We start from the raw sequence: 134,164 nt of genomic DNA, 5'->3' as shown, positions 1-134,164 counted from the left end.
GTACTTGAAAGAGAAACAAGAGCATAGACTGGGGCCGGCCCTGTGGCCAAGTGGTTGAGTTAGCGTGCTCCGCTTCAGGGACCCAAGGTTTCGCTGGTTCAGATCCTGGGCGTGGACCTGGAACTGCTCATCAATCCTTGCTGAGGCAGTGCCCCACATAGCAGAACCAGAAGGACCTACAACTAGAATGCACAACTATGTACTGGGGGACTTCGGGGAGAAGAAGAAGGAAAAAAAAAAAGAAGATTCGCAACAGAGGTTGGCTCAGGTGCCAATCTTAAAAAAAAAAAGCAGCATAGACTCTTCTTTCAAGAAACTTGATTGTACAAGGAAAGAGATAAATAGCTGATAACTAGATGGGATAAGAAACCAAGAGAACACTTTTCAAGGATGAGAGATGCTTTCTTGAGTGGAAAATTTAGCTGAATTTCATCTGTATTTGAAAAAAATCTTTTTGTCAATGAGAGAAATACAACAAGAATTTCAGTTGATTGTATATGTAGCTGCTAATATTGTTAAAATGTTCAGAGACTTCAATCATATTTATTAATGTAATCATTCACTTCTATCATTCGATACTTCTCTGTAAATAATGGACTTTAGAAGACTTATGTTTCAGAAGAAATTGGTTGGACACACTTTAATTGGCCACTCCTGAACTGATGTTAGGCAGATGCAGAAAAGTCAAGATCCAATCATGCCTTCTGGGTCTTACAATCTGATTATAAAGATTAATGCCATGAACTGTAGAGATGATCAGTGAGATGAGATTACACTTCCAATTGTAGAAAATCCTGTAAAAAGTAAGTTAAAATATTGAAAAAAAGTGGAAAAATCTAAGAAAACTGGCTTGAAGCTCTGAACAACTTTGAGCTCTCTCCTTTTTCCTTGTAGGCAGTGGGGGGAGCCATAAATGGGGCTTGGATGGCAGTAGCTTGGAGAAAGGTGACTCAAGAGATGGGAAAATCAACTCGTGGACTATTATAGTTTATCCGTGTGGGAGGTAATAGAGAGTTGGTAGTAGAAATAAGAATGAACAGGACTATTTCAAGGGAAGAACCCACAGACGGTACTGGTTGAATAAGATGGTGAGAATTAAGAGGTACTCAGAGAGAATTCTAGTATCTTGATCCTCTGAGAAAAGCAGTTTCTTAACACAAGCAGGAAAGTCATAGAGTGATGGTGGGTTTGGGACATGAGTTGGGACTTACATGAAGGGGAGGAGAGAGAGTGGAGATGGAGGGATCTGCTTAGACTCATGAGCAAAGAAGTAAAAGCTGAAGTCCTAGGAGATGTGTTCATGGAAGGAGAACATGCAGAATAAAGAAAAAGACACAGCTTTATGTCAGACAACTGAGAAGACCCATGGATTGAGATCAGGGGCAGAAAGAGGAGCCAGCTAAAGGGTTGGTCAAGATGTGGTCTACAGAACAAGACTGTCAGAAGCCTAGAGAGAGGAGTCACTCTGCAGGAAAAGGGAAGCGGTCAACAGTGTCAAATATGTAGGGGTTAAAGGGGCTGAGGCCTCAAACAGGCAGTTAGGTTTGGTCATTATGGCACCATGGTGACCTTCAAGGGAGCAGTTTCAGAAGGGTGGTGAGGAGGAAAGTCATAATACAGAGAAAATGGTGGTGGAAGTGAAAAGGAGAAGCAGTGGTTGCAGACTATTCATTCTAGAAGTTTGCTAAGGGGATTATAGAGAACTGGTTTGCAGCTTCCAGGAGTAATAAGGTGACTCACTCGTTTATTAGTTCAATAGGTCCATATTTACCAGAGCCCTCTGGGCGATTGTTTACTTCGAGGTGAATGGGGCAGGCAGGCACCCCACTGTGTTGGAGCTCGCGTTCTAGAGTGGAGGGACAGTCTGCAGACAACGAAGATCACTCCAAATGTTGAAAATTCTGTTGATGAAAATACGACAAGGCACGAAATAAGTACTTTCCAATCCGTAGAAGCAGAAAGTGCATAGATCCTGAGGCAGGACTGAGTGTTGCATGTTCAAGGAACAAAAAGAAGGACAGTGTGGGGGGCTGGCCTGGTGGCCTAGTGGTTAAGTTCGTGCTCTCCGCTTCCGCGGCCTGGAGTTCACCGGTTCGGATCCCAGCGTGGACCTAGTACTACTTATCAAGCCACATTGTGGCAGGCGTCCCACATATAAAATAGAAGTGAGAGGCACGGATGTTAGCTCAGGGCTAATCTTCCTTGAAAAAAAAAAAAGAAGCAGCAGAAGGACAGCGTATCCGGTGCTTGATAAACTAGGGGGAAAGGGATGGATGTCAGAGTGACAGGGGAGGAGTTTGAGTTTCATTCTAAGTGTAAGAGCCCACCATTGGTGGATTTTAGAGAAGCGACATGACGAGATTTGCAATTTCAAATTCTCTTTGGCTGCTTCATGACGGAAGAAGGGACTGTGGAGGGTAAGAAGTTTGGACATATAATAGGAAGCTGCTGAATGATACAGGCAAGGGATGAGGTGGCTTAGACCAGACTGGTAGCACTAAAAATGGAGAGAAGGGGTCAGATTTGGGATATGTTTTGATGGTAGAATCACCAGCAGGACATGCTAATGATATTGGGGGTAAGGGGAAAAGACAAGTGAAGGATGACACCTAAGTTTTTGACCTGAGGGACTGGACAAGCAGTGGAACAATTTTCTGAGATGGGAAGATGTGGGGAGGTGCGGATGTGGGGTGTGGCAGGGTGGGAGCAATCAGAGTTTCGTTTTGTTCATATGTGACGTGTTTTGAGTCATCCAAGTAGAGGTGGGGTTCAGAGGAGGAGTCAGAGCCAAGGGAAAGATTTTTCTCTTAACGGAGGACTGAATACTTGTAAACTGTAGACTGAGGGCAGGAATATGCTGGAGAGGGGAAGGGAGGAGGAAAATGAGGAAGGAGGGTTTTGGAGGAGGTAAAGGATTGGATCACTGGCCTAGACGGAGAGCTGACATGCAAGGCGAGAGGGGCATCACTGATGCAAAAAGAGGAAACAAAGACAGATGTAGAAACAGAATTATTTAGAAGGTGAGAGGAAGAAAGAGGGTAGAGCGTATGCTCAGTGCCCTCTGATATCTCTCTAAAGTAAGAAGTGACGTCACCCGCTCAGGGAAATTTAAGGGAGAGGGATTGTTGGGAGTTTGAGGAGCAAGATCTGGAATAGATGTTGTGGAGACTCAGCTAAGAGTAGAGAGCATCAGTCTCCATGTAGTGCAAGGAGCGAGAAAAGCCATTTGACCTTGTTCAGATGTCTTTAGTGATCCTAAGGCAAGAACGAGGAAGCCAGTAACCTGGACATCAAAGGTGGAGTGAAGACTCTAGCAGTGGGTGAAGGGTGTGTTGAAGGACCAGGCATGTGTGGGATACAGAGGGGCCCTACCGTGCTGAGGAGGGCCGCGTGGTAGGTGCCTGGTGTAGGCAAAATGTTGGGTGTGTTTGCTGCAGCATAGAGATGTGAAAGTGCCCCTAAAAGTGTGGTCCACAGACCAGCAGCATCAGCATCCCCTGGGAGTCTCTTCCAGAAAGCTACAGCTTTGACCCAAATCTCTGAAACAGAGTGTGTATTTTAACTAGGTCCCCGGGTGATGTCCTAGGCATATTAAAATTTGTGACGAGCTACTCTGGGAAATGCGGCTTTCAAATGGTGAACACTTTTAAAAATAAGAGCTACATATTTCTGCTGAGGATCAGAGGCTCTTTCTTATAAATTAATTTGATATATTTTACTTTTTAATATAACTTTTTTTTTGATTTTGAAAAAGAGCATACACTTGTTTTAGAAATGGAAGATACAGACTCATATGAATAAGAGATTAGTGTCTGGCCCCATGCTTAGGGTGTGTTACGGCATCACGGAATAATGACTGCGAGGGGCTCCCAGAAGTCTCTCTCAGGGACTGATCACTGGGAGCAAGTCCAGAAGCAGAGCAGCTACTTCCGGTTAGATGACCTTCAGCTGGTTACTTAGCCTCTGTTTCTTTATCAGCAAAATGGATATGTAAATAGTAAATAATAGTATGTAGGGTTAATGCAAGGATTACATTAAAAATTGGTGTAAGTACCTTAGGACAGTTCTTGGCACATAATAAAAACTCAAAAATGTTATTATTATATATTAGGATTGTACCAGGGTGAGAAAACACTAAGCAAAGCAAACTTTTTTCTTTTCTTTTTTGGTGAGGAAGATTGGCTCTGAGCAATCTACCTCTATTTTGTATGTGGGATGCTGCCACAGCTTGGCCTGAGAATGGTGTGTAGGTCTGCACCCAGATCCAGCAGCAAAACCCTGGCCACAGAAGTGGAGTGCACGAACTTAACTACTATGGCACCTGTCTGGTCCCCAAAGCAAGCTTTTAACACAATGTGACAGCTGCTCTTGCTTGGATGTCTGGGCCCCTTCGGGTGTAGACTATTGTCTTGAAGATATTCACCAGCCAGGACAGTTCAGTGAGAGAATCCTGGAGGACTGAGGAGACAAGATACACCCCCAATCTGAAGGAGCTGGTCAGGGAATGGAAGCCAAGGTCCAGGGGAACAAGATATGACAACTTTGATGGGAACTAGAAGTGACAGGACAGAACCCAGGTCCTGGGATGGAATACAAGGTTCTCCTGGGCCTCTTCCACTTTCTAATTGGCATTAGACTTTTCTCCTTGTTGCATAAACCCACAGCAGCCCACAGTTGGTTTTGCAGTAACACCGCCACAAATCGAAACCATAAAAACCAGGAAATAAATGTATGAGCTGACCCCAAAGATCCCTGAATAAGGATTAAGAAATTTGGAAATTTCCCACTTCCTGATTATGGCTCGTCCGCAAATTTAAATGAGCTCTGATGAAACATGATGTTAAGTGTTCAGCATAATGATGTGTAGGGTCACAGGAAATGCTTAATTTGCCATGCGGCACATGTAGGGTAGAAAGAGTACATACTTTCTAATGTATTTAGTAAGTATGTCCTACTTTTTGAAAGTTCCTCTAACTACAGGTTCTGCTTGAGCCATAGCAGTACCGTATCTGTGCATGAGAGAATACTGAAGGTGGTCTTGCTTCTTTAACATCTTTTGTCTTTCCTGGGGGACGAAGGGAGATTGGAGTTATTTTGTGGACTGGCAGATTTGTTTGCAAGGGGAAAGGTGGTATAATTTGTGTGGGCAGAATTTTAACCACATGCCTGCAATTCTTCGGGGGAAAAACATACACCATCGTTTATTCCTTGAGGAGTGACATATGTGATATTGGAGTTTCCTACGATTTAATAAAGTTAACAACTATTTACAGAATATGTAGGCTAAGCAGGAGCTGTGTTAAGTACTTTGAAGGCATTGTTTTATTTCAACCTCACCCTAACTCTCTGAAGTAGCTTCTTTTACCTTACCCATTTTACAGATGAGCACACTGAGGCTCAGAAGAGTGAGGTAAATTGGCCAAGGTTACATGACTGGAATAGCAGAGATGGGATTCAAATCCATATTTTACACTTTTTTTTTTTAAGATTTTATTTTTTCCTTTTTCTCCCCAAAGCCCCCCCGGTACATAGTTGTATATTCTTCGTTGTGGGTCCCTCTAGTTGTGGCATGTGGGACGCCGCCTCAGCGTGGCTTGATGAGCAGTGTCATGTCCACGCCCAGGATTTGAACCAACGAAACACTGGGCCGCCTGCAGCGGAGCGCGCAAACTTAACCACTCGGCCACGGGGCCAGCCCCCCATATTTTACACTTTTAATCAATGTTACATTTTCTCTTCTTACTCCTGACACTCTTGCTGGGTGTGTCAGTCAAGTCCATTGTTACATTTAGCATCCACTGTAGCAGGAATTCTCCAGCCTTCTAGGGTTACCCTATCTTTTAGCATCTAAATAAAATGGCTCCAGTCCTGTATCACTTTCTGTGGGAAATCGAGCAACCTCACCAGTTTCCACCCAAAATTCTGAAGGATAGAGAAGAAGACTTGCATTCTCTTATCCCTTCTCATTCTGAGTTCTTCCTCCCATCTTCTCTCTCATCACCTGCCCCCTAACATAACATAGTTACTGTTCACTCTTTACACACAGCCTCACCCTACGCATGCACACAGCTCCTCCCCTTCCATTACCCCACACACCACTCCTCCAAAGGTATAACATATCATCTGGGTTCTCTGGAAAGTAGATACTGAGGAAGAGGTTGATTGGGAAAGGGAGAGGGTAATCTCATGAAAAATAAAAGGAGCAGGAAGCAGAGTTGGGTCGGGAAAGCCTTCAGACTACAATGCAAATCTGACAGGAGTGGCTTTGAAGGACAGTGGCAAAGGGTAGTCTCCCAAATGGACAGAGCTTTGAGCTGTGTGGAAGAGGAAGTGGTCCAAGGTGATAATATATATGCGCTCATGAACATTGGCAAATGGCCTGTACGGGTGGTCATGGTCCTATAAAGAAAGAGAACGGAAGATCAAAGACAAGAACGTCTAGGGTAGTGGCATATGGACATATGTGAGTGGGCCTGAAGTATGAAGAGGTTTGGATCATATGTTCACACCCCCAAAAGCATCCACCCCAAAACTAGTTGGCTAGTTGATGTTAGCTAGTCCTTGTCTACAGTCATCATAGGATTGGCACAACAGTCACATAAACAGAATGGTCACGGTGGCAGAGATGGAGGCTATGCATAGTGCCAACAGTCTTGACTTCTACTTCCCAAGGCTGATCTAGCTATTGCTACCTCTGAATGCCCAACCTGTCAGCAACAGAGACCAATGCTGAGTGCCTGATATGACACTATTTTTCAGGGACACTAACGAGCCACTTGACTACATTGGACACCTTCCATCTTGGAAGGACCAATGATTTATTCTCATAGGAATAGACATCAAATGTGGGTGTGGATTTCCCTTTTCTGTCTTTAGAGTCCTCAGGCAGCACCACTATCCAAGGGTTTACAGAGTGTCTGATCTGAGGCATGGGGCCCTATACAACATAGCACCCAACGAGTGGACCCACTTCACAAGGAGGGAGGTGAAGAAATGGGCCCATGACCACAGGATCCATTAGTCACATGACATATTGTACCATCCAGAAGCCGCTGGAGTGGTACAACATCGGAATGGCCTGGTGAAAGCGCAGCTGAAGTGACAGTTCAAAGGCAAAACACTGCAAAGAAGCGGACCACCATCAAGGAGGCAGTGTATCAATGAATCACAGACTTCTGTAGGACACGTGTCTGAGAACCAAGAGATGAAAGCAGGAGTAGCCTCACTTACCATCACATTCAATAATCCACTAGACAACTTTGGGATACTAGTCCTTGCAACTTTGGTCTCTGTAAGTTAGAGGTCCTCATCCCCAGGGAGTGCATGCTTGCTAGAGGACACAGCAAAGTTCCCACTAAACTACAAGTGATAGCTGCCACCTGGGTACTTGAATTCCTTGTGTCTTGAGACCAGCAGGCAAGAAGTGGAGTCACTAACTTGAAACAGTATTAGGCATGCAAGAGATTTATTGGAGACAACGCTTATGAAAGGTGAACATGGGAGGAAGAAGAACTGGGCAGGGAGCACCTCACATTATGATGCAGATATGACAATAGCTCAGCCAACTCAGTGGGAAGCTCCAGAGCAAAGACTGCCCGTTAGGGGAGTCCCACACTGAGGAGAAATGGCCAACCTCTTGTACTCCACCATGATTTGCCACTGTAGGAAGAGAGAGGGCTCATTTCAAAAGCTGAGGCGGATGTGAAGGTGCTAACCATTCCGGGCTGTCACCTAACTTTCTTTACTCCTTGCCAATGAATGGTAAGTTCCTTCTTGAAGGGAGACCTGAGTCCCCACCTCCTTGGCTAACACCTTGTCATATGTGATAGACTTTTACCAAAGCTTTATGGATGGTGGAGGGGAATTATAGTAAAGTATAAGTAAGAAAACAACTTAGTCTCAGACTTAAAAGTTTTTGAAGTCTCTTGGCTCTTTCTGCTGAGAGGATATTCTCCCAGGACAGTGCTCTCCTTGTGCTCCCAGGCTGCTGGCAATCTGCATGGGCCAGCTAGCTCCACTCGGCTGTTTTCTCAGCTTCTCTTGATTCCCATTTCCAATCTATCTTCTCTAGTTACAAAGGACAACTTCCAAATTATTGTTACCTTGCCAGTTTTCAAACCGTCCCATCTAGGTTGGCCTGAGGCATTCCCTTTTAAAACAAGGGGACCAATAATGAGGTTTCTTAAATAAAAGTACTGTTACTTCTGAAACTAAATCTAGTCTCTCTCCCTAGGAGGCAGAAAAAGTTGCAGCCATTTATTCCCTCCCAAAGCTGCTCCTAGCCCAGATGTTTCTTTTGAATTGCCTGTATCAGTCAGGGTCCAATCAGGAGAGAGCAATCACACAATAACTTAACAGTGAAAGTTTAATAGAAAGAATTATTAACTATAACAGGGGATTGGAGTAATAAAGGATTGGCTAGTAGGGAGTACAGAGATCTCTAAAGAATACGGAAGTAGCATAAACAAGAAACAGCCACTGTCACTAAGGCTGAGCTAGAACACCCAAGGAAGAGGCTCCCCCAGGGGTGAGATCCAGATCTCAGTGGGGAGGCCATGGCCATGGCTCACTGGATGGCAGAGATGTCAGTTGGGTGCCCCACTAGTGGGACCTGCTGGAAATCCATCCTCCAGGGTGGCAGGGAAATCTGTTCATGGGGAGATCTCAGAGGAAGGTGCTGCTAGGAAATGGCCTGAGGGCAGTACTAGGGGAAGATGTTGGCTGAATGGTACTGCTGGTCAGCACGCCCTTCAGGAGCCTGGTGCTGGAGACAGGGTGCATGGTGCAAGAGCCTGCAGAGAGCGCACTGGAACCACGAAGTCTCTAGCGCCTTTGATCGACAAAGCTTAACATCATCCCAGTTGGCAAAAGAAAATTACTTAAAGGGACCTTTGACTTTCACAGAGCAGGTAATGAAGGGTGAATTTGGAGCTGAGAGGGAACAAACGGATAACAGGCACATCCTCCAATGCCCCTTCTCCTTCCTGAGCCAATCCCTAGTCCAATTAGTTACCAAGTCCTTAATGTAGGTTGAAGTCATCCTCCTTTCTCCACTTTCACAATTCTGTCCTTAGCTTGCCTGCGTTATTTCAAGAGGCTCCTAACCGGTTTTTCTGCCTCGTGATTGGCCCCCTTTAACCTATTTTCTGTATCCACAGAGTCAATGATTTTAACTCTAAACTCCTCCACATGAGATGAAAAACTCTTGAAGATTTTATGCCTCCTCCCTCCCAAATCTCAGCCTCATGTCCAACGATCCCGTGTTTAAACCCTGCGATGAAGACCAGTGAACTATAGGGTGTCTTTATTAGTCAAACAAGTTCTTCAAATCCCCAAATCCAGACGGTTGCATAGGAAACAAAAACAATACGACACAAAAATTTTACTAAAGAGCAGACCATTTCTACAATTATGCCCGTCTCAAACATCCCTCCCACTTAACAGCAATGCGTACAGCCTCCCATCACATGAGCGTATTGTTGACCAGCCAGGAGGTTGGCTGGTATAAATATCTGGTAATAGAGTGAAAAAAATTGCAAGAATTCCAAAGGATGCAGGATTCCAGGAGACCGATAAAAGGGTTTTAACAGCAGCTCAAAGAATATGAATGCTACGGTTAACGGTTATATTGTAAGGAGTGCAAATCAGCGAGGATGATGTGGGATAGACACTTCAAAAGAAAATGATTTGAAGATCAAAATGTTGAAGCCACAAAGATTTCTGCAAACACTTTCTTTAAGTTCATGTAGAAAAACCAAGCTGTGAAAAGAAGGATTTTGTATCATGCAATTATACTCTTTGGTCTCAAAACTTAGCCCATTAAAAAAGAATCAACTCTGGATTCTCTGTTCATTTGTTCTAAGTAGTTGAGATACAAACTCAGGGCTATTCTCCTGCCTCCTCCCTAAGGTGATCTCTGACCGTGTGAGGGGAGGGTGGTGTTTATGGAACATCATAGCAGTTGGGGAGAAGTATTTGGTTTGTATGGATTTTTAAAAATGCCTTTCCTGCAGGACGGCCCTGTGGGCGAGTGGTTAAGTTCATGTGCTCCGCTTTGGAGGCCCAGCGTTTGCCAGTTAGGCTCCTGGGCACAGACCTAGCACCAATCATCAAGCCATGCTGTGGCAGCATCCCACATAGAGAACTAGAATGACTTACAGCTAGGATGTACAACTACGTACTGGGGTTTTGAGGAGAACAAAAAAAAAAATAAAGAGGAAGATTGGAAACAGATGTTCGTCAGGGCCAATCTTTCTCACCAAAAAGAAAAATAAAAAATAGCATAAATTGTAGCATGAAACCCATTAAAAAAAAAAAAGAAAGCCTTTCCTTTATTTTGGAAAATGTCCCTAAACCTCTCACCCTTATATCTCCCTAGCGTCTAGTTAACTTTTAAATGAACTCTATCTAGTCCTTCAGCTTTGGCTCCACTGAACATAAAATTCCTTTCTTCTCCTGATAAAATCTATCACTTGCTAGTGAAAAGATTGGCTTTCATGACTGTTCTCCCTAAAATGGATATAAAAAGTCTAGTTTGGAACTAAAAGCTGAACATTGTTTCCTTTTTCTGTAGCTGGGTTCTACTCATCCCTCTGAAGAAGCAAAGGGAGTAAAAAAAGGTGCCAGGAATAAAAAGTGCTTCTGATAATATTTCAAATTATTATCCTTCATGGATTAATCTCAAAGATATTACGTTGCATGAAAGAAGCCAGCCCAGAGAATATCTACTGTATGATTCCATTTATGTGAAGTTTAAGATCAGGCAAAATTAATGTTCGTAAAAGAATGTTGATTACTTTTTGGGGGAGTGGTACACAATCTGGGAAATTGCAGGAGGGGGGAATCTTATAGAATGCTGGACTGTTCTATAACTTGATCTGGGAGTTGTATGTTAATATGTGGAAAACAAATTTTTTTTTTTTTGAGGAAGATTAGCCTTGAGCTAACATCCACTGTCGATCCTCCTCTTTTTCCTGAGGAAGACTGGCCCTGGGCTAACATCCGTGCCCATCTTCCTCCACTTTATATGTGGGACACCTGCCACAGCATGGCTCAATAATTGGTGTGTATATCCACTCCTGGGACTCGAACCAGTGAACCCCGGGCTGCTGAAGTGGAGCACAGAAACTTAACTGCTGTGCCACTGGGCCAGCCTGTGGAAGACAAATTTTTGATCTGTACATTTAAGATCAGTGTGTTTTTAAAATTTAATTGCATATTGTCTTTCAATAAAAATTTATTATATTAATTTCCTATTGCTGCTTTAATCAATTATCACAAATTTAGTGGATTAAAACAACACAATGCTGAAGGTTATCAGTTCGAAATGGGTCTCACTAGGCTAAAGTCAAGGAGTGGGCAGGGCAGCGTTCCTTTCTGGAGGCTCTAGGGGGAGAACTACTGTTTTGTTTTGTTTTGTTTGCCTTTTTGAGCTTCTAGAGTCTTCCCACATTTTTTTTGGCTCAGTATCATCTTCCATTTTCAAAGCCAATAATGTCTGGTTGATGCCGTCTCTCTGGTTCTGACTCTTCTGCCTCCCTCCCCTCCATTTACGTATCCTTGTGATTGCATTGGGCCCACTTGAATAATCCAGCATAGTCTCTCTATTTTATTTTATATCAAGTTTTTATATGTAGTTTCTTCATCATGATTCTTTTCTTTTCTTTTTTTTTGGTGAAGAAGATTGGCCCTGACTAATATCTGTTGCCATTCTTCCTCTTTTTTTTTCTTCCCAAAGCACTGGTAAATAGTTGTATACCCTAGATGTAGGTCACTCCAGTTCTTCCATGTGGCTTGCCACCACAGCATGGCTTGAAGAGTGGTGTGTAGGTCCGTGCCCAGGATCCGAACAAGCGAACCCCAGGATGCCAAAGTGGAGTGCACAGACTTAACCACTCGGCCACAGGGCTGGCCCCCAGACACCCTGTATTAAGTCAGTTGATTAGCATCCTTCATTCCCTCTTACCAAGGTTCTGTCTTACCTCTAACCTAACATATTCACTGGTTCCAAGAATTAGGATATGAACATCTCTGGGGCATCCGTTATCCTACCTTCCCCAATTTTTATTGCTATAGTTTCTTAATTTATAATTAAACTTTTCAAAGTGAAGTCCCAACCAAAAACTTTGTTTAACTGTTAATTAAAATTTTGATCCCATTTTCAAGCTGCATCTTCTTAAATGGGCTTTTCCTAGTAACCACTTATTCTTGGATAAAATGTCCTCTTACTCTAGTGCTGACATGTTTATAACATGCCTTGTGATGATCTAACCTCCTGTCCTGGCCATTCTCTGAAGTATAATAGAAAATTCGGCTATAAAGAATATGAAACAGGTTTTTATGGGGAAAAATGGCAAAATGCATATCAAGAAAGAAAGAAAGAAAAAGATCAGTTGTGACTTCCACTTCAAGAAACACCAAGGTCAACTCAAGCTTCAAGCAGTTTCATTTTCCCTTTTGCAGAGAAGGACCGTTCCAGAAGCAACAAAAATTTGCCACCTTGTAGTGCTCTCCTTGGCCAGCCTAGAAGGCTGGTTCTGTCCTTAGTGTTGAGTGGACCTTTGTTTGCCGGGAGTTCTGCGCTTTCTCTGTTATGCCATCCTCCTGGGGAGATAACCCAGAAAATATTATTCAGTATTAATGACCTAGTGTACACGGGGGATTTTCCAGACTTTTAGACAATACTTGTAGAAAACATACTTTCCAGGTTAGCCAAGGCACACAATTAAGGTGGTTTATGCTGCTTTTAATTTCAAACAAGGTCGTTGGTAAGTCCTCATTCTCTTAAGTGCTACCTAGGTTCTCTGACGTTCCATCGGTTCAGCACCGCAATGATGCTGCTGAAGTTGATGCAGCGCTAAACTGTCTGGTCCTTTTGTAATCCTGGGTAATTTATAGGTGGAAAACCAAGAAGAAGTTTGATCACAAATAAGGAAGTGGGATGAAGGATGAAAAAATACTAAGCTTAGATTTGACTTAAACTTTCCTTTAAAAAGGAAAACAGTTTATAATATAAAAATAGAAGCTTTTAACCAGAAAGTGGAATATTGATTTCTCCAGGCACATTGTTATGAACCTTAAGAACATCAGAGGAAAAAGAGAAACAAAAATAGGGCAGACATAAGGACCTGGGAATAAGAATGTTATTGGATTCCTCAATAGCAACATTGAAACTAGAAGACAATGGATCAACGACTTCAAAATTCTGAGTCAAAGTTATTTGTGACCTGAACTTCTCTCTTTGTCTTAAAGCATTGTACCTTCAATTCCTGAGCCAGTCTGGCTTTCCACAATGCGCTTCCCTTCGATTCTTTTCGGTATTTTCCCTCGCAGGCACTTAGATTGACCTTGCTCTTCCTCCACTAAACCAGTGCCCAGTCCTCCATCTGCTTTCTGTTTTCACACCATGATCCGGTTACGCACTCCTAGTCTTACTGACCAGGCATTTTGTATTGCTGTTTCTTTTCCTTCTTGTTGTTTTGGGATAATCTGCAAGTAAGTGCATAAAGGTCTCTTTCCTGCTCCCTTGAAGTGGAAACTTCTTTTTCCTTTGTTTCACTCATTGGTTTAGTCTTTCAGCTGATGCTTATTGATTGCCTACTCTCAGAAAGGCTGAGAAAATAAACAGAAGTAAGCTCCTAAGGGCCTCTCTTACCACCTATTGGCAACTAATTCCACCCTATTCTTCCCACGCATGTAGGTGACTAGATCAGGTTTTTATCTTCAGGAAGGCAAAAGAATAAGGCACATTCAAATTGTGAACACTATCCTGTCACTGCATGTTTTACACACATTCATGTGGCTACTGTTATGCCTTCATGCATCTGTTCTAAGTGTTGTCTCTATATATGGATGCTTCTTCAGGGCCCACTGCCTTATCAGAAATGCCTCCACAGCCAACACCCCGCCCCCGGGCCCATTCTCTCCATGCTCACTCTTCGTTTGTATTTGCCGATGAATCTCTTATCTTTTGTCAAATAAATCAACAAAGATGCAAATGTCCCCTTATTTGACTTGTTTCATGTGTTTCAGTGTCACACTGAAACAAAGGTGCCAGGGATGCTGTTCCTAAGTCCTCGATGTCTGTGCAGATGGTGCACGTGTGACGGCGTCTGTTCATCTTTTTGACTCCATCTGGATACCCGGATGTTGACTACAAATGCTAATTGGTTGAGTGCTTTGCGTACTTTCCCTTACAAAGCCTGAGGGTTTCTTAAAGCTGAAATTGCTAAAATCAATAGAAGGATTAGTTACAAAGTGAAGGCTCAAAATAAAATTTGGTATATACAGTTTATTAAAGAGTTAATTAGGCAAATTATTACTTAAAATGGAAGAAAATGTAAAGTAATGTATAGGCATTATTGTTGTGTGATTCTCCTATTTGCTAATGTGCAAAAAAAGCTTATACAGCATATATTTTTTAATTCATTCAAAATGAAGTCAGAAACTTCGGAAACAGTTGTTGCTGGAGGGTATTTAGAGAATAGGAAAGAATTTACACGAGAGTGTTGAAGAGAATGTTCTCAGGTAGCCATTTACATCTTGTTGGATAAAAGTGGACGGGTTTTTGCAAGACATTTGCCTAGTAGATTCTAAAAATATCTTCTTAATCAAAGTTGGGGTTTTCAGCCTCCTTGGCAGATGAATAATTATGCTGTGTCTAGTTACCATGAAAATATTCTGGCCAGTTGTTTTTCGTTCATTTATTTAATTAATATTCATTCAAAATACTTATTGATTAACCACCATGTGTTTGGCACTGTTTTAGCTACTGATCTAGTAGAGTTTATATTCCTGTTAAACAGATAAATTGTATTATGGTGATAATTGTTAAATAAAAAGTCAGATAACAGGAATAAAGAGTTTAAGGTCAGTGGCTAGCTCTTTTAGCAAGGGTAGTTAGGGATGTCTCTCCTATAAGATGATGTTGGAGAAGAGACCTAAAGGGAGAGAGTGAGGCATGTTGATGTCTGGAGGAAAAGCATTCCAGACAGCAGGAACAGCAAGTGCAAAGGCCCTGAGGTGGAACTATGCTTGAGGGACATCAAGTATGCCAGTATGGCAAGAGCAAAGTTATGAATGGGAGGTGGAGGAGAAAAAGGGCTTGAAGGTAAGGTCAAAGCAGCAGTGGACAAATGGGACCATTTAAGGAAATGCCACAAATAAGTGGCAATGTGTCCTATAAGTTCTCAGGCATTTCCTCTACTCCTGAGCAACAATATTTCCACTTAAATTTAATATGCAATAAATTGCACCTGTCAGTTTATTAGATACGTAACTGACCTCCACATTGTTAAAACCAATGGTCCCAGTCGTCCTGTTATTTGACCTATATGTAGCACTTGACATGGTTGATCTTTCCTGCCTCCTTAAAGCTTTCACTTTTCTTTCCAGTTTTTTCTCTACTTCACTTCTGAGTCTCCTTTGCTGGCGCCTTTTCGTCCTGTTCATTTCTCAGTGATAGAGAGTCTCAGGGCTCAGTCCTTGGACCTCTTCTTTATCTACTTAACCCTGTGTTGCAAACAGTCTTGAGCTTTTTAACATAAATTGATCAAAATGATTATGGCCCTGCGATAGTTGGTGTTAATGCTGGACTTGTTACAAAATTTAAATTCAGAGACAAAATATTCTGCAAGGGTATAAGACTTACAGGTGCTCATTACAGAGTCACCAAGAATACTGTCCTTAAAATAAAAAATGGAAAACACTAAGGATGTATTGCTGTGAGCTAAATATGGCCCCATTGCTTAATATCCAGACCATTCTACCCCGCTAATTGGCCGCACAATGTGGTAGCAGCATTTGAATGACTTAGTTCTGCAAATTGTTGAAGAGGTTGTTTGAAATGTTAGGAAAAAAATCAATTTTTTTACACCAATAAAAAAAAAATCCCTGCCTTAGATAACCAACGAGATTGGATCAAAGACTTGGTCATTTGGTTGACAATTCAACTCATCACACTGCATGTAACCCTGCATGGGCATTCATAGCTGGTTACATAAACATGTTACATAATCTACTCACTCCTAGTGAAACTGTGTCTTGAAGAAACTCAGCTGGCAAATCATAATCTGGCCCACTTTGTCACACTGAAGTCAGTTTCCAAAAATAAGAATCACGGTATGAAGCATAATTGTGAACGAAATCCCACTAAAGTTCTCTGATTTCAAACTTTATGAAAATGAGCCAAGACTGTTCTTTTCACCATCGAAGTGAATATTGAAAGTGTGGAAAATTGCTACAAAGGGAAGTTACTAAACGCAGTAAAACAAGATCAGAAAAAAGCAAGTGATTTCAAAAGAGCAGAATTTTACAAATATCTTAAGAGTGTTTAGTCTGGATATAAGAAGCATTGTGCAAAGCCTGTACCCATGCTTGGAAGTACCTATATTTGTGATCAGTTGTTTTCATTATGAACAAAAATAACTCTCTCTCCAATTTAAAGGAGTTAAAGCTGACTTTTCCATTGCAAACTATGACAAGAAATGCAAACCTAACAATGACATCTTAGTGAGGAAGAAAATGCATGAGACTTTAGTTCCAAATTAAAGGAGTAGCCAATTAAAAAAGGAAAATAGAATTTAATATTTAGATAAAAGTATTATTGTGTTTTTCCAAGTACATGACCGTCCCTCTGGGTAGCCTGGGGGGAGATCTGGATGTGTTACAGAAGCAATGTGGGAGTGAGAATAAGGTAACACTCCCTTTTTGATAGTCTTTGAGATTTACAGCAAGACACTAGGCTTAAAATCCCGTTAACGGTGAGAGAGAAAGGGTTTATGCTTTTTTTAGGCTGAAAACTGAGATTATAGAGTTAATGTAAAGAAGGTCTTCCCACTTGGATGGCTAGGCGATGAGGCTAGAGCTAGAAAGGGGTGGTGGTGGTGGAACTCATCCATCCAAGTTCTGGGGTCGAGACGAAAGGCAAAGAGAAAGAATCAAGAGGGATGGAGGAAGTGTGTCGTGATTGTCCATCTTTGGGCCTTGGTGGGGAGAGTGGGAAGAGTCAGATAAATTGAAGGAAGAGTGGTTTTCCCTGTTTACGGCTTGAGATTCTGGAGGAAACTCCTGTATAGAGGCTCCATACCAATATAGTGTGAACCAGCACAGCCAGGAGAGCTGTTAGGCAGGGACAAGAAGAGAGTAGCTCTAATTTAGACTCCAAGCCTCCCTTCATTCCTTACTGAGAGCCAGGGGGCTGGGCATCATGCCCGCCATTGGTAGGAGCAGGGTGCCCCACAGCAGATATTGGAGGGAGACCAACTGGTTATGATTGCAGGAGGACCTGAAAGAGATGCCGGTCTATAGCCAAGCAATAGCTAAGGGTAGGGCTGATTCGCATGAGAGGCCACACAGTATGACTGAGCTGTGGAGAGGCCATGATGCATCAGATGTAAGTCAGCAGTAGAGGCCAGTAGAAACTCCAAGACAGACCAGCCAACTATGCCTCAGCAGGCATAAGACCAGACGATGGTGGAAGAATAGATGTCACAGGACTTCTTCTGGGGCCAAATCATGTGACTCCCTCTGCCCCCAGGAGCTCTTCACCATTTTGAGTGGGAGTAGAGTAGAAGGCAGCAGAAATAGAAGATAATGAGTATTTTTCTGAAAAGCCTGATGTTTAATAATACTTTATGTTATTAGACTGCGCTAAGGTTTGAAATGGATTGAAGGGTAAATCCTTTTTCTCCTGTTGAAACCCAGAGGTTGGAAGCTTGCAAGGAACACCTGATCATTTATACGAGCCAAATAAAGGGAAAACACTTTTCTATGTATGTATAAGTTGTATAAGAAACCTAAGACAGTATTCAGGGTAATTAAATATTTATATATTTTAATTTGTGTTCCATTTCATTTTCAAAATAAAATGTCCAATACTATACTGATGTATATGAGAGTGAGTATGTCATAGTCCAATTAAAATAAGGGAAGTTTGATGATGTCTTTCTATTTTTTTGTTTTTTTGAGGAAGACTGGCCCTGAGCTAACATCCGTGCTCATCTTCCTCTATTTTATATGTGGGATGCCTACCACAGCATGGCTTGCCAGGCAGTGCCATGTCTGTACCTGGGATCCAAACCGGCCAACCCCAGGCCACCAAAGCGGAACGAGCGAACTTAACCGCTGCGCCACCAGGCCAGCCTCTGATGATATCTTTCATCAGTTGATTTTTCTTACATTTAGCCTGCTTCATTCCTGTATATTGCCAGCTTGGCCCCTGAAGGCATTTGGGGTTTATGCATTTCCATATTTAAAGAAATCAAATGGAACAGACATTTTTCCAAGGAAAACATACAAATGGCCAACAGGCACATGAAAAGATGCTCGGCATCACTAATCACCCGGGAAATGCAAATCAAAACCACAATGAGATATCACCTCACACCTCTCAGAATGGAAGACAAAATATAACTTGTGTTGGCGAGGATGTAGAGAAAAGTGAATTGTTCTGCACTGCCAGTGAGAATGTAAATTGGTGCAGCCACTATGGAAAACAGTATGGAACACCCTCAAAAAGAAGAAATTAAACGCCTCTTCAGGAACTTCTTGACTCTGAAGGGAATACAAAGGGAAGAGAGTGAAGAAAACTCACACATTAAAAGGATCTTTCAGTAATCTCATGAAAAATGGACACAAATCCAATTAAAAATACACAGATGTAGGCTTGTGAAGAATGGATTCGCCTCATTCCATGGGGCTTTGGGGAAGGTTAAACACTATGTAGATCTTACAAAAGTAAGCCTGAGTGCTGTGTTAAGGATATTCCCTTTTCTTTCCTTTCATTCTTCTTTTTTTTTTTTTTTTTAAAGATTTTATTTTTTCCTTTTTATCCCCAAAGCCCCCCGGTACATAGTTGTATATCCTTCATTGTGGGTCCTTCTAGTTGTGGCATGTGGGACGCTGCCTCAGCGTGGTCTGATGAGCAGTGCCATGTCCGCGCCCAGGATTCGAACTAACGAAACACTGGGCCGCCTGCAGCGGAGCGCGCAAACTTAACCACTCGGCCATGGGGCTAGCCCCTCATTCTTCTTTTTTTCCTTTCTTTGTTCAACAAATGTGATCAGGCCCGGTGCTAGGCACTGGGGGAGTCACAGGGAATAAGACAGGCATGATGGCACCCGTGATGCTCAGACACTAGGGAAGGAGACAAACAGACAAAGAGAAAACAAGGGAAGACCACACAGAGTAAAATAAGTGCCAGGTGTCGTAAGTCCTCCTCAGGAAGGAAAGAGGGTGTGGAAATGAGGAATAATGGGTGGTTGGGTGAGGAGCCTGCTATGGATATGGCAGGCAAGGAAAGCTCTCCTGAGGAATGACACTTGATGAGACTTGAATGGAGGTGATCAGTTTGACCCAGTTTGCTCAGAACTTCCCTGGTTTTAGAACTAAAAGTCTGGCGTCCCTGGAATCCCATCAGTCCTGGGAAAACCAGGATGGCTGGTCACCCCTCTCGAAGGATGAGAAAAAGCCAGCTTTGCAAAGAGTTGGGAACAAGCACCCCAAGAAGGAGGCTCTGAGGTGGAAAAGAGCTTGTCACGGTCAGGGAAGGGTCAGTGCAGGGAGGAACTCAAAGAGCAAGGAGAGGAGGAAGGGCTGGGTAGGGACCAGGTCACCAAGTAGAGGCTCTGGGAGAGTGCTGATTTATCTGAGATACAGTGGAAAGATGTTGGCAGGTTTTATGATTTGCTGTTTAAAAAAAAATCACTTTGGCTGCTATATGGATAAAGGATAGAAGGGATGGAGACGAGAAGCAAAGTTGGGATGACATGGCAGTAGTCCGGGTGAGCAGTGCATTGAAGAGAAGGGGACAAACATGGGGCCTATGGAAGCAGAATGGACAGAACTTGCTGATGGATGGCTCATGAGGGTCTGGTTTGAGCAGCTGGATTCGTGGTTTACTACAATGGGTAAAAGTGGGGAAAGAACAGGTACTTTCTGCCTAAATCTTCACCCCTTATATGGATTAGTTATATATCAGAGATCACAGAGTATAGAACGTATAACTCCTTAAGAAGGGCACTCGTTTTCCAGAGTTTCAAGTATGCAGCTGACATAAGTAGGAAGCTGAGAGCCACAGGAAGGAGTTGTCATTCCTGAGTCTTTGGTGTAACCCAGTTAATATTCATTTTTGGAGAAAAACATTAAGGGAGACAGATGATCTGCTCAGCAGAGCCAGACGTGAGCACAGAGACAGTTAGAAGGAAAAAAGTGCCCAGCATTCCTGTTTGTGGTGTGGAGCCCACCACAGCTGTGTTACTTCTAGACCCATAAATCCTGCCCACCATTATAGCTTGGGCATTAAAAAAAGAAAAAAAGATTTAAAAAATTATTATGGATATCAAAGAACACATTTACAAAGAAAAACATGTAAACAGAAATTTAAGTTAAAAGAATAAAAAAGAAACTGTAATTAAAAGAGCTGAGCCCAGAATTATTTAGAAAATTAAAGTAATAGATTTGGCTAAAAAATGAAGAGGAAAGATTAAAAGAGTCATAACTAAAAAGCTAAAGAAACACAGATTAAGGATAAAAATTAGGGCTAAATAAAAGAGGATATAAAAAGGATAAAATATACATTGTGAAATCAAGAATAGACAGGGTGAAAAGTAAAAACTCGAGGCCCCAAGATTTAGAAGGATAAAATCATGGCAAAGCTAAAATAAGCTAAAGGATAAATATAGAGAGCAAAAATAAAGAGGTGACAAAAGACTAAAGGAGGAAGTGCACAAAATCAAAATGTTAAAGCTTGTTAAAATTGAATGCCAAATCCTCAAGTATTTGTGGAATGATGGTCTGGAAAAACAAGCTCCCATTACTTAAAAAGAAACAAAGTTGACAGGTCACATGAGTTACTCAGAACGACCTTTGGGTTGAAGTAACTCCTGTGGGTTGGGGTCTTCAGCAGAGTTTCTGGAGGGCAGAGATGGGCTGAACTGCTAGGGTCTGCCATCTCTCAGGTATCTCTTTAATGCCAGTAACAGGCCTGGCGGTCAACAGCGAGTAATCAGCCTGGAATGACATTACTAAGTGGATGTTAATGATGCTTCTACTGCCCTATCTCTGTTCCTATTTGTTACTGCACAAAACTGTGTAACACAGAAAATACCAGGGACAACATTCCTGGAGTATGAAATGTATTGTCAAAGCCTTGTGCAATTTTCACTACGAAAGAGAGATACTCGAGGCTGAGATGGGCAGGAAAGACAGCCCAATCACTCAGAAATCGTTTCATCTGGGATAGTTTTCTCTCTCCTTCTTATGAAACTCCCCCAACCAAGGTAAAGTTAAAAAACTATCCTCCTGAGACCTAGAATAGCCAAAACAACCTTAAAAAAGAACAAACTTGGAGGATGCACGCTTTCTGGTTTCAACACTTCATACAAAGCTACAGTAATCAAGATAATGGGGTACTGGCATAAAGGTAGATAGATCAATGGAATAGAATTGAGAGTCCAGAAATGAATCCATTTATCGATGGTCAAGAGGTTTTCAACAAAGTTGCCAAGACCACTCAATGGGGAAAGAACAGTTTTTTCAACAAATGGTGCTGGGAAACTAGAGAGCCACATGCAAAGGAATGAAGTTCCCTACGTTACACTCTATACAAAAATGAACTCAGAATGAAATGTCCAGCACAGGCAAATCTATAAAGACAGAAAGTGGATCAGCGGTGGTTGAGGCAAAAACAGGAGGAATCCGGGGAGATGCGACATGACTTCTGGTCCTCATAACAGTTCCACGAGGTAGGGTGCTTTTGTAATCTTCATTTTACAGATGAAAATCTGGGGCATAGATAACTTGCCCACCCAGTTAATCAGGGAGAGTTGCAGGAATGGAGTAGCTCCAAGGGTTGTTGCGAGGACACCTTCTACATAGGAAGCACTCACCTCAGGGTAGCTATTAATATCTGTAGACATTAATCTTGAGTGGTGACTTTTGTATCACAAATGTACTGTGCTTTAGGCAGGTCAGGAAAGTAGAATAAAAAACTAAATCATATTGAGACAAAATTATACATCATATTTGGACACATTTTGCTTTCTATTTTGAGATGTGGCTATTGTATACATAATCTAGTGTGTAATCCAGGGGATGAATTCCAAAATTTACATATGACAGGTTTATTTTCAAATGAAATGGAATCTTGCTTACCTTGCTCAACTCCCCAAGGGTTCTGGCTCACTCTTTCTGCCTAAATGACTTTCTTTCTTTCTTTCTTTCTTTTTTTTTTTTTTGGTGAGGAAGATTGGCCCTGGGCTAACATCTGTTGCCAATCCTCCTCTTTTTGCTTGAGAAAAATTGTCACTGAGCTAACATCTGTGCCGATCTTTCCCTATTTTGTATATGGGATGCTGCCACAGCATGGCTTGATGAGTGGTGTGTAGGTCCTGCACCCAGGATCTGAACCCACAAACCCCGGGCTGCTGAAGTGGAGCCCACGAACTTAACCACTATGCCACTGGACCAGCCCCTGCTAAATGACTTTCAAAGAAAAAGAATAAAAATGTAACCCTAGAAGTGTTTTCACCTCCAGGTTAAAGTCTTTTCATATAAGGGAGTAGAATCTTTTCACAGTGTTAGTAAAGGGTGAGAAATTTGTTTACACCTAAAGACTGTTAAACCATAAATGTCTAATTCTAAACCCTTGGAACCAACCACCTCAGAGCTCACACCTGTTACTTCAGTACAATATACTCACACTTGCAGCCCGACTTCGCAGAACTACAGAATCAGGGGAGACGCCCAGCTGAAGATTTGGAGAACAAACTTGTGGAAAATGAAATAATACCCCTATGGAAAAACATCTGCACAAAATAATGACTTGGACATTCTTTTTTGGACAAAAAATGCAGAACTGAATTCAAATGTTCTTAATGGTGCCTTGGAGATGAGGGTAGGAACCCGCTGGGCGGTCAGGCCAGGGCTGCAGGGCACTGTGGGATGAGAACTCTCCTCGCTGGAGGGTGATCGTTCCTGCCATCTTAACTTTCTAGTTGCAGAGGCTGTTTGTCATTTTGGGGGTTATGCCCTATGTTCTCTTCCAGGAAGGACTCCACGCTCAGTCCAACCCTCTCACCTGGCTTGGCAGGACTAGTTTCAGTTCTGTCATTTGCAACTAAATTTGGACAAATTCTGAGTTCTGACATTTTCCCATCAGTAAACAGGGTTGAAATGAGGAACTCGCTCCTCTCGCGCCCAAGCTCTTCGTCTGGGTTTCAATAGAAATATTGCTCCCCCTGCTGGCAGCTGCTTGGCATTTACCAGACCTCAGGACAGCGCGGCAAAAAACAGCTTCCAAGACCGGGGTCAGGGTCTCGCTCCTCCATGGACAAGCTGTTAGACCTGACTCGAGTTACTTTGCTTCTATGAACCTCAATTTTTGCACTTTTAAAATATTAATGTTAAAAAACTACCTTTCAAGACTATTTGATGAGTAAATGGCCACATAAAATGTACTTAATCAGTGGAAGATATTATTATAAGACAATTTTGAGGAAGAAAGGCAGCCTCTTCATCAAGTTTTTCAAGGTTGTAAAATATGATCTTCAATATTGTTCATTTTCTGGATCCAAGAAAACGTATATGTCTTATGTCAACCTAAGATTCTGTTGTTGTAGTGTGTAGAATAATAACATAATATTTGTAAAGGTCTTAAAAATTTTCAGGTGAGAAATGTATAACTTGAATCTTAGATGCCAAAAGGCCCCTTTATAAAATTCAATATCCATTCCTAATAAAAGTTATTAGATAAAATAGAAATTAATGGATATTGCCTTAACATGGTTATGTATATGGTGTACGTAATAGTGGAGAAATACTGGAAGCATTCCCACTGAAGAAAGGGAAAAGGCACAGATGTCCATGATCCTCATTATGATTTAGCATCATCCCGGATGCATTAGTCAGTGTACTCATTCAAGGAAAAAAGTAGAGGCCTAAGAATTGAAAAAGAAGTAAAATTCCACTTGCAGGTCATATGATAATACATCCAGAAAACCAAATAGAACCAATGGTACACTAATATGAACAAAAGAATTCGGTAAGTTAGCAGGCTACAAAATTAACATACAAAGATCAAGTGTGTCTGTGTGTGTTTGTAACAATAACCAATTAGAAGATAAAGGAAGAGAAAATCCCATTTATAACAACAATGTGAAAGATAAAAATTCTTGGGGAAAAATAAGAAATGTGCAAAACCCATAAGAGGAAAAATTTTAAAACCTCCTGAAATACAAATGGAAATATCCTTTGGTCTTGAATTAGATAACTTGACATCATAAAGATGTAAATTATCCCGAATTTAACACTGCTCCGATAAAATTTCAACAAATATTTTTCCTAAAACTAGAAAAATTGATTCTAAAGTTCACATGGAAAAATAAACGTATGTGTGTATATAGGAAAACCTGGGGGGGGGGGGAAGGATCAATGAGGAGAGGAAACCCTATTAAGTACCAATAAATTATAAATCCTCTATGATTAAAACTGTGGCATGAATAGACAGACAGATTTGGAACAAAGTTGAAAATTCAGAAATGGAACCAAGTGAAAAGAAAATTTATTAATAAATAAAGTAGCATCTCAAATCACTGGCGAAAAGACAGACGTTAATAAATGATGTTAGGATAACTGCACAGCTATTTGAAAAAAATAATTTTGGATCCATAACATACATCATACTCCAGGAAAGACTCCAAATGGAAAAAATGAGCCACACAAGTACTAGAAGAAAACCTAAGTGAATTTGTTTATAATCTTGCTGTGTGGAAACCTTTTAAAACATGCTCGTCATCCAGATGCAATAGCAGAAAAGATTAATGAATTTGGCTACATTAATAAAAAAGAAGTTTTGTGAAAAAAAACACTATAAGCAAAATCAAAAGACAAGTGACAAACTGGGAGAAATATAATTGCAATGTATATCATAGATAAAAGCTAACTTCCTCCATTTACAAAGCACTCAAAAATTGAGAAAAGCAAAGATTCATACACACCAAAAAAAAAATAAGTGCCTTTAAACAAATGAACTTCATTTATTAAGAGAAATGCAAATCAAATCTACAATAAGAACATTCTTTCAATTTTATTGTGTCTTTGAGAAAGTTCAGTATAAAGCAATGGAAAAAAGTTACATTAAGATATCATTTCTCCCTACCAGATTGGCAAGCATTATAAAGCTTGAAAGCACACTTTTCTGGGATCAATTGAATGAAATTTAGATCTGAGCTGGGTATTAGAGGATATTATTGTTATATGAAAGTTAAATTTCTTGGGTGTACTTTCAAATACTTCAGCTCAACCGAAGTGATGTGTGTTTTTATCACAGACCAATTGTTCTTAATCAGGGACATTTGACTAAGTCTGGAGACATTTTTGATTGTTACACCTCAGGAGGAGGTGCTATTGGTGTCTAATGAGTAGAGGCCATAATGAGTAGAGGCTGTTAAGCATCCTACCAGGTACAGGACAGCCCCCTAATCAACCCCAAATGTCAATAGTGCCAGCATTTAGAAACCTGGTGTAGATACATGGAGATAAAGCAAATGAGGCTAAAGTTAATAACTGGGTAATCTAGGTGATTACCCAATTATACTATACTCTCAACTTTTCTCTGTTTGAAATTTTTCCAGACAAAATGTTTAGGGAAAAAGTAAATTAAAAAAATATATAATAAAAGGAGTCTAGGAGAGAAAACAGAAGCTGAACATAAAACAGTTAACAATAGGCCACACATGGAAAAACAATGGTATGGTCGATGTAAATAATCCATAATCAATTTATAAATCAAAATTGGGGTGAGTTTATCACAAGCCAGATCTGAGGACCATATAGCCCCGGAGAGACCTTCCACAAAGGAATGGAGCACCCCAAAGAAATGGGGATGTACGGAGTGGTTGTATACTGTCAAACAGCAGTATCATATATGATTGGAGTGTCCCTTTTACAACAGTCACGAGATTGCCCAGCTGGCACAGGGATTCACACAGCAATTGATGAACACAGCAGGTAGCGGGTCTGTGGTCCAGCTGGGTGGTCACAGCAGGTCAGTAATCAATCCCTAGTCTCGGGAGAGATGCTTATCCTTAAGGAAGTGCCAACACGGGGGAAGTTACATCTTCTTAAGGGGCATTGTTCTTGTCTTTGGGACATAGTAAATACTTAAAGCAGACACACAATGTGTGCTCAATGGCCACGTCAGGCCCTTTTGGAAAAACAAGGTCAGGCCAAATTAGCTTCACACCAAATGCCTTCCTCATATACTCCAATATATCCTATTGCTTGCTATTTATGTATCAGTATAAAGACTTTTTTTTTTTAACTATTATTAACCTATGAGAATTAAGAAAAGACCAACAATCCTGCCTAGTCTACTTATTGGCAACAAAAAACATAGCCACTGCATTAAGCTGAGAGATTTTCAAATATGATTTTTAGAAAGCTTCTTTTACGATTTTATGTATTTTCTACCAGGCTTTCACTGTATGATGATCAAGTAGATAATTTTGTCATATTAAAACTAAATCAAAACTAGAAAAAGGGGAAGCAAGCAATTAGTTTCTTCCCTACAGGGCCCAGAAGACCCATAACTGAAAAACAGGCCTCAGAAAATGGTTATTAAAAAAATCCTCCTTGACGAGTTAATGTCTATGGTAACACAGCATAATTGCTGTGGCTTGCAAAATTCCAGTTTTATCTTATTTTATCATCCATCCTGCCTTGACTGAACAGGGACCAGGAAGTGTGGGAAAATACGGAAAAGGTTTACTAAGAAGTGGGTTTTATTTATGGTAGCGCAGACTAGAAGGATGCTGAGCTTTTATCAGAGGCCCGACTTGTGTCCCTTGTTTTGCACTATTTGTTAAAAAACAAAATTCAATCGAGTAAATTTGAAGATCTAATCGGCTTTATTCAGTGACTCATGAATTGGGCAGCATCCCAGCTAACAAGTAGAGAGCTACTCCAAGGAGTCGTCCAAAATGGGAGGTTTTTATAAGGAGGGTGGGGTAAGGAAACTGTCAGCCAAAGAAAAGAAAGGATTATTTGGGGCCAGGATGTCTTCTCTTTGGGGGTTAGGGCACAGCAAGTATTTTCTCCGGCAGATTACCTCTTCTCCCTCTGGGGGGGAGGGGATGGAAAGGGCCCAGGGGACATTATCTCGTTGGTACTGACCAGAAGATTCCAGACTGGCTGATTGAGGTTCCATTTCTGGAGAAGGTCAAAGCTGCAATTAGGTTAGGTATTAAATCGAGGTTTGCCATCAGGGGCTGTAGCACAAGTGACATCGTTCTGGGCCTATGGTTTTTCTCTTTAACACCTTCTTTGGTCTCCTTCAGCCTCTGTTGTTCTTTATAGTCCTTACTCTTTCTTCTTTTTCCAGCATTGTTTTATTGTGCAGAGTATTAATAGAATGTGTCACCATTTTTGTAACACATTCCACTGCGCTTTCCATCCCCGGTAAGTCTGCAGCTCTCCACCTGTGAAGGTGACATCCAGAGCTTTGCTGGGGAGAGTGGATACAGCTAAGAGTAAAGGAGTCAGAGCTCAGCTTTGAAATTCAAAAGACTGAAAAAAAAAAAGCATAAAAGAAACAAAAATTTTCAGAGTCAGGCTTTCAATGCAAAGATCCTGGCACTTGAGAAAGGAAAGTGTCTTCTGAATTTCGAAAGATTCCCTTTAAATAGTCTAGAACAATGTTTATTAGATGAACTACCACACAACAGGGAGGATACAAGATATGAGTGAAGTATAGCATTCCCACCCAAAAAGGGATTGAGATGATGGCCGGTTGGTGGAAAGAAGAGAATCAGAAAAGACTAAAGGAGAGTTACGTGGGGCACCTCTGAGAGGGTCCAGCCCTCCCTTCCTCGAGAGCTGAAACTCCCCAGACGTGTTTGAGGATTTCATGGCAGAACATTCTACGTGCCTCCTGGAACCTGGGATGAGGAAGTCCTGTTAACAGCATGAGGCCACCGCCCAGAGCAGAAAGGGGCATGCTGTGGGGTGTTCCGGCAGAGCGGGCCTGACAAGAGACTGAGTTACCTTACAATGTGACCACTTAGTCAGCAACCGTTCTGTGTTCAGTGAGGACTATGGAGTTGAGAGAGAGGACGGAGCACACTGTGAGACTTAGTCTTGCCTATTAAAACTACATCTGTCATTTCCAAATTAACTCAGGCTCAGCACATTACTCAGTCTTTCAGGTTAAGGTTGCCAGGTAAAATATAGCTGCCCAGTTAAGTTTGAATTTCACATAAAAAAATGCACAATTTTTTTGAGTATAAGTATATCCAGTGCAATATTTGGGATATACTTATACTAAAAATGATTTGTTGTTTATCTAAAATTCAAGTTTAACTGGGCATCTTGTATTTTTGTTTGCTAAATCTGGCAAACCTATTTGGAGTTCCTGTCTCCTTTTCCCCTCCTCTTTCCCCTTTCCTAGCATCCAGGCAGAGTAGGAAGCTTGAGTAACAGCATCAGGGGCAAAGCCTACAGCTGGCATGCTGCTTCCACTACTAACAGCCTTTCTTGAGAGGCCTCGTTCCACTTTGGGCAGTAACCCCTCCTCTCACTGCATCCTTTGTCCCTGTAACGTGCAGTCTGTTCTCCTGGAACAATCAGGGCTCTCCTGGAACAATCAGGGCTCACGGCACGGGGTCCTTCCACTGCAAGGACTCTGCAGCATCCTCTCTTGGGCTCCTGGCTTTGGCTGTCAATCTTGCAGCCTCTGCTTTGGGGGTCCTTTGCCTTATTTCTCAGCTACTTCTATAGTCCTCTCACGGGGCACAGGAACTTTTTCAGAGCTCCTTGCTGTCCCACTGAGCTGAGGGAAACTTCAGGGTTAACTCTGTTTCTTCATTTTTTCTGGAAGCCCAATTCTACATATATCAAACCCCTGTATTCTGATTCATAATCTCTAAACTCTTTTTAAAAAATTCTTTTTCTCTCTGTGCTTTAGCTCAAGCACGTTTCTATTGTTCTATTTCCCAGTTCACAGACGCTCTCTTCTGCAGTGTTCTACTCTGCCATTAAACCAATGTATTGAATTTTCATTTCTGTTATTGTACTTTTCAGTTCTAGAATGTCCAGGTGGTTCTTTTTTATTTTCTAATTTTCTGGTAAAATTCTCCATTTTCATCTATTTTCTTCATCTTTTCTTCCATTTACCTGGACATATTAAACATAATTATAGTGAAGCCCTGTCAGCAAATTCCACCAACTAAATCCCTGTGCCTTTGATTTTCTCTTGACTTTCAATCATGTGGTTCTGTCTTCAGCAGGCCTGATACTTTTTTACTGGATGCAGACATTGTACGTGAAAACCTGTACGGGCTCCAGGTGATGTCATCTTCCTCCAAAGAGGGTTCACCCCGCCCTCTGCCAGGTGGAGGGGTTGCTCACCTTAATCAAATGGAGGATTTAGCTGAACTGAGGCTGGAGTCCTTTTTGTGGAGCCCTCTAAGGCTTTAAAGTGGGAGCCTGGGCTGTTCACCTGGGTTCCTCCCTCTGGTGGGTCCTCACTGTCTCCTCAGCAGAGTGAGACTGTGGAGAAACTCCACTCTGCTTCTCAGAGGCTCTCTGCTTAGCTTCTTAGCCTCTAATTCCGCAGAACTTCAGAATCTGGCAAATGTCTAAGAAAATTAGCCACGTGTCAGACTTGGTGCTGCACATCTCCCTTCTAGGTGAGCCCTCAAGTCTTCGCTTTTGTCTCTCCAGCCCCCCCTGAGACCGCCCACATCTCTCCTGGATTCCCTGCTTCCCGACTAAGGCCCTCTAGCTTGACAAAGCCCAGACCCTCGGGTTGTTTGCAGCCCACCTGGAATTGCCAAATGCTTCCAGAGAAAAGAAAACTGCAGAAGATCAGCTCACCTCTCCAGGTCCATCCTTCTCCAGAATCTTGGTCCCTCTAGTCCTGGTTGCCTCAGCAGCTCTCTGATGCTTTCAGCAGATGTCTTCTATTTTATGTCTGGCTTTTCTACTTATTTGAGGCAGTAGCGACACTGTTGTATATCCTTACTGTCTTTCTTGGTCTTTTTTTCCTATCAATTCTTGACAGAGGTGTGATGAAATCTCATACTGTGATTATGGATTCTTCTACTTGTCCCTGTGGGTAAATTGACTTATTTCTATATTTTCATGCTGTATTATTAAACTCACACAAATAGAAAAAACATTAATCTCAATGGTGAATTGTGTTTTTTATCATTGTATAGTTTTGTAAAAAAAATCTCTAGTAATGCATTTTCCCTCACAGTTTAATTTGCCTGATATTAAAGTACACCAACTTCTCTTTTGTTGGTGTTTGCATAGCATATAGTTTTCCAACCTTTTACTTCACACTTTTTTATATCCTTATGTTTTGATGTATTTCTTGTAAAATGCATATAGTTAAAAAAATTCTGGGGCCGGCCCAGTGGTGCAGCAGTTAAGTGGGCATGTTCCACTTCAGCAGCCTGGGGTTTGCCGGTTCGGATCCCGGGTGCGGACATGGCACTGCTTGTCAAGCCATGCTGTGGTTGGCATCCTGCATATAAAGTAGAGGAAGATGGGCACGGATGTTAGCTCAGGGCCAGTCTTCCTCAGCAAAAAAGAGGAGGATTGGCAGCAGATGTTAGCTCAGGACTAACCTTCCTCAAAAAAAAAAAAAATCCAGTCTGATATCTTTAATTTTTCATTGGAGCGTTTAGTGTGCTTATTTATTTTAAATGTGATTATGGATATTTTGCGGTTGAAATTTCTCATCTTACTATTTGTTTTCTATTTGTTCTGCTTGTCCTGTGTTCCTTTGTCTTTTCTTGTCTTCTTTGCATTGATTATTTTTTATTATTTTATTTTACCCTGGTAGTTATATATTAGCTTATAGTTATATTCCATTACTATTCTTTCAGGGTTTACCATAGAAATTACTTCACATACCCTTTATTTTTCAAAGTAGAACATTAATTGACTTTTTTACCCTCTTCTCAGACAATGCAAGAACCTTAAATTTTAATTTCATTCATCCCTTCCTTGCTTATATGCCATTGTTATCCTGTATTTTAATTCTCTCTCTATATTAAAGCTTGCAGATTTATTGTCTTATATTTGATATTCATTGAGATTTGTCCACATATTTACCACTTTTCTTGCTCTCTATTCTTTCCTATACTCCAGTCAGATGAAATCTGGGAATATATTCCTTTTCCCTTTTAACTATATACTTTAGTTCAAATGTGAAGAACTCTCCAAGTTTTTCTTTCCTGAGCATGTCTTTGCTTTACCTTCTTTCTCGAAAAGGATTTCCTCTGGGTACAGAATTCTAGGTTGGTCGTTTTCTTCTTTGGAAAGTTTCTTTGAAGATAACATTCCTTTTTCTTGTTAAGAAGAAACCATTCCATTGAATTATTGCTCATCCAGGGTAGTTGGTCCTTTCTTTTGGACTGCTTTCATTTTTCTCTCTGTGTTTACTTTTCAGCAGATTTACTGATAGAGCTTAGAGAGTATATCTTTTATTTATCATCTTTGCAGATTGTATGGCTTCTTGAATCTGTGATGAGGTCTTTCATCAACTTGAGGAAGTGCTTAGCTGATATCGATTCAAAATTGCTTCTGCCTCATTCTATCCCTCCTTATTTTCTTGGACTCTACTGACCCATATATTAGAACTTCTCACTTTATTATTAATGTTTTCCTGCTTTCTTGTCTTCTGTATTTTTCATCCTTTTTCTCTCCTTGCTTCATTCTGGATTATTTTCTTTGCACCTGTCTTCAGAGTCACTAACACTTTCCCCTTTCTTCAGGTGGGTTTACTCTCTTGTTAAACCCATCGGTTGCTTTCATTTTATTTTTTATTTTTATTTATTTATTTATTTTTGAGGAAGATTAGCCCTGAGCTAACATCTGCTGCCAATCCTCCTCTTTTTGCTGAGGAAGCCTGGCCCTGAGCTAACATCCGTGCCCATCTTCCTCCACTTTATACATGGGACGCCTACCACAGCATGGCTTGCCAAGCGGTGTCATGTCCACACCCAGGATCTGAACCGGTGAGCCCTGGGCCGCCAAAGAGGAATGTTTGAACCTAACCACTGTGCCCCTGGGCCAGCCCCTATCTATTGCTTTCTTAATATGTCATTTTATTTTTCAGTTGTAAAATTTCCATTTGGCTCTTTTTATTATTTTCAGTTTTCTGCTGAAATTTCCAGCATGACTTTTATCTCATTGATTAAAGTTTTTTATTTTGGAGACTTTGTCTGATAAATCCAACTGTGGACCTTTCCTATGTCTGTTTTTCTGTTTCTATTCATGTTATTGTGTCGTCTTGTGTGTGTGTGTGTGTGTATCAGACATTGATTTTTAAAAGTGTTCATAGAGAAAATGGAAAGCCTAAAATGTTGATATTTTTCTCCAAGGAGGCCTTTTTATTTTGCTTCTGCCAGGTGTCTAGGGCATTATTATTCTGGGATCCTCTGAGTCCAGTTTCAGAGACTGAGATGTTTTGAAGTGCACGGTTTTCCCATGAAGCCCTATGTACTTCAGGTCACTCCCATTCCTAGGGTGCGGTTCTGCATTCCAAACTCCAAAAAGGGAGATTACTATGGAGGGGGTTACTAGCTCCCCTTCTCTTAGGGAGTCCTAGATTCCACTCGCTGTCCTCATCGCCTTGAAAGCATTTCAAAATCTACTTAATCCCTCAGCTGCTTTTGCAGAAATTGTCAAATGCTCCCATGGCAAGATTAACCTCAATCATAGGCTTCCCTCTCTGGTTCTCTTTCTTTCCCCAGAAACTGCCCCAATATTTCTTTACTATCTTGTTATCTCTATCATGCCTGCAAGTAGATTAATTATTTCCCCCAGGTTTTCAAGTTGTCCTAAGCAGGAAGGCTTGCCAGAACTATCGGCTCTGCCATTAGTGGAAATGTAAGTTCCATGTATTTAATAGTAATTTCCCACAGATTTTCTCAATGTTTTTAATGGGAGATGTCCCCTGTTAGTCCTTCATGTTGCCCCAGTGTAAGAACTAAGTGTCAAAATTATAAGACACTATATTCTACTGGTAAAATGCTTGGTCTCTGAAGTCAAAGAGATTTGGGTTTAAATAGTGGCTTTACATCTTCTTTGATATTTATATTTTACATTGTCTGAAAAAGAACTTGGAGATGATTTCCTGTGTTATTTGAAAGTCTAATTAATTGTGAAGATGAAACAAGATAATGTTAATAAAGCACTAGCATAGGGTTAACCAAATGAGAATACTCTAGAAACAGGTTGTCGAAGAAAGAAATCTTGGGACTGGCGAAGTGGTATAGTGGTTAAGTTCACACACTCCACTTTGGTGGCCCGGGGTTCGCAGGTTCAGATTCCGGGTGCAGACCTAGCACCTCTCATCAAGCCATGCTATGGTGGCATCCCACATAAAATAAAGGAAGATTGGCACAAGATGTTAGCTCAGCAACAATCTTCCTCAAGCAAAAAGAGGAAGATTGGCACTGGATGTTAGCTCAGGGCCAATCTTCCTCACAAAAAAAAAGAAAAAAGAACAAAAAGCAAAAAGAAAAAAAGAAAAAAGAAATCTTGGCTGTATGGAAATATATCCCTTTAAATAGAGAGATTCGGTGATTACCACCTCAATCAAATGATCAGACTCCCTCACTCACATAGTGGAACAATCAGATATGTGCTTCTTTATGTGATGCAATAATAAGTATATTACATCACCTATGCAGTATAATTGCTAAATGTTTTACCTGAATCGAATCATGAAGAGACAATCAGACAAGTCAATTACAGTACATTCTATTGGATAACCAGGCTGAGTTCTTAAAAAAAAGGTCAATATCCTGAAAAACAAAACCAAAGGCAGGGGGATGCTTCTGGTTAAAAGAGATTAAAGGGGCATAAAAAAAAAAATCGTATATATATGTAAACCTTGTTTGGCCCCTGAATTGGAAAAAAAATCTATAAAAGATATTTTGGGGGCCATTGGGGAAATTTAAATAGGGATTATAAATCAGATGACATTATTGAGTTAACAAACAATCGTAGATGTGATAACGACATTGTGTATAGGAGAGTGTACTTGTTCTTAGGAGACGCAGGCTGAAGGATTTAAGGGTGAAGTATCATCACTGTGCAACTTATTTTCAAATGCTTCAGCAAAAATAAATGATAAAACAAATGTGGAAACCTTAACCAACTGGTATATCTAGGTGAAGGGTATACATGAGAGTTTTTTGTCATACAGTTACTTTTCTGTGGGTCTAAAAGTTTTCAAAATAAAAAGTTGGAGGAACATTCTTGTTTCTTTCATTTGAGTTACTCATTCTCAAGGAAGTTTTTAATTCAGTCAATAAAATTTAGTTGAGTACCTATTATGTATTACATTCTCTTGTAGGTGCCAGGGAATGGCAATGAACCAGATAGACAAGATTGTTCTCTGAGTTTCAGTTTCCTGATCCATAAAATGGATATAAAGTAATAGTCCCCGTCCCCCCCCCCCCCCCCATAAGCACAATGCTTGTAGCAGAGTAGGCACTCAATAAATGATGGCTATTAGCCTGCTCCTTGACCCTGGCTGGCTGGCTGGATGGCTGGCGTGGTGAGGTAGCCCCCTGGAGGGGAGGGCACAGGTCGGCCTGGGGGCCTCCATGGGGTGGGGCGTCTGAGGTGTCAGGGGTGCTCACCAGGCCTGGCCTTCACAGAAGTAGCAATAGGTGGGGGTCAGCCCAGGGGGGCTCTCCTTCGCTGTTCGCTGATGGGATGTCCAGCAAGTCCCTCCCTGCCCCTTGGCCCCAGTGGCCTCTCCTGCAGAATGAGGAGATGCTGTGGTCCTGCCTGGAGCCTCACTCACTGCACAAGGAGCTCTGCCGGGAGGCAGCACATGTGGGGTTGTCCCCGGTGATGAGGATGATTTTGGGCTGGTTACTTTTGAAAACTGCAGACAGGAAAGAGGGTCTGAAAAGTGGAATTTACTTGTCCTTTGTTAAGAGACATTTCCATTTGTAAGAGAGGTCTCCATCTGTGGGGGTGTCTCCCTCTCTGCACCAGCAAGAGGGGAGGATGACCTTATCTCTAGAAACTCTTAATGGGGAAGGCAAGGACATCCAGACTTAATCCGATCTGATTCTTATCTAAAGCTATAGGACCATCCAATAACCAGACCCCACCTGCACTGATAACATTTTAATGACTTTTTTACATAATCTTTCCTTTGCCTTGTAAAGAGATAACTCACATACCTATGCCTTAAATTTAGCCCTACCCTCAACCCATGCCTGCAGCTCTTACTGCCCATGGGTCCTGTCCCCATGCTATTCCATACTATTCTCTGAATAAAACAGCACTACTGCCAGAAAAAATAAATAAATAAATAAATAAATAAATAAATAAATAAATAAATAAATGATGGCTGTTATAATTGATCATCTTTGTCCTTTGTTGATCTAATTTCATCCATTTATCATTTTGGTCTTTCAACTCTACTTTAAATAAAAATGTGTGATTTTCAATCATATGTACCACTCTTTCCAAATCATTTCCTGATGTTACTACTCATTTATGTTACTATTATTGGGGCATTTGAAGTTTTGGAGAGAAGATGTTATACAAAGTCAAAGCAAAGATGAAATTAAAGTGGTTAGGGTACATTTTTCAAATTAGCCTTGTATATATGAGTATTCTAAGGTCTAAAGTTTATATTCACATAGATCTTGTTGATGATTATGTCCTAGTCTAAGGTTGAGTTATAAACTAGAAGTAACTAAAGAAAGGTTTCTAAAAAAGAAACCAAAAACGTTAGATCTTGAACTGATTAAATACTAAACACTGTTGGAAATTCCTTAATACTTTGTCCCAATAATCTTGCCTTTTTACAAACTGTGTATCCGTATGTGCTGTCTTATCTGAGTGACGGCACTCCTTCCTTCTACTCCACCCACTCGCGCTCAGACGCTAATGGCTTAGTTTGATAACTGTACAGTTCATTCTAAGTCCATAACATAAAATTTATCATTAAGTTCCCAAACTTGCCTTTCAGTATAGACTGTGATCATAGCTAATAACTTATTACATAAAAAGTTATTTTAATGCTACAGTACTAAAAAACCAAACTAAAGATTCTTCATACAACTTGCAAAAGAATACTTAAAACTGATTGGGATGACCCAATAATTAAAAATAATAAGTGATACTTTTGGGTTACATTTATTTTCAAGTGTTTATTCAAAAAAATAAAATAAAACATTTCTACTTTCCTATTTTTCTCTTATACCTTTTGAGAAGACTAGAACAATTATTCATATATTAGCATTAATATTAAGCATCCCATACATCTTATGGGTTGTACTTTGCATTTCAATACAATCTTGTCTGCTAACAATATAGCAAATTATTTTTATTATAAATTCTGGGTGGGGCTAAAATAAATAATATAGAAATAATTTAACAAATCTTTATGGAATATCTACTATGTTCCAGGTTTGGGGAGCACAAAAATAAATAAATGGTCCCTACCATTAAGAAGGTTGCAGTCTAAAGGGGGAAACAGACAGATAAAAGAGACAATTTAAAGTAGCATGATCGCTTTGAGAGTGGTAATGCACAAAGAACTACAAGAACCTTAAGAGGATCACTTAATCCAGAACAAGAGAAGTTAGGGACGGTTTCCAGGTCAAGATGATGAGTTTTAAAAAAGAGTTTACCAAGAAAAGAATTAATGGTGGGTGAGAGGAAGAACGCCCCCATAGAGGGAACTGCCAAATAGTCCTGGAGACTGCACTGGCCCCTTCCGACTCTAAGAAGATAGCGGGAGACAACCAGTCACCACCTTCGAGATCCAACAAAGGGAGTTTGTATAGAGTGGAGCATCTTTCGGATATTTGCCTATTTGTTAAATACTGGTTTCCTGGATTCTTATCTTTTGCGCTATAGAGCACACTTTCAGAAGAAAACCCCATACCAACTAAAATTCTTTGTAGGCACTTTTTCCAATGGTGCTGACCACAGATTCAGAAGGAACAATTTGGTATAGTGAGTACTAGATCATCTACTTTTAAGAAAAAGAGAACAAAACCTAAAGGTTCCCTGAAAACTATAAACTTTAACAAAGTCAGGTATATAGGGTTCTCTAAAATAATATTTTTCTTTCTTTTAAATGTGGAGAAAACAGAAAGGAGCTGCAAGTCCTTTGTCTCGGTTATCTACGAGTAGTACACTAGATGGTGCTGTAAGGCTGTCAGAAAGAAAGTTTTACCAAGAAAAAGAGTGTGGCAGTTCTGATGGCAGTTAAGTGTTCTGGAAACTTTCCACATATTTTCAGTCCCTGAGAGCAATTCCAGGTCTGTAGGCAAGTAACAGGACCTTAATCTCACAAGTTTTACCCCTCTAGTCAGATTAGTTTTAAACTAAACCACAAGTTTTTAAATACATTTTAAAATAGTTTCAATGTGTGACAATTCAACCTGATTCCACTGAAATGGAAATTTTTGTCATTGAAATAAAAATTTATTATACATTTAAAAATATTGCCATTAATTTCATTTAGGTAGTCTTCCTGTGAGCCTCGTTATGTCTACTACTTAATGAATCTCTAAGTCAGCGTCTTCAAATGGTTTCCTGAATTTTTAAATTATCATTAAGCAGAAAATGCCAAACTCTCTTATCTTTATTAAAGTACTGCAATATACTAATACAAACACATGAAATAATACATTTTGAAATCACTTTATCAGTATAGTATTTCTCATATAAATAACATTTCATGATTTTTCCACATTACAATAAAACCAGAAAAATATTTTTTACTAAAGTGCAAAATAAAAACAAAGCTTTACTTTTACATATTTTCCACTTAGTTTGCTTTTAAATTTTAAATATTAAAAAGGAGAACAAAAAAATGAATGGATAAAGATAGACTTTTTGCAACTTGAGTCTTTAGTTTTAAACTCTTGAAGTTATGAGATCTGTTTGTGATTTTTCTGCTTATCTTTCCAATTCTGCTTCTAGAATTTCCCCCCACGTATCTGCATCCATCGGGTACATGATTTTTTCTGGTAGGCTAACAGGAGAACATATGTTGCTGTATCTGCCGCTTAACCATTCATGTTTCACTTTACTCTTCTGATAATTCCTCAGTAGTATTACCTGAAAGAGGTAAACCATCATCGTTAAAGAAGGTAGTAGGTGGTTGATTAGTGAGTTTTCTTTGAAATTAGAGAAGCTGATTGACAGGTCCAAAAAGAAGACCAAGTATTTACATTAATACACACACATACTAATAAATGTGTCTGTGTGTGTATGCATGTGTGTGTGTATATATATATATATAGATAGATAGATATAGATATATATATATATACAGAGATAGAGTGAACCACAGTTTGCTGAGGGTTTTGGATAAGGAGGGATGAAAAGAAGTAGCCACTTTCCTTCTGGTTAACAGAGAAAAATGCGTGAATTCAGGATGTAAAAACTGCAAAAGGATGGATGGGGGACAGTGCGGTTTGCAGGAAAAGAATAATAATTCAACTTGAATGCCAAAAGTCAACACACACTGGATGTCACTCCGTATATGGAATCCTACATCCTCCAAGCAGAAGGTAGAGTTGGCTCAAACCCACTGCCATATTGTCAAGAACACCGTAGACGACAAAGATTAAACGTACCCTCCAGGAATAACCCCTTTTCTGATCATCATCTATTTCTCTTTGGCACACAGCCCGTACAGTCAAGCAATGAGGTTTCCATAAGGAGTCGCTGTTCCTTATTGCGTAATTCCAGCTCCTGCATGCCACTGACGCTCTGCACAAACTCCGAATGTCCAGCTGACTGAAAATTTTAAAAGTAACTTCTGGAGGCAGCAGTTCAACAAAGTTATTTTGACTTTCTTTTTTTTCCTTGTCAGCATCCACAGAGTTCAATTCTATGTCAGAAACTCCTGAATTACTGTTCCTCTTGGAGTTTTTCTGCATAGCTTGATGTTTGTGTAAATTATATTCTCATATGTAACCTAAAAGGCAAAGTTTAAACTTAGTCTCTTCAGATCAGACTATAGATCCTACTCTGAGCCAGATACTTTCTGGGTATGATTTAAAGAACTTTAACTTTCTTGAGTTTCTCAATCTGCAAAATGAGGCCAGTGACGCTCTTCTTCCGTGTGTTCTTGCAAGGATTAACAGGGATGACGTGAAAAACATCCAGCCTCACACTGGCATTGCACGTGGGAAGCACTCAACACATGTTATTTCCCTTCTTCTTTTAAAATATTTTTAGTAAATGGGTTTGTTTCTAAACATTTATTTTTCTGCTCCCAAAGAACATTATCTAGAAAAGAGAAATGAGGAAAAAAAAGAGAAGTGATTCTTCACAGGCTATATTTTATTGAATTTAGTAGTAGAAATGACTATTGTGAGAATACATTCGATTCCAAACATTTATTAAAATACTTTTGAAAATGTGTATGATTCAATTCTATTGAACTCTTGAATATTTGTCTATGGGAACCGATGCCTTGTCATTAAGTTCTTCATCCACAATTTGTGACTTAAGCAGAAACCTGATGGCCTTTTAGTAGCATATGTAAGAATTGTTTATCCACTCGTATCTAATAGGTAAGAGCTCTCATTTGACACAAATACTATCTGAAATTGACAAGAGGTTGAGGTCCGGGTTATAGTGATACAAAGTCTCAACTATTCAATTCATTTATAAGATTAGTGTTTTAAAAATGGCCTCTTGAGGGGCCAGCCCAGTGGCACAGAGGTTAAGTTTGCACATCCGGTGGGCGGGGGTTCGTGGTTCCGATCTCAGGTGCTGACCTATGTATAGCTTGTCAAGCCATGCTGTGGTAGGCGTCCCACACATAGAATAGAGGAAGATGGGCACGGATGTTAGCTCAGGGTCCATCTTCCTCAGCAAAAAGAGGAGGATTGGCCGCGGATGTTAGCTCGGGGATAATCTTCCTAAAAAAAAAAAAAGGGCCTCTTGAAGTTATCCTACATGCCAAGTTAATTATGAACTAAAGATAATAGTTACTGAGGCCATCAAGGAACAGTGACTTACAACTATAAACAATGTTTATAATTCAGGTAGGCATAGCATGTGACCAAAGATTTAAAGTCCAGTTTCAGCTAATTTACCTAAGGTGCATGGTATAGGTTTCTGCAATCAGCTGAAAGCGTGGAGCTATTTTTGCACATAAAGACAACTCATATTTACTTAAAATCAGTTTATTCCATTTTGCACTTGCTTTTCTAATAGGGGGTTCCGGTGCAGGAGCTGGGGTTTAAGACACAGCTAAATACTTCTGTTAACTCAGCTAATGACAATTTCCCTTTCTAGATGTGCTACTCACCTATATGTTTCTGGACTTGCCAAGACCACAGCTGCTCCCATTCATCTGTTTTTTACGATCCAAATTAGCTAAGGTGGTTAGAATTTTACTGTCCTAGTTCGACAGAGGACTTCCTCTTGAGGGTTTGGGGAAGTAAGAAAGTAAGCGGGTAAAAACGAGTTCGTGAATCAAGAGCAAGTTTTGCCACGCCCCCCCCCCCCCCATTACAAACCAAAGCCAAACTACCATATTCTTGAAAAGAATCTCATATTAGGAGAAAGTTACTGTGCATTTAAATGTTTGTTACCTCTCCCAGGATCTTACTGGGGAATAAAATGCGTTCTCCCGGTACAGTTACTCCACCGGAGGCAGATCAACGCTTTTGAGTATAATAGTCGGGGGTGCCTTGCGTGAAGTTCCTAAAATCCTATTAGGTACCTTTCTTCTAAGTCCAGTTTTGCCTGGAGCCTGAAAACCCTCTCTCTTCTGCCCTTTCTTCTTTATGAACATTTTGCTGAATTACCTCTCTAATTAGGTAGGAGCTCATCCCCCTTTCAGGTGTCACACAGAGGGAGGGGACTGGAGGCAGCGCAGACGGAGGGGCGCTGCCCGGTTCTCTGGGAGCCCCTACCCGGTCCGGACCCCGCAGGGGTCTGAGCCACCCTCCTTGCGTGCCTCGCGCAGGCTGCACCTGCCACAGTCCAAAAAACACCGGACACTGACACGTGAACAACGATAACGACCGGCAGCACCGACTGTCACCGCAGCGCGGGGCCGCTGAGCGAAGGCTGCGCTGGCGCCAGGACCGCGGCCCCGAGCGTGCCCATCTGACGTCTGCGGGAAGGGAAAATCCTCCTACCTCCTGGGCCGCAGCGACTTCTCCTCTCGCGATTTAAATCCTGCAGAATTCGAATTTTTCCCCATGGTCCCTTACGTCCCGCCCACTCTAGCCCGGTCTTGCTGAGTCGGATTTCGCACAGGCGCAGAGAGGAGCGCGCACTGCCTTTTGGGATTGGTAGTTTTACCAGGGCGTCTCAGCTCGGCAAGGGACGAGAAGGAAGGCGCCAGAGACTACAAGGTCCGGCGTCCTCCAGGACGGGAGGGCGGTGAGAAGGAGTGGGGGAGTTAAACCGGGGCTTTTAAACAATAATTTTGAGCCGGCGTGAGGGGGGAATCCCAGGGTGCGTCACTGGTCGGAGTGAAGAGGCGGGGCTTGGACTTGGTTTTGGGTCTCCTGCTGCGCGGGGACTGGACGCAGTTGAGCGGAGTCTTTGCTTCCCCTCCCCCTGTGTTTTTCCGGGCGCCGGCGTAGGTCCCGCGCCTGTCCATGGAAGGCGGAAACGGCCGCGGGGTCCATCTCCTTGCCAAGGGGTCTGATCCTCGCCGCCATGTCTGGGGGCTTCGAGCTGCAGCCGCAGGACGGCGGCCCCCGGGTGGCCCTGGCGCCCGGGGAGACGGTGATCGGCCGCGGGCCGCTGCTGGGAGTAAGTGTGGCATGGGGCTGGGCCGGACCCGAGAGCCGAACGAGGTCCTTGCAGGCTCCCGAGGCCCCACTCCGCGTCCTGGCCCGATTCCCCATCACGGCGGCCCTGCCTGTCTGGAGTTTAGAAGTTTGGGGGCAGCTCGTTTTACAGTCACGTTGAATCAACTCACCAACGTTTCCTTATGTTGCCTTTAAAAAGCACTGACTTATGTTATCATCATCGTACTCTTATCCAGGACTCGGCAAACTGTGGCCATGGGTCCAAATTCAGCCTGTTTTTGTATATGCCCACTTACTAAGAATGGATCTTAAATTTAAAAATATAAACAAACAAAAAACCTCTTAGCTCTTTAGAGAGAATAATTGCTGCAAGGGTTGAGGATATTGCCTCTTGGCCTGACAAGGCACAGTATCTGTACTAGTATCTGGCCCTTTGCAGAAATGGTTTGCCAACGTCTGGTCTTATCTTTTTTTGTTTGTGCAATTTACACCTTTCGCCCTCCTTCCACCCGCTTCCCCTCTGGTAGCCAGCAATCTGCCTTTCACATAAGGGTGAGATCATGGTATTTGGCTTTCTCCGTTTCACTTATTTTGCTTAGCATGATACCCTCAAGGTCCATCCATGTTGCAAATAGCAAGATTTTATCTTTTTTAATTTTTATGGCTAAGTAGTATTTTATTTTGTGTGTGTGTGTGTGTGTGTGTATATATATCACATCCATTCATCCGCTGTTGGACGCTTGGGTTGTTTCCAAGTCTTGGCTATTGTGAATAAATGTGAACGTAGGAGTACACGTATCTTTTCGAATTAGTGTTTTCGTGTTCTTTGGATAAATACCCAGAAGTGGAATAACTGGATCATGTGGTAGTTTTATTTTTACCTTTTTGAAGAACCTCCATACTATTTTCCATAGTGTCTGCACCAGTTTATATTCCCACCAGCAGTGTATGAGAGTTCCCTTTTCTCCACATCCTCTCCAACACCTGTTGCTTTTTGTCCCATGTGAGACGATCTCTCTTTGTGGTTTTGGTTTGCATTTCCCTAATAATTAGGGATGTTGAACATCTTATCATGTGCCTGTAGGCCACCTATATATCTTCTTTGGAAAAATGTCTGTTCAGATCTTCTGCCCATTTTTTAACCTGGTGTTCTTTTGTGGTTGTATGAGTTCTTTATATATTTTAGATATAACCCCTTATTGGATATATGATTTACAAATATCTTCTCCCAATTGGTAGGTTGTCGTTTTGTTTTGTTGACGGTTTCCTTTGCTGTGCAGAAGCTTTTTAGTCTGATGTAGTCCCATTTCTTTATTTTTTCTTTCATACCCTTGCCTGAGGAGATGTGGTATTCAAAAAAATGCTGCTAAGACCGATGTCAAAGAGGGTATTGCCTATCTTTTCTTCTAAGAGTTTTATGGTTTCAGGTCTTACATTCAAGTCCTTAATCTGTTTTGAGTTAATTTTTGTGTATGGTGTAAGATAGTGGTCTACTTTCATTCTTTTGCATCAGGCTGTCCAGTTTTCCCAACAGCATTTATTGAAGAGACTTTCTTTTCCCCATTGTATGCCCTTGGCTGTTTTGTCAGAAATTGGCTGTCCATAAATGTGTGGGTTTATTTCTGGACTTTCAATTCTGTTCCATTGATCTGTGTGTCTGTTTTCCTGCCAGTTCCATGCTGTTTTGATTACTACAGCTTTGTAGTAAATTTGAAATCAGGGAGTGTGATGCCTCTGGCTTTGTTCTTTTTTCTCAGAATTGCTTTGGCTATTCAGGGTCTTTTGTTGTTCCATATAAATTTTAGGATTCTTTGTTCTATTTCCATGAAAAGTGGTATTGGCACTTCGATGGGGATTGCATTGACTCTCTGGATTGCTTTAGGAAGTATGAACATTTTAACTGTTAATTCTTTCAATCCAAGAGCATGGAATATCTTTGCATTTCTTTGTGTCTTCTTTGATTTCTTTCAACAGTGTTTTATAGTTTTCATTGTACAGGTCTTTCACCTGCTTGGTTAAATTTATTCCTAGGTATTTTATTCTTTTTGTTGCAGTTGTAAATGGGATGATATTCTTGATTTCTTTCTGCTATTTCATTATTAGTGTATAGAAACGCAATGGATTTTTATATGTTGATTTTGTACCCTGAAACTTTACTGTATTCATTTATTATTTCTAATAGTTTTTTGGTGGGTTCTTTAGGGTTTTCTATATATAAAATCATGTATCTGCAAATAGTGACAGTTTCACTTCTTCCTTTCCAGTTTGGATCTCTTTTATTTCTTGCCTAATTGCTCTGGCTAAGACTTCCAATGCTATGTTGATTAAGAGTGGTGAAAATGAGCATCCTGTCTGGTTACTGTTCTTAGAGGGGTAGCTTTCAGTTTTTCATCATAGAATAAGATGTTAGTTGTGGGTTTGTCATATATGCCTTTACTATGTTGAGGTACATTCCTTCTATCCCCATCTTATTCAGCGTTTTTATGATAAATGGATACTGAGTCTTATCTATTGCGTTTTCTGCATCTATTGAAATGATCATGTGTTTTTTATTCTTCATTTTGTTAATATGATCTGTCACATTGATTGATTTACAGATGTTACACTATCCTTGAATCCCTGGAATAAATCCCACTTGATCGTGGTGTGTGATTGTTTTAATGTGTTGTTGTATTCGATTTGCTAATATTTTGTTGAGGATGATCTTTATCTTTTCTAGAATAATTTCTTTTAAACTTTTGGCCCTTTTTATGGGACTCTGTGGTCCTTACTTTTATTGTAATAGTCTTTTTCAATAATATCAGTAGCTAACCCTTATGTAGTGTGTAGTGTTTCAAGCATTGATTTAAAGTCTTTACATATACCGACTTCTTTAATCCTTTCAAAGCCCTATGAGTTAGGTGCTCTTATCATCCTCATTGTTTAGATGAGATGATTGACCCATAGATTGGTTATTTAAAGGGCACACGTAAGTTTTTGGACACACAGTGTCTTAAGTTCTATATTCTCCACCCTCTTTTGGATATTTAGGAGTTAGAAAATTTGCCTGTAACATTCAGGAATTTTGTAGATCTCTCCCTAAATACATATATATTCTTTCGTAACATGCATCATATCTTGTTTAGTGCCCACTTTGTGCAGCACAGTTTGCAGACCCTGGCACTGTGGAGCGTACAAAGATGAGTGAGACGTGAGTCCCTGCCCTCTAGGAGTTTTCTCTTGGACTGTGGAGACAAACCTGCGTAAGTGAACTAATAGCAGGGAGTAAGGAGTGTGGAATATTATCCTGATTAACCTCCAGTGTCTAAATGGAACCACTGGTGTTAGCCTTAGGACCCTCCTCGAAGCAAGAAAAGGAGTGATAGTTCAAGTTTGTGATGGGGAAGCATGTCCTAAAGGGGTCTATGTGTATGTGTGTGTATGTACATGTATGCGGTAAGGTTATTGAGAAAGTGGAAGTTCACCTGCTGTTTATTTTTTTGCTGGATAAGTAATTACTTAAATGTTTAAATAGCATTCTGTTACTTTTCTCCATAGTTTATTAACCTATACAAACATTTGAAGGAACTGCCTGGGAGGTTTTCCTTCTCTTTCTCTCTCTTTTCTCTCTGTATCTCTCTCTCTCTCTTTCTCTAAGTTAGAAATTTAACAGAGTATGCGCTTCATCCAGAAATGACTAATGAGTTTTGATTTGCTTGACAAGTTGTATCACCAACACAGAATCATGTGAATCTGGTTAAAAGATCGATGTATTTTGGGCCTGTGTTTTATAAACGTGGCAACATGTTGCAGACTCTTTCATTATTTTGATCTTTGTGTTACAGGCTTACTAATGTGAGATGACTTATTTGTTTTCTGTTGTTCCTGGTAAGGAGTAGAAAGTTAATCAATTATCTGGTCAGGATTTTGCTTTTCCTTTTCAAATAATCATTCAGTGATAAGATTCTCTTGCCAGGTTTGGCAGATATTAGAAGTGGTTATGAACGATATCCTAAATGCATTGAAGGAAAAATTGGAAGAACAAACAGATCACCTTATGGTTTTTAAGATTCTGGAGCTGAGAGACACGTGTGTTTCTTCTCTGCATTTGTTAAAACTCGACAGGAGAGCTGCTGTTTCAAACGATAGCAATACTAAGGATGGGTTTTAAGCTCCCTTACTTAACTAGCATGTGTTTTGGAGACAACTTTCACAAACCTTCATGGCCACACAAGTACGAAGGTTTGTAATTCCAGTGTGTAAAACAGTCATGGTAGTAAAACAGTTTGACAACGAGAATGTCTTTATGCCTCTACAGTGGCAGGAAAATACTTGTCGATAAGAGAGTGCGGTGAAGTTTACTTTTCTGGCGCCTTTTGCTTTAGTGCGCATCATCAGCAAATCCAAGGTCTTTAGTTACTTTACTAGGTTGTAATTCTGTTTTATGATCTTCACCAATAAGTAAAAGGTTCTACAGCAGGATGAGTCTCCAGGGAATTATCCAGGGTGAAAACAGTCAATCCCAAAGGTGACATATTGTATCATTTCATTTATGTAATGACATTGAGGTGACAAAATTATAAAAGTGGAGAACAAATTAGTGGTTTCCAGGTTTAAAAAAGCGAGGAGAGGAGCAGGAGGGAATTGGGTATGGCTGCAAAACAGCAACGTGAGGGATTTTTATGGTGATGGGAATGTTTTGTATCTCGACTGTATCAAAATCAGTATCTGGTTGTGATCCTGTACTGTAGTTTTGTAGGATGTTACTGCTAGGGGAAACTGGGTAAAAGGCACCAGAGGTCTTTCTGTATCATATCTTTCAACTACATGTGAATCTACAACTATCTTAAATAAAAAATTTAATTAAAAAATATTTTATAATATATACAGCATCTCAAGCAAGAGTACCTTTAAACCTAATTATTTACTTTATGGTTTTCCTTTAATTCAAGCTGATTACAGGGGTCAGCCCAGTGGCCGAGTGGTTAAGTTCAAGCACTCCACTTCAGCAGCCCAGGGTTTCGTGGGTTCGGATCCTGGGCGTGGACATGGTGCTGCTCATCAAGCCGTGTTGAGGCGGTGTCCTACATGCCACAACTAGAAGGACCCACAACTGGAATATACAACTATGTACTAGGGGGCTTTGGGGAGAAGAAGAAGGAACAGAAAAAAGAAGATTGGCAACAGATGTTAGCTCCAGTGCCAATCTTAAAAAAAAAAAGCTGATTACACTCGAATGAAAACTGCTGTTTCTGATTTCAGATTTTCCTTATTTTGTTTTGATAGCAGGAATTATATGACACATTTCTTTATGATCTGTTTTCCTCCAAGGAAGTAGAACAGCACCAGGTATCTAGTGAGACTTCCTAAAGGCAGATGTAATTGAATCGACTGCTTTAATGAAAAAGAGAAGCAGCCCGAAGTTGGGGATGGAGATAGTCATGGACTGTAGTACGGACTCTTCGGGGGGCATCAGTTCCCCACTTCTAAGAATGCTGTAAGCACTCCCCAAAGTTTACACAAAGTAACCACTCCCTAGCCTGGCAGCTTTGGACTGTCCTGCTTGTTGCAGAAGTCGACATGCTGTCCTGGAATGCTGGTGCTACCTAGTCCAACAAGATTTGTCCCTAGGGGTGTGCCGTATATTCCTAGCTGCTGGGTTTTGCCCCTTCCTCACTTAATTATTGAGTCTAGTGCAATGCCTGGCACATAGTAGGCCTTCAACACACAATCTATTCCTTTTCCAGCTCTCAGCCTCTTACTCTTCCAACTCTCAAAAAGAGGCTACTTGTAACTTAGGTGTAAAAAGGATATCTTAGAGTTTTGAAGTGAATTTAAACATAGTAAAGAAGCAATGCTTCCAACTGCTGAAGCTTAAGGATCAACGTTCATGAAGGATTGTGTTAAGATTTTTCCAATTTTCTTGACCAGTAATTTAGTAAATTCAGAAAATAGTTGATAAATGTATACTATAATCTGATGGGAAGGATGAAAGAGAAACAAGTCCTTGCTCTCAAGAAACTTGCAGTTTTGTAGGTGTGAGAGGCATAGAAGCAAGTAAACAAACAGTGGTTACAACCTCAAATGGAGACTGGAGCCAGGCAGGCACCTTGGTTGAGTGAAGTGGGAGGGAGTAAGAAAAACAACACAGGGACAATGATGAATGACAGCAGTGTTATAAGTGACAACTGCCTTAGTATTGGGGAGGCCGCTAGGAGAGGGATCTGTGATATAGTCCCTGCTACTCACCCCCATTCCCACCTGGTAACAGTGTCATATCATTTTTTTCAAGAGCACTAAGAAATCTGGGTTTTTAGATATAACCTCTGATTTTTAAAAGGTTGCATTTAAGGGCTGGCCCCGAGGCCGAGTGGTTTAAGTTCGTGTGCTATGCTTCGGCGGCCCGGGGTTTCACCACTTTGGATCCTGGGTGCGGACATGGCACCGCCCATCAGGCCAGGCTGAGGTGGCGTCCCACATAGCAGAACCAGAGGCACTCACAACTAGGGTATACAACTGTGTACTGGGAGGGGCTTTGGGGAGAAGAAGAAGAAGAAAAAAAGAAAAAGAAAAAGAAAAAGGTCACATTTAATTAAAAGTTTTGTTTCAATACCATGAGCCAAACAGAAGGATGTTACATGATGCAGAGAGGTATAGGAAGGAACCCACAATTAAGATGACGGGTCAGAGAGGGCTTCAGGAACTCAGTGACTTATGGAACTGATTTTGAAGTGTTAGGACAGAATATTGGTAGGTGGTGAGTGGGAGGTTGGGAGGGAAGGGCCCATCAGGCTAAATGAATGTATGATTTAAGTCTCCAAGATTCAAAAGTATATGGCATATTGGATAATTAGATAAGTGCCACCTATCTTGTGGGATAATCACATTACATCAATGATCCTGTTTAACTTTTACAGACATTGCTTTTATGGTATGTATTAGTTTTGTTTTTTTTTAAGAAGATTAGCCCTGAGGGGCTGGCCCCGTGGCCGAGTGGTTAAGTTCGCGCGCTCTGCTGCAGGCGGCCCAGTGTTTCGTTGGTTCGAATCCTGGGCGCGGACATGGCACTGCTCATCAGACCACGCTGAGGCAGCGTCTCACATGTCACAACTAGAAGGACCCACAACGAAGAATATACAACTATGTACCGGGGGGCTTTGGGGAGAAAAAGGGAAAAATAAAATCTTTAAAAAAAAAAAAAAAAAAAAAAAAGAAGATTAGCCCTGAGCTAACATCTGCTGCCAGTCCTCCTCTTTTGCTGAGGAAGACTGGCCGTGAGCTAACATCCGTGCCCATCTTCCTCCACTTTATCTGTGGGATGCCCACCACAGCATGGCTTGCTGAGCAGTACCATGTCTGCACCCAGCATCCAAACTGGCGAACTCCGAGCTGTTGAAGCAGAACATGCACACTTAACCGCTGCATCACTGGACTGGCCCCCATGTTGGTTTTTTTTTTTTTTATAGGCTTTATTTTATTGAGCAGTTTTAGGTTCACAGCAGAACTGAGCAGAAAGTACAGAGAGTTCCTGTATACCCTCTGCCCCCGTACACATACAACCTCCCCCACTATCACTATCCCGTACCACAGTGGTATATTTAATGAACCTATATTGACATGTCATTGTCGCCCAAGCTCCATGGTTTACACTGGGGTTTACTCTTGGTGTGTGTTCTACAGGTTTTGACAAACATAGTGACATGTGTCCACCATTGTAGTATCACACAGAATGTGTCCACTGCCCTAAAAATCCTCTGTGCTGTATGTTCATCCTTCCTTCCCCTCCCAACCCCTGGCAACCATTGAACTTTTTACTGTCTCCACAGTTTTACCTTTTCCAGAATATCATGTAGTTGAAATCATAGTGTTTGTATATGTAGACTTTTCAGATTGGCTTCTTTCACTTAGTGATATGTGTTTAAAGTTCCTCCATATCTTTTCATGGCTTTTTAGTGATGAGTAATATTCCATTGTCTGGATGTTCCACGCTTTATCCGTTTACCTACTGAAGGATATCCTGGTCACTTTCGAGTTTGGGCGATTATGAATAAAGCTGCTATAAACATACATGTGCCCATTTTTGTGTGGATGTAAGGTTTCAGCTCATTTGGGTAAATACCAAGGAGTGCCAGTGCTGGACTGTATGGTAGGAGTGTGGTCAGTTTAGTAAGAAACTACCGACTGTCTTCCAAGGTGACCATACTTTTTGTATTCCCACCATCAGTGAATGAGAGTTTCTGTTGTTCCACATCCTCACTGGCTTTTTGAGTTGTCAGTGTTTTGTATTTTGGTTATTCTAATAGGTGTGTAGTGAATTACTTTTCATATATATATTGATTTCTAAATCACCATATTATTGTCTCCCATATACTACTCAACCTGAATATGCCATCCTCTCACCTATCTCCATACCTCTATCTGAGCTCCTTTTTCTGGTAATTTGATTTTGTATGAAATGTCTCAGTATCCGTATTTTTAAAATCTCTGAAGATGATTCTTTTGCAGAACCAGAGTTGAAACCCACTTTTAGACACACTAAGTAGAACGCTTGACACACATCAGGTCTTTAAGAAATGTCTGCTGAACCGAACTAAGAAAGTAAGTATTTGGAAACTAATTTACCAAAGTCCCACCTGGGGATTTAAACTCGGTTTTGTCTTCCTAAGCTCTGCTGATGTTTTCACTCACTATGTTACCTCTCTTACACTAATGCTGAGGGTGACTTTCTCATATTTGTACAGCGTTCATAATGCAAGCAGTATTGCAAGCCAAACAGGTTGGGTGAGGTGAAATTTTATTGGCATCGTCAGCACAATTCTGTCATATTGGCTAACAATTCAGCAACCTTGAACTAGGAGCTCAGAAGCTATTGGATTTGACTTTTTAAAATCTAAATGATCCATGTTTCATCAGTATTGTGGATTAGATAGGTGTTTGTGAGGTAGCCTAATAACCTAATTACTATTTACAGCGTTATTCTTATGGGAAAGTATATTCACAAGTTTCAAAGACCACTTCACATCCAGTATATTAATAACCTTTTAAAGAGAGCTTATTCATAAATTGGAGTCTGACTAGAGAGCCTCTGGCCAAAATAAAATTCATTTCCTCAAACTTGTCCTTTCTTAATATCAGAAATTGGACTTTGGTACATTGCAGGTGCAATAATGTTAAATATTATGTATCAACTAACTTTCGCTCTGTTGAGGACTAGGATCGACATCATCTAGTATTCTTTGTGGTGTCTCAAGTGTTGATGACTGAGCTCTGGATTGTGTGCTGGGCCTCATACAACTGGGAAGCACTTTAGATAAGAACATTTTATGGTTTGTCGACTGGTTTACAGTAACTAGTCTATTCAATTTGGGTCTTAGTTTTAGATTTTATTTACTTGCCACATACACACACAGTTTAAAGAGAGAATTTTATGCAAATTATGCCTAAAATAGATGCCATGTTTCCTTAGGTTTATGTATTTTCTCATAATACAGGCTCAAATCCCATACCAGATGATTTTCTATTTTTCTCTACCATGAAAGTTTGAACTTAGCTACTTTTTAGTTTTCTGTTCTTCATAGAGAATACTAGATAATCTTGTGTGAAAGCACTGTAAATTATATTGTATAAGAAAATTTTTATTACCTTAGCCCTTGGAGTGTTATGTAGTTTATACTAAAAAAAATAAACAAACCTCTTCTTCTCTGTTTTTACACTCACAGGAAGCAGGCTAAATGGGAACATTTAATTCATGAGATATATTATACCTGTCTATGATATTCAGAAATTTCTCTAGGAAAACATTTCAAGAAAAATTAACGGGTGTTGGTTTTTCAGTAAATATTGTATATAGGCAAAAATGAATGAAAGGTACTATTCTGTTCTATCTATTTCAAGATCCGGTAGCTTTTCTGCTTTTACTTTATTCAGGTGTGTTTTTTATTTTTAGAATTTTGGAAATAGTAAGCAAATAAGTCAGAGACCTTGATTCAAAACATCTAAGCATTTCTACTGGAGGCATAAGAAAATCTTCATTTTGTTTGATTTCAGTAAATGCCCCAAATATTTGACAAACAAATCACAAATAGTTATGTTTTCATGTCTTCATCTTTTCTTCTAGCACAAAACTTCATGTCTTAAATATGGAGAAGGGACTTGTATGTACGTGAAACATTCAATTCAAAACCAGAAAATCAAAGACAAGGGATCCACATTGTATCAACACAAAAGTGTTATGAAAGCAAGAGAATCTTGTCCTCATTTAAGAAACAATATGAAAAATTCAAGTAAAAAGGACTTTTTCTATGGTATCTGAAGAAAAATTGCTATCATTTTAGCTGTTGCTGACGGAGAAGAGGAGTGTTTTCAGCGTTGTCCTTCAGCATGCATGCTACTACTCAGGGTTTCTTTTCTAAGCTCCTGCTGTGTGCTCTGCAGTGCTTTTAATATTAAAAAGTGTTCTTGTACTTAAATGTTCAATTTAGTTAGCTTTTCTGTTTTCTACTAGTCCTCCTCTGGCTGAACATAAATGAATTTGTTATTAGATGTCTAGTATCAATATAACAGTTGTTAATGTGTATTAACTATAACTGCTTTGGCTGCAAGTAACAGAAATGTGACAAATAGCTTAATGAAATTGATTTTTCTTCTGTAACTTCTGTGACTTCAGGAGCAGTCAGTCCAGGGCTGGTGCAGCTACGCAAGGCACAGGCTTTTCTGTGCTCATCCTTGGTCGGCCTTTGCAAGTAGTTTTCATGCCTCTGGTCATAAGATGGCTGCTGTACCTTGAGGTGTCACATTTAAGCAGGAAGAAAGGAGAAAGGCAGAGGGCGAAAGGTGCATGCCAGTTGAGCCTATCCCTTGTTATCAGGAAGACAATAATCTTTCCAGAAGCTCCACCTTGTTTTGTTTTTGATTTTTGTTTGTTTTTTTTTTGAGGAAGGTTAGCTCTGAGCTAACATCTGCTGCCAATCCTTCTCTTTTTTGCTGAGGAAGGCTGGCCCTGAGCTAACATCCGTGCCCATCTTCCTCTGCTTTATATGTGGGATGCCTGCCACAGCGTGGCTTGATAAGCAGTGCATAAGTCTGCACCCAGGACCGAACCAGTGAACCCCGGGCTGCCGAAGCAGAACGTGGGAACTGTGGGAACTTAACAGCTGTGCCACCAGGCTGGCCCCTCCACCCTGTTTTAAAATGTAGATTTTGTTGTTTGGTTCAGGTGTGGTGAGGCCAACAGATGAGGAGATACTCAGCGTTGAAAAGATAATTTAATACAGTTCCCAAGAGAAAAAAGAGCACACCGTGCCCTGCAGGGCCACATGAGGTCGGGTGAAGGCAGAGAGCTTAGGCAAACTGCAGGAAAACCTTTGTTGTGGTTTTCTCAGGAATGAATGAGCAAGGCAGGGCAAGCAGGTTTAGGATGGTCTCGTGTGAATAATTCTGTGGGGCTCTGGGCTGTAGATGCTGCCGCTAGTAGTCAGATGCCTAGCGCTGGGGTGATTGGGGCGGTGTGAGAGCCAGGTGAAGCCATGATTGTTGGCAGGGCTTTGGATTGGTTCGTTTGCAAATGGAAGGTGCACTTGCCGGTAAGATGGGTACTGTCTGAGAATCCTATGACTCTGAATAGGGTAGTCCTTCTAGTCAGCAAGGCCCCACATATCAAAGCCTCAGATATAGACACTAGAAAATTGGTTAATACACATTCCCTCTTATATCCTTTGCTGGAACTATGTCACTTGGCCATCCATAGCTACAAGGAATTCTGGGCGTTTGGATATTTTTAACTGAGTATATGGTTACCCTAAATAAAGTTGGATTAATATTAGTATGAAGGAATAAATGAATAGATATTGATTAAGCAACTAGAAGCATCTGGTACACAGTGTCAGTGTGAAGAATTAGCATCTAAAACGTATAGGTGTATTTTAAATCATGAGTTGCTAATTCAAATGCCTGCAGAGGCCAGGAGTGCGATAAAGAGTGAAGTGGGCTCCGTGGAAGGTGATGGGAGTGCTGGGGACTGTGGTGAGGTGGAGGCACATATAATCTTCAAAGTGAAAATTTACAGAAAGCAGTGGGTGAGTGATTTATGGTCTATTGGCTGCCAGTTTGTTGTGCCTAGTCTAAATCAAAGAAATTTTTTTTTAATTACATATAACTAATACAAAGAGCCTTGTTAATTTTACGGCAAAGTCTATATATAGAATTACACTTCTTTTGTCATGTTATTTAGCAATCATGTACACAACATTTTTTAGATAAGTTGATGATAACCCTTATAAGTAGCATTTTTGAAATTTTAACTATTTTTCCCTCATCTTTTCATTTTGAAAGATTTCAGACCTGTAGAAAAGTTGAACAGTACAATGAACACCTATATATCCTTAACTTAGGTTAATTAATGGTTAACATTTTGGCACATTTATTCTCTCTCTCTCTCTCATACTTACCTACACACACACACACACACAAATACGTATATATATATATACACACACACAATTTGTTTTTGTCTTTCTCCTGAACCCATTTGAAAGTACATTGCATGCATTATGGCACTTCATCCCTAAATATGTCAACATGTTTCACCTAAGATCAAGGGCATTTCTATGTAAGTAAAATATGTGTGTGTATATATATATTATATATATAACATATATATAATATATATATATACTATCACATGAGCAATTTGTATTTGTATAATAAATTTTAATATTCCGTGTTCAGTTTTACCCAACTTCTCCAATAATGTCCTTTTCAGCATTTTTTAAAAAACTTAGGATCCTGTCAAATATCTTCTTTAATCTAGAACTGTTGTTTCGTGGCATTAATGCTGTTAGGTCTCCAGGCCAGTTGTTTCATAGAATGCCCACAGTTTTGATTTGTCTGATTGTTTCCACATAATTAGATTCAGGTTAAACATTTTGAGCAAGAATAGTCCATAGGTGATGTGGACTCAGCAGCATATCAGGAGGCCCAGCCATCAGTTTGTCCTGTTGGTGATGATGTAAAGTGTGGTTGCTTGGGGAAGATGGTGTCTGTCAGACTTCTCCAGTGAAGACACTTCCCTTTGTGAATAATCCGTGGAGTGGTGCTTTGAGATGTCACGAATATTCTACTTCCCATCAAGCTTTCGCTTGAAAGCTGGCATCCATTGATCCTTTACTGAGCCAAGTATTACATTGGTATTACAGAATAGTGATTTCCTGGTTTGATCGTTTCTTAGACCTTAGCTGGCATTCTTTTATAAAGAAAGGCTTTTCCTCCCAGCTCTAGCCCCAGCCCCTTTCTTGAGTTCAGTGTGAACTCATGGATTATTTTTGTATTCAGTGTGCTATATTCCATTATTATCATTATTCATATTGATGTCCAGATTGTTCCCCATGTTGCTGGCCCTCTGAACTGCTAGATGTGAGAGGCATTGTCAGCACTTCCTTCTCATGGTGTGACTTCTTTTCTAGGAGTGATATTGCCTGTGCCCCACCACCCCAGGTTCTCACTCCCTCTCTTCTCTGGTCCTCCCACTTGCTACCTGACTTTCTCTCTCAACGTAGGTCCTGACGCTTGATCTTCTGCATTTGGTGTTTCTTTCCCCTCTTACATGTACATTAGAGTTTGTGGCAATCTGTCTCCTAGTAGTGCCGATATGGGATATAGGTGGTTTTATTTGCTCTATTTGTTGATCTCTAATTTTTTGGAGAATGCGTGGTGCGATTAAAATTTAGGTGGCTATAATTATTCGACAGGAAACTGGAATTCCTCGATTTTAACTTTTTGGATGGCTCTCTAAGATGCGAAATGTCTGACTTTCACGTGAAGTTTTTATTTAAACCTGGTGACTCTTGATAATCAATCAGTAAACTCGGGTAAGCCTTTAGTACCCTTTTTGAACTATGCTATGCCATTTGTCCCTGCTCTCACTAGCCTCTAGCCAGTGTACTCTTTGAGTCCTTGGGTTTCTTTGCTTTTCTGTAGGCTTTCTCTTCCACTTGCAGACCGACATCAGTCTTTTTTTCCCCGTCGTCATGGCACTGCCTACTCAACCCTATCCACTTTATTATCTGCTGTGAATAGAGAATTGGGAATTCAGATAACATGTCTTGTTAGACTTGGGTAAGACATTAGAATAAACAGGAACTAATGAAAACCTGAAGGCCTCTTTCTCAGAAAGTCTACTTGCTTCTTAAATAGCTATTCTGCCTATTTCCAGTTCTTTAGTATGTTCTAGTTTAGACAGTTAAGCTCATGGTAAATAATTTACAAAATGATATTTTACATGATGATAGTGAGAGAGTTAGTACAGTGTTAAGAGCAAAAGGTGTCTCTAGAATCAGATTCCTTGGGTTCCAATCCTGGTCCCGTGGCTTATTGGCTGTGTAACTTTAAGTAGTTGCTTAACTTCTCTGCATTTCCATTTCTCACCTATAAAATAAAGACAATAGTGTCTTCTCCACAGGTTGTGAAGACTAAAAAAGATTATACATGATATATGTAGAAGGGTCCTTGGTCTTGGTAAATAATTGGTATTACAGTTAATGTATTAGTGAGAATGTATGGATATTGACTCTGCACAAGGAGCAGTGATTGCTGTTAAATAAAGCAGGTCATCAGAGTTTTAGGATAATCTAATTGTGACCTACCTCCCAACCACCCCCTACTTGCCCCACCCCATCCTGGAATTAAAATAAACTTTAATGATAATTTGTTAAACCTTTAAGCTTCCCATTGAGAAAACATAAATTCTTATTTTGTAGTGTCGGGGAAGTGGGAGAATTCCCCCCCACCGCTTTTCCTCAAGGTTCTTATGGCTGGTCAAATAATCAAAGAGGCAGGTTAGCAAGAGAAAATCAAACAAAATTTAATAGCATGTATACATGGGAGAAACTCAGGGTAAACTGAGTAACTCGGCCATCTGGCTGAGTCCACCCGTTTAAGTACCCTCAGCTATGGACAAGGAGCACATGGTGATCTGGGACTTCAAGGGGGAGAAAGACAATCGTCATAGAGATGGAATGCAGAAGTTTGATAAGCAGGACTTTGATAAGAGTGGACTTAGCAAGGATCCCCGCAAGTGTCCTAGATAGTTATCTAAGGTGATGGCCTGTCCTGGAGACAACCTTTATTTTAAATTTCTTTAGGCAGCTTGGGGGAAGGTCAGATGCTCTTTCTGGGTCTTTTGAGGCTTCATTGTCTTCAGCTCGAAGTAGTCCGCATACCAGAGTGCCACACCTTGGAGCGGCCTGCTCTCAGCCCCATCAGTAGCTTACTTGTTTAGAGATATAACTTAAAAGGGACAATTATAGCTAAATGCCTGAAAGATGTTAATTTCAAAGACTCTTTAAAAAAACAGTTTTTTTGGTATTCTATCAAAATGCAGTTTGCAATGAAATTACTCTGTTGTGGAATTGTGTGTCCACTAGAGGTCACACTATGCTTTTATATTATTTAAAATATCTTTTTCTTGCTAGTGTCAGTGAAATCTACTTCAAAAAAAGACTAAGATAGGAAAAGTCCATTATTGCTTCCTGCAAAAATATGGTTTGAAAAGAAACAAACCCAAGCTGGACTATTCCGGGAACCATCAGTATGTCATAGCTTTATATCTGATAGTTTGTTACTCTATTGGTTAGAAAATTGATTTGTATTATTTAAGTTAGCAATGACAGTTTACTACCCAAGTTAAAAATAGAAACTTCTTATGCCCAACACAGAATAATTTACATTTCTTGAAAGTACTTCTGAATGATTACATGGTGTAGAATCATATATGACTATTTTTCTCACATAATTGTTTTTATTGATGAGTATGAATTTGAGTGCTACCTACTGGAAGAGTGACCTACACAAGTTGCTTGAATTCTGTGGACTTTCCATTTCCAAATATGTAAAATGTAAATAATAGCTGTGACAGTATTATGGTGAATCTCTACATTACATGAAAGTTCCTTGCAAGTGATAAAATCTGTGCTAGGGCTAGCCCTGTGTTTGAGTGGTTAAAATTCTACATGCCCCGCTTTGGTGGCCCAGGTTCACAGGTTGGGACTTACTGGGTGTGGACCTACTCTACTCATCAGCCATGCTGTGGCCGTGACCCACATACAAAATAGATGAAGACTGGTGCAGATGTTAGCTCAGAGCTAATCTTCCTCAGGCAAAAAGAAAAAGAGGAAGATTGGCAACAGATGTTAGCTCTGGGCGAATCTTCCTTAGTAAAAAAATTTTTTTTAGAAAGATAAAATCTATGCAAATGGTAAAGTGGGTTATCAGATGACTGCTGTTGTTTTTGGCCCACTAAGGCACGTTATAGGAAAGACTGTAGGAACCTCCAAATTTCTCTCCTCTCTTTTCTGATAGAATAGATTATTTATATTTACCTTTTTGAAATAGCTATTGTGGCTAACAGTGGATATGTTTTAAATAGGCTACCTTTAAAATACTTTATTATTATTATTATTTTTTTTGCTGAGGAAGAGTCACCCTGAGCTAACATCTGTTGCCAATCTTCCTCTTTTTTTTTTCCCTTGAGGAACATTATCCCTCAGCTAACATTTGTGCCCGTCTTCCTCTATTTTGATTGTGGGACACCACCACAGCATGGCTGATGAGTGGTGTAAGTCTGCGCCTGGGATCCAAACCATAAACCCTGGCTGCTGAAGCAGAGCACGATGAACTTAACTACTATGCCATGGGGCCAGTCCCTGAAATATTTTATTTTAAAAAATGTTATAAAAATTAACTGTAGCTGTGTGGAAAATTCATGTATTTGGAATTCATCCTGCTGTCATGCCTGATGTTACTATTTTTATATAATCACAGCCTTAAGAACTACTCTCTGGTTGAAAACAGTGAGTACTGATTCCTGGCAGTTTCACATTTTTACAGAACTAATGGGTTTAATTGAATTTAGGCATTGCTGTAGTCTGGTTTTACTGATAATTTTGGTCCTGATGTGGAAAATATCAGACTTGATATAAGATAACTGAGAGATGGGCCAAATAATTATGGTATTAAGTAAGGGGAGTGCTTAAAATGTTTTCATGATGTATCAGCCACAAATTACAAAGGCCATCTTAAGTGTTGTGTTTATAGCCAGGCAGGGAAGTCTTGATTGACAATTTCAGCATTTAAAGTGCAAACAGTTTTTAAACTTTGGTATGCAGAAATGATTGTGAGCATAAGTAGGACACTGTTGGCTCAAAACAGGAAGCCAATATATATTTTGAAAAATAGGTGATGATCTCTTCTTCACTGTAAATATTTGGTTTTCCCTACTCCCCCTCCTGCCTTCCATTCTCTTAACTACTGCTGACAGCCCCAGAGCTCAAATACGGGTCTGCCTGACCCCAGAGCTTGTAGTCATACCTGTTACATTTGCCAGACTGCTGCTTTTTGAAAACTTTTGTCGTTATAAAATACTATGTCTTTCCTGTATTTGAAATGTTTCCTAGTGAGTACATATTATACAGATTTTTTACTCATTTTATGATTTTTATTGATAAGAATCCCCACCATCTGTCTGTCTTATATGGAAATCATCATGCAAGGTTTTGGGATCTGTTAGATTCCGAGCTTGAGTCTCTTGCTCTGCCATTTATTCTTCTATGACCTTGAGCAGGTCCCTTAATCTCTGAGTTGTTTCATTATCTGTTCAATGAGGATAGTCATTTCGTTATATAGTTGTTGAATGAATAATATATTTCATATCTAGCCTACTAATTGCAGAAACGTGGCTATGGTTTTTTTTGTTGTTGTTGCTGTTATTGTTTTTTAGGGAGGTGGCTGTGTTTGAAATTTTTAATTTTTTCCCCTGTAGATAACAGACAAGAGAGTATCCAGAAGACATGCCATTCTTGAGGTGGCAGATGGTCAGCTTCGAATCAAACCGGTAAATACGTTATCAATGACTTATTTTAACTTTTTTTGTTTCTCACCTTTTTCCAGCTCCTGATGAGAGGGGATTATTTTCTAAGGTTAAGGGAATAGGGAATTAATGTCAGAATGTATCCTTCTTATTGCCAGAAGATAATTGGGAGAGAAAGATCTAAACTATTGAAACTACCCATTTTCTCACAGGGCCGTGTTACTTTATGTAGTTAGAATTTTAATGAAAGATGACTCCCAGTTCATGTATACCTTATGATTTTGTTCAAAATTGGATATTACAAGCAAGAGCCTCTAAGAAAGCACTTAACTATGTAATGTTTGGTCTTTTTGGGGTCGGGTAGCAACCAAAGCCGCTTAGGTGTTATAGGGTTGTGTTTTAACAGATTTCTTTACTCTGTGTATACAGTTGATTATTTCTAAAATTTAAACCTTGTTCAACTTTAGGGTTTTAAAAATAACTTTAATTTGAAAGTTCCTGGTGAGGGATAGAATTTTAATTGCCTGCTTTATATTTTGAGCACCGATGCTCTGTAGGGACAGCAGTTTCTGAGAATACGCTGGGTGATTATTCCTTTTCGTTTGCAGAATCTTTTGCACATGAGAGTGAAATGCGTGTATGAGGGTCCCTTTATTCGGGACCACATGCTGTTGTGGTGAAATTATTATGGAACAAAATTCATTCCTTTATAACGCTGCAGTGAGAACTATATGTGGCATTTCTAGGAGTGGGAATGTCCTGGATTTTTACAGAATTCTGCTATTTTCTAGTACCTAATTTCTAACACATTTTCCATAAGCTACTATGGCCTGAAATGAAATTTGTTTTTGTTGTTGCTGAAGCACATTAAGATTAGGAGTATAGGAATCTCTAATTCCTCATCCTGCCTTTTCTGATAGAGCATATCATTAATAGCAATTATGGCAAGTAGTACACCTGGCTCCTCAAGTGGAAGGCCCGCAACTTACTACTTACTTTCTACATTGTTTAGATTTACTGCTCTACAATTCATGTTAATGAAATGAGGACTTATAGTGAGTACTTAATTGTTTGATGAGTGTAACATTTAAATAGTCCCTGATGATTACATTTTTGGTTATTTTTGATACCAAAGCAGAGAATATCAGCTTCTACAGTAGGTTTCTAGACTTTTCTAGGTTTGTATAATTAGTATTCAGATCCTACTAACCATGGATGCACATGTCACAGAAAATTAAAAAACCAACAGTACTCTTTATTCCACTTATAAAAACAGTGGTTATTGCCTCTAATTCCTATCGTTTGTTGCAGCTTTGTTTTCGCCTCAAATAACGTCTGAAAAATTCACAGTAACAGAGTAGTAAAGGATGAAATGATCCATTTTAAGAACTCAGCACATTTATTTGTGAGCAAGTTAATCAACTGAATTGTGAACAACTGAATAAATATTAGATTTTCTTTTTAGACTCTTATTTACTCACTGCTAAGAAGAAACGAAATTTATAACAAAATTTACATGGCATTAAATTTTTTATGTGTCAAAAATAGGCCATTAGGAAACCATCAGTTTTACTAATGCATGCATATTTTAAAACTTATTTATACTTTTTCTCAGTGTTAATCAAGGACATTTTTATTGTAAAAACTAGAATGTTTTCCGAATTGCCTTCATAAAGATTCTTAACTGGAGTTGGGTCTATACTTAGATGAAAAGTATTCCGATATATTTTGAACTTCTGTGACTATTCAAAAGAGTATTAATAATATAAAATAAGTACACTTAAATTAAAGGTGATTTTATTAATGGAGAATTCTCTCTTTGAGTTAAACTTTATCCATTATGAAGTGGGTCGCATTTCTGCATGGGAGTTCCATGATGTTCAAGACACCTTTTAGAAAATATTCTTCGCCTTTACTTGGTCTTCAAATAGATTGTACTCATGTAAGACAACTATATGAAGTCAACAAGTTTGAGCACCAAACTGTGGTTGATACAAAGTTAGAAGCTAGAGCAAAAATTCCTCATTAGGTAATACATATAAAAGTAAAATTTGGGATGATGAAGTTTATTTAAATTATACCTTTGTTTATATTTATCTTTTAAATATTTCTTAGTATAATGTTATGAACTTTCTAGTAAATGTGAGCTTATAGACATGAGAGAAAGGTAAATATTTTTTACCCTTTTCTTGGTACCATTATTTTTGACAACTGGAGAATGTCTGATTCTATGTAGTCAGCAAGCTGTCGCATGGGAAATAGAACTCAGCTTCTTTGAACCCTATGCAGTAATTTTTCCCGTTTTATTTCCCAAGTCAGGATTCTCTTGCCATTTGGTGTTCTCTTCTTTAAAAAAAAATTCTTGAAGTTAAAACTTATTGTTGATTTATCTTCACAAGAAATTTTAGTGCCTTCAAGTGAATAGAATTTTAGAACTCAAAGCAACCTTAGATTCAGGCTTATCTATGTGGGAATTTGATTTGGGCCAGAGCTGGCATTGTGTATCAGTGGAGAAGAGGACTTTTTATCAGTAAATGGTACTGGGACAGTTGTTATTTGTTTGGGAATAAAATTTAGTCCCCTACCTCAAACTATACACAAAAATCAATTCGAGGTGGGTTAAATGTGAAAGTCAAAACTATAAAACTGTTAAAAGACAATTTAGGAAAAAACTTTTATGACCTTAGACTAAGGAAGAGTTTTTAAGTAAGATATAAAAGCAGAAACTGTCAAAGGAAGATTAAAAAAAGCCAATTACATTAAAATTAAGAACCTTTGTTTATCAAAAGATGCTATATTGAAATGAAATGAAAAATACAACAGGGAGAAGATGTTTAAAACACATATGATTGGCAAAGGAGTGACATCCAAAATATATGGCAAATGCCTTCAATCATTGAGAAAAAGATAATTCGGTAGAAAAGTGGGCCAAAGCCTTGAGAGGCACATTATGGCAGTGGAAACCTGACTCGTCGGTAAACATGAAAAGGCGTTCAGCCTCCTTTTTAAGTGGAGAAATGTAAATGAAACCACAATAAGATACCATTTCACACCCAACAGATTGGCAAAAATGAAAAGTCTAACAATTTCAAGTATTGGTGAGGATGTAGAACAAGTAGAATAGTTATAAACTGTGGGTGGGAGCTTAAATGGTACAGCCACTTTGGAAAATAGCTTGACGTTACTTCCCAAAGATACAGGCGTGCCAGACCTCACAACACACATCCAACAAAATGTACAAGCACCTGAAATACAAAATTCTTTATACAGTAGTGAAAAACTGGAAGCAACATAAATTTCCACAACAGTAGAATCGATAAACATATTGTGATATATACCAACTATATATAATGCTATATGTAAGTATATTGTGAAATATACTATAACAGTGAAGATAAATTACAGTGAAAGCATGAAAAAACGTGGATTAAAATCAGGAACATAAGGGGCTGGCCCCGTGGCCGAGTGGTTAAGTTCGTGCACTCCACTGCAGGCGGCCCAGTGTTTCGTTGGTTCGAATCCTGGGCGCGGACATGGCACTGCTCATCAAACCACGCTGAGGCAGCATCCCACATGCCACAACTAGAAGGACCCACAACGAAGAATATACAACTATGTACTGGGGGGCTTTGGGGAGAAAAAGAAAAAAAATAAAAATCTTTAAAAATCAGGAACATAATACTGAATGATAAAAGCAAGCATTGGAAGAATACATACAGTATGGCTCCGTTTATATAAGATTAAAAATCCCACAAAATAAATAGTATTTTCAAGGTTATAAAAATAGATAGTAAAACCATAAAGAAAGTTATGGAAGTGGTAAACACAAAAATCAGGATAATACTTACCTCTGAGGGAACTGAGAAGAGAACGGGATAGGGAACGACTCACAGGGGACATCAAAGGTAATGGTAATTTTCTTTTTCTTAAACTGGGTGCTGGGTTCACACATAATATCTTGTATGTGTTATGTCTCTAAAAAATTATTATGGGAGGCCGGCCCAGTGGTGCAGCGGTTAGGTTCACACATTCCGGTTCTGCAGCCTGGAGTTCGGATCCTGGGTGTGGACGTACGCACTGCTTCTCAAGCCGTGCTGTGGCAGGCATCCCACGTATAAAGTAGAGGAAGATGGGCACAGATGTTAGCTCAGGGCCAGTCTTCCTCAGCAAAAAGAGGAGATTGGCAGCAGATGTTAGCTCAGGGCTAAACTTCCTCAGGGAAAAGAAAAATTATCATGGAACATTTACAACATGAAAAAGGTGTGAAAAATAGTACAATGTACTGTAATTACTTCTTTAAATGAAACTACCAAACACTGGAAGACATGGGAAAGTGTATTTGTTTTTAAGGAACTGCACAACTGTAGTAGTAGAATTTGATTGCTCTTTGAGAAAAATATTTAATTGGGTTTTGAATTTTATTCCAAGAATTATTATATTTATGTTATAATAGTTGAAGGAAAGCTACTTCTTGGACTTGGTGATATACATCTAGGTCCTATGCTTTATGTAATGCTTGATTTCTTGTTTATATTAATATAGTTTCAATAAAATGGCTATTCCCTTGAAATAGATTTATTTACTTATTCAGCTACTTATTATTAGTGCATCTTCAAGGTGCAATTTAGAGAAATTTACAGAAATTCTGAAACAGACCTTAATTGTTAATGCAAGTTTTAAGATCTTGAAAATAATGAGAATAAATGGGTAAATAACTTCCAGTTCATTCATTTTACTTAGTGTGTGCTAAATATCATTTATTCTCTGTTTCCTGGTCAATCACAAATTACTTGATCTGCTAAAGCAAGTTATATACACAATTGTAATAAAATGTTGAGAGAAAAGTTTTAGTTCAAAAAACCTTTGTAAAACTATATAACAGAATACAGCAGATTTTTTTTGGGAAAGCTTTATTTTTAATTTATTTGTTTATTGAGGTAACATTGATTTATAGCATTATAAAATTTCAGGTGTACATCATTATATTTTGATTTCTGTGTGGATTACATCATGTTCACCACCCAAAGACTAATTATTATCCATCAATACACATGAGCCTAATCACCTCTTTACCCTCCTCCCTCCCCACTTGCCCTCTGGTAACAACCAATCTAATCTCTGTATCGATGTGTTTGTTTGTCGGTGGTGTTGTTTTTATCTTCTGTTTATGAGTGAGATCGTACAATATTTGACTTATTTCACTTAGCATGATACCCTCAAGGTCCATGCATGTTGTCACAAATGGCAAGATTTCATCTTTTTTATGGCTGAGTTGTAGTCCATTGTGTATATATACCACATCATCTTTATCTCTTCATCCCTTGATAGACATTTAGGTTGTTCCCAAGTCTTAGCTATTGTGAATAATGCTGCAGTGAACATAGAGGTGCTAGAGGTGCTTGTATCTTTACGCATTCATGTTTTAATAATCTTTGGATAAATACCCAGCAGTGGAATAGCTGGATTATATGGTAGTTCTATTCTTAGTTTTTTTGAGGAATCTCCATACTGTTTCCATAGTGGCTGCCCCAGTTTGCATTCCCACCAGCAATGTATGAGAATTCCGTTTTCTCCACATCCTCTCCAACACTTGTTATTTCTTGTCTTGTTAGTTATAGCCATTCTGACGAGTGTGAGGTAGTATCTCATTATAGTTTTGATTTGCATTTCTCTAATAATTAGTGATGTTGAACATCTTTTCATGTGCCTGTTGGCCATCTGTATATCTTCTTTGAAAAAATGTCTGTTCAGATCCTTTGCCCATTTCTTAATTTGATTGTTAGTTTTTTGTTGTTGAGATGTATGAGTTCTTTGTATATTTTGGATATTAAACCCTTATCAGATACATGGTTTGCAGATATCTTCTCTCAGTTGTTAGATTGTCTGTTCATTTTGTTGATGGTCCTTTGCTGTGTAGAAGCTTTTTAGTTTGACATAGTCCCACTTGTTTATTTTTTCTATTGTTTCCCTTACCTGGTCAGACATGGTTTTTGAAAATATGCTGCTAAGACTGATGTTGAAGAGCATACTGCCTATGTTTTTTTTCTAGGAGTTTTATGGTTTCAGGTCTTACATTCAAGTCTTTAATCCATTTTGAGTTATTTTTTGTGTATGGTGTAAGATAATGATCTACTTTCATTCTTTTGTATGTGGCTGTCTAGTTTTCCCAATACCATTTATTGAAGAGACTTTGCTTTTTCCATTGTATGTTCTTGGCTCTCTTGTCGAAACTTAGCTGTCCATGGATGTGTGGGTTTATTTCTGGGCTCTCAGTTCTGTGCCATTGATCTATATGTCTGTTTTTCTGCCACTACTATGCTGTTTTGATTACTATAACTTTGTAGTATCTTTTGAAATCAGGGAGTGTGAAACCTCCAGCTTTGTTCTTTTTTCTCAGGATTCCTTTGGCTGTTCAGGGTCTTTTGTTGTTCCATATAAATTTTAGGATTCTTTGTTCTATTTCTGTGAAAAATGTTGTTGGAACTTTGATGTGGATTGTATTGAATCTGTAGATTGCTTTAGGAAGTATGGACATTTTAACTGTGTTAATTCTTCCAATCCATGAGCGCATTCTATCTTTCCATTTCTTTGTGTCATCTTTGATTTCTTTCAACAATGATTTTTTAAAATTTATTTATTTATTTATTTATTTTGAGGAAGATTAGCCCTGAGCTAACTACTGCCAATCCTTCTCTTTTCGCTGAGGAAGACTGGCTCTGCACTAACATCCATGCCCATCTTCCTCTACTTTGTATGTGGGATGCCTACCACAGCATGGCTTTTGCCAAGCGGTGCCGTGTCTGCGTCCGGGATCTGAACCGGCGAACCCTGGGCTGCTGAGAAGCAGAACGTGTGCACTTAACTGCTGCGCCACTGGGCCGGCCCCTCAACAATGTTTTATAGTTTTTACTGTACAGATCTTTCACCTCTTTGGTTAAATTTATTCCTAGATAATTTATTCTTTTTGTTGCAATTGTAAATGGAATTGTATTCTTAATTACTCTTTCTGCTACTTTGTTGTTAGTGTATAGAAACACAACTGAGTTTTGTATGTTGATTTTGTATCCTGCAACTTGACTGTATTCATTTATTATTTCTAAAAGTTTTTTGGTGGATTCTTTAGGGTTTTCTATATTAAGATCATGTCATCTGCAAATAGTGACAGTTTCACTTCTTCCTTTCCATTTTGGATGTCTTTTATTTCTTTTTCTTACCTGATTGCTCTGGCTAGGCCTTCCAATACTGTGTTAAATAGGTGTGGCAAAAGTGGGCATCTTTGTCTAGTTCCTGCTCTTAGAAGGAAAGCTTTCAGTTTTTCTCTGTTGAGTGTGATATTAGCTGTGGGTTTGTCATATGTGGCCTTTATTATGATGAGGTACTTTCCTTCTATACCCATTTTATTCAGAGTTTTTGTCTTAAATTGCTGCTGTATCTCATCAGATGCTTTCTTTGCATCTATTGAGATGATCAGGTGATTTTTATTCTTCATTTTGTTAATGTGGTGTATCATGTTGATTGATTTACAGATGGTGAACCATCCCTGAATCCGTGAAATAAATCCTACTTGATCATGGTGATGATCTTTTTAATGTATTGTTGTATTTGATTTGCTAGTGTCTTGTTGAGGATTTTTACATTGATGTTCATCAGTGATACTGGCCTGTAATTTTCTTTTTTTGTGTTGTTCTTGTCTGGTTTTGGTATCAAGGTAATGTTGGCCTTGTAGAATGAGTTAGGAAGCTTCTCCTCCTCTTCAATTTTCTGGAAGAGTTCAAGGATAGGTATTAAGTCTTCTTTGAATGTTTGATAGAATTCACCAGGGAGGCCGACTGGTCCTGAACTTTTATTTTTTGGGGGTTTTAAATTACTGTTTCAATCCCCTTACTGGTGATTGGTCCATTCAAATTCTGTTTCTTCTTGATTTAGTTTTGGAAGGTTGTATGATTCTAAGAATTTATCCGTTTCTTCTAGATTATCCAGTTTGTTGGCATATAACTTTTCATAGTATTCTCTCATTATCTTTTGTATTTCTGAGGTGTCCGTTGTGATTTCTCCTCTTTTCACTTCTGTTTTTATTTATTTGAGGCTTCTCTCTTTATTTCTTGGTGAGTCTAGCTAAAGGTTTGTCAATTTTGTTTATCTTTTCAAAGAACCAGTTCTTCGTTATTTTTTTTCTATTGTTTTTTAGTCTCTATTTCATTTATTTCTGCTCTCATTTTTATTACTTCCTTCCTTCTACTCATTTTGGGCTCTGTTTGTTCTTCTTTCTCCAATTCCTTTAGGTGCACTCTTAGATTGGTTATTTGAGATTTTTCCTATTTTTTGAGGTAGGTCTGTATTACTGTAAACTTCCCTCTTAGAACCACTTTTGCTGTAGCCCATAAATTTTGGCATGTCGTATTTTCATTTTCTTTTGTTTCCAGGTATTTTTTGATTTATCCTTTGATTTCTTCAATGACCCAGTCATTGCTCAGTAGCGTTTTGTTTAATCTCCACATATTTGTGGCTTTTCCAATTTCTTCCTGTAGCTGATTTCTAGTTTCCTACTGTTGTGGTCAGAAAAGATGCATGGTATTATTTCAGTTTTCTTAAATTTATTGAGACTTGTTTTGTGGCCTAATATGTGATCTATCCTGGAGAACGTTCTATGTGCATTCAAAAGGAATGTGTATTATGTGGTTTTTGGATGGAATGTTCTCTATATCTCTACTAAGTACATCTGATCTAATGTGTCATTTAAGGCCAATGTTTCCTTATTGTTCTGCTGTTTGGATGATCTATCCTTTGGTGTAAGTGGAGTGTTAAAGTCCCCTACTATTATTGTGTTACTATTTCTCCTTTTTTTGTCTGTTAGTTGCTTTATATATTTAGATGCTCCTGTGTAGGGTCCATAGATGTTTCCAAGTATTATATCCTCTTGTTGGATTGTTCCCTTTATCATTATGTCGTGCCCATCTTTGTCTCTTTTTACTGTTTTTGTTTTAAAATCTATTTTGTCTGACGTAAGTATTGCTACCAAGCTTTCTTTTCATTGCTATTTGCATGGAATATCTTTTTCCATCCCTTCACTTTCAGTTTGTGAGTGTCTTTAGGTCTGATGTATGTCTCTTGTATGCTACATATTTGTGGGTCTTGTTTTTTTATCCAATCAGCTGCCCTATGTCTTATGGTTGGAGCATTTAGTCCATTGATATTTAAAGTAGCTCTTGATAAGTATGTACTTATTGCCATTTTGTTACTTTTCCTCTGGGTGTTTTAATAGTTCTCCATTCCTTTCTTCTTCTCTTCCTCTCTTCCTTGTGGTTTGATGGCTGTCTTTAGTATTATGTTTGTGTTCCTTTCTCTTAATTTTTTGTGTATTTATTATAGGCTTTGGTTTGTGATTACCATGAGGTTCATATATAATAACCTACATACATAGCAATCTATTAGTAAGTCAATGTCTTAAGTTTGACCTCTTGCTGAAAGGTCTACTCTTTACTCCCTCATTTTATGTTTTTGATAGCGTATTTAACTGCTTTTTTGTGCATGTGTGTCCATTACCCTCTTTTCATGGGAATAGATAATTTTAGTGACTTTTGTCTTTTGACCTTCATTTTAGCTTCATAAGTGGTTGATCTGCTACCTTTATTGTATATTTGCCTTTACCAGTGATTTTATTTTCTTTATTTTTGGTAATTTTCTTATTCCTATTTGTAGTCTTTTCTTTTCCACTTAAATAAGTCCCCTTAGCATTTCTTGTGAGGCCAGTTTATTGATGATAAACTCCTTTAGTTTTTGCTTGTCTGGAAAACTCTTTATCTCTCCTTACAGTCTGAATAATAACCTTGCTAAGTAGAGTATTCTTGGCTGTAGATTTTCTCCTTTCAGCACTTTACGTATATTGTGTCACTCCCTTCTAGCCTGTAAGGTTTCTGCTGAGAAGTCAGCTGACAGCTTTATGGAGTTTCCTTTATGTGTAACTTGTTGCCTTTCTTTTGCAGCTTTTAGAATTCTCTCTTTAATTCTTGACATTTTAATTATAATATTTCGTGGTGTTGACCACTTGGGTTCATCTTCTTTGGTGCTCTCTGTGCTTCCTGTGCTGGGATGTCTGTTTCCTTCCTTAAGTTAGGAAAGTTTCAGCTATTATTTCTTCAAACAGATTCTCTGCCCATTTTTCTCTCTCTTCTCCTTCTGGGACACATATAATATGGATGTTAGTGCACTTGATGTCATCCCAGAGGTCCCTTAGACTGCCCTCATTTTTTAAAATTCTTTTTTCTTTTATCTGTTTAGCTTGGGTGATTTCCTCTAGTCTTTTGTCCAGCTTGCTGATCTGTTCTTCTGTATCATCTATTCTGCAATTGATTCCCTCTAGTGAATTTTGTCATTTCCATTATTGTATTCCTCATTTCTGATTGGTTCTTTTTCATATTTTCCAATTCTTTGTTGAAGTTCTCACTAAATTCATCCATTCTCCTCCCAAGATCAGTGAGCATCCTTATGACTATTAGTTTGTGCTCTTTATCAGGTGGGTGGTTTATCTGTGTTTTGTTTTGGTTTTTTTCTGAGTATTTGTCTTGTTCCCTTATTTGGAACATATTCCTTTGTCTCCTCATTTTGCCTCTTTCTCTTTGCTTATATCTATGTACTCAGTAGATCAGCTACATCTGCTGAGCTTGCAGAATTGGCCTTATGTAAGAGATGCCTTATGGAGCCCAGCAGAGCATATCTATCTCGTCACCAGTTCCAAATATTCCAGGGGTGTCCCCTGTGTGGGCTATGTGTGTCCTTCTGTTCTGGCAGGGTTGCTCTTGCTGCTGGTGCATGGGAAGGCTAGGCTGTTCCCCAGGCTGGCTGAGTTATAATGCTCAACTGCGTGTGGCTGCTGTGGTCCCTTCAGTCACTTTATTGGGTGTGAGGAGCCCCACCACAGTTGTATGCAGAGTCTAATAGCACATTCTTGCTGCAGTTTTTATGTTAAGTGAGTAGGTCCCTAACTTGGCTGGTTGCTAGGCTCAGGGGCTTACAATTGCTGTAGGCCTCTGGCCTGCAAGGCTGTTGTCAGATTTCTCAGTAGTGCACCTTATTGGGGCCAGACCCAGGCATGGCAGCATACAATCATTTCAGGCATTGAAAGGTGGAGCCAATCCCCTATGTGGCTGTTTGAGAAGCACAAGTCTGCTGTAGCTGACAAGCCCCACTACCTGCAGCCCCCACACACCCCATCAATGCAGTCCTGCCCCAAGCACACTTCCTGACCCGCTGAAGTGGACCCACTTGCCCTGCCCCACACACTCTGCCAATGCAGACCCACCCCTCACATACATCCTGCCTCACAGAGGCAGACCCACTTCCCTTGGTTGCAGAGGTCTAACACATCCTGCCTTTGCAGGCCCACAAGTTTTCCGAGGGCTTGCTGTTGGGTGGGGCCAGTCCGTAGGGTGGGCTGCCTGCCCTGGCTGAGCTGGATTAAATTGGTACTCTAGTGGGTGGGGCAGACTCCTGTGCTAACGGGCCAGGGGAAGAACTCCAGTGGCATCTGCCAACGTCTGTCTCAGCAGGCCTGTACTAGGTCACAATAGTCGCTGCACCAATGTTTCAGTCCTAGTGGAGATGGTCCTAGCCTGGGGAGGTTTTGCCTTTCACTGAGATGCACCCAGAACCTATCATGTGAGCCTCTTTTCACCAAAGGACTGTGCACCTTTCTGATGATTTTAGGTTGCTTTCTGAAATGAGTGAATTTGTGTGTGGGCCCTTTAAGAGCAGGCTTTTTCCTTCCCTTATGTTTGATAGTTTTTCTGGTAGTATTCCCCATTGTTATTAATAGTCAGCAAAGCCAGGTGTTAATGACGCTTGTCTCAGTTGTGCTGAGTCCAAAATCTGCTTATTGTGGCAAAGTTCTGCTCAGATCCCCTGCTACCCCAGGGAATGCTTTGTACCTTAGGATTGCTCCTGGTCATGAAGTACCATGGCTAGGATGTGGCTTCTTCCTCTCCAGAAAGGAATTTCTGCCTGTTCCACCTCAGTCAGTACCATCCCTTTTTGTGGGGGTTCTTTTTAACCAACTTCCAATTCTCTCTCAGGGGTAATTGTTCCAAGGGTAGTTGTAAATTTGTTGTGTCTGTAGGAGGAGGTGAATTCAGAGTCTTTCTACAACACCATCTTCCCAGCAGTCGCAAATGTTTTGTTTGGTGATCCATTCTGTATGCTGTATACTCCAAATTATGTTGAAGTGAATAAATATTTTCATGCTTTCCTTAAAATTAGAAATCCAATCAAATAAAAATGTAGCTTTGACAATGATAGGTGAATGTAGTTAGGGCAATTACAAATTTGTCCTTTTAAATTGGATGAATTTGTCTTTTTTTCCTCTAATATTTCCCTTTAAAAAAGGCTGTAGCTCTCACCAGTTCTTAGAAATAGTGCGTGAGGAGATAATGTTAGCTCATGAGGAGAGTATGTTAGCTTTTCTGTGTGTCATTTAAATTTAATCTACAGTCTGGTATCAGCAGGGAGAAAATACATTTTAAAGGCAAAATAATGATGGTCTCTGTAAATGACGGTATCACCAGTGGTTAGTTAGAGCCTCAGGGTGAGTTCATAGCTGTCAGTGCTTTTATTTCATTTTAATAAAATCTTATTCTTTTTGGTTCTTGGTGGATTGAAGGAGTAGTTGCATAACTACGTATAAATTGCAAAAGGTTTTTTTTTTTTCCCATTTGGTATTAATCCTTAAAATACACTTCTTTGGAAGGTTGTGTTTTGTCTGTTGCACAATAAAATTCCTGACTTGTGATTGTTTTTCTTCCCATGAAATTAGGAGTGTACTTGGAAAATAGTTATAAAATGCTGCAAAGCTTTTCCACAACTCATTTTGTAGAATAAATACGTAAAAAGAATGCTTTCCAAATTAAGAAAAAAAGACATTGAAAATGAGAGGAACTTTTTTTGGGGGTACACATCAATCTTTCTTTGATATTTAGTGCTAACTCCAAAAGAAAGCTATGGAAAGTTGATTTGTATTTTAGTTCCATTTCCTCAGGGATAATGCAGTCTTTGTACCACTTCTAAAATTATAGTGTAGTCTATTTAAGTTCCCATTTATAATCCCATGGATATGTTAAAAGGCACACATCAAAGATAGGCCTCTCATATAGGTAGCTCATATCTTTGATTCACCGTGGGTTTGGGTTTGCCAGTATTTTGACTGCCCTTGTCTGCTTTTAGAATAAAAGGTAAATTAGCCTTACTGAAGGAATTGGAGAGTCTGCCATCTTTTTCTGGTCTTGGGAAGAGTTTGAATATTCAGAAAAATCTTTAAATCCATTTGGTTCTGGTTTGGGGAGAGATTAGAAAGATTTTTAATTATTGATATTTTAAAAAATATTGTGTCTCATTCAATCTCCTTTCTAAACAAGCCACACACTCACACCTAAATATACATGCTTTTTTTTTTCAGTCAGTTTAGTGTATATTCTTTAAGATAATTGTAAATTTTGGACATATTGACAAATATATTGGCATAAAGTATTCTACTACTTTTCAAAAGTTTTATTTTATGTGTACTTATGTCATTGTTTTAATTCCAAATTTTTGGGTGTGTGTGTTTCTTCTCCCTTTCTGTTTATTAATATTTCTAGATTTTTGTCTACTTTATAGCTTTTAGAAAACTACCTTTTGGACTTCATGTATGTGTGGCTTTTTAGTTGGAATGTATATAGTTTGACATCACTTTTTAAAAACTTCTTCAATCAGTAACATTTATTTAGGTTTTAAGTTAAAGGATCAAACATTAGATATCTTGGAATGTCATTTCTGCTCTTAGTCCTGGGATCCCTGGTATGAGCAGTTTTAGACAAAGAAAAAGATGATCATGGATCACACACATCGGTCCACTTTGTGGCTGATTTTGCTAGATGCATAATATTTCACCATCTAAAATTTAAATAAGTGCTTTCAGCTGAGGAAAAAATTACTCAAACTGAATGTTTCTTTGACTTTGGGTTTGTAATGCCTTTTTAAAGAAATGTAATTAGTTTCCTTTTTTAAGAATTTTACCTTAGAAAAGTGGAAACTTTTAGAATTTTGTGCCTTCGTATTTGAACATCTTAGCCTTTGTAAATTTAGGACTGTGTTGTTATTTAATGTTGTTTAAGATTCATCTGAGTCTTTAAAATAGTTATGAATAAGAACATGGTCTTATCTTAGCCTATAAGAAGCAAACCTCATTTAAAGAATATTCAAGGTTCAGGCAGAAGCCATGTGTATTCCTGTCTTTACTTTTGTCCTTCCCGCTACCCAGTGTTCCTGACTGTGGTGATCATGGCTTATTCAAGGAAGGGGACGCTTTACTTAAAAGGCTGAGGGGTAGCAGGAAACGATTTCCAAGGCTGGTACTGTGCGTCAGCTCAGAACCTGGTAGTTTGTCCTGCCTTATTGCACTCAAAAACTCTAGCCATGAGCCAGAGAGCCACTTTGAGAGATAAATTAGGGGTGGCTGATAGCATAATGAAAGCTTTCTAAACATTAATTCAAATTATAGCTTGTTTTAAAAAATCAGATATTCACAACTCTTTTTAGGAGTATGGTGTTGCATAAACATGGTGTTGCACTGCATTCCTGTTCTTATGCAGTCTTGTATATAGTTTGTAAAATGACTCTGACCAATACAATAATTGCCTACCCAAATTTGTTGAGTCTCTGTTTTTAATTTCTACTTCTACTTTTTATCTTCAAATTTTATTTTACTGCTTTCTTTTAACACAGATTTATTTATTTTTTATTTATATATACTTTTTTGAGGAAGATTAGCCCTGAGCTGACTACTGCCAGTCCTCCTCTTTTTGCTGAGGAAGCCTGGCCCTGAGCTAACATCCATGCCCATCTTCCTCCACTTTATACATGGGACGCCTACCACAGCATGGCTTTTTGCCAAGCAGTGCCATGTCTGCACCTGGGATCCGAACCAGCGAACCCAGGCTGCCGAGAAGCGGAACGTGCGAACTTAACTGCTGCGCCACAGGCCTGGCCCTAACACAGATTTAAAGGAAATACAATATTTTCAATTGCAGATACACCTAGGAAGGACTTATGGCCAGATCCTCATGAAACTAAATTGCCAGACCAGGTAGATTTTATTCATTCTAGCTTTCAAAGTTGTCTTTTTGTTGTTGTTGTAAATTTGGGCACTTAATTAACGATGCTTATTTTCCTGGCAGCTTTTGTTTTAATGCTCCCTGTTCTGTATCAGTCTCTCCCACCCATCCTTGGCGAAAAGTACTGTTGGGAAACTTCAGCTTCTAAAATGTAGTTATTTTCTTTCCCGGTTGAGCTAAATAGTTTCTAGGATCCTTTCCCCAAATCCCATAGTTCTGTGGTTAGTTTAAAATTATCATGTATGGTATTTGATCAAATGAAGTCATGTGAAGTGACAGGTAAAGTTACTTATGTGTTTTTCTTGGGATTATGAAAGCGAGTAAGCTCGTGCTCAGCTGCTTTTGTTTTTCTTTTACCACAAGCTTCTTAGAAGATGAAAGTGGGTAATGTTTAAAAATTTAGTTTACCTAGTTGTATAGATTATATTCAAATGTTTAAAAATCATGCAACCCTCATATCACATAGAGAATGGAATTCAAATGATTTTAGGGATGAGTTTATTTAAGTGACTCAGTGGGTAGCATTTTTAGTAAACACATTAGATTTTAAGCCTCACTTCTTGTAGTAAACTCTTTGGAACCATTCCTGAGATTATTCACTAAAGACTGACAATTGAAACATCTATGATTCTTCCTGCCATTAAAGACTTCTGTAGTCATTTTAATCATAGACTATTAGAGCTGTGTAGGGACTGATTCAAACAGGTCAAGCAGAAGGGTGGGGTGGGATAAGGCATCTCAGGTTCTAGTAAATGAAAGAGCATTTTGAGTAGACATTCATGGTTGGATCAAAGATTGTGTGTATAGGGTGAAGGTTTTGGAGTATGGAGGTGGGAGATGGCGTTGGAAACCACTGTCGGTTTATGAAGAGCCTTCACTGCAGTGCTTTGTGTATATTGGGGGACCATCAGAGACTGTACACAGGGAAATGTGAAAGAATGACTTGGGAAGCAGTGAGGTGAATGAAAACAGGGAGACTTGATATGATGTTAGCACAAGCAGGAAGTGCAAGCAGTGGGTAAGCGCCTCAACTAGGGCAGTGACTGCAAATGGTAAAGAGAAATGGATTCAGGGAACACTTCAGAGGTAAATGATGTGGGACTTGACATTTGGATGGAGTGGGAGAATGTTGTAGATGTTCAACAGATGTTTGTGGCTATTTTGATGTGTTTTAATATATAATAGAAAGTAAATCAGAATATATTGCCCTGAAATACCCTATACATTTTCTGCACAAGTAGGCTTTTTTTTTAAAAAAGAAGAAAAATGAATTATAGTCTAAAGTAGCCTACCAAAATTAATAACATGATTTGCTTCATGTTCTATAAAACATTCTAGACTTGTTTATATTTTACTTAGTTTATATCTATAAAAGCTTAAGATTTTAAAAAATGAAAGTAATTATTTAATAAAAATTTTAATCAGGTTTCCCAATGAAAAGAAATTGTTGAGGGGTAAAAAGAAAAAATGGAAAGAGCTGACACATTGCTAGAATTTCAAAACACCCACATTAAAAATAGGCCTTTTGTAAACTTCCTTAATTTTTCCATAATGAATATTTTTTACAGTAAGAACAGAAGTTTTTACCTACTGAATTTATACTGAATTCTAGTCTGTTAAAACTCAAGGTGAGTAAAACATATCTTAACACCAACAGTTATTTTAAATGGTTGGGATCAGAAAAGGTTTTGATGTATGAAAATATAGTTGTATCTCAAGATACTTTAATGAAGTATAAATAGAAAAACTGGGCATTTTCAGTGTATGTCCAATCCCAGAGTGGTAATTAACTTGCTGTACTGGAGAGGTTGTTGATGTCTCCAGAAAGGTCTCATTTAAACTGATGAAGTAGATAGATGGATGGTGGTATATAGGTATATATATATATATCTATATAGGTATATAGGGAGTTGCTCTATATAAGATTCTGTTAAAAAACCAGGGGCTGGCTCGGTGGTGTTGTGGTTAAGTTCATGCGCTCTGCTTTGGTGGCCCAGGATTCGCTGGTTCAGAGGTTTGGATCCCTGGCACAGACCTGCATACTCCGCTCATCAAGCCATGCTGTGGCAGCATCCCACATACAAAATAGAGAACAATTGGTGTGGATGTTAGCTCTGCAGGTGACAGTCTTCCCCAAGCAAAAAAAAGAGAGGAAGATTGGCAACAGATGTTAGCCCAGGGCCAATCTTCCTCACCAAAACCAAAACCAACCCAAAACAAAACAAAAACCAAAGATCTGCATTACGTAGATTACTTTGTTGTACTCTAAAGCTTATTTGTTTTAAAAACACGATGATAGTGATAATAAAAAGGCTATTTGACTTTTAGAAATGGCCAATTTCAGCTGGGTTCTAGTTAGACTTTTTAAGGTGCCTTTCAATAAGTCTTAGTATGGAGGCAACTCTCATTATCTTTGCTAACATGGGGGAAAACAGTGGCAAACGTAATTCAAAGTGGTGGATACTGTAATAGTTTCTACGTTGAGATATATTTACTACTTGCAATTTGAATATGGATGAAGACCTTCATAACGGGAGTTTCATCCACACGAAATAAGAAGATCCCTCTGTGACAGCAAACAACAAACAAAAAGCTTTGCTTGAGAGATTTGATGAAAATTTCCCTCCCCAGAGGTTCTCAGTTTTTAATCACAGTAAGAAATTTTTAGGGGAAAATAAGTGGAAAAGAAGCTAGCCATTTCCAGGAGATTAGTGAATTTTGGATATCAAAATTGGAGGACTCAGTTCTCTTCTTAGAGTTATTTTTCCTGTTTCTCTTTCCAATGTCCGGTTGTCTCTCTTAAGCATAATAAGAAAGTATCTTTTAACCAGTTAATTGATAACTTTGCTTTTTTCTTTGATTCCTAGAGAAATGGGAGGCATATTGTATCTTTTTTTCCTTTTTTATGTATAGATAATAATTATGGTACTTATACATGCCAGATTTGTTAGACTTTTAAGTCTAAGTTTATATTTAAATTGTTTTAATACTAAAATTTTGGATCAGTTCTTCTTAGTTATATTTTTGTCGTAATTTTGGGTTATAACCTCATTGTATTTTTTACTTGCTAGATACACACAAATCCATGTTTTTGTCTGTCTACTGAGAAGAGCCAGTTCTTACCATTAGAGATAAATCTGTGGCACCAGTTGAATCCTGGAGATAGTTTTTCGTTGTTAGTCGACAAATATATTTTCCGTGTTTTCTCTACACACTCTGAAATGGAAATGAAGTGTACTTTAAGGTAAGATTGCCTGCTGAAATGAGATTAAGTAATGGTATTTGTAACCTAATCTCTCAGCCATTCACAAATGCTTCAGTAGAAACCATTGTACGATGAAACTGCATGGGTGAAATAGGAGTTGCATGATGTGTGTATGTGTGTTTCTGGAAAACATTTGACTTTGGAAACTTATGTCTTAATAGTGATTGCTCCCATATGTGGTGTCTTTTACCGTTGTGTTCAGAATGTATTTTCCATCCAACAGTAACCAGGATGATTAATTTGAAACCAACTACGTTTTCTTAATCTTTTTTCTTAGCTTTTAAAATTTTATTAAAGTCTTAAGCTCTGGCTTAGACTAAACTTGTATAACTCCTCATTCTTATAAAAATAACAGAAAATATACCATAGGGAAACTGAGGAAGCGAGGTATTACAATAAACATCTGGTGTAAAGTTAAAATTATTCCACTAGTTTTGTTGAAGCAGTCATTAGCAGATTATATGCCTTTGTTTCAGTTTTTTAAATTATAGAATACATAAGCTGGATGTATATAACTAGATGGACAAAATTATACAGAGTATGTTCTCTGATTGCAATAGTATTAAATTAAAAATCGATAACAAATATGTACAAAAATCTCTAAATATTTTGAAATTAAACAACACGTTTCCAAATAACCTATAGCTCAAAGAGAAATCATAAGGGAAATTAAACACCATTTTGAACAGAATAATACTGAAAACACAAGATAAAAATTTGTGAGCTGAAGCTAAAGCAGTCCTTAGAGGGAAATTTATATTAAATGCCTATATTTAGAAAAGAAGAAAGCTATAAAACCAATGATCTATGCTTCTACTTTAGGAAGATAGACAGGAGCAAATTAATCCCAAAGCAGACAGAAAAAGGAAATAAGAAGACTAAGACTAGAAATCAGTGAAATAGAAAATAGACAACAAAGAAAATCAACAAAGCCAAAAGTTGGTTCTTTGAAAAGATTAATAAAATTGATAAACTTACTAAGGCTTATCAAGAAAAAAAGAAAAAACACAAATTATCAGTAGCAGAAATGGAAGGGGAGATATCACTACTGATCTTACATACCTTAAAAGAATAATGAGGGGCCGGCCCGGTGGCGCAGCAGTTAAATGCACACATTCTGCTTCTGGCGGCCCGGGGATCCCTGGTTCAGATTCTGGGTGTGGACATGGCACCACTTGGCATGCCATGCTGTGGTAGGCATCCCATGTATAAAATAGAGGAAGATGGGCATGGATGTTAGCTCAGGGCCAGTCTTCCTCAGTGAAAAGAGAGGGATTGGCAGTAGTTAGCTCAGGGCTAATCTTCCTCAAAAAAAAAAAAAAAAAGAAATATAAAGAACCAATTTTTTTGTTATAATAAATTTCCATAGCAGAATTATATGCTTTTTGTCAAAAATCAGGGAAATGTTGTACATTTCTATAAAACAAAGTATTGTCATTGCCTGATAACTTATTTAAAGTATTATATGTCAACTTTAATTTTATTTGTATCCATTCAAATTAGCTTATCCCTTTAGTGTGAAAGACTAATATTGTATCTTAAATAAATCAAATTGTGGGATTAGTGAATTTTGAATTTTTTTAGTATTGATAAAAGTGAAAAAACAACCCACTTCAACAGCACTGTACTTTTTCAGGCTCTTTATTATGAGTAGTATTATGGTGCATTGTTGCTCTCAAGCTAAATGTGTTGAAAAAGGTAATAAATATTTTATATATCTTATTCAGTAATTGAATGCTAGTTTAGGGTAACCGAATTAATTGTATTTTATATTAAAAAATTAAATGTTCTGTTTTTGACTTACTAGTGCAAAGTTTCCTTTAGGGTGTTAACTTTATTTTCAGCTCTTTTTCAGTTTATAATTTGGAGTTTTCAGATATTCCTGTGATAATACATTGAATTTCTGATTTGCAGTAATCATTTTCCGGTTTTTTTTTTTTTACTTTGATCCTTATTGCTCATGAAGTAACAATAGTTGAAAGATCAGCAGCCTGAAACCATTTTCCTAAAGATCAGTCTAAGTATAATAGCTATTTTTAATTGAAGATATTTATCACATTTGCATCATTCCATTTGTAATTCAAAGCATATAGCTCACTCTTTTAAGCATTTTGGCAATTTTAGATTTATTTGGGATGTCTTTGGTTTCATTGGCTAAACATTTAACATTTGACCATACAAAATAAAAATGAAACCTAAAATACTGAGTACTTTCTCAAAAGGTGCTGTGTATTAGAACATATGTTGACAGCCTTTCTCTGTATAGGACCAGATTGCAATTATTTTAGGCTTTGTAGGCCATAGAATCTATGTCATAATAACTCAGATCTGCTCTCGTAGTGCAAAAGCAACTGTGGAGAGTATGTAAGCAGATGCACATGGCCGTGTGTCAGTAACGCTTTATTTACGAACACAGGTAGCAGGTTGGACTTGGACTTAAGCATTTTAGTTTGCTGATGCCTGTATTAGAGTAAAAGCTAAGTTGCTTAACAAAACAACCCCAAAATGCAGGGCTTGAACAAGACAGAATTTATCTCTCTGTCATAATAGTCCAGAGTTGTAGGTGTGTTCTCCTTCGTAAAGTAATCCAAGTGCTCCAGCTAATGGAATATCTCTGCCATCCTCATGTTTAGCTTGCAAGTTAGCTTCATCATTGGTATTTCCAGTTGGTGGGAAGGAAATGAGGAAGAGAATCCAGGATAACTGTCTTGTACATATCACTTCCATTTATATCCCGCTGAAAAAGATTAGACATATGGCTACACTGAATTGCAATGAAGGCTGGAAATGTAGTCTCCAGCTAGATAGACAAACGTTGTTACAGAAGCTTACAGATCAGTGCCACTCCAACTTTGCTGTCTGTTATGCAAATAACATCCACTTAGCCTCTGATGGTTAAAAGGTAGCCACCTGGTCTGTACAATTCTGGAATCCTGTCATTTCCATTGATTCTAAGGAGCCCTGTTCCTTGGCAGCCTCTCCTACCACCAACACTGACTTCTAGAGGCAGCTGCCATTGAACTCCCAAACACAGCCTCATTATTGCATACCTTATTGCCTATTGTTCTGGACCCTTCTGGGGAACATAGTCAACTGGTGGATTCTCTAGTCTTATGTAATAAATCCATTTTAGCATGCCTACTTCTTTGAGTCTATTGACCCCTTTTTCAATACTCTACCAAGGCTCTCTGCTATTTCTACCATATTTACTAAAAGCCATATTTTTTCCAAGCATGAACAAGCCATCTCAGGTGTTTATTAGGATTGGCTTTAGGTGTCCTTCCAGCACCTTAAATCCTAGGTTGCAGGAGAGTGTTCTTTATCTAGCCTTATATTCTGCATCCGCTCGTCTGGCATCTTCAAGTTCCATTCTTGGGCATACTCTTCTGGTTTCTATCAGGACATGTTAGCCAGGTTCTGTAGCTCTTTAGTGAATATTTGCTTTCCTGTTGAAGCAGGGGTGGTACTTTTCTAGTCAGGTAATGATGTGTTGACGCTGGTTGTTGGAATAGAAGCCATGAGGGGAAGTGGGGGCAGGTCTTAAGGAAGGCAAGTATCATCAGAGAGGTGTCTACCCATAGGACGCAGCTGCCTAGTCTCCAGACAAGGAGAGGCTACCATCCTTTAGCAAGGGGAAGTGGACCATATCTTAGACTGTGGAAGTATTGAAATATATTTCAGACGTTTCTTGATACCAATGGGATTTTCATATATTTTAGAACTAGCTCCATTTTGCACTAACACATAACAACATTGTGTACAAGATTTATATGTATAAACTTTTTAATCTTCATAGCAATCTTTATAAAGGATAGATACTGTTAATATCCCTATGTTACAGATTAAGAAACTGAGACACAGAAGGTTTGAGACTTGCCCAAAGTCACACAGCTAATACATGGCAGAGCTAGGATTCAAACCAAGCTACCTAGTTCCAGAGCTCTTACTGACTACCCCTGTTGTACAAGAAAACTTACGATAGCAATCATTCTAGAAGTGAACACACTTGGAGAATGGCTAAGTAAGTTTGGTGTAGTTCTATAATGGAGTAAAAGTGAATGTACTAGAGAGAACTACAGGATAAAACATGGATAAATCTCCACACTATAATGTTGAGAAAAAAAACAAATAGAAAAGTAACAGATATATAAAGCACACACTATTTGTATATGGACATACATATATGTAATGTATATGTATATTATGGATTACTTCATGAATAACATATATATTATGTAGTTATGTGACATATATGTATAATATATCTTTTTTGTGTATGTACAATATTCACATATATATATACGCACACACACAAAGAGTAGATGCACACATCCTATTGTGAAAGTATAAAGATATGCGTGTGAATAATAGACATCAAAATCAGGCTAGTGTTTTCCTTTGAAGAAGGAGTGGGAGGGAGAGGAACAAGACAGGCTGGGCACAGAGGGCACTTTGGTTGTGTTTGTAATTCATCTGGAGCAAGTTTGACAAAATGTTTCTATTTGGGTGGTGGATACACAAGTATTTATTTTCATAGATAAGTAGATAGAATACATATGTTATATTCTCTATACATTGCTACATGTTGAAATATTTTAAAATTTAAAAAAGAACACAAAAGAAAACTTGTGTGTTTTGTGGCAGTTGTCCGGATCTTGATGCCATTATAAATTTTTTCTTCCAACTAGTTGTGAATTTAAGAAAGGGATTTGAGCAACAAAGCAGCAGTAAAAAAAGCTTGTCATTTATTTAGGTTTTCATTTTATTCCTGTCAGCGTGCTTTTCGTATAGCATTTAGATTCTGTAAAATAAATCTCATTCGTAACCGACTCCATGGGAGTGTACAGGTCTACACACATTGGTGCTAGTTGGTTCATTTTTCACTCTTTTCCAAATATGTTTCTATGGAATTATTCTACTAGAAGTACCAAAAACACGTACTTTTTTGAGAAGTCAAAGTAAAAGAAAACCAAATTGAAAAAAACCGACACTTGGTTTTACATTTTAGTTAATTAAATTATGGCATATTTCATCAGAAGCACCAACATTAATTTTGCATCCTTATTGCCTTCCCAATAGTGAGTACTTAGCAAGTGTTGGTTTCTTGAATACGTGAATGAAATGTTGTATAACAGTTTGTTTTTGTACCTGAATTTCGTTGCTGATGAGGAAGTACAACATTGTCTCTCTAGGGAAATTGTCTTCTTTAAGACACGGTTGAGGAAAGTAAAGTAAATCTTTTGTCATACCAAATTTGTTTTTCAAATTGTTAAAGTTCTTAATAATTAGACTCCATATAAATAGCTAATTTTAATCACTTTTTGATTTGGAACAAAACAATAAAATGTTGATGAAAATGCCATTATACTATGACAATGTGCATGTTTATAATTCATTTGTAGTTATTTTTTAAACTTTTTCTAGATCCAGCTCATTCATATTATAGCATTTTTTATGTTAAAGATCCAAAATATATAGCTTATATTTAAATTTATTTGGAGTATATTTTGAAGATTTAAGAATTAACTTAATTCCAAAAAGTCTTTAAAAAGAACAAAGGAGTTGGAGATTCATACTTCCGAATTTTAAAACCTGCTCTAAAGCTACAGTAATGAAGACAGTGTAGTACTAACATAAAGAAAGACATGTAGATCAGTGGAATGGAATTGAGGGTCCAGAAACTGAGGGCCCTTGCGTTATGGCCAATTGATTTTTGATAGGAGTACCAAGATAATTAAATGAAGAAAGAATAGTCTTTTCGATAGATGGTGCTGGGACAACTGGATATCCATGTGCAAAAGAATGTAGTTAGACTCCTACCTCACACCATAGAAAAAATAGACTTAATGGGGCTGGCCCTGTGGCATAGTGGTTAAGTTCAGCGCACTCTGCTTTGGTGGCCCAGCTTCACAGGTTCATATCCCAGGAGTGGACCTATACCACCTGTCAGCCATGCTGTGGTGGTGACCCACATATAAAGTGGAGGAAGATTGGCACAGATGTTAGCTCAGGGCTAATATTCCTCAGCAAAAAAACCCAAAAAGCAAAAACACCCCCCCCCCCAAAACTATGAAATGCTTAGGAAAAAGCACAGGTGTAAATCTCTGTGACCTTGGATAAGGAAATGGTTTCTTAGATAAAACATCAAAATCATAAGCAAACAGAGAAAAAGTAGATAAATGGGACTTTATCACAATTAAAAACTTCTTTGCTTCTAAGAACACCATCAAGAAAGTGAAAAGACAACACAGAGAATGAGAGAAAATATCTGCAAATCGTATGTCTTATCAGGAACTTACATCCAGAATATATAAAGAATCCTTGCAATTCAGCAATAAAAAGACAAAGAACTCAATTAAAAAATGCAAGGATTTAAGTAGACATTTCTCTAAAAAACATATCCAAATAGCCAATAAGCACATGAAAGATAATCAACATAATTAGTCATTAGGGAAATGCAAATGAAAACCACAATAAGATACCACTTCTCATCCAGTAGGATGATTATAATCAAAAAGGCAGATAAGAACAAGTATTGATAACGATGTGGATAAATTGGAACACTTACACATTTCTGGTGGGGTTGTAAAATGGTATAGCCTCTTTGGAACATACTCTGACAGTTCCTCAAAATCTCAAACATAGAATTACATGCGGGTCAGCAGTTCCACTGCTTGGAATATAAGAACTGAAAACATCTGTCTGCATAAAAGCTTGTTTGGTTTCATTTACATGAAATGTGCAGAAAATGTAAATCCATAGAGACAGAAGGGAGATTAGTGGTTGCCAGGGCCTGGAAGAAAAGGGAATGGGAAGTGACTGCCAGTGCATACAGGATTTCTTTTTGAGGTGATGAATATGTTCTAAAATTAGGTATTGGTGATGGTTGCACAACTTTGTAAATATATTAAGACCCACTCAATTGTGTACTTGAAAAGGATGAATTCTATAGTTATGTGAATTATATCTCAATAAAGCTATTATTTAAAAAGGATAGCTCGGTTACCTTTATTATACTGTATTTAGGTAAATTTCCAAGTTTTTATTTTTTTATTTAACAAATTCTGGTAACACTGAATTATAACTCCTGTGGTAGTTAATTACTCTTAGAAGTATTTGCAGATTAAAAAAATACATCTGCATCACGGTGACAGTGTTTGATATTTACATAAAGATGTGAGAATAATTTGTATTTTGGCTTCTTTAAAACTAAATGTTAATTAGAATTTTGTTCTGGGATTGGATTTTTTTTGTTGTTATGTTTATTCTTGGTAAATATTAACAAAAAATTCCCTGTGGGCCATAGGCTGTGTGTGTTAGTCTTGAATTTATGCCACAATAGAAAATAAACTAGAAATGGAACAGACGATGTTACTTAATTGCTAATACTATAAAATCTAATACTATAAATTAGGAAAAGCCATTGCATTACTCTTGAATATTTCTTAATATTTTTCTAATTAAATATTAAGAAAATTTGAGGAAAAATCATAATTTGGAAGTATGCCTGTATCCTATGAGTAAAATGGAATTGAATATTGGGGTGAAAGTGAGATTTCATAGATAGGACATTCATACATTTTCAAGTTTTTGTCTCCGGTGCCTGGCACAGTACCTGACACACAGTAGGTATTTTAAAAATATTTACTGAATAAACAAGAACTGTGGTCTTACACAATAATTTAGTCTAAGTAGGTTGTTCTCTTTTGGCTTTTTCCTGCCATTGGAATTCAAGTCTACCTCTGAAGGAGGTTATTCCTATTAAAACAGGCCATTAATTACTGTCCTCTCAGCTAGACACACTTCTAAAGTCTTATATCTTTGATATTTTAAAATTTACTTTTACTAAGGAACAATTTACATACAGTAGAATTCAACCCTTTAAAATGTACAATTCAACGCACTTTGACAAGTGTATGTAGTTGTGTAAGTTCTACCACAGTGAGATTTAGAGCATTTCCCTTTCTCTAAATAATGCCCTCATCCCTCTTTGTAGTCAGTCCCCTCCCTCCACCCCCAGCCCCTGGCAACCACTGATCTGATTTCTGTCACTGTAGCTTTACCTCTTCAAAATGTCATATAAATGGAGTCATATGACATATAGCCTTTTGTATCTGGCTTCTTTCACTTAGCAAAATGCCTTTGAGATTCATTCATGTTGTTGTATATATCAGTACTAGTTGATTCCTTTTTATTTCTGAGTAGTATTTCCATCTGCATTTTCAAATTTTCCAAAAGATAAATTCGGTGGATCATCTCTCTGCACATATAAGGAAAAATGAACCATCAACTTTGGATGACCTTACTGCACTCTGCAGCAAGTGGGAGGTAGTTGGTTCTGCTAGTATGTTCCACTTTGACCACAGATGCTCCTGTGTCTGAACATTTAGCTTCCAGTGGAACTACAAATTTGGGGAGATTTCACAAGTAGACGTACTGGCCAGAACTCCAGTAGCAGCTATGTGTGAACTTGACATCACGATTTTATTTATTTTTTTCTTCGAAAGCTTAAGTAGCTTAGCTGATGTTCTTGCAGTTTGCAGTTTCTCTTTGGATGCTCAGTGGTGATCTTTTATGGACTATCTGGACAAATACCAAATAAGTAAATAGCTCTTACTTGAGAGAGATGGCTTTCGCCCGTCTCATAAATAGCTGTGGTTTCTAGGCCCACATGGTTTGGAAAGATTAATGTATTTTATGGTGATACAGTGGGCAGAAGATAAAGAACATAGTCTAGTATATGTATTCTAGTCTACTGTAATCTGCTTTTTGGTCCTGCTAAGTCTGAGAAAAGGAGCATAACTCATTAGTTATATGTACTTGAGAGAATCTCATTTATCATGACATGGTAGGCAATGGAAGTGTTTTAAATTTAAATGATAAATGAATTTTTATTTTATTTTATAGAAACAGTCAAATGCTTGATGAAGATAATGTATTGAATGAAACACCAAAATCTTCCTCAATTAATTTGCCTGATGAGACAGCTGGTGCCCCACAGCTGGAAAGAAGCACAGAAGTAGCTAAGACCCAGACTGCTACTGCGAAGAGTGTGGTGAGAAACTTAGGATCGCATCCATTTAAAGCATCTTCCTTATTTCGAGGAGAGAAAAGACAACTGAAATTAGACATATCATGACAATATTACTAGTCTTGATGTTTTTAAGTGAAGCTCTAGAGAATATCACACTAGTCCACTACTTCAACTAATAGAATGAATTTCATTCCTTGAGAAATATGACTAACTCAGTCCACAGTTGCAGATAGATTTTTTAATGATAGTTGTCTGCAAAGTAAATGATCTTACGATTTCATTAAGGACATATGGTTATTTTTAGTAATTAATATATAGGTGCCTTTTTAGTCTTTCCCAGGTGAATGTAGAGACGTCAGTAAGCAGCAGTCAAACCCTGCCCAGAGGAAAAGAATCCTTCCCGCGTGGATGTTAACAGAAGATCTAAGAGATCAAAACCTTTCAGCACCAGTCCTCACTGGAGGTAGGTTTTGTTTCAAGAAAACCTTAAGCAGAATTTGAAAGTTTTCCTGAACAAATGGAGATGGAGTAGTAGTTGTAAAAGTGGATAACTTAGCTTAACATTTTTTTTAGATATGTACATGAAATTGAATTTAAAACAAGCCACTTATCAAACACCATCCTGCTAATTACTTTGATTTAAAAAGTGCTATTTATCTTATGTGCCAGACTTATCATCTTAATATAGATTTGCAAACAAACCTGTTGGTGTCATGTCTAACATAAAAGGCCAGCGCAGTAAGAGCTTTCTAAACTAATTAATTAAATAAGAAAGTGTCAGGCACACAATGTTATATGCTGACAGATTCAAAGAAGAGGTGACCTCTGTCCTAGCACAGCTCCCTGACGTGGTAGACATCACAGTGATTTATGTCATTTGTTGGATGTTCTCCTTGATACAAGATTGCTAAAATGTTTTCTGCATTGTCTTACTTAGTCAGCATTTTCTTTGCAACTTTTCAGTCGTGTCAGGTTTAGTTTCTTTTGACTGCTTCTTTTCTTTTCTGTGGGTCGCATTTTCCTGTTTATTCTCTTGGTTGGTGACTTTCTATTGGATATTGGATGTTATAAATGATGTATTCTAGAGACTTTTGATATTATGTTCCTCTGAATAAATATTTTTGTTCTAATAGGCAATTAATTTGGCCTAAAAGTCAGTTTCCTTCTAATAGGCCGTTAATGCAGGCCCTAAATTCTGTTTCCCCTGTCATGGGCAGCAGCTGCAGTCTCTGCCTAGTTCTCTCAGCTTCCAGCTGCTGCTTTGTCTCTGGGTTCCAGGGATTTCCCCCATGCACATGTAGTTTAGTAGTCAGCCAAAGATTGGGGTTGATTTTATGTAGATTTTGGTTCGTGGCTCTCTGTGGCTTTCTTCCTTCCAGGATTTTATCCTGTTCCACAAGCCTCAGACTCTGTACTCGGGCCAGTTAAGCTGGTAAGGCTGCAGCTTTCTGCCGCCTGTGAACTGGGGGATGCCCTCCGAAAAAAACTGCAAATTCACAAACCTCACAGGTTGGAGTTGATTTTTCAAGGTCAGAGGTCTCCAGTTTTGGTCACTCTCCAGTGCCTTCAAATAGTCGTTTTTTAATATTTTGTCAAATTTATAATTGTTTTGTTTAAGATGATTAGTTCAATGAAGCTACTCTGCCATTTTGCGCTGAATACTGTCTTTTATAGATTTACAGCACAATTGAATATATATTTTAGTTGAATATTACTACTCTTACTGTTTCTAATATTTAGCATAGTGGTCACAGATATCTTCTGAAGTTTTTGGTCAAATATGTTATGTGTAGAATAGTCCTTATTTAATGCTAATTTGGATTATAGTAGGATCAGAATGATCGTGTGAGAAAACTAGGTTATATATTGTATGTTGAGGTAGATGTGATTTGATCTGGAGAATTTTCGCATCTAAACCTAAGATTTCCCAGTAAGAGTTTTATTCCAGCACAGTGGTTTTCAGTCCCCTCCAGCCCATCAATACATGTGTAGTGTATTTTATCAGTAGCTTTTCTCCTTAAGTGTGCTAATCCTCCATTTGCAGGAAGGAAATGGGGATTGGGAGATGGTAGTGGAGGAAGGCAGGCAGTTTCCCTCGGTAGAACTATTTCTCTGATATAGAAAGAATAGCTCCTTGACCAAAAATTGGACCAATGTGACCTGCCTCCCTGCAGACAAGCCATTTGCTTTCAGGACTGTCTTGTTTTGTGCTGTAACTGCTTCTGTGCTACCACTATGACATTGCGTATAATAGTCCAAAATATATTTTGCTTCAAATTATAAATAGCTATTAATTCCCACTTGATAAATGTACCATATAAAATATGAAGCATCCTTTTGGGCACTTCACCTTGAAAATGCAAAGGAGAGTAATTTGACATTGGTTTGGACAGGCATATTACATAGTACACAGTGTACTTAAAATCTAAAGCTTCAAAATGAGAGAAAAGTCTTTGGATGCAGGTATTTCTTCTTGTAAACTTAGACTTTTAGAGAGTACTTGTAAGAGGAGGGTTAGGTTACTTAATTCCTTTAAAGATTTAGGATTATAGGACAGGACAGTTCAGCACTTGAATCCAGCTATTAAAGGTTGAAATAATTAGACTTTTTCTGCTGTGTAGGTTTTTTTATTATTATTATTTTGTTTGTTTGTTTAAGTAATGAATCATCCAGGTCAATAGACTAATGTTAGAGATTTTAAAAAATCAATTTCCAGGATGCATTTTAGGTTCATTTAGATGGAAGACACTTTCTTATGTCTTTTGCAGCTTTAGTACTGTACTGTGTTCTTTGATATTTATTTAGATTATCCGAAACCATCTTGATATTTTGGAAGCTTCTGTGTCATTAGGTACAGGACAAATAATTTTAATTATGTTAAATGGCTTATTCAAGATCACATAATGACTACCCGAGCTGTAATCGAGACCTAGCGCTGTGTGACTCTAAAGCCCGTGCTCTGATCCATATCACTGTATTGCCTCCGGAATTTACTCTCGGTATGTTCTATTTTTGGTGTTTTTTTCCTTTTGTTTTTTCTTTTTAAATATGCACTTGCATTCTCTCCTGGATCTTTTCTCAGTTTCACTCTTGGTTTAATCCTGACACGTACGCGAATAGTTGCTGTGATCAGGCTAAATCTTTTCTGTTTTTGAACCAGTGATGTTCTAGTTTATTTTATTTTCTGGGTCTCCAGGTTCTAGTCCTTGGATGTCATCATGAGTTTCTCAGGCCTGGACTAAAATTTTCTCCATGTCCCTTAGTGATTGGGAAGTCAATATATTTTGGATTTGGGCAAAGGCTCTCAGAGCCTCTCCTCTCTTGGCTTCCATTTAGCTCTGTTCTCGAAATCCTCTAAGCCCCAGGACAAGTCATAACTCCTAGGTGTGACACTCTTGCTACACTGAAGAAAGAGCTTTGATATTTTCACTGGTGTCATGGTACTCTGCAGTACTCTTCTTTCCCCATCTTCTGACCCTCCCACATGGAATCATGAAAAGTAGCACATACGATAAAGATTGAAGTAGGAAGTAGTCCTGAAACCATTTGGTTTGCATTTAATTTTGTACTCTGAATATTTTCTGTGTGACAACTCAATGCAGATAATAAATATTGAGCTGACATTGTTTAATTTGATGATAGTTAAAAATTTACTTAAAGCATTAGTTATTCTATATATTTACTTATTTCCAACAATGCTGCTAAATGATCTAATTAATAGATTTTTATTAGCCTCTTGGATTTTCTAGCTATACAGTCATATCTACAGAATTATGATAACTTTGGCACTTCTATCTACAGCTTTAAAAGTTTTTTCTTGTCTTATTTTATGAGCTAGGCCCTGTAAATTTTCAGTAAAAATGGATAAAATTGGTATCTGTGTCTTGTTACTGATTTTAATGGGAATTCTATTAGTATTTCAGCATTTAATATGATTGGTATCCAATTCTGATACTCTTATCATGTTGAGGATGTTTTATTTTTTTCAGGAATGACTGTTGAATTCTTTAAAAAAGAATTTTTTTTAAAGATTTTTTTTGATTTTTCCTTTTTCTCCTCAAAGCCCCCCTGATACATAGTTGTATATTTTTAGTTGTGAGTCCTTCTAGTTGTGGCATGTGGGATGCCGCCTCAACATGGCTTGATGAGTGATGCCGTGTCCACACCCAGGATCCAAACCGGCAAAACCGTAGGCTGCTGAAGCGGAGTGCGTGAACTCAACCACTTGGCCACGGGCTGGCCCCTGAAAAATTTTTTGACATAGAAATAGTCCTGTATTTTTATGTGTTAATATAATTAATGATGTTGGTAGATTTTCTAATATGTACCATGCTAGTGTTCCTGAAATGAGTTTAGTTTTATCATGATAGCTTATTATTTTTATGCTCTGTTAGATTTTCTAATATTTATTTTAGGGCATTTGTATATATATTCATAATTGTGCTTAGTATTTTTCTCCATGTGTGCCATCTACATCAGATTTTAGTGTTAGAGCTATGTCAGCGTTGTATAAAATGAATTAGAAGGTTTTTTAATATATGCTTAAGAACAGACAACAGAAATATCTGTTTCTTGGTAGAACTTTCCTACATCACAATCTTGGCCTGGTGCCTACTTTTAGTAGTTGATAGTTCTAGCATGGGAAGAGGTAAGTTAGACCAGTAAAAAAGAATGAAACACCCAGAAACAGATCAGAATAACATACATTTAATGTATAAAAAATTAGTTCAGGGGCCAGCCCTGTGGCCAAGAGGTTAAAGTTCCTCACACTCTGCTTCCAAAACCCGGGTTCATGGGTTCAGATCCCGGATGTGGACCTACTCCACTCATAAGCCATGCGGTGGAGGCATCCCACATACAAAATAGAGGAAGATTGGTGCAGATGTTAGCTTAGGGCAAATCTTCCTCACCAAATAAATGAATAAATAAATAAATACATAAAAATATTAGTTCAAACTGATGGGGAAAGAATGCATTATTAAAAATGATGTTGTGGGGCCAGCCTGGTGGTGTAGTGGTTAAGTTGATGTGCTCCACTTTGGCGGCCCAGGGTTCACCGGTTCGGATCTCAGGTGCAGACCTATGCACCACTTATCAAGCCATGCTGTGGAGGCATCCCACATATAAAATAGAGGAAGATGGGCACAGATGTTAGCTCAGGGCCAGTCTTCCTCAAAAAAAAAGAATGATGTTGGGAAAATTAGCTTTCTGTTTAGAAAAAAATAACATTAGAGCACTAATTCGTACCATATTCGTAAATAAATTTCTATTGAATTAGTAATCTTATTGTAAAAATTAAAACTATTAAGGCATTTGAGGAAAATATGAGAAAAATATTTTTGTTACTTCTGGGAGGCTTTCTTAAAATGACAGGAAGCCTAGAACTATAATGGACAATTGACAGATCTATCTAGATTAAAAATGAAAAAAATATACAAAAGACACTATAGTGACTTATCGTGACTGACTTATAAGTCAGAGGCAAATGACAGAGTGGCAAACAATATACTGGGAGATATTTGTCACACTTATAAAGTAGATGGAAGGTTTTTAATAATTGTCTACTTAGTGATAAAAAAGAAAGTAAGACTCAGTAGAAATTTCGGGCATTGTATATGACATACCCAGAAGAATAAATACAAATAACCAGTAAATATATGACTACTGTCAGATAGGAAAATGTAAATTGAAACAACCAGGTACCATTTTTTTGTTCATTAAACTCATCAAAATCTAAGTATTAATAATATCTAGTATAATAATTGTAATATCCAGTGGTGTAAGAATTATCGAATATTGTTGGTGAAAGTAGAAGTTGGTATAGCCTTTTAAACTTATTGGCTGGTTTCTCTTAAATTTTTAAATATACAACACACTTTGATCTAGACATTCCAATTCTAGGTATTTATCCCGTAGAAATAATAACATTTATACTATTAACCATTTGTGTGATTACATATACATATTTGTAGATATATTTGCTTAAACTTAGGAAAAAGTTGAGAAGGATATGCATCAAACTGCTAATATAACTGTTAGGAGTGGTTCCTTTGGATGATAAAATTGGATGGATATAATTTTAATGACACATATGCATGCATACAGTTGAGCCATCATTCCCATAATATTAGTGTAAGAGCTCATATAAGTAAATGCAATTAGTAATAGTTAAAAATAAACTAGTTTGTTTTAATAGTTAATTTCTTTTATATTTTTATCATTTAACTGTACCTATCCTGAATTTAGAAAATTATTTGATATGCCAGGTATAAAGATTGTTATGAGCTAATTAACATTTGTTTTATATACTTTTTTGTGAAGAGCATTTTAACAACAATTTCAAAATGGCTTCTTCCTCTACAAAAAGGAATTAGCTTTGGTCCAAAGAAGGAATATTGTAGTAGAGAATTTGGAATTTTGAAGGATTGAATATTTTAAATATATATAATTTTAATTTTAGAATTAGTGTACATGTGTGACACGGCATGTGGTAAACTCCCATTTGGCAGAAGCCTGTCTTATTGAATTTATAGTTTTGGGTTTTAGTTCTCGTGGTAAGCAATGCCGCAGTTGATTATTTCGCTTCGTCTGACTAATTCATAACTGTTGTAGCCTTTGGTCATTTGCTTCACCAAGCTATACAGTCCTATTTAGTCCTGTTTCTGACAGTTTCTAAAATGATGCAAAATGCTTCCTAATCTAGATTCAAAACAAATACTTAAATAATTTAGGCAAAGTTTAGTTATTAGTTTATTCATAAGTTTCCTTTGATAAATACATTATTTTTATATTGGTTCAATAGATTTTCCTGTTTAATAGTAGGGACAGTATTGTATTAGCATTTGTTTCTTGAACTTAATGAAGGGGTGTTATTTCAGGCCGCTGGTATGTCCTTTAGAACAGCTCTGAGCAAACTACAGCCCATGAGCCAAATCCAGCTCACTGCCTGTTTTTGTAAATGAAGTTTTATTGGAACACAGCCATGCTCATCCGTGGATATATGGTCTGTGGCTGCCTTCATGCTACAAAGGCAGAGCTGGGTAGTTGTGACAGATACTATGTGGCCCATAGAGCTTAAAATATTTACTTTCTGGCTTTTTATGGAAACTTTGCTAACCCTTGCTTTAGAACTTTAGAGTAGGGATTACTGATTGCCTTATGTACCTTTATCTAAGCTCCTAAGGGAATCTTGGGATAAGTTCTGTTTATGTTCACAGTTCTCTCAGTCAAACATATTTATTGAGCACCAGTTTTGTGCTAGGCACAGTTCTAGGTACTGGAGACACAAGGAGGGACCAATGAACAAGGCATATAAACAAGGCATATCGTGAATTTATCATTTGAGTATAGAGGAGACAGACAACTAACCATGATGATTGTCTTCTTAAAATTAGTAAATCTATTTTCTTTTCTTATTAGACAGTTCATGAATTTGTTAACAAATTATGATACTGACTTAAGTTTCCCAACTATATTAAACCTTCGGTAAGTATTATATGGGATACAATGTCCGTTTTACTGAGACATTTTTTTCATTGGTGAAGTTTGTAGAGATCACTCTTCCTTTTGGGTTATTTTGGGTTCTCAATCTGTATTTAAGATAACTTAAAGTGAATCTCTGACTGTGGATGTTAGGGGCTCAATAAGTATATGTAAAATCATTGGATAGCTACATGTCAGATTTTATTTTAGAAAAATTCAAAGCTAAAATAAAAAACAAAAAGATAGCTAAGATATATCAGGTAGTCTACTAGATAGTTTATATATCTTACTTCATTTACTCCTCCTGATAACTCCATGAGTTATTATTATGCATACCTTTTTCCAGATGATGAAACCAAAGTTCAGAGAGGTGAGGTGGAAGAGTTAAGGAACGGAGGCTGCCCACGTTGGTGTCTTGGCCTGGCTGTCTCCAGGCCTGGAGCTCTTGGCCATTGTGCTGCGTAATATTTTTTGAGATTTGCAAATAAGTGTTTTCAAGTTGGCGTTAATATAAATGGGACTTTAATTTTACTAGCACTTCTATCCTTTTTCTTTCTTTTTGGTATGGATTACTGACACTTGAAGATATGAGAGATAATTTTGTTCTTTTTCTTTGTGTGTGTGTTTAAGATAATATTGTAACCCAGAGAAGTGGAAAAGAAGGAATCTGCAAAGATAAAACCCAAGTTAACATAACACAGCAAGGAAAAAAGCGATTAATTTCATCAGGAAGCTCAGAAAGTACATCAGCAGAGCACGACACAGGAAAAAAGTGCAAAAATGTTGATCAGGAAGAGTCTGTCATTTCATCCAAGGTGACTTTTAAAAAATTCATTATTTGATTGTTTTCTTCACCAAGTGTTCTTGATAAGAATTAATTATATGCTGTATACAGCAAGGAAAAATCAAAACTGCTTTTCATTATTGTGTTTATGAAGATAAAAACTAACCCAGATTTTTTTTGACTTACTGAAACTGATATTTAATAAAGCACTTGCATTGTAGAAAACACAACTTTTAATTCAGAAATTTTCAGACTGGAAAAAAGTGAAGACCACTTGACTCTAGTCATAATTTGGTACATTCATTCTGAAAACCTGGTTTTTCATTCTCAGACTGCATGTAACCACCTTTTTCTTGAGAAGTATGAAGAGAATAACAATTGATGGGGTAGTTCTTAATAGCCTGTTGCAGGATTACTTCTGGGCTAACTTAGAGTATTTATAAACCTCTTACCTCTTTCAGTTTTTGCTGGCTCACTAGAATGGTTTGGCTGACTTAAACATCCTTTAACACTGGGTACTTAAAGAAGATGAGGCATATTTATTGGATGCATTTAAAAAGAGAGAAGAAAAATGATAGAGATGGTCCCAGGGCAGAAAGGCCACGTATTCTTTCTCTCAAAAGAGGGGTGGCTTTAGATGAAAGTTTTCGTGATCCTTGCAGACCTATGGCTGAGCTCTGTGGGCCCCCATTTTTTAGTCTCAGTGAGAGCGAAAGGAGTAGAGTTGGTGTTAGAATAGTGTGCGCTGGAGTGATTGAACTGCCAATAGCTATCCCAGAGGGTCAGGCCTTTTATAGTACTTCCCTCACTCCTACCTCCTCTCCCATTAGGGAAGACCCAGCTTCGCACTGGATCCTTTCTTCCAGCTAGAGAAGTGGGGACTTGATCACGGTAGGCTCAACTCCTTTGCTTACTTATGGAATCAAGTTTAATAAATGAAAAGAAAGTGTTTTCTGACACATATATTGGCCATAAAAACTTAATAAGATAAAACTTGTTTTATATAAACTTTTCTCTGTTCTCTGAACGTATCAGTGTGGCTGCCTTTTTTGGCCAAGAAGAGAAATTATTTTTTTCAGAGGAAAATCTGTAGTATACATGCTTTACTACGTTTATCCTAAGCCATAAAGTTTGATAATCACAAGTAAGACTTTAAGAAACACCTTCTTAATTAATAGATTGTAGAGAGGAGATCCAAGATATTCAAGGTATTTGCGAGATTTTGATGACATCAGGGAGTGTTCAGCCAGGTCCCAGGAATGCCTGAGCTCGGCTTGGCCAATTGCTCTTCCTTCCCTTAGGGTTTCTGAGGGAGATTCGCCTCTCATAGCACAGGAGAAACAGGGCTCAAGGCTTCATAGCCGTTTCATAACCCTTTATGAGCGTTTTCTGGTAAAGATGGGCCAGAGAAGACTTAGACCGAAGACCCCAAGCAAGGCTTTTCCAAACCCCACCCAGTTTCAGTCTTGACACTGGTTAGCAGCTAGTCCTGAAGAGACGTCTACAAGCAGAGCAGGTGAGAGGGGAAGTTCAAAGTGAGAGAAAACAAGAGGCTGGGCCTACCTGGTTAGTCTAATGGCAGGAGATTGCCAATTACAAAGAACGAAAACAGTTTGGCCAGGACTGCAGAGTAGACGTGGTCATTTTACTTGGAAAAAGTCAATTCCATTTTTTTGGGGGAGAGTTAAGAAAGGAAGTGGAGGGTAGGAGCAGAAATCACTCCTACTGGGCCCTATTCCTAAGATTCTGATTCAGCAGGTCTGTGAGGCTTGTGCATCAGTATTATTTTGAGTAAATTCTCTCAATTTTAATGTGCATTCGAAGTTGAGAGCTAATGATGTACATCATTTAATACCTCAGAGGAAACTGATGCCAAAGGTCACACAGCTAGGGATCTCGGGTCTCAAACACAGGTCTTTTCGTTTTGGGTACAATGTATTTTTCTACCGTACGTATTAGACTGCCTCCAAAGTTTTTGTGACTCTAGTAACTTCTGATCATGAAGATAATTGCTCTGAAATAGCCTGTGTTTTTCATCAGCTCTCTTACGTCCATCTGCAACTCCTTACCAGTTATGTAATGCCCAATTTGGAAGTGAAAGTGAGGGTGCTTGAATTTATTAACTTTAAAGTAAAGGATGGTATGTTCTTTACAAAATCTAATTAGGATTCTGTTGTAAATGACAGAAGGAAGCCTAACTGAAACAACTTAAGCAAAGTCGTATTGTAAAGCGTATCAACTGTCTATTGCTGGGAAACAAGCTACTCCAATACTTAGTGGCTTAACACAACAATGACTTATTATTATAATTCTATGGGTTGACTGCATTCAGCTAGGCAATTTTATGATAGCTTTTGGGTGTCAGCTGGGCTGCATTCAGCTGGGAGCTCAGCTGAGGCTGGAGCATCCAAGACTGCTTCATTCATATGAATCGAGCCTCAGTAAGCATTGATGGAATGGCTGGGGGGCTGGGTGGGCCTCCTTCTCTCCACTTAACCATTAAGGAGTCTAGACTGAGAGTCTTTACCTGACAGCTGGATCTCAAGAGAATGAAAGTAGAAGCTTCTTGGTCTCTTAAGGCCTAGGACTGGACCTGGTACATTGTCATTTCTGCTTCATTCTTTGGTCAGAGCAAGTTACTACATCAGCGTAGATTCAGGGGTAGGGGATTAGGCTCCATTTGATGGGTGGAGTGATTTGTGTATAAAGGGATGAGAGCGCTTGTTGGCAGCCATCTTTGATAACTATCTACCACACAAAGATATAGGAATAATTCAGTTTCTAGAATGGAAAGGAAAACAGCAGGAACTACAGATCATAGGGACCAGCTGGGACCAGGGACTTGATCAAAATCAGATTGTTCTGTGATTTTCCCATTTTTGCCTCCTGAATCATTCTTTACTGCTATCAGCAGACTTTCTTCACATGGTGTATGACATGGTCACAGGTAGCTCCAGGCTCATGTCATCCAGTTTTTTCAATTAAGAGGAAAAACAAGAGTTTCTCTGTGGCTTCTTCAGTGTTAAATTCTAGAGAGTTGAGTCATGGAATCTCCTCTTTGACCATTCACAGTAGTCAGGGAGGTGAGATGGTATCATTACCCCTTTCTGGGCCATATGTTCACTCATTATCAGATGAATGGAGAAAAGCAGTCTAGGAAGAAATACAGTAGGCATTGCATTAGTTTTTGGATTTTATAATTAGATCTGGATACATTCAAAGAGAAGGAAAATAACTGGTAGTTTCTTAGGTTGGTTGAGATCAACCTAATAAATGAGGAGGTTTGGAATGGTTGGGAACATTGGGGTACACCATAAGGTGGGAGGGAAAAATGCTTATTTAACTTCTTTTGAAGAAGGTTTTTGAGTTGTGTTGAAAGATGGCTGGCATGTTAGCAGGCGGAGTTGGTGAGGAGAGTACTGTCAGTGAAGGGCAATGTGGGCAGAGGCAGGAAGTGTGTGCGCTCCATGAATGTACATCTACACTGGAGTGTCCTGTGCATGTGTGCATGGGTGGGCGTGTTTGGATATGGACGTGAGAGATGGGGGGAGCAAGCTACTGAACAAATCAGGATGACGCTTGCTGGCCCGAGTAAATAAGAAATTAGGACTGTATTTTATGGCTTCAGAGACTTTTTGAAGGGTTTTGAGTGAGGGATTCATGTGGTTAGCAGTGATATAAGCTGGAGGCAGGAGCCACCTAAAAAGCTGTCACAGGAAGCCACAGGGAATGAAGGCCTGAACTGGAATGGTGGCAGTGGGACCAGAAAGAGGCAGACAAGTGTAAGAGATTTTTTGGAGATGGAATTATCAGAACCTCATGACTAAGAAAATATTGAGGAGGAGATATTGAAAATGCTCTTTAACAGAGCAGAGGGTAAGAGATAGGCATGGCAGTTAGGGAAGGAAGGAAGATGTGCTTGGTTTGAGGCAATGGTGGCATATCTATGAAAGCTGTCTGATAGACAGAGATGAAAGCCTGCCTCACAGGGGAGACAAAAATCAGGGCTAAAGAGAGTTCTGTTATATCCATATTATCAGAAAGCAAACTTGCAGACATTGCATTTAGAGTGTATGCATGTGGAGGGGGTGCCCTGGCATCGAGAGCCATTTCCTGTTACACTGCCTGCTCTGTCCTGTATATGCAGCTTCCCCCATGGTAATAATTGCTGGGTCAAATAAACTGGCTGTTAAGTATCTCATTGCTCTGCATACAGATGCCTGCTATGGACTCTTACTCATATTTCTTCATGGAAATAGCAAGAACTCTTACTTGCACAGCTGTCTCTTAGGTAAGGCTGTATCCCCCAGAGCTCCTCTATGCTGCTTTACTACATCAAAAAGTTTTATCCCCTTTGCTCCTGGTTGGCCATTTGGGTTAGTACCATTTTATAGCATGGCTCTGATCAGTCCCATAGAAACATCTTTTCATTCATTCATTCAACAGCATGTATTAAACAAATAGTAGTAATATAGTGGCATTAATAATGCTATTACCAACAACAACTAAAAAAACACACAGCCATTTAGTGAGCTCTTATTCTGGGCTAGACCCAGTGCTAAGATATATTTATTTCATTTAATTTTTAGAAAATCCTGGAAAGTAGATTGACAGTATCCCTGGTTTACAGATCAGGAGACCTGAGGTTCTGAGAGTTTAAATCAACTTGTTCAAGGTCAAAGGTTAAGAAATGGCAAAGCTGGTATTCAAATAGGATTTTTTGCTTCAAAGACCATTCTAATAATCATTACACTAAGCAGTCTCTCTTTTATATGGAAGGCAGTGTGCTAGAATCTGGCATTAAAAGATGAAAAGACATAGTTGATAAGGAGCTAATAGTCTTTTGGGGGACATGATTAAAATCATAAAATAATGTGACAACACATTGATTTTTATGGGAGCTTTGAGGTGGACTACCTAAGCCAGCTGGAGGATTCCTAGGGAAGAGTTCCTAAAAGAAGTGGTCTGAGCTGCATCTTAACAGAAGAGCAGTAGGCGTGAACCAGGTGCAGAAGAGGTGGAAGTAGGAGTCCATCCCAGCTATAAGGGCCCGGGGGATACAAATAGTACGCTGGAATTATTGTTCTTCGAATTCTGGATGCGAAGTCAGGTGGCAGCATGAGATGAGGGTGAAGCCAGCAGCAGGGACTAGTTCTTCAAGGGAGGACCTTGAAATATTTTCAGCCACATAGATAACTCTGGCAGCTCTTCCGAGAAGAGACTGGAAGAGAACAAGATGAAAGACAGGGGGATGAGGGAGGAGATTAGGATATTAAGGCAGTCGTGAAATAAAGAGAATCGGACCCAGGGCAGTAGCATTAAGGATGATGCGCGGGCGTTGGGTTAGAGAAATATTTAGAAATCAAAACTGCAGGACTTGTTGCTTGAGATCATGAGAGAAAGGAGTGGAAGAGGGACTTCCAAGGTTCCAGCTAGAATGAATGCGTGAATTATGTTGACCAAAACTGTGGTTCAGAATACAGAGGGAGGATTTCAATTTCGACGTTTTGAGTTTTAGGTGCATAGGCTATTGAGGAAGAAATGTCTAGCAAGTGATTGAATATTATATGAGTTTGAAATGCAAGAGTGAAGTTGGGGCTGGAGTTTAGGATTGTTTTAGTCTTTAGCATGTGGGTGCTAAGGGGATCAATGCGGGACTTTTAAGGCAACTAATTAGTACAGATGTTCTTTTTAAGGGCAGCTTGGAACAACGACAATAAATCGTGTCATTGAACTTGTATTGGGGGGAGTTGTTTGTCTTGCTCCTCACAGTACGTTAAAACTTCATATGGTTGCGGGATGAGGGAGGGCTTCTTGGCAAGGGAATGGACTATTTTAATAGCCTTAATAGTACATTCCAGCCTCCTCCAAGCACCAAGGTCACCTTTCACCAGCTCCGTGCTCCTTGATCCCTGAGGTCTCTGGCAAGTATTTCTACAGTTTAGGGGATCTGGCCTCTCTATCATGAATCTCTAGCCTCTCACACTTTTGTTCTTAACATTTTCATTTAATCTAAGAAATAAGCAATGTGGGTTCTTATAAAATCTGGAGCTCTCTGTGTTTCCTCTACTTCTTCCAAGTACAGAGCATCTTCTGTCTTTCCTGTTGCCTCACTTGCCAGTTCACTGACTTGCTTATGAGCTTTGTAATTGGCACAGTACAAATTTATGTCTCAGCAAACGTACAAATTACTGCATGTAATGGGTTTTTGGGATCACTTATAAATAATTGAAACCATGAATGTTAAATTCTTGAATGCCAAGGGTCTACTGAATATCAATATTTCATGGAGTTCCATAAAGAGCATTATGAATTCCAGCTTTTGTGACTCTTAAAATATATTTAAAGATTTTAAAAAAAATTTTTCCTTCTTCTCCCCAAAGCCCCCCGGTACATAGCTGTATATTTTAGTTGTGGGTCTTTCTAGTTGTGACATGCGGGATGCTGCCTCAGCATGGCTTGGATGAGCGGTGCTAGGTCCGTGCCCAGGATCCAAACCCGTGAAACCCCCGGCTGCCACTGGAGTGCATGAACTTAACCGCTCGGCCACGGGACTGGCCCCATGACTCTTAAAATATATTTGAGAACTCCTGATCCATAGTATTGGTGTCTGTGACTTTATCATTCCTTTCTCTTTTTAGAATAAATTAACATGTTAAACATCTTCCTTGTGAAGGTGTTTAAAAAAACAAATCCTTCTTTTACGTTTCATGGAAGTAGTGGGATTTGAAATATGATGCAAAATATTTCGTATCTTATATTTCATTTCATTTTCTTTGGTTGATGTTTCATTTTTTAATGAAAGAATAATATATGCTGTTGTCAAAAAATAGAATATTCAGAAGCATGGGGAGTAAAAAGTGAAAATCTTGATTTGCTTCACCCTTCAATTCCATTGTCCTAATATTCTGATTTGTATCCTAAACCTTTTCATTTGGATTCACACAGGTAAGTACACACATAGATATATAGGGAATTTATTTTAAAGTTAAATGGAATCATAGTATATATATATGTATTGTTCTTGTTTAATTTTAAAAATCGTTAGATATATAAATACCTGCCTCTTTGTTTTCAACCTCTGCATGGTATTTCATGGTAAGAATGTATTCTAATTTATTTAACTACTTCCCTAGCCGTGTCCTTTTTTTTCTATAATAAATATGAAAGCTGTTGAGGAGGATTTTTTCCCTATTGTCACCAAACTGTTGCTGAAGCCCAAAGCTGGGGACAAAAGCTGGGGACTAAGGATAAGTACTCGTGTTTGAAAGGAGCCCCCAGCAGTGAGAGCTGGACGTTTCCCTGTGGGGCTTACTGAAAGGTATGAGAAGTGTTCACTGTCCCACCCAGGCTTTCTGCAAAGAGCACTGAGAGACAAGAAGGTTCTAAGATTTGAGGGAGAGCTGTGTTTGTGGGGAAAAGTTATTTTCTCCCTTTCTAAAATTAAGAGAAGGGAAGCACTCTAAGAGAATTACTTGCAGAGTTTAGAGATGCCAATAGGAACAAGCGACTGGCATTTAATCGGACATCTGCTTAGCCAGTGGATTTGCTGACCTACCCCATTACTACCTGAACAGGGAAAAAGAAAACTGCTGAGAGTTGACCCGGTAGAGGACTGTCAAGTGGGAGATGGGTCAGAATTGCCCCATTCCCAAGCCAGAGTTCCAATCCCTGGCATGTGTCAGTTGGTCCTATAATAGAGGGAGATGAGATTGGGGTATAGTTGAATAGTTGGGAGAAGAGAGTGTGGGTTTTAGAGGGGTGTGGTATAAATGCCACCTGCCAAGGGTCAGCTCCAAGAGGTAGCCAAATGATTGCTTTTCCCATAGGTTACTTACTATTTTACAAGAACCATGATAAGACCCAGGTTCCTTTTGCAAGGTCTTTAGTCAGTTTGGATAGTGTTTTAAAGTTACATACTGTGTTTCTTAAAGAAGAAAATAAACACTTAAGTAATTAGTCCAAAAGAAGTCATACTAATAATATCTTCTCAATAAATTGGAGTTGTTGGATAGTCAGTAATATCAAAGCCAGCTTCGTCCAGATGGCGTTCAGCATACATGAGTCCTTAATTATAAATGGTGGGGGGGCATTCATGTATGTCTGATATGTTGTCATCACATTCTAGAAATGGTTACCAGGAAGACTGAGGCTTATCTGAGTAGTGCTGCCACTCCACAGGAAGTATAAGTAATTAAGCAGCCATTTTTAATAAGATAAGACTAGATTTACTCTTTGTGCTAGTGGTAAGTACAAATTAAAAAGGTTCTGCAGTGCTAATGGGAATGTTTACTTGGTATGAAACACCTTTAATTGGTTAAACTAAAACTTTTATTCAAACCACTTCAAAGGAATCATGTTTATTTTCTGAGTTGGTCATAACATAGCTTCATGCAAATTTTTCTGTGAGGGAGGAGCAGTTTTATCATTCAGCTATAGGGCAAAATCATGATTATATTTAGAAGGTAGAAATAAAGTATTGCAGTAACTTATAAGAAATTATAAGGACAGTGCATGTTAAGAGCATGACACATCGTTGAATAAGAAATTTAAGAGCCTAATAGGTTTTTTAGGAAAGATTATATTCAAATGAAAGTGAATATTGTATTCTCATCTGTTTTATTTGTATTTTTGTGGTTGTTTTTCACTGAATGTTTGACATAATTATAAAGGTTTGGTACAACTATACATTCCTTCTCTAATAACTATAGATTGTTTTAAAGTTATTAAACTAGAGACATAGAAAATGGTAATTGTAATAACTTTAATATGTGAATGTTAAATTTTTAAAAATATACATATTGTATGAATCTTGAGTTTCATGCTTTTATGCTTAAATTTACATATTTCTTTAAAAACATGTTCCATTTATTTCTAATTTTTTTTCCTGATATATCTTACAGGGAATGCCACGATCATTTTCTGCAATCACAGTAAGTAACGCGGAGGTGAATGATATGAAGACTGATACACAGAGAAACAAAATCCCAATAGAGGAACTTGGTAAGGTTTCTGAACATAACATCATCACTGAAGGGACACCAAATAAAGAAGACGAAGCAGTGAGTTGTTCTGAGAGTTGTTCAAGTGCCCAAGGCAAGTCGTTCCATGATGAGGCTCAAGGATCTCACCCTGAGTCCAGCTCTGATCCTTCCAATCCTGGAACTTCACGTGCAAAGGCAACTGATTCCGTTCCACAAGCTTCTGAAGAAAACAAGGTCAAGAGGACATCCTGCATGTATGGGGCAAACTGCTACAGGTAAAATGAAATTACAGGTAGCATGTAATTCCGTTATTTCAACAGCATGTAGCCATGTAGATATATGCTATAGTGTATGAGAAGCCTAATAAAACCCATTGGCCTAAAGGTTAGGAGTTTTGTCCTATATCTACTGGTTTGGACTTTCTCAATATGCATTCTAGCAAATGCTGCTAGAGGCTTTTAAGATACAGTGGGGAGTTAAGTGTTTCATAAGCAGACATTCTGATTAATGCAAGGATCTGAACTGGGGAATCCAGACTTGAAAATTCAATCACTCAGACCTAAATACCTGCTTATTTAGTGTGTTATTTAGATACTAGAAAGAGGCCATCATAAGTAGTTGTTGTATACAGTATAACTATTAAGAGAATTTTAGGTTGTGTTTAGGCATCTTATTATATTTGTGCATTTTCCTTTATATTTTTCTAATGGTGCTCTTGAATCACCATGATGCCTTCTAAAACAACTAATAGGGGCCGGCCCCCTGGCCGAGTGGTTAAGTTCACGCACTCCAGCTTCAGCGGCCCAGGGTTTCGCCGTTTCGGATCCTGGGAACGGACATGGCCCTGCTCATCAGGCCATCCTGAGGCAGCATCCCATGTGCCACAACTAGAAGGACCCACAACTAAAAATAGGCAACTATGTACTGGGGGGCTTTGGGGAGGAAAAGGAAAAATTGTTACAAAATCTTTAAAAAAAACAAAAATAAAACAACTGAATATATATTTTGTGCATTGATGAGTTACTCCTGTACTTCTTTATTATATTGTACTCTATTTTCTGATTTCTTATTTTGTGAATTTAAATTATAATCCCTTATTTTTAGGCTATAATTTTAGCTGTAATGTTTATACTAGCATGTTTATAATTACACAGGCCTAATTCAGAAGTATTTCTTTTCCATTTCAACTTGTCAAATCAAATATCTTCCCAATACATTCCAGTAGAGTTTATTGTCTTCTATGCAGTAGCATTTTTATATCGAATATTCCGTTCATTTCACATTTATATTACCTCTCTTTAAAATGCTTTGCCATTTTAGCACTTGACTAACCATAATTTTTAATTTCAGCAGTTATAATTTATGCATTTATTCATAATTCTGTCTGTTTTCAATACCCTTAGTTTCACATATGGAACATAATGTATAAACTTGTAGAATAGAAGTATATAACCTTCTATTATTTTGGATTTTTGAAAAATCCTGTTTCGGATTTGTGTTAGTTCACTAGGGCTGCCCTGACAAAATATCACAGACCGAGTGGCTTAAACCACAGAGATTTGTTCTCTCAGTTCTGGAGACTGGACGTCCAAGATCAAGTGTCGGCAGGTTTGGTTTCTCCTGAACCCTCTCTCCTTGGCTTGCAGAAGGCCTCATTCTCATTGTGTCCTCATGTGGTCTTTTCTCTGCACGTGCACATCCTTGGTGTTTCTTCCTCATTTTACCAGGAAACCAGTCATACTGGATTAAGGCCCCGTCCTATGACCTTATTTAATCTAAGTATCTCTTTAAAGACCCTGTCTCCAAAGACAGTCACATTAGGGGTTAGGGCTGCAACATACGAATTTGGAGGAGGATGCAATTCAGTCCACAACAGTATTCAACACTGGCGTTTGTCTTTGTTAAAGGTGATTGAATGCTTTATCAAGGTCACAATGAATTCATTCATATTTGATGATGATACACGTTAGTTTTAATCAGTCATAGCTTATGAATAGTTATTTCAATTTTTTACTAATTTTGGTATGTATAATTAATACCTAAGAAATATTTACCACTGAATCTTGAAAACAAAATGCTTATTTTTGTAACAAAGAGGAGAAAATAACATATCTTGAGTTCTTGTTATATATGTACATCATAACAATCACTTAAATGTATCTCTTCTCCGGCCTCACTGCCACTGCTTTGGTTCATGCCGTGGTCTCTCTGGGCCGAGTGAATAATCTCCTAAGTCTCCACATTTTCCCTCAAGTTCATATTCCTCATTGTTGCCTGAGTGATCTGGTTAAGAAAATAAAAACAGAGAAAAAGAGAAAGAGAGAGAAAAAACATCTGACAACATCACTCTCTTGTACGGAATCGTTTGGTGATTAGTGTCCGGGTTTCTTTGCGTAGTCCAGACGGCCCTGAGCTCCCGTTAATTCTCTGCTCCTGCCGTGCTGTCTATGTCCTTTGGACCTGCTGTTCGCTCTTTCTCACTCCTGTCTTGCTTAAAGACCCTGCTCACGTTCAGCTCCTTTCTGAGTCCTTTTCTGACATGCCCCTTCTTCCCCAAATTGCTCATCCTACTTGCAACTTTTTCCTCATACAGTTTCTGATATTTGATATTAGATCTAATATTTAAAATCTAATCATTGATTTCTAATTATGTATTTACGTGTTCTGTCTCTCAATAGAAAATTCTTCGTCAAGGGGAGTCTTGTTCAATCCCTTGATGTCGTGCTGTTGACTCCCAAATCTGTATCTTCAGCACAGATTTCTGCACTGAATTTTAGATCCAGATGTTTATCCACCACTGTATCCACAGGCGCTTCAAATTCAACATCACTAAAGCGATGGCATCTTATTTCAATCCTTTGTGAAACAAACTTACAGCAAAGTAGCGTTTAACTTTGTTTGCAGGAACTGTTACTTCCAAAAAGTTCTTTTTGAAAATTTTACTCTTTTGAGGTCATATAGTTTTTCTGTGTATTAGCATGTATAGTTCCATTAGTAAACTAATTTTAAAAACTGGGCAGAAGTTACAATGTCTTTCTCTTACTAGCATGCAAAGAATTTATACTTTAATTCAAACTTGTAGTTTTTATCTATATAAGGTTATATAAATTATCTAAGAGTTAATAGTATATAAAATAAAGTTTTCACCTCTGCTAAAGATGGAGTATCTTGTTGAAGACCAAACTTCACAGTGAGAACAGCTAGGCAAGCTGAACACTCATGTTTGAAAACACCCGAGGCAGCCAGGACTTTGAGGCTTTTCCCCTTGTGACATTTGCCAATTTTTTAGTGTTTCAGGCTGAGGGCTAAGAGGCCAAGCAGAGTTTTGGGCAGTCTCATGGGGCTTAGGCAACAAACATGGAGTTCAGTATTTGCCAAGCCGGAGGGTCCCCATATGGAAGCATAGACAATCAGAAGGGAAAATATAAGCATAAATATAAGTGAATATTGACTATATAAAGTAGTAATAATTTCTGTGTTGTATAAAATATATGTGAAATTAAAATATATGAAAATAGCATAAAAGTGGTTGGGGATTAAAGCAGGTAAAATTTAACTACTCTAGATACGTTATATAAGGGGAATTATACAGGATTTGTTGTTTTGTGACTGGTTTATTTCACTTAGCGTAATGTCCTAAAGATTCACTCATGTTTTAGCATGTGTCCGAATTTCCTTTCTTTTTAAGGATGAATAATATTCCATTGTGTGTATATACTACGTTTTGTTTATCCACTCATCTGTCAGTGGACACTTGGGTTGCTTCCATCTCTTGGCTGTTGTGAATAATGCTATGAACATGGATGTGCAAATAACTGAGATCTTGCTTTCAATTCTTTTGGATATATATATAGAAGTAGAATTGCTGGATCATATGGTAATTCTATTTTTAATTTTTTGAGCAACTACCATACTGTTTTCCATAGCAGCTGTACCATTTTATGTTCCTGCCAACATGTACAAGGTTCCAGTTTCTCCACATCCTCACCAACACTTGTTATTTTCTGGGTTTTCTTGGTGGTAGCCATCCTAATGGGTGTGAGGTATAATATATCATTGTGTTTTTGATTTGCATTTCCCTAATGATTTGTGACGTCAAGCTTCTTTTCATATGATTGTTGGCCATTTGTATATCTTCTTTGGAGAAATGTCTATTCAAGTCCTTTGCCCATTCTTGAATCAGGTTATTTGTTGTTGTTTTTTTTTTTTTTGAGAAAGGTTATCCCTGAGCTAAGATCTGCCACCAATCCTCCTGTTTTTGCTGAGGAAGACTGGCCCTGAGCTAATATGCATGCCCATCTTCCTCTGCTTTATATGTGGGATGCCTGCCAGAGCATGGCTTGACAAGTGGTGCATACGTCTGCACCCAGGATGCGAACAGGCGAACCCCGGGCCGCTGAAGCAGAACGTGCCAACTTAGCAGCTGTGCCACTAGGCAGGCCCCCGGTTATTTGCTTTTTGGTCATTGAGTTGGAGGAGTTTTTTATATATTCTAGATATTAACCTCTTATTAGATACATGACTTGCAAATATTTTTCCCCTTCTATAGGTTTCCTTTTCACTGTTAATTGTATCCTTAGATGCACAGGTATTTTTTAATTCTTGTGTAGTCCAATTTGTCTATTTTTATTTTTATTGCCTTTGCATTTGGAAAGAAATCTTTGCCAAATCCAATGTCACGAAGCTTTCCTCCTGTTTTCTTCTAAGAGTTTTAAAATTTTGGTCTTACATTTAGGTCTTTAATCCATTTGAATTAATTTTATATATAGTGTAAGGGAAATGTCCAATTTCATTCTTTTGCATGTGAATGTCCAGTTTTCCCAGCACCATTTGTTGAAAAAACTGTCCTTTTACCCATTGAATGGTCTTGGCACTGTTGCTGAAAATCATTTGACCATACACGCGAGAAGTTATTTCTAGGCTCTCTATTCTCTTCCATTTGTCTATACACCTGTCTTTACGCCAGTACCACACTGTTTTGATAACTGTAGTTTTGTAATAAGTTCTGAAGTCAGGAAATGTGAGACCTCCAAATTTGTTCTTTTTTAAGACTATTTTGGCTATTCGGGGTCACTTGAGATTCCATATGAATTTTAGGATGGATTTTTCCATTTCTGCAAAAAACGCCATTGGGATTTTGATAGAGATTGCATTAAATCTGTAGACTGCTTTGGGCAGTATTGACATCTTAACAATATTAAGTCTTCCATTCCATTCCATGGGATTTATTTCCATTTATTTGTGTCTTCTTTAATAGAAATTAAACCATCGTATAAGTCTTTCACCTCTTTGATTAAGTTTAATCCTAAATATTTTATTTTTTTAATGTTATTATATATGGAATTTTTTTCTTAGTTTCCTTTTGGGATTGTTCATGATGAGTATGTAGAAACACAACCAGTTTTTGCATGTTAATTTTGTATCCAACTTTGCTGAGTTAGTTTATTACTTCTCACAGTTTTTTTGTGTGTAGAATCTTTAGGGTTTTCTACATCTGTAGAAAAATGCATATACATGTACACCAAAAGTAGAGTGTTCATGGCACTATTACTTATAAAAGCCAATAACTGGAATGAACCCGAAAATCTATAAATAGTAGGATGGACAAATAAATAGTAGCAGCTTCATACAATGAAATGTTACAGTGTAATGAAAATATACTACTGCTATGTGAAACAACATAGAGTAATTGTGCAAACATAAAAAGTAATTCTCAAAGAAGTACATACTATATATTTTCACTTCAATTCAAGAAAGGGCAAAACTATTATGTTGTTTTATAACATGGCTTCTCAAAGTGTGGTCCAGAGAGAAACCTCTGAGTGTTCCAGTCCCAAGATGCTTTAGGAAATCTGTTAGGTCAAAACCATTTTCATATGGTTTTTTTGTGTGTGTACCTTTTTCACTCTCATTTGCTCAGTCACAAGTGTACAGTAGAGTTTCCCATGGGCCACATGATCTGTGTTATTGTTAATGATTGAATGGAGAAGCAGATACGAGAATCCAGATACCCTCTGTTAAAGCCAGACATTAAAGAAATTTCCAAAGTATAAAACAACGTCTACCCAAATGTTTTTCGAAGATAGAGTTATGTTAAGACGTTGTTTATGATAATATGGGAAGGGTTTATTGTTATTTTTAAATAAATACATTTTTTAAATTTCTCATTTTTAATTTCTAACAGGTTAAAAAACCCACATGGGGGCCAGCCCATTGGTGCAACGGTTAATTCGCACACTTTGCTTCAGGGGCCCGGGGTTCGCCAGTTCGGGTCCTGGGTGCAGACCTATGTACCGCTTGTCAAGCCATGCTGTGGCAGGCATCCCACATATAAAGTAGAGGAAGATGGGCACAGATGTTGGCTCAGGGCCAGTCTTCCTCAGCAAAAAGAGGAGGATTGGCAGCAGATGTTAGCTGAGGGCTAATCTTCCTTAAAAAAAACCCCAAAACACGCACATAAACAAAAGGTCTTTGAAGTTTTACTAATTTTTCTTGAGACCGAAAAGTTTGAGAAACATTGTTTTAGGTGACATTAAACCCATTAGTAAAATGGGTTTAATGATTGGAGGGGGACCTTCTGCGAATTCTAGAATCTCAATAATGTTCTGTTTCTTATCTTAGGGGAGGGTGCATAGGTGTGTTCACTTTATTAAAAGTCTTTAAAAGCTGTGTATACTTATAATATATATATATCCAATATAAAATACTGTTTTCAAATTGTCCATTGACATTCATGACATACCATATGTCACCAAAACTTTATTTTGTTACCATGAGAGTTCTCTACTGACTACATGTCATGAGCTTTGTTTTTAACAATGTAGAATATTGGTTCACTTTCCTGAGTAATCAGATTTGTATTGCTTAGTTTCCTGCCATATCCTATTAATTATTTTTTCTAGTATATCTAGAAATCTATTATACCCTATTAATTATTTTTTCTAAAGTATGTTTGTCACCCTCATAGGAAGAATCCTGTCCATTTTCAACACTTCAGTCACCCTGGTGATAGTGATTATGGAGGTGTACAAGTCATGTGTCAAGATGAGGCAGATGACCGGCCTGAATGTCCCTATGGAGCATCTTGCTATAGGTATGTAAACCTGAAATGTTTGGTTGTACTCCTTTTCTCCTTAATCTCTGTTATTTATTCAGGAGAAATTGCAGGCAGCTTCTCATCTCAAGCCTTTAACTTTTAGTTTTTAAACTTCCACAGTTAATAGGTTTTCATTTTGTTAATAGGTAGGATTATAATGTTTCTTTTAGATAATTCTAAATTTTTGAAAATTGTTCCTCATTTCTAACTTTCTGAAATGTAGATCAGATAATTTAAAGGCTGTCAGTGCTACCCCATCATACACGCTATCCAGACTCCTTAATGTCTAATCAGTTCAGGATGTTTTCTCTGCCTCCCTCAACTCCTACCACTCCACCATTATTGCCAACACATGAAACTCAGTCCTAAAAGAAAAGTAAGAGTACCCCTCCTCTCTCCTTCCGTAGCATCTTATACCCGTCTGTATCATGCAGAGTAGAATTTATCTCATGGGATTGTGTTTGCTTCTTACTGGAATGGCTTCTCTTTCAGACAGTAAATTTCTTGAGAGCAAGGACTCTTTTATCCGTCTATCTGCAACTTTGTTTAATGAATGAATGAACTTGAAATAAAGCAAACTACCAAAGAAAGAAGTAGTGATTCCAAGCTTAGAGAGCTTTAATTCCAGACAGCCATCTTTCTTAGATAATTTTAGAATATAAGTTACTGCACCTACAGGCCTATTTGAAGTTGTTGCTGTTTCTATGATTGTGATTTTCAATAAGAAGGCAGAATGAGTTTCTGAGGCTGGAAAGAAGAGTCAAAAAGCTTGTGCCTTATCATTTGAAAAATAGGTGTTCCATTACAGCATAACATCCTACAGATAATAAGAAAAGGATATTGTCATCAATTATGTCAATAAACTTAAATTTAGGAGAAATGAACAATTCCTAGAAAATACAACTTTTAGAAAAGATACAAGAAGAAAAAGAAAATGGAATAATCCTATAACATTAGAGAAATTGAATACATAATTAAAAGCCTTCTGGGCCGGCCCCGTGGCCAAGTGGTTGGGTTCGCGTGCTCCGCTTCGGCGGCCCAGGGCTTCGCTGGTTCGGATCCTGGGTGCGGACATGGCACTGCTCGTTAGGCCATGTTGAGGCAGCATCCCACATACCACAACTATAAGGACCCACAACTAAAATATACAACTATGTACTTGGGGGATTTGAGGAGAAAAAAAAAGAAGAAAATTGGCAGCAGTTGTTAGCTCAGGTGCCAATCCTAAAAAAAAAAAGCTTTCAACTAAAGAAATTCCAAGTCTATTTGGCTTTAATGGCTAATTCTGCTACATATTTAAAGAAGAAATACTCAATTTTTATACAAGATATCCTTAAAGAAAGTAAAAGAAGGTGTATTTCTCAACTCATTTAATGAGACCAGTATAACCTTGATACTAAAACCCAGGAAGAATAATACGAGAATGAAAAATTACAAAATTACTTTTGAACTTAATGTAAATATCTTAAAAATATATTTAAAAAAATAAGAAGGTTAGTTAAATGAATTAAGTAGGAGTTCTGCTTCCAGTAATGACAGAGGAAATTGTATCAGACTAAACCTCCCCCAGGTAACAATTATACTCTGTTAAAAATATAAAAATCAATAATCTTAAGGCAGAGGATAGCCACCAAAAGGAGTCCCTTTCGAAAAAAAGCTCCAGGTTTCGTAGGTTAGTGTTTGTGTGATTATCATTTTTCATCCTTTTACTTTCAATTTATGTTTATAAATTGTCCTTATACTTAAACCTTATATTTAAACGATGTCTCTTACACATAGCATATAATTGGTTCATTGGTTTTATTTTTAATCCGGTCTGATAGCCTCTGCCTTTTAGGTGGAATGCTTAGTCTGATTACATTTAATGCAATTACTGCTATATTAGAGTTTGATTTTGCCATTTTGCTGTTTGTTTTTCTATTTGCCCCACATATTCTTTGTTCCTTTCTTCTTTTCCTGACTTCTTTTGGATTAATCAAGTGTTTTTCATTCCATTTTTTCTTCTCCATTAACTTTTTACTTATATATTCTTTTTTTCATTAGTTACGTTAGATTTTAATAGACATCACCAACTTATTACAGTTTACCTTACAGCTGGTACTTTCACCATTTCCCAAACAGTGCAACAATCTTACATTGGTTTAAGTCCATTTATTTCTTCTTCTGGCTTTTTTTTTTCTTTTTCTCTATCTTTAGCATGTATTTTTACCTCTACACATTATCTTGTAAGACTATTATTTTCATGAGTGGAAGCATCAGCATATTTTTATATTTATGATATATTTGTCACTTTGGGCACCCTTCATTTCTTCCTAAAGTTTTATCCTTTCATCTGGGATCATTTTCTTTTAGTCTGAAGAACTTCTTTTGGTATTTCTTTAGTGAAAATCTGGAAAAGAATTCTTTCAGCTTTTGTGTATCTGAAAATATCCTTATTTTGATTTTTAAAATTTTTTTGGATGGCTTTTTTCTCTGGGTGTAGAATTATAGCTTGGCTAGTTTTGTTTCCTTTCATCACTTTAAAAATGTCATTCCAGGGGCTGGCCTGGTGGCACAGCGGTTAAGTTCGCACATTCCACTTCATAGCCTGGGGTTTGCTGGTTCAGATCCCAGGTGTGGGCATGGCACTGCTTGGCAAGCCATGCTGTGGTAGGCACCCCACATATAAAGTAGAGGAAGATGGGCATGGATGTTAGCTCAGGGCCAGTCTTTCTCAGCAAAAAGAGGAGGATTGGCAGCAGATGTTAGCTGAGGGCTAATCTTCCTCAAAAAAAAAAAAGAAAAAAAAAGTCATTCCATTGACTCTTGCATCCATAATTTCTGTTGAAGGTCAGTTTTTTGTCTTATTGTTGCTTTGAAATTAATGTGCCTTTTCTCTGGCCACTTTTAAGATTTTTATTGTTGGTTTTCCTTTCAGCAGTTTAATTGACATGTGTCTAGATATGATTTTCCTTGTAATCATCCGGTTTGGGGTTCACTGAGCTTTGTTGCAGGTTGATATCTTTGTTAATTTGAGGAGATTGCTGAGCTATTATCTCTTCAGATATTCCTTCTGCCCCATTCTGTCTCTTCTCTCCTTCTTCCACTCCAATTAAACGTATATTAAATCTTTTGATCATGTTCCACATGTCTCTTATACATTGTTTTGTTCTTTCCATTCCTGTTTTCCTCTGTGCTTCAGATTGGATATTTGCTTTTGATTGTTTCGGAGTTTACTAATCCTCTTGCGTGGCTCGTCTGCTGATAAACCCATCCAGAGAGTTGATAATCTCAGATACATTTTTCAGTTCTAGAATATCCCCATGATTTTTTTATATAGATTCTAAATTTCCATCTTTTAACTCCTTTTCCCCATTTTTTCACTCTTCCTTCACATATTCTTTAACATATTTGTCTTAGTTATTTTAAAATTTCTATCTGCTAACCAATATTTCTGGATCGATTTCTCTTCTTGTGATTATTGATCACATTTTTCTGCCTCTTCATGTCTGGTAATTTTTTATTGCAATACTAATATTGTTTATAACAAGAATTATAGGGTTCTAGATTTTATCTTCCATCGGTGAGGATGCCCCCTCTGTTTAGCAGATAAGAGCTAGTCATCTCTGTCTAGGCAGAGATTTAGCTAGGTAATAGCTAGGTTGACATCTTAATAAAACTCAGCCTACCTTTGGTGTCCTTTTTCCATTGGCATGGTTTTTCTAGACTTTTGATTGGAAAGCTGGTCTCTGTCTTCTTAGCTTTGAGACTTCCCTTCGGAGATTTTGAGCTTAGCCCACTAGGCTACAGCCCATGCATCTTAAATTCTGGCACATTTCTTGAGGGGAGGCTAGTTATGTGTTTGTTACAGATCCCTTTCTTTGTTTCTGAACACTAGTGTTCAGTGGGAACTTTGTTTCTGAAACACTACATGAATTGGAGATTCATTCTGCATTTTTGAAATTTCAGACCCAGATCTTAAACCTCTCACACCTCCCAGGAACTCAGCAAATATTTCTTGGGAAAAATCAGTCTTGTGTTTGGGATTCCTTTTGCTTTCGAACTGTCATGACAACCCCAGAAGATCATGAAAATCTCTACTAGTTTCTCTTTCCTCAAATAGAGTTCCTCCACTTGATCTAAATCTTAATCTCAGCTCACACCAAGAATTGGCGAAGGCCTCTACGGACCAAAACACCCAGTGATTATCAGCTCACCCAGGAACGGCTTTTTCCTCTGTGGGATTATCTAAAATTCTCATTGCTCCCACAGTTCTCTCATAAAAAATTATTTTTACAGTTTATCAGTTTTTTTAAAACAAGTCTTCGTCTGCCATGATGTCCTACGTTTTTCCCAGAAGCAAAATCCAAATATGCCTACACTTAAGAAGAAGAATAAAATGCAAAGCCTTGCTAAGAATAACGATGTCGAAAATTGCTGCCTCCATGTCATCAGTCTCTTTCAGAGAGGTCAGAGCAGCAAGTAGTCAAGAGAAATTAGTCCCAACACCAGTGACCCACAAGTGCTAATAGAAACTTTCATATCTATATCTAAATATATTTATATATAGAGAGAGTATATACGTTTTTCATATGTTGAGCTGCTTGGTGTCCTGGTTCTACTTGGAGATAAAATCTTAAGATTTTATTCCCCTCTGATGGCTTATTCTGAGTACTGTTTTATACGTGAGGGAGTGGAAACTGTGAGAGGGTAATATTGCAAAGCTGGTAAGATCAACATCAAGTCTCCTCCTTGCTCCAGCGTTTGTCTGTGGTGCGGCCCGACTCCACCATTGTTGTTCGTGGCTTTCTAAGGGATTAATAGTGAGTGTATTTTACTCGAATGGCAAAGTCGTATTTTGGAGTTAAAAAAAAAACCCCTAAAACTCCAGACAAAGTACTTTGATCGAAGAAATCATGAATTTTTCAGATCAATGAGATAATAGATACCCTAGTTGCGGAAGTATGATATATATTTATATGCCCTTTCTTGTCACATTATCTTTGTTAGGCGAGAAATGTGATCTAGTAGATTTATTTTGTATCATTGCTAAAACTAAACTGATGTTATAATCAATTTACTCTTTAACAAAGTTGATTTGCAAAAATGTATGTATTTTTAGCCATATAATATTTAGCACTGTTAAAAAGTGGTTAAAGAAGACATTTTAGGCGATCCAAACAAACTTGATTTAACACTTCATGAAGCGGACGACCTCCATTCAGAGAAGTGCAAAATGGGGTGGAAGGCAGGAAGCTTTTATAGGATAAAAAATAAAGAACAAGGAAGAGAAAAATAGAAAATCTCTGATTGGCTGGGGCCACATAGTCAGTGTTGCGTGGGGTGAGAAGGAAGAAGGAAGTAAGTATAGAGCCCAGAACTGGCTTGGCTTTTGGGATTGGCTGACTGAATACACTGTGTTTCTGGTCAAGCAGAGCGTTTACAGGGACGTGAAAGTTAGATGTAAGTTTTGGTTTGCTGACGTGACACCCGGGCAGGAGTGGCCACATCTTGGTCCCAGATATTTATTTCAACAGTGCTACACGCCTACTGTATCAGAATGATAAAATATTCTAATTTAGTTTGCCTAAAATCAAGTTTTCATGTAATTGCATGCTAGATTTTTCCTATAGCCACAGAAAAAATATTGAAGTCTCACAGATCATAACCCACAAAAATCAGCCAGAAACTATTATATTTAGAAAAGCAAAAACACATATATTCCAATAGTAGAGTTGTGATAAGCCTGTTTTCCCTGATGGTTGACACATTTGGAAGGGGGGTGAAATTAGTGAGCTAAAACATCTTTATTTGCTATTTATCTTTAAAGATTTGCCTTCATTAAACAGAATAAGAATTATTCTCAAGTAAAGACAATTATTCTTTGAAGTGAAATTATTCTCTTAGCCATTTCATCTCATGAGGAAAACAGAAAAACAGATATGGATCACATATTAAATACATACCATAGTGAAAATAAAGATTTCCATAGCCCATATAATGTAGGAGGTTGATGTTTAGAAAAGGATATTTAATTATTAAATTTTTTTTCTAGACCACAAGCATTATTAACATTTTCTCTGATGTTATATTTTTTAAAATCTAACAAAATTAAATCAACTTAAAAAATGATAATTTGAAAGAATCAGTTGATGTTGTCATTTTAAGTATCTTGCCCATTTAACTGATTTATTCCTTTTGTGCTGTGCACTGCAGTCTGTCAGAAGACTCGCTCAGTTAATGCATTTGATTAGCTTAAGGTACTTGTCTGAAATAGAACATTGGATACTTAACGTCCAGTATGACCTAGTGATTGCTGTGCCTGCTTCTGACTCATTCACTTCCTCTGATGCGTAATAGGATTTTATGCAGTGCGTTACTCCTGTTGTTGCTTGTGAAATTAAGCACTAAACTTAGAATACATACATATATGTATATATATACACACACACACTAAAATGAGTGGAATCCGTCTTCAACAATCTTAGTGAAAAAGTAAAGTCAAGTCAAACACATATGTTACCTTGGATTTATAAAACCTTAGGCAGGCATGTTTTATGCAAACAACAATGTTGATGCCTTGATATTTTTCAGAAGCTAATGCCCTACTTTTCTTTTTTAATTATAATACCTTCTAAGAGGGCTGACGTAAGGAAGTGTATCAGTCATCGACTCTAAATGCTCTCATTGTGATGAATCTGCACCATGATCTGTATAGTGTGAAAGAACACAAGTGTTTTGCCACAAGCATAGTTCATTTTAAAAAACATATATTTGATAGTAAGTAAATTTGTCATCTCTTGTTATTTGCCAATCTGGGTTTTTAGCTGTAATCTAAATTTTTTTGCTATTTCCTTTTTTATTTTTGAAAAGTGTTCCAAGTTATTATACTATTGTCTTAATTGATCGTATATAGTCATGCATCGCTTAACAACGGGGGTACATTCTGAGAAATGCCTTGTTAGACCGTTTCATTGTTGTGCGAACATCGTAGAGTGGACTTACACAAACCTAGATGGTATAGCCTATTACACACCTAGGCTCTATGGTACTAATCTTATGGGACCACCGTCATATATGGGGTTCGTCATTGACTGAAACATTGTTATGCAGCACATAACTATGCAGATGTACATGTCAAACTTCAAGATACCGATTTTTATAAACTGCTTAATAAAAAATAGGAACATGTGTGTTTAGTATAAATCCATGTTATTTGAGGCAAAATAAATAGGTTTCAATGGGGAAAGTTTAGTTGCCTGGTAGTTGAGATTCCCAGAATGAATCATATGAGGCTATCAATCATTTTATTTATAGTTAAGAATAATCAAAATGGATAGCATCTTAATCCATTTTTATAGGATCGGCATAGAGGAAGTAACCTACCATTGTTTGCCATGCTTACAGTTCTTTGATCATGTGTAAGAATATAATCTTAGAAGAAAATATCTGAGACTAAATGTTAATCACTAGCTACACAGTTTTGCTTAAGATTTGGCTATAATGTTTTTAGAACTTCATTTAGAAATAGCAGTAACAACATCAATTATATTCATGTAGCCGTAACAAAATGTGCCGGAATGTCTTCTCTGGTTTTGTTTTTCTTTCTCCTTTATTTGAATATGCATTTATTTTCATAGTAATAAATTTGTTTTTCTTTGTTATGTTTAGTGTTAATTGCACATACAGTAAACCCCCCCTTATCTGCTGGGGATATGTTCCAAGACCCCCAGTGGATGCCTGAAACCACAGATTGTACTGAACTTTGTATATACTATGTTTTTTCTTACGCATATATACATATGATAAAGTTTAATTTATAAATTAGGCACAATAAGAGCTTAACAACAATAATAATAAAATAGAACAATCATAATATATAATGTGATAAATGTTACCATAGATCTTAGCAACTTCAGCATACTTTTCTTTTCTTTCCTTATTAATTTGAGAACTTTCACCTTTTCACTTAAAAGGAAGAACCTTACGCCTTCACTTTGGCGTATCTCAATTGCCAGCATCACTACTCTTATGCTTTGGGGCCATTATTAAGTAAAATAAGGGTTACTTGAACGTTCACAAGCACTGTGATACCCCAACAATCAATCTAATAACCGAGATGGCTGGTAAGTGACTAAAGGACAGGTAGCGTATATAGTGTGGATACACTGGACAAAGGAATGATTCATGTCCCTCATGGGATGGAGTGGAAAAGCTCAAGATTTCATCACACTACTCAGAATGCTGCACACTTCAAAACTTATGAATTGTTTATTTCTGAAATTTTCCATTTAATATTTTCAGACCTTGGTTGACTGTGGGTAATTGAAACCATGGAAAGAAAAACCATGGATAAGAGGGGACTACTGTATATATATAAGAATTTTCAGGGGCCAGCCCCATGGCCGAGTGGTTAAGTTTGTGCACTCCACTTTGGTGGCCCAGGGTTTCGCCGGTTCAGATCCTGGGTGCGGACATGGCACCACACATTCAAGCTATGTTGAGGCAGTATCCCACATGCCACAACTAGAAGGACCCACAGCTGAAAATACACAACTATGTACCAGGGGGCTTTGGGGAGAAAAAGGAAAAAATAAAATCTTAAAAGAATTTTCAGAGTTTTTTTGGCAAAAAGAGTAAATTGTAATGATTTTCAATTAACAAATTGACCACTTTCTATTTTATGCTGGTTTACTTTTTCATTATTTGATAAAGACCATATTTGTTATTTCTCCTTGGTTTTGAGACTTAGATATTTGACAACATAGGATTCATGTTTTTGCTTTAGGTTTTAAAATGTGTTGAATTTCAAAAATGCAAGATAAATTATTTTGGAATGAAAACAAAAATATAGTATCCTCATTTATTCATCAAGCAAATATTGAACATCTAAAGTACTAGTCACTATTATAGAAACTGATGTAAAACAGTACTTTAGGTTCATTTAAAATTTTGAGTGTTAAATTTTGGTATTAAGTTACCAAATCTTTGGAAGTAAGCAAAAATAAAAATTATTATTCTGTTCTCATTACTGTTGACTAGTTAATCTTTAGGTAGCTCTTTATGATGGAGCAAGAATGGGTTTTTTAATCAGCAGACTTAATTCTTACCAGGTTCTAATTATGGTTACGCCGATTTGTAGCATAACTTTGCATGTCATTTGATTTTCCTGGGCTTCTCTTCCTCCTGAAAACGTGGGAAACACAGAGGTTGGATCATTTGTGCTCTGAGGGCCTCCAGTCACTAGTGGGGAAGTCCAGAGCAGAGAGCAATATATTCAGGTTCATAAAGTCAGATCACTTATATTCCTGGCTCCTCCTCCTTGGCCTTTGCTGTCTCCTCTTCTTTTTCTCCACCTGTGATTATTGTGGAGGCACAGGGCTCGGGTCTCTGATCTCTCCCCTTCTCTTTTCTGTTTGTACTCCCTAGGTGATTGAATTCAATTTAATGGCTCCAGACTCATATGTTTAAATGCCTCCACTTGGTGGTAAAATAGGTAATTCAAACTTATCACATCTGAAACAGAACTCTTGATTTTTATCATGAAAACAACTGTTTCCCAAATGTTCTCCAGCTTTGTAGATGACTTCACCATTCATAGTGTTTAGGCCCCAGAGCAGGCAGCAGTCTTGATTCACTCCATCAGCAGTTCTTGCCATTTCTTGCCACTTCATTTCATTTCACTTCTTGCCTTTAAATATAGTAGGAACCTGACCACTTCTTACTTCCTGGTACTGGTAGAGGTACTACTGTCTTAGACATAACCACCATCATCTCTTACCTGACGTTCTGCAGTAGCTTCTCCACTGATATCCGTCCTTCTTCTCTTGCCCTCTTGTAGTTCACTTTCTACACAGCAACCAGGGTAATTCCCTGAAAATAAGTCATATCATGTTGTTTTCTTACTCAGAGTCTTCCAGTAGCTTCCCACAGAACTCTTTACCGTGGCTTATATGTTCTTCTCTGACTTCCTTTCCTACTGTTTTCCTTCTCACTCATTCCCCTGGAGCTATCCTAGTCTGTGTGTTTTTCCAAATACCCTAGCTCGTTTCCTATCTCAGGGCCTTAGCAAATTTAAAGACATTTTCTGTTTCTTCCTCCTGGAGTGTTCTTCCTTCAGATATGTATTGGTTATTCATATATCTATATTATTAAAATCAGAGATGTTTTGTAAAATGTGTATTTTAAAATATAACAGCTCACAAAAACCTGGTGTGGTTATGGGTGTATAGCTCTATGTTTAGAACCCCAAAATTTCCATTAATAATTAACAATAATGAAAACAAAAAAACAGAAAGGATTTTGAAACCTGCTGAGTTACAGAAAATGCCATTTTTGAAAAAGGTTGATGTAAATTTTTTTTTTTTTAAGATTGGCACCTACGCTAACATCTGTTGCCAATATTTTCTTTTTCCTCATCTCCCCAAAGCCCCCTGGTACATAGTTCTATATTCTAGTTGTGAGTTGATGTAAGTCTTTTATGCATGAACTCTGAGTAAGTATTTCCATTCATTATTAGGAAAAAAGTCCTGGGTGGAATTTGTCATTGTCCTTGAAAGTTATTTCAAATGCTCAAATGCCCCCAAAGAGCTGTACAGACTTGCCACTTTGCCTAAAACAAGGTTATATGAAAAAGATATTCTGCCTTGTTATGAAATAACGTATGGTTGAAAATAGGATATGCATAAGCAAATGTTAGAAAATATTCTATAAATGTGTGAAGTATGATCAAGGAAATATTTAACCATAATAATTGTATGTATTATTGAAGGCAAAATTCAGCTATGTAGTGTTAATTGGCAATTTCTTTTATTGGCACATAGAGTTTCCAGACATTGTTGGCTATCTTAAAGTAAAACTGATCTCTATTTCTATAAAAATAGCTGATACCTGTAAATGCTTAATAGCCTACAGATGTTTACACACATGACTTCCTTTGACCCTTGGACCAGCGCTGTGGGAAGTAGGTGGAGTCGTCCCTGCTTCACAGGTGACGAAGTGGAGACTTGGTTCACAGAGCTTCCTCTGACGTGCAGCCGGGAAACAGTGTAGTTTAAATGCAGACTCAGCTCTTCTGCTCCTGGAACCTGAGCCCCTTTCACGACAGAATGCTGGTGATAGAAAGTTTAACAAGCCAGATGAGAAGAGGTCCAAGACACAGTGGCATCTGTCTCTTAAGCATACGAGGACTCTGTGTTCCTTGTTGCCCCATGTGATTGATTGACCAGCTAAGTGTCTTATGATGCTGAGCAGCCAGTATCTTAGGAGCCTGATTGCAATGGAGTCTGCTTAATGTGATTGTCAGATTTTCATTGTTTCCTGGGGAAGTAATATAAATTGTTAATGGCAGGAAATTCTAACATATTTTAGTCTTAGGTTTGTGTAAAAAGAGTCAGTGAGTGCTTTGATGATTAACTTTTTAAGTGCGAGTGCAAAGCAATTTTAGCACATTGACATTCCTTTCAACCTAATGAGGATAGGCATTCTCTGGCTTATTTCCAAAGAAAAACTGCGTGTCAAAGGATAGTCTTCTGAAAACATCAGGATCCAGAGATTAGGATTTACTAAAAAAAATTATTAATATTAACTCAAGAAAACATTATCAGTCTAGAAATTATTAGAAACTACTTTTTTGTCCTCTGATCAATGAGAATTTTAAACTGTGATCTGTATTGAACATTTTCTTGCAAGTTCTTTTGAACAATTATTTTTTTAAGAAATATTAGTAAAGGTAGCAAAAACAAATGTCTTTTTTTCCTATTAAATAGAGAAATATAAAGGAGTCCATCATTTTGGAAATTCATGTAAAAGCTTAATTAAAAATTTTTGAGGGAAAAAAGTTGATTGTACTCTAGTAGATAGATTAATTTATGAAAAGTATAGTTGAATGTCCCCTTATAAAAGGTGCTGTTGTAAGTGCTTTAGAATATATTAAAAGAGGTAAGAAAAACCCCATGGCCTCCAACAGCTCATCTGACAGATGATAGAGATAATACACACACACACACTTTTGTGTTGAACATTTAAATGACAGTATAAGAAATTAAGTACCAAATGGTAGAGAAAGACAATACATTCTAGAGATGTTTTCCAGTGGTGATCAGAGGTGCCTTCCTGAAGGAGGTATGATTTGAACTTAGGCAGTTAGAAGAGTAGTCTTGGCAAAAAGACTGTGAGCAAGCGCCTATCAGTGGCAAAGAATCAAAAACTCCTCTCCTACAGTAGAGATGAAGGATTGGGCCACAAATAAAGGTTGGGACTGAGATTATGGGGGACCTTGAAGGACAGTATAATTTAAGAATTTAACATTCAGAATATTTAAGTTTTTTTAACATTTAAATTGCCATGTAAATAAAACATCTAAATTTGTTTTTATTTTGAGTATGTGCTTTTGCATGTGATATCTTTACTGTTTTGGCTCATTTTCTTATAAAGTCTATTCTGAGAGTGATATTTGTCATCAACAAATAAGAATATTTGAAACTATCCAAAACAGGGAACTTTTGAACCTGTCTCAGATGATATTTTTTTCTTCATTTTCAAACAAAAACTTTATTGATATTAATTAATACTTTTGTTTTAAATTGGAAATTTGATCTCTAAGTTAAATGTGGAAAAGCACCAACTCAACTAGTTTCTTCTGGTCTATTGCAGTCTTACACTTGTCTTTTTATGAAACTAGCCAGTTCTAGGAAAGGATGGAAACTATTCTCAGAGCCTCAAACACCTTTTCCCCCTCAAAGGCGGATGAAAATCTGCACACGGAGCTGAAGATCTTTTCGTGTTCTGAGTGCAAATTTTCATGATACGTTTTTCTACTCTTGCTTTTTGGAATATCCAAGTGTAAAACTTTTCTCCTGTTCATTTCTTCTGAAAAGACTTGCCTTTTCCTAGTTGATATGAGATTGTGTAGATGAGCGGGCGAGAGCAGTTGTGGATTTGTTCCAAGACAGCAGAGAATGGCCACTACCTTTTGCAACTTTAAGGCTGAACCAGTCTCCCCACTCCATTTTCTGATACTGTGTCTGCACTTTGCATTTTTAAAAAGTTACTCTTGCTTTCAATCTTTTTCTAGAACTGATGTCAGCAGTCTTTTAACTGGCGTTTGGTGCATAAAGCCTACTTGAGTCTCTGTTAACTCTCTTGGTTCCATTTTCTGTACCTGTTTTTAAAGCTTGACATTTACTTATTTGGGAGTTTCTAAAGCAGCTTTTGAAGGAGGCTCCAGTAGCAAACAATGAAGACCATGTTTAACTTTTCAGTAATCCTGCTCTGGTAAGGGCAAAGCAGGGAAAAATGGGACTGGTGGTGCCTGAAGCAAACGTATCTTAAAAGGGTGGAGAAAAAGCCTTAAATTCTCAAATGCCTGTAGATAGATAGTAATAACGAGGCATCCGTGTAGAATGTTACACCTGAAGAATCTCAGTAAAGGTATATGGAACTTCAGTGTACTAATCTTGCCGCTTTTCGGTCAGTTTGAAATGTTTTCAAAATAAAAAGCTACCAGTGTATTTTACCACAATAAAAAAAAGGTTTACCGAAAATAATCTCAAATGGCTAGCAGTCTTTTTCTAGATTACTGGTGAAGAATACCTTTGGTATTAGTGTCCCTCATTTTCTGTTCTTCCTCCCCCGATGTCCCGCGTTAATGTACTTTAATAAAGACTGAAGCGAACAAGTCGGCGACCTGGGCCGGGTGTCCGGGGGCACGCTCTTCCTGCAGGTCATCGCTGCGGTTTGTTCCTGTGCAGCTATCTTCATCACATTTGAGTTGTCCAGTTTATGTCTCTCATACAAGTTTCTTTTCCATCAAAAGGTCAAATTTGGGTTAATTACCCCAAACACACAATTTCATGTTGAACCTTCTTTCCACTTTGCAAAACTGTTGAGTTATGACCCTAATTAACGGTGTGGTTGCACTCTTGTACTGTGTTTAACACTCATATTGTAGGAAAAGTTACCAGAAAAGAAGAGATATTAGCAATACGAAATGTCACTGACACCTGACACACAGCCTGGCATGCAGTAATTGCCCGGTGACTATTTCTTGAACCAATGATGAATGGATCAATGGCTAACATTAATTATTTACAACTTACCATGCTCTTAGACTAAGGACTTATTGTGCATTCCTCATGGATCCTCACAACAGCTTCATATGAGCTGTGTACCTCTGCACTTACCTATTGACAGTGTACCCCAGCTTTCCGGTGTCAGTCTCCTGCGAGGTCCCCATCAGGTGGATCATGATCAACTAGTTACTGCTTTGGAGTTTTGCTGCCTGGGCAATTTTGCATTGTCTGGAGAATGTTTTGTATGTATAGGATACCCAAACATTTATTTAACAAATAAAATAATAGGGATCATAAGAACATATAATCAATAGTAGAGATTCACACAGTAGTTTCTCTTTGACTTTGGAATATGTCATATAAATTTCTTAATGCAAATTGACTTTCTTGTTTTCTCATAACGATTGGAGTTCTTTGGAGAGACATGACTTAAATGCTTTTGTATTGGGTTCAAGAAGAGCCTTAAAAATATCCTTTAGACATTAAACACACACACACACGCACGTATCTGATATTTTGTGTTATATATTTTATATACTATTTTACTTTTTTTTGCTGAGGAAGTTTAGCCCTGAGCTAACATCTGTGCCAGTCTTCCCCTATTTTGTCTGTGTGTCACCACCACAGCATGGTCGACAAGTGGTATAGGTCTGTGCCCAGGATCTGAACCCACAAACCCAGGCCACTGAAGCAGAGCACACTAAACCCAACCACTAAGCCACGAGGCCAGCCTCTACTTCTTTTTTTTTTTTGAGGAAGATTAGCCCTGAGCTAATATATGCCACCAATACTCCTCTTTTTGCTTAGGAAGACTGGTCCTGTGCTAACATCTATGCCCATCTTCTTCTACTTTATATGTGGGACACCTGTCACAGCATGGCTTGACAAGCAGTACATATAGGTCCACACCCAAGATCCAAACCAGCAAACCCCGGGCCACCAAAGCGGAACATGTGAACTTAACCTCTGTGCCACCAGGCTGGCCCCCCTACATTTTTTTTTTAATATATGTGATACATGACATTGACATTTTAGAAATATAATATATTGTATTTTAGGAATGTGATATATTTTATTTGTCTCATACTGTCTTTCTCTAGAGTGTAAGTCCTGAGGGAAGAGCTTTGTCTGGTTCACCACTCTATCTTTGCATCTAGAAATATGCCTCATATGGAGTAGGCACTCAATAAATATTGTAATTCAAATGCAAATGTTTTGTACAGCATGATGACTATAGTCTACAGCAACAATAGCAAAAAAATTTTTTGAATAAGAGGCTTATTAATTTTATTTGTAGGTTAGTGAGTGTTCTCGTTTAATTTAAATAGTTTTATTAATTTCTAGTGGTTGAAAAACTAGGTCTTATTTTTGCTTTCTTTTGTTTTTTTTTTTTTTCAGGAAGAACCCCCAGCACAAGATAGAATATAGACATGGTACACTTTCAAGTAAGTCATTTTACTTCAGAAAACTCAAAATGAAACCTTCAAATGATTCTCCTGTTAAACCTAGATAGAGTTTCCAGTTATTGTGAATAGTTTTTTAATCTGCTCTGTGAATTTGTTGAATTGATAATTTTAGTGATTTTTCTTAAAAAAATGATAAATTTTTTAAATAGAAGATGTTTTCTACAATCATTATCCAACAATATGTATTTATCCTTGTATTTGTTAAGATTCTTTTGTTTGCATGTACTGAAAACAAAATCTCAAACTGGCCTAAATGATAATGAGAACTTAGTGACTTCTCTAACTAAAAAGTCCAGAAGTAGGGCTGGATTTAGACAAAGTTTGTTGCTTTGGCTCATTAATAATGTCAATAATTATTAATTATTAATAGTGTCAATAATGTCACCAAGGACCCAATTTCCTTCCATAATGCTGTCTTTAGAGAGGTGATTATTATCCTCAGACTGGCTCCTTTCCCCACTAAGGGACTGTATGCGTCCTTATTCAGCTGGGACGATACGCACCTGTGTTTACATCTAAGGAGAGAGAGAGACACACACATACAACTTTGGATCTCACTATTCCTAGGAAAAATCATGAAATTCACTTTTTTTACTATCTTAGATCCCATTCTTACTCTTGAACCAATAACTATACCACTGATTTGTACCCCTGGAACCAGGGTAGAGTGACCTTCTTCAGAACCACAGGGGTCCCCAATAGAAACTTAAGTTAGGGGAACGGGAGAAGGGAGATTGACACCAGAGAAGCAACTATCAAATGTCCATGGGTCTTGTTTACATCAGTCTGTTGTACCTTCTGTTTCCAAACTCTAATATTTTTTCCCTTTAACAAATTCTGCCTTCTTTGTATCATTTATGTAAGGCAGGGACCAATTCCTATGTTAGGTACTAGTCATACTTATTTCAGAACCCTGCTTCCTGAGATTGTACCCATGATTCAGGAAATCGTGTAATAATTTAGATCAACAAGTACACTGATTCAGAGCATTTCCCAAGTAAATAAAGTCTTGTTATCTTTATGACCCAGTTACACTGAAAGACAGAAACTGTTTCTCTAAGAACACCTTCGGCAATTGAACAAAAAAAGGTAAACTCCCATCTAGATGGCATTTGTATTGTGGAGTATTAAAATCACTAATTGAATTTGCTGTAAGAGGGTCCATTAATTAATTGATTCCACAAAGATAATCTCATGTCAGCATTTAAAACCCTCTTAAGAAGTGTCAACATGGCACCTCTTACAGAGGACGTAGAGCTGAATTCTGGAGCTGACTCCCCCCGGGTCGTGACTTTGGCTCCTCGCGTGCTTTCGCTTACAGCCCAGTTACAGTGCCTGTCCATGTGAAACAAAGTGGATGAAATTTGACTACCAGCCACAGCCAGTTCTGTTATGGATGGTTTTGTTAGATTCGTAACCTCCTATTAAAAGAACATGAATGTGTAAATTTAAACATCGAATGTAAATGGTAGTTTTATAGGTGTAAACAATTTTTTGAGGAAACAAATGGGATTTTTCTGATTACTCTGGCCTTATTGTTTCAACAAATGAGCCTGCCCAATAAGTTGCTAAAGATTTCCAGGGTTCACTGAGGCTTAAAGCCCCTTGATTTGCAAATGGTTTGTTTGTTCATCCATTCATATATATTCAACAAATATATATATTAAGTGCCTTCTACATGTAGGAGCTGAGGATACAATAGAGAGAATGCTCTGTATTTGTAGAATTTTACAAAGGTGGACAGTACACGTGTAAACAATTATGTGAGGTCACGTGGTGATAACTGCTAAGAAGAAAAATAAAGCTGTGTAAGAGGACAGAATGGCAAGGGTGTGTATGTGGGGAAGAGGTACTATTTCAGATAGGATAGTAAAAGAAGGACTCTGATAATTTGATATTAGAACAAAGGCCTTAAGAAGAGAGCAAGCCAGGTTATTATCCAAGGGAACAGTATGCGAGGCAATGGGAATAGTGACTTCAGCATCCCTGGAGATCAGCCTGCCTGGACTGTTCAAGGAGCAGTGAAGAGAAGGTGGAATTGAGACAAAGAGAGTAAGCAGAGAATGACAGATGAAATCAGAAAAGTTAGCAATGGGCCAGTTGTATAGGGTCTTGAAGGCCAAGACCTACGAGTATGGACTTCAGATCTTATTCAGAGTGAGATAGAAAGATATTGGAAGGTTTTCTGGCTTCTTTGTGGAGAATAGACTAGAGGGGAAGCAGGGAAACCAGTTATGAGGATATTGGAATAGGCCAGGGAGAAGACGATAGTATTTGGACCAGGGTATTAGAGTGCTGTGGTGAGAAGTGGCGGATGTATTTTGAGTAGAGCCACTAGGATCTCTTGACCTATTGGATATTGGATTTTCAGTGGGGGACATCCAAAGATGACTCCAGGTTTCTTGCCAAAACAATTGAAGGTTGGAGGATTGGAGAAGTCATATACTCAAGACTGGTAAAAGAATGACCAGATTTGGGTGAAGCAACTCAGGAGTTGTGTTCTAGAAATGTTACATTTCAGATGCCTGTTACTCACCCAAACAGAGATAATACATAGGCAGGAGATAAATGAGTCTGGAATTCACTTGATGGTTCAGATATAAATTTGGGCATTTAGGATATAAGATTGAATGGAATTATCTAAAGAATGTGTTAGAGAAGAGGTCCCAGCTAAAACTTTGGGTATTCCAAAATTTAGAGGTTGGGAAGAGGAGGAAGATCCAGCAAAGGAGACCCAGAAAGAGCATCCAGTAACGTCTGAGGGGGAGCCAGAGTTGTTTCAGCTTGATGTCTGTTTTTCTTGTAAATCTGCTAAGATAATTCTGAATCTGAAAGAAGCGTTTTATTGAGATGTCATTAGTTATATCATATGAGATACTTCCAAGAGCAAAATGGACAAGAATAGAGATATTGATGTTCTTTCTTCCTCACTCTCTTCCCCATCTGCAAACTACCCTCCAAATGTTTTTTAAATGTATTCTGTCATAAAAGTTATATGGGGAATTGAGATTAGCTCGACATAAAACATGCCCTCAAGATGCTTACAGAGGATAAGATAGGTATACAAATAAGTATAATGCAAGATTTCCCTGAAGGAGCTGGTGTTCCTTATGCTAAGGAGGACTGTGTGAGTTATGTTGTAGACTTTTTTAGCCTTGGCTACCAAGAAACTCGGGGAGAAATTTATGCTCAATTTATAATAATTATGTTAAAAATCGAGGTTGACATATTTATGTTCTGCTTTTTATGTTCTTAGTTTCTACTTTTATTTGTATTTTTTTATTACCTCATTATTATTATTATAAGCTGTCTCAAATCCTCTCTGGGATAAGTAGTTGTATTAAGAAAAATGTAAATGTACCGGGCTGTGGGTGTTAAGAAGACAGATAAATTACTTCCTTTGTCATCATTCTCCCTTTTTCCTCATCAAATTCCTTGATTTTCATTTAAGTTGCATCTGTCTATTGTGTGTGAACATTTTAGGAAGACATTAACTAAAGCGTATACAAAAGTGCAGGCATTAATATTTTTAACCCATTCATTTGCTGTTCATCACAGAGAACAGCAAATCTTGTATCTTAAATTTGTCCCCTGCCATTCAGAAGATTTCCGGATAGACTCTTCCTACTTGTCTCTTAAACGCTCCACATCACCCTAGACTCTCACAGTGCCTTATTTTAAACCAACTCTGTTGCTCAGCTCTGGAAAGAAAAGAAAACAAAGCAGGATGACAGAAGAAATGAATTTGGAGACAGAAGAATTGTAGCATTATAATATTATTTAGAAATCTGTAAATTCTAATGATTGTGCCATAGTAATCCTAGTCTTACTGAAACATGAACTGTAAGAATATCTTAGATCTATAAAACTAAACTTTTCCGAAGTATGTAAACTCTTCTCATTTGGTCACGACTCTGGTGTATCAAACCAATTGTGCTAGATTTGCTATGATAACACATAATCCCCAAATTTTGGTGCTTTACAACAATAAATAGGTGTATTTTTCCTTCATATTACAACTGCATGGGGGCTGTGGCCCCATCCCAAGTGTGTTTTCATCCTGGATCCAGGCTGAAGGATCAGCCCCTGTCTGGCCCGTGCTGTTCTCCTGGCAGAGGGCAAACAGGAGTAGCAGAGCCCCAGCAAAGCTCTTCCTCGGGAGCAGCGTGCACTACCTGCAGTCACTTGTCTGTGGCCAAATCTGCTGTCAGTCGGGGTGGGGAAATAGAGAATCATATCACAAGAAGGGACAGTGAATAACTGGGACAAAAATACATTCTACCACCCCAGAGGGTAGGGTAGCATGAATATAATTATGATATTATTAAGGGGCCATTACTATGCCCCTTACTCATGGGACATTTTAGTCTCAGGAGCCTCATGGTAGGAGAAGTTAGAATAATGAATAATAAATGGTCGTTTGAGTCCCCTTTCTGGAAATTTGTAGTGGTTAGATATGTATTAAGTAAAATTAATTCTTTTTGATGGAGTAAGACATTTTATAGTTAGACCTCTCCAGTCCAAGGTTGAGTGGGATTGATATGTTATGTACCAAACTTCCATTTTTCAGTGAGAAGCATTTCAGGTGAAGATGATGATGTTGGGCAGCCTAACGAGTACGACCTGAATGACAGCTTTCTAGATGATGAGGAAGAAGAATATGAGCCAACAGATGAAGATTCTGACTGGGAACCAGAAAAGGAAGACCAAGAGAAGGAAGATACGGAAGAGCTTTTGAAAGAAGCAAAAAAATTTATGAAAAGAAAAAAGTAACTCTTTTCTGCAGTGATAGCATATGGCTCACATTTACTCTTTCTTTATGGGAAAAAATTCAGGAACTAAGGAGGCACTTAAGCAATAACTGTTTTCCTTCTTTTTATAGTTATGTCTTTACTATTGACTCTTTGCAAATGAAACATTGAAATGTCAACCTTCAGTGGAGTGGATGGAATTTGTTTTGTGGCTATGATTTCTCTATCCTATGTAAAAGCACCTGGAAATAGGAAGGAGACAGAGAGTCAAAGAGAAAGAATTGATATTTTTTCATGTCCTTTGTGTGTTGGTAATAAAAAATAAAAGCCATAGGTTGCACAAAACTTTGGTCTTTTCTCCAAAGAGTCTGTCTCTGTGGAACACTGTGCAAGTGTAAGCAGGCAGTTCCGTCACAGGTGGGAAGGCACGTCTCTCTCATTGCTACTGAAGTAATTCTTCAAGCAGAACCAGGCTTTAAAAAGTGACAGCCATCAGAGAGTGGCTATTATTTATCTAGTACCCTAGATGTGAGTTTTGCAATTTCATTTACTACTTTCATTCTTGGAAACTTGGGGAAATTAGTACCAAATGGCTACTGAGCATGGATTCAGCTGGACTGCGGAAGGGAAAGGTTCCCCACACAGGGGATGTTATTCTGTGTCCCACAGCTGTAATTGACTGTAGGTCTGAGCTTAAAGGTAGAAAAATTCAAAGAGCTTGACGGTTTTTTTCAAACTAAAGTCCTGCCTGATTATTTTAACTCACAACATGCTATCTTTACGTTAAGAATATAGAAATGATTTTTAAGTGTAATTTTCTCAAATGATGTTAGTTCTTTTGTCCTCAGATGAAAGTAGCAATTTGTCTGCCAGTGTTTAAGATTCTGGCCTTTTATTTCCTGAAGAAATCCCTTATTCTCCAGTTTTCTGAAGTATATCTCTGTAACTCTGTTCTTAAACTAATTTAGTCCCTGTAATGCTCTTCATTTTGGGTGACTTAGATTTTTGGAATATAGTTTAGAACCTTTAATAACAGTTGGGTCTGTGTATACAGAGCGGTAGTTATAGTATTGAAATCATAAATCACTAACCAAGTATTAAACACTAATATGTTCTATCCTAAGATAACCTAAGAATTTGTGTCTTAAAAGATACAAGACAAGACAGATTTATAATTTTCTTAGTGTTTTTAAATATATTTCCAAGTAGTCGCATATTAAATGTCCTAAACCACGGCAAGGACAAGATGAACATTTCTCTAGACTGTTACTACCTATTATTCTGACTTTGCCTCTTCTGTTATTTGGGAACTCATTTTCCCCTTCCAATATCCCTTTAGTCTTGGGGGCTTGACACACTGTGAAAAAAATCTTTGAACTTATTCTCATTCCTGTGCTGATTTATCCTTGAAGTGTTCCTTATTCCACTCGTAGATATATCCCAAAGGAATTAAAAACATATGTCCACATAAAAACTTGTACACAATGTCCATAGAAACATCATTCATAATCGTAAAAAAGAACACCTAAATGTCTATCAGCTGATGAATACAGAAACAAAATGTGGTATATCCATACAATGGAATATTTTTTAGCCATAAAAAAGAACTGAAGTATTGAAACGTGCTACCATGTGGATAAGCTTTGAAAACATGCTAAGTGAAAGAAGCCAGACACAAAAGGCCATGTATTGTATGAACTCATTTACATGGAATATCCAAAATAGGCAAATCCATAGGGACAGAAAGTAGATTAGCAGCTGCCAGGGCATAGGGTTTCTTTCTGAAGTAATAACAGTGTTCTGAAATTAGTGGTGATGGTTGCATAATGCTCTAAAAACCCACTGAATTGTACACTTTCAAAGGGGAATTTTATGGTATATGAATTATCTTTCTTTTGTTGAGGAAGATTCGCTCTGAGCTAACATCTGTTGCCAGTCTTCCTCTTTTTTTTGCTTAAGGAAGACTGTCCTTGAGCTAACATCTGTGCCAGTCTGCCTCTCTTTTGTATGTGGGTTGCTGCCACAGCATGGCCACTGATGAGTGGCACAGGTCCATGACCGGGAACTGAACACAGGCCACTGAAGCAGAGTGTGCCAGATTTAACCATTAGGCCATGGGGCTGACCCCTGAATTACTTATCTTAAAGCTGTTATAAAAAAAGAATGCAAAATGTGACCCTAGTCTTTATAGAAGGAAAGTACCTCAACATTATAAAGGCCATATGTGACAAACCCACAGCCAACATCATACTCAACGGACAAAAACTGAAACCCATCCCTTTCAGAACAGGAACAAGACAAGGGTGCCCACTTTCACCACTCTTATTCAACATAGTACTGGAGGTGTTGGCCAGAGCTATTCGGCAGGAAAAAGAAATAAAAGGAATCCAAATAGGCAACGAAGAAGTAAAACTCTCGCTGTTTGCAGACGACATGATCTTATATATAGAAAACCACAAAGAATCCATAGAAAAACTATTAGA

At 38.2% G+C, this 134,164-nt stretch overlaps 2 protein-coding genes across 7 annotated transcripts; one reads left to right on the top strand and one right to left on the bottom strand.

The window, feature by feature from the left end:
- Window positions 1–37,621: 37,621 nt before the first annotated feature.
- Window positions 37,622–41,314, bottom strand: FBXO48 (F-box protein 48). 5 transcript variants are annotated; one of them, XM_070235364.1, is made up of 5 exons: window positions 41,166–41,282; window positions 40,328–40,442; window positions 39,792–39,935; window positions 38,640–39,297; window positions 37,622–38,118 (listed from the first exon to the last, which is right to left on the bottom strand). In XM_070235364.1, exons 4-5 carry the CDS (start codon window positions 38,943–38,945, stop codon window positions 37,957–37,959), a joined length of 468 nt encoding a protein of 155 aa, XP_070091465.1. In that variant the 5' UTR covers window positions 38,946–39,297; window positions 39,792–39,935; window positions 40,328–40,442; window positions 41,166–41,282; the 3' UTR covers window positions 37,622–37,956. The 5 variants fall into 5 exon arrangements, with proteins under 5 accessions (XP_070091465.1, XP_014586608.1, XP_014586609.1 ...); XM_014731122.3 differs by lacking the exon at window positions 39,792–39,935 and having other exon boundaries at window positions 41,166–41,314; XM_014731123.3 differs by lacking the exons at window positions 39,792–39,935; window positions 41,166–41,282 and adding an exon at window positions 40,830–40,968.
- Window positions 41,315–41,381: 67 nt separating this feature from the next.
- On the top strand, window positions 41,382–132,026 carry APLF (aprataxin and PNKP like factor). 2 transcript variants are annotated; one of them, XM_001491969.5, is made up of 10 exons: window positions 41,382–41,790; window positions 59,581–59,652; window positions 77,840–78,012; window positions 86,941–87,088; window positions 87,398–87,530; window positions 95,180–95,364; window positions 104,237–104,592; window positions 111,285–111,410; window positions 126,863–126,909; window positions 131,501–132,026. In XM_001491969.5, the coding sequence occupies exons 1-10, from the start codon at window positions 41,695–41,697 to the stop codon at window positions 131,701–131,703; spliced, it is 1,539 nt and encodes a 512-aa protein (XP_001492019.1). In that variant the 5' UTR covers window positions 41,382–41,694; the 3' UTR covers window positions 131,704–132,026. The 2 variants fall into 2 exon arrangements, with proteins under 2 accessions (XP_001492019.1, XP_070091464.1); XM_070235363.1 differs by lacking the exon at window positions 59,581–59,652 and having other exon boundaries at window positions 41,534–41,790.
- Window positions 132,027–134,164: the final 2,138 nt, after the last annotated feature.

The sequence above is a fragment of the Equus caballus genome, chromosome 15 (genome assembly GCF_041296265.1).
Source record: "Equus caballus isolate H_3958 breed thoroughbred chromosome 15, TB-T2T, whole genome shotgun sequence".
NCBI classification, from domain to species: domain Eukaryota; kingdom Metazoa; phylum Chordata; class Mammalia; order Perissodactyla; family Equidae; genus Equus; species Equus caballus.
Note: the sequence above shows the minus strand (reverse complement) of the source record. Positions and strands in the feature narration are given on the sequence as shown.

Coding starts and splice junctions, on each gene's coding strand:
- FBXO48 (XM_014731122.3), bottom strand. CDS start 38,945: ATGCAGAAAAACTCCAAGAGGAACAGTAATTCAGGAGTTTCTGACATA. Junction 38,119..38,639: donor AAAGGGGTTATTCCTGGAGG/GTACGTTTAATC, acceptor TACCTCTTTCAG/GTAATACTACTGAGGAATTA.
- APLF (XM_001491969.5), top strand. CDS start 41,695: ATGTCTGGGGGCTTCGAGCTGCAGCCGCAGGACGGCGGCCCCCGGGTG. Junction 59,653..77,839: donor GTCAGCTTCGAATCAAACCG/GTAAATACGTTA, acceptor TTTACTTGCTAG/ATACACACAAATCCATGTTT. Junction 87,531..95,179: donor AGCACCAGTCCTCACTGGAG/GTAGGTTTTGTT, acceptor TGTGTGTTTAAG/ATAATATTGTAACCCAGAGA.